Source organism: Cryptomeria japonica, chromosome 9 (genome assembly GCF_030272615.1).
Source record: "Cryptomeria japonica chromosome 9, Sugi_1.0, whole genome shotgun sequence".
Classification (NCBI taxonomy): domain Eukaryota; kingdom Viridiplantae; phylum Streptophyta; class Pinopsida; order Cupressales; family Cupressaceae; genus Cryptomeria; species Cryptomeria japonica.
Genome location: NC_081413.1, coordinates 243,785,497 through 243,929,675, shown reverse-complemented (window position 1 = coordinate 243,929,675; position 144,179 = coordinate 243,785,497). Strand labels below are relative to the sequence as shown.

The following is a 144,179-nucleotide window of genomic DNA, read 5'->3' as shown; positions in this document are numbered from 1 at the left end:
ATCTTTTGCAAATTTTAGAGGTTGATTGCATAAAAACCCTAAAATTTTCTTTTAAGTAATTAAACTTGTGAAATGTTTATTTGTTAATGGTTGTTTCAGATCTACCCTTCTATTGCAAATTGTCAATTCATATTTGTGCTTTAATTCTGAAAATTAAGTGGTTAAATGTCAAAACCCTAATTTTTAAGACCTTCTTGATTCAACCTTTGACTGATAATTTCACTAATCAAAACACCTCCAAATCGGCTGTAACTTTGGATTCCGCAATAAAATCACAACATCTTTCATCCCTGAAAATTTGGAAAAAAGTTGCGAGGACCGTGTGCACCCCAAGCGCCATCGTCCCCGACATTTTTTCTGAAATTTCAGGAGCTAGATCTTACTATATTTTTCTGCTAAAATCCAGAATTTTGGCTGATTTTATCAATTTTAACACTTTCAAAATTAAAATCAAAGTTGGTCTAGCGATTGCTTAGATTGAGGCTTCTAATCATTCAAAAATTGTTGAAATTGAAATTCATATCAAAATTGTGTTTCTTACTCAGAAGTGTGTTAGCATTCATTCGAAATTTCAGTGCTTTATTCAAATTTTTACAATTTGTGACTTTTGAAATTAATTGTTTAATTGCAACAACCTTGATTTCCACTTTATTGAATTTTGCGTGAAATTGAGTCAATTTTTAAATTTCAACACTTGCATTGCTTTCAGTATTCCCTCTAAAATCATAAAATTCAAAATTTCAGTTTCCCTCTCTTTTTCAAAATTCAAATTTTACATTTTTCGACAATCTTGGTAGGGTTCAATTTTGAGATTGCAACTTTAATTTGGCCTATCTACAGATCGTAAAATCACTCAATTTTTTCAGATTAGCTTTAAAATCATCATAACTTTCATCCCTGAAAATTTCGAAAAAAGTTGCGAGGACCGTGTGCACTCCGTTCGCCACGGTCCCGGACATTTTTTCCGAAATTTTGGGAGATTGTCCTGACTGCATTTAACAGCTTAAATCTAGGAGATTGGCTGATTTTACTACAATTTGCTACCTCTAAAATTCAAAATCTTCTCTCTTTCTTTAGTGCATGAGTTTTACAACAATAAGTCCTACTTACACTATTCCCGTTAGACGAAGCCTTAGAATTAAGTCTTTCCAAGGTGTAATTACCGAGGAGATGGAACCTCATTTGAATGGCCTTTTTAACGAGGACATGGGTAATTCCTCTAATCCTCTTAATGATGAAGAAGCTCTCCATGAGGTTTCTGTAGAACAACTTTCGAAATTGGATAACCAATTTGATGATTTTCGACACTGGATGTCTCAAGAATACCCTGATAGTCAAGCTCTTCCTTTAATTGAGGGTCTAAAACGTATGGTTCAAAGTGATAAGAATGGAATTGATATTTTGCGTGGTATTGCACACATTGTGGATTCGAATGTGATGCCTATGAAGAGTTGTGCCGAAACCTTAGGTTATACACAACCTCCTACTCAAGTTAATCATTATATTCCTTTGACAACTCCTATTGCTAGTATGCCTACTTTTACATCAAACATAATGACTACTTCAATACAAGACATTCCTCCTATGATCACTAGTCATGGGGGCAATCCTTCTTCTTCAATCAACTCTCTTCCTTCATTCAATCCAACTTCTTCATTCATTCCTTCAATGAGTGTCCTTATTATATCTCCACAAATGAACATGATGCAAGGGGGCAATTCATTTAACCATTCCATTCCTCCTTATAGTGTTCCTCCTTTCCAATCATCTCCTATGACTAACTATCATAGTGTCCCACCACCTTACTCTCTACCTTCTTTCAATAACATAACACCTCCATCAAAATCTAACACGTCTAATATGAACTCTTCGACTGAAGCGACCATTAACAATCTTGCACAAACTGTCTCTTCTTTACAGCAGCAAATTGCCTCTATGAATCAATCTAAGTTTAGTGTGCCCACATTTGATGTTGCGAGCCCACTTTCTCTTGACATTGTTCGAGCTATCCCCCTTAAACATGTTGAAATTCCACATTTGGAGCTTTATAATGGTAAGGGTGATCCTCTAACACATGTTAAGACCTTCCAAACAATATGTACTGATTTTGCTTATGACCAAAGGTTGCTTGCAAAACTGTTTACTAGAACATTAAGAGATAAAGCCCTACAATGGTATTGCTCGTTGCCTTCCTATTCTATTACTTCTTTCGAACAACTTGCAAATGCTTTTATTCAACAATTTCAAAACAATATAAGTCCTAAAGTTACTTTGATTGATTTAATGCATTGTAAACAAGGTGTTAAAGAAAAAGTGACTGATTTCATTGGTAGATATAAGCATTTGTATGCTCAAATTTCTTTTCCAATACCTGACAATGATATTCAAAGAATCTTTATTTCTAATTTACAAAAAGATATTAGAGAAAAACTTCTATTTTCTGAGTTTACTTCTTTCCAACAGTTGTTCGCAACTCTTCACAATTATCAACTGACTGTGAGTCAAATGGAACAAGCAAATCCTATGGCTCTGAGTGATAAGGGTGATAGTAGTCAACAACCATTTGGGAAGTTTAAACCGAACAGAGAGTCCATTAAATCCAATGAAAACATCATCAACAACAATGTGAATGCAGCATCAGGGGTGCCTCCTATTTCTAAGTTTTTCAAGAAAGAAAGAAAGTTTACTCCTTTGAATGAATCATTGCATAGTATTATGAATAAGTTATTGGAACAAAATGTGCTTTCTCTTCCTCCTATAAAGCAAATAGATCCTACAAAGATTAACTCACCCTATTTTGATAACAAATCTTTTTGTCAATTTCATCGTCAACCTGGGCATGATACTGAAAAATGTTTTGCTTTAAAGGGTAAAATTCAAGATTTGATTGATAATAATACTATCTCTGTTTCTGGTGTGAATGATAAAAGCAACACATCTGTAGCTCCTCCTAACCAAAATCTTAATATTTTTACTGATCCATTGCCTTCTCATACCTCTAATGCAATTGATACTACTGATTCCTCTGTTTCACCTGATGATCTTGTGTCTATGACTCCGAATGTGATTAACTTTGTAGAGCAGCAGAAAATCCCTAAAGAACTTTCCATCACATTTGATTCCAGTGAAACTATCAGGGCACCTGATGGTCCTTTATATATAGTTGCAAAAGTCAAGAATACACCTTGCCATGGAGTGCTTATTGATCCTTCTTGTATGGTTAATATCATTACTGAAGAATTTCTTTTTACTTTGCAATTGAATCAAGTGATCTATGATGAAACAAATGTGGTTGTGAAACTATTTGATGCATTTTCTTCTCCTGCAATTGGTTCTATTACATTACCTATTGAGGTCCATAACAAATCCCTTGATGTAGACTTTGCTATTATTCCATCATCCGAACAATTTTGTGTGAAGCTAGGCTATCCTTGGCTATCTTCCATGAAAGCTATTGCTTCTCCTATTCATAAGTGTTTGAAATTTCCCCATAATGGTGAAGTTGTTACTGTCAATCATAGTCTCTTTAAACCAGCTGAAAGAACTTATAGCGTTCCTATTGATTATTTTTGGCCTAAACAATTTCAATCTCTTCCTCCGCGAAGTGATCATCTTTTTAAATCTTATCAAAAGTGGAAAAAAGACATGATCCTATCTCTAAGTGAACCTAGAACACCCAAACTTGACATTCCTATTGTTCTTGAGAAGGAAGTTCTTCCTTTGAAAGATAAAACTAATGTCTTTCCTCAAGAAGATTCCCAACCCATCCCTATGGATGTGACTATGCCTATATCTAATAAACTTCCTAAGAGTAGACCTATACCTCCTCGTCATGATGGACTTGGTCTCCTTCCTAAACCAAATATTCCTCCTTTATATGGAGCAGTTCCTCCTCCTTCCTCTTATGGAGAGAAGAGACCTTCCTCTTCTCCTATTGTTCAACCTAAGAGACCACAACCTAAACACCCAAGTGATAAGGATGAGAACATTCCTCCTCCTCAATCTTCTCAACTTCCTACTAAGACTAGACGAAATCGTTCTGCACGCGAACATCGACGAAAGCGTCGTCTTAGAGCTCAGGCAGCTGCTTCTCAAACTTTGCAATCCCCAAAAACACCTTCAACTAATATTATTCCATTTTCTCCTCAGCTGACGATTGAGCCGAAATCTCCTAAACATAAGATGCATGATGGTCTTGATCCTGTGCGAGTTAAAGATCCTATTTTTATAAATCTTGATGATGATATAGATGAAAATGTTATTCATGATGATAATATTACTCCTGTTCATTCTGATAGTGAATATGAATATGTTGATGTTGATAACCATCTATCTAACGAATTTTCTAAAGCACTTATCCTAGCTCCTAGACAAGAACACCGTGGCTTGGGATATGAACATAGCCCTTGTTTGGATCTTGTGATAGCTCCATCTGCTGTGTTGGATGTTCCTCCTCTAGCGTGTTTCCTACCTTCCCGAAATATTGATCAGCAAGATCGGGGGGTAGATGACATGCTAGACTAGTTCATTAGCATAGCAGATTCTCTCCTCCTCTCTTTTGTTATTTCTTCTATGTGTTATTCTCATTCTTCTATTTGTTGTCCTTAGTGTTGTCTACTTGAGGACGATGCAAAACATTGAGATCTCTTTTGGTCTCTCTCATGTTGACTCAAAAGACACATGTGCTCCCTTCTTCTAGGTGACCTTCCTTGATTGGGGAATGAAGAACAATTATGCATACATACATATGATATACATGAATTATCATACAGCATACTGACCCCGAGGAAAGCGAAGTCACCTCGTGCTTTGTGTTTTGTGTCTATTATCCTTGGGCTTATCTCACACTTGGGGGCTAAATCCTTGTGATAACGTGCTCCTTTCTCATTTCTTATATGTATCACTACCTTAAAACAATCACCCCCGGTGAGGCGTGTGCGATCGCTTTAACATAGGGGGGCATACATCTCGTTCATATCTTTTCAAGATACTTGAAAATTTCTTGACAAATTTAGCTTTGCCTTGAAAATTTTTGACATCTTTCTTGCATGACTCATAGTGAGGGAACCTTACTACTGACAGTCATGGTTCTCCCTCGTGATCTTCCCTTTTACTTTGTCAATCGAAGTTGTAAGATCCTTAGTCCGCTGGGGGCTTAGTGTATCTTGCCTCCTTGACGTGGTGAAAGTTTTTCAATGTTGTTTCCTTGTACTTTACCGGAAGTATGAGTGTACGCTTATACTCCCGCTAAAGTGGGGGCTAAATGTAGCGTCCTAAAATTGTGACACTTGCAATTTCGACTGTATTTGGGTCTTCACGATGGCGATGCAACATGAAACCTGAATGGAGACCCCGAAACTTGTTCATGACATCAAAAACTGCATTTTCTGCACCTTGGCCTGATCCCTCCTTGCACCCTGCTGTCCCGGGAGGTGGGACCATGGCGCCTAGCGCCTTGGTCCTTCAGGACCATGGCGCCCAGCGCCCTGGTCCCTGGCCCTATTTTGGGCCCGGTCTCTTGTGGGCATCGGGTCTTTAAGTTTGCAAATTGGAAAATAATGTTTCCTGGTCGGCCTAAGGTCGGGAAAATCAGTCTATCAACCCTAATTGGCAAGTATATAAACTACATTTCCTCTCCCATTTTGGTAGATGAAAAAAAAAGGCGGAAACGATATTCAAGCATTCAAGTATTCCTTCAAGCAATTGATCATTCTAAGTCTCCATTCAAGGCTAAGTGTTGCATTCAAGACAAGGATTCAACCATTGAAGAGGAGATCACATATAACATACAACATACAACAACATTTACACCTTCGCATGTAAGAATACAAACATTCTTACAACAAGGTATCAGTACTTGTTTACATTACAAACATTTACATTTATAGCATTCTCATTTCTTGGTTAATTCCAAAACCGAGGTTTGACCTAAAGGCAAACCCCTCATCCCTAACCCCCCAATCGTCCTCTCTTTTCTGTGTGTAGGTTGCAGGTATGCGGCTGTAATTGAAGATCTGGAATCCTTGTGCAGAGACGAACAGATCCACCTTCGTTTTGCGAATTTTTCGGAGGACCGTGTGCACGCCGGGCGCCATCGTCCCATCAACTTTCGCTCAAATTTGCAGAACAGCACCGTCTCGACATTTTACTGCTAATTCTAGGTCCGCAGCTTCATCCCATATCCCTATCTCTGTTTATAAGCGAATCTTTCTTGCTTTACATGCATTCCTAGTTCAATCTTTCTATCTACATTCTTTACAAAAGAGGGTATCCTTGATGTCTTAACCCTTGAAACTCATTTAGAATCCAATCTTGCATTGCGTGGGATTGGATCTTGTGGGTTTCAACCCCTCTTTTGAATGTAAAGTCTCCCCTAAGTGAAAAACATCAACCCTAGTGACTCTCCCTTCTCTCTCTTTGGAGTTGGGGAGGGGAGAATGACTAGGGTTAGATTTTTCCGCTTTACAACCGGTAGAATAGAGTATCACTCCAACGGTAGGAGATTCTTCATCTAACTGAAAAATAAATCTCTTGGGGGTATGGCAACTAATTGAAAATCATGCTAGTTTACCCTCAATTGATGGTAAGAAGATGAAATGTTTCTTTACTGTCAGATGAGTTAAGTTTTCACTTAACCGACAGACATTTATTATGGTAGTTGAAGGAAATGACATTATAAAGCAAGTGTTTTTTACTTTTTTTCACTCACCAAGCATTCAAATTTCCTAAGAGCGTGAAAAACTTGAGCGAAGGCATCCACAACGAGAAGTGAAGCAAAATCTATCAAGCACTCAAACCTAAAGGTAGATTAAGGTATTTATCAAATGGCTTCCTCCTCTACACTTGAATTCATTGCAAACCCTACTGTAATTGAAGTGATTAAATGCCCTAGGCCCATATTTAAGATCATACCCGAAATAGTGAAGCAGGATGATACCCTAGGAGCATTCTCTAAAATACCCAAAGGAGTTGCTTATGCTGAAGACCCTAGGATGTACATACACTTGGTGCTGATGAGATAATGAACATATATAGGACTATAATTTGTGACGAAAATGGTAATGTAAAACTGGAACACAAGATAATTGAAACCCTAGGTTTTGCGAAGATACTTAGCATTCCTGATTTTCCCAAGGAAGTTGTAAGAATTGTACTTAGTAGAGTTCATGGGGAATTCTTCTGGCTTGACTCCATCCATAAGATTACAAGAGAAGCAGTTAGGGCACTGACTGGCTTACCTTCCACCGGTAGCAGGCCTAGTAAAACTAAAAAGGTTCCAAACAACACTGTGATGACCGTAACTGGTGCAACCCATGACAACAGATCCTTGAGAGTAAATGATGTCAAAGATATAAATGTCAGATTCATTGGCATGATACTAGGATACAAGACTACACATGCTAACAGATTAAATTATGTTTCTAGTTTATGTATCAAGAGTGCTTATGACATGGTGAACAGTAACACTAAGATTGACATGTGTGAATGGCTAAAAGATGAATTGATTGACAACCTAAAGAAAATTAAAGGTGACCAAGAAAGGTACTTTTAGATTTGGTAATCTACTTGTATGCCTAATGCTATACATTACTAAGGAAGTTCCCGGTATAGGTAGAAAAGAATTTAGTTTTGACATACCGGTAGGAAAACAACTTTTGGATATCTTACCAACATGGGAGATGACAGGGAAAAGAACATAATTAAACACTTTCAAGCATTTAAGGCTAGAATGAAGACTAGGGAAAGACTATCTCAAAACACAGTTGACAAATATCAGAAAGACATATGTTTTGTTATAAAGAAAGATGAAATCTGGATGGAAGCAGTGGTTCCTAGAACTGTTTGGGTGACAGAAATGGGTTATGAGGCAAATGAAAACATAATTGAAACATATGCTAAAGCCCTACTTGAAGCCCCTAGAGAACCTGAAGAGGAAATATTTGGAAATGTTGAAACCATTGAGAGCAATGTACAAACACTTAAATGAAGGAAGAAAAGAGGACAAACCATCGTAAAAGCAACAAAACAGACAAAAGAGGTTAAGGAAAATATATTGAATATCACTGGTATTAAGGAAAGTGACCTGGAAGGGATACAACTGGAAGCTCATCTTTCACCAGTTGGAACTTCATCTGACAGTGAAATCCTAGCTGAGTTTAAGAGAGTAGAAAGGAAAATAAAACCTTTACCGATACCCGCTCCTACACCAAAGAGAACAAGAAGGAAACAACGGGCAGTAAGGCCCCCGGCAAAGAAAATAACACCAAGGAAGAAGAAAGAAAAAGAAGTTATTCCTCCTTTAGACAATCTTTTGAATGAAATAATGGATGATGGAAACTTGTCAAATGTTAGCAAATTGTATAATACTTTTACAAATGAAGAAAATGAAAGCATATAAAATAGTGTTATTCTACACTTAGACATATACAAGAAATTTTTTATAGAAGTTGTAGATGATCTACCCAGTGACTTATATAGAAGACTAGATGCAAAGAGATTAGCCATTGTGGAACTGGATAAGAAGATAAAAATAGAAAAACTGCTTGCAGTTCACCCAATGAAATCAACGGAAGAAATTGATGAACTGATAAGTAAGGCTAATAGGATTGTATTTTTCACTGGTCACCGGCATGTAGCTTTAATGGCTAGCAAAATTAATGGAATCTCTAAAGAGACAACGAACAAATGGGATATTTTCTTTGTGGAGAAAGAAAAGCAAGAAGAACTTAAATGACCCAAAGCTTTCAAAGTTTACCAAAAGGATAAGGACAAAGGTAAAGGCAAGGTAGGTGGACCTCCAAGCATAAAAGTGATAGACAACTTGCCCCCACCTTCTTCTGATACTCCATCAGCACAGACTATTGATACACCACCGGCTATTGATAATGTTGAGTTGGAATCAACACATGGGGACACTAATCATGATTCTGAAGTGTTATATACAATGAACATTAACACACAAGGTAAACATTGTGGTTGATAAGGAAACCACTGAGAAGAAAGATGTGGCAACTGAGCCATCGGCTGAGAATACTGAAATGGAAACATAAGTTGAGCATACAGTTGGAAATATTGAGATTGGGGTTGAAACACATACTGAACAATCAGATGATCCCCTTGGTACTAGAATGGTAACTAATACACACACTGAAAAACCCACAGAGTTAGAAAAACTGGAAATGGACAATTTAGAGGTGCATACTGAGAAACCGACAGTAAATACTGAGACTTCATCAGAGAAACCGGCAGAAGAAAGCACAAAGAAACATACTGAGGTACATTCTGAGAAACATGGAGAGAAAAAGGTTGAGACAGAGACAGTGCCATCGGCAACAGCTGAGAAACCCAAACCTTTGCTAGTTGAGATGCAGACACAGACTGACCTACCTGAGGTCAACATAAGCAAAGAGGTTACTCACACTGGCGAAATGCAGATTGTTAAGGTAGTTGGACAATCATCTGGTTCTTCCTTAATAGAATTCAGACTGACAAATGTAACAGAGGTATTACTGGATTCCATCAAGAAAATAATAGATTGCAATGCACTTGCATACAAGGCTATTGGTGACACAATACCTTTATTGAAATTGATTGCACCCAAGTGCAATGTGGAAAATAAAGATTCTTTGAGTCAATTAGACACATTGTCTAAGTATATCACCGACAACTTATTGACAATTGATCAGATTAATGAGGAGACATTCAGTGAGAAAATGAACAAGAAAAAGGAGAAATTCTTTTATCAGACAATAAAGAAGTGCACGGGATACATAGACACCCTTTTACCGGCACTTAGCAAAACAATAATGAAATTTAAGGAGTTGTACAGGGATACATGCAAGACTGATGTTTTGACAATAGATATAGACATGAAAATTAGTGAAGCACAAAAAGAAATAAATAATATTGTTGATAATCTCATCGGTTCACCTAAACCAATACCGGTAATAGAATAGAAAATAGGAGAATTTGAGGAAAAACTTGAGAAATTAGAGAAGGAAAAGGAAAGAATAAATTTCAAGGCTAAGGAACTGAAATTCAGACTTGGTCTGAAACTTGACATCCTCATCTCTTTGAGAAAAGAGATTTCAGAAGCACTTATCCCAAGACTAAAGACACCGGAAGAGAAAATGCAAACCCTCACTGATACAATACAAAGGACAGAAGCAGCACTGAAGGATAGTGAAAGGTTCACTCGGAGCCTAAATTTTGTACTTGCAGAACTATTTCAGATTGTAACCAACCGGTTTTAGGGCTTCGGCTGATACCTACACTCAGTTAACATTTTTGACAACCTTTGTCATTGATGCCAAAGGTGTTGGCATATATGCAAAATATGTTGACATGATGATATTGTGTTGTCATTGATGTCAATATGCTGAAAGAGAACCGGTAATATGATGAAGAGTGAACCGGTAACATGATGAAGTGTGAACCAGCATATGTGAAAAAAGGTGAAGCGGTATGCTTGTCCAAGTGAACCGGTATGATGTTGTGAACTGGAACCGGTATGTCGGAATGAGAACCAGTATAAGGAATGTTTTGTATCTAGGGTTCATATGGCATGACTACCGGTTGGTCGTCTCAGCTTCAGGGTTTCCGGTTGAAGTGTTTCGAGCTTGTGTGTTTCAACCGATGGGATTGTGTGATGAGTTAGCATTGTAATGGAGATCAGATCGTGTTGCCACGTTAGCCTCGTGCACATGAAGGATCTTGCATGAAGGAGATTGATCCTACCTACCTCGGAAATGTGCGAAGTCTCTGCAAATGGTGGAGAACGCGTGATGGGTTATCACCTCCAAGAAGCGATGAAGAACGAACGATGGAGAATGTCTTGAGATCTGTTCAAGACCGTTGTATTCAAATGCAAAGTGATTCAATGGTCAGGATTGAACCGACTAAATTTCTCAACCTAAGTGTTTAGGGTTTAGGGTACTGACCTATCTATTTCCTATAAGGTCGATGTGGTGTCTCATGCTGAGGTTGTTGGCAAATGTTGTGTGTGCATCTATGTGCAGAGGTACGTGATTCTTGCCAGACCAGTTTGAGAGGATTGATACCTGCATAGTGTGTGTGCAGAAGGAAGGAACTAAAGCGGACATGCATTGGCATTGAGTGCTATTATCAGATCATTGTAATACCTGTTGATCTCTAATCACTTCAACAGTTGGAAAATCCCTTAACAGGGTAGCTTTAACCAGCTTGCTACAAATCCTTTAACAGGGTGACTCAAAGCCATTGAGTTCATAAAATCCTCTAACAAGGTAACCTCTAACAAGGTTTAACCCTTAACCGGGTATTCTATCCATCCCTTAACCGGGTAATTCCTAACAGGATCGGTTTCTAACAGAACCTGTTGTAACAGTCTTTAACTGGACTAGGCTTCTAACAAAGCGGACTTCTAAAGAGTTCAAAACAGCTTGTGGGTATTCATCCCCACTGTGGTTTTTCCCAGTTGGGTTTCCACATGAAAAATATGTGTGTCATATGTGATGTCTTTTTCATGTGATGCTTTGTTGTTTTTTGTCAAGCGGTGAATCATGTTGATCTAGCAAGTTATTATATTTCTGATGATAGATTATTTGTTTATGCATAAGGACAAAGTGGAAATGAGAGAGTAGGTTGTGTGGAAAGCTAAGAAGATTGACTGGTTCATGTCTTTCACAATTGCATTGTGTTTAACTGGTAGTAGTCTGGTTTGGACTGGTGTTAGGGATTGCCAGTAGTTTACAGTCTACAATCAAACCGGTTCAGGAAAAGTTTTTTGTGCCTGTACTGATTCACCCCCCCCTCTCAGTACCAGTTTGGTACTCACTATTCATTATTCAGTTATCAATTGGTATCAGAGCATCCTCCAGGTCCTTTGTATTGTAAGCTTAACCGCTTGAGGGAAATATCCTATTGTAATGATGAAGAGGGAAGGTTCAAAATTCAACAGAGATAACTTTAAAATATGGAAGGACAGAATGAAGATATAGATCAGAAGCATGGGTACTCAACATTGGAGCTATGTTGAGAATGTTTATGTTATCCCTACCAGTACTCTCACCGATGTTCAAAAGAGAGAGATTCAAGAGAATGGGCAAGTCATGGAAGCCCTAATCAGTAGTTTATCTGACATTGAGTTTATTGATGTCCAGGATAAAGAAAATCCCAAAGAAGTATGGGATACTCTTGAGAATATCTATGGCGGTGATGAGCACGTAAAACAAGCTAAGGAAGAAAGCCTTAGAGGGAAGTTTTAAGACATGCGGATGGTTGAAGGTGAGACCATTCAACAATATGGAATAAGAATCAAAACTGTTGTTGGAGATATCAAGAGTGCATGTGATAAAATGGAAGATTCCACTGTTGTTAGCAAAGTTTTGAGATCCTCATTACCGGTCTATGCAATAAGGGTTGCTGCTATTCAGGAGTTGAGATCAATAGACAAAACTAAGGTATCCCTAGACTCCATCATTGCAAAGTTAACAGCCTATGAGCTAAATAGTTTTGATGGCAGTGTTCAAAAGACTAAATCAGCTTTTAGAGCATCTGTTGCGCCATCTAGAAAAGGAAAAGAAGCAAGCACTAGCAGTGAACCAAGACAGAACAGAGAAATGGATGATGAGGAGATTCTGATGGAATTTGAAACTCTTCTTGCCAAGAGACTTCCTAAGGGAACCGGTAAATACAGAGGCAAGCTTCCTTTGAAATGCTTCTCTTGTAACCGAATAGGACACATTGCTATAAACTGTCCTAATGGTGATAGCAAGGACAAACCGGAAAGGTTCAAGAAATTCAAAGGAGGAAACCGGAGAAACTGTTTTGTAGCAAATGATGAAGGTGTCACAGATGAGGAATCAAAAGATGAAGAAAATGAAGATATTGTGTTTGTTGCAGTCAAGGAGGATGTGTCAAACAAAAAGGATCTTGTCTCCCGCTTTGATAATTCCAATGAGTGGATTATTGACAGTGGTTGTTCTCACCATATGACTGGTGACCGGAGCAAGTTTATATCTCTGGAAGAGTATGATGGTGGTGTGGTTCGTTTTGGTAATGATGCACCATGTATGGTCAAAGGCAGAAGGTCCATCTCTCTAAATGGAAAGAGCAGTGTTGACAATGTGTATTGGGTGGAAGGTCTCAGACACAATCTATTGAGTGTTACCCAGTTGAATGATAGTGGACTCACTCTAAAATTCAAAAATGGAGTCTGCAAAATCAAAGGAAAGAATGGTGAACTGATGGCCACCAGTATGCAAACCAAAGGTAAATTATTTCAGCTGAATGCAAATATAAGTATATGTCTTATAGCTAAGTTTGATGATAGCTGGATATGGCATAGGAGACTCTGCCATGTAAACTTTGATAACATAGTGAAGGCCAGTAAGATCAAGGCAGTTAGAGGACTAACGATGCTGAGCAAACCGAAAAATTCTTTGTGTAGAGAATGTCAACTAGGGAAAATGTCTTCCTCAACCTTCGAAGGTAAATCTTTCACTGCTGACAACATACTTGATCTTGTGCATACTAATTTGTGTGCTTCTATGAAAACTAGGAGTGTGCAGGGAGATAGGTATTTTATGATTCTTACAAATGATTGCTCAAGAATGATGTGGGGCACATTCTTGAAGGACAAGTCTGAAGCCTTTGGAAAGTTCAAAGCTTTCAGAGCACTGGTAGAAAAGGAAAGTGGTAGAAGATTCAAATGTCTTAGAACTGATCAAGGAGAGGAATTCACTTCCGGTGAATTCAACAAATATTGTGAAGAGAATGGCATCAAGAGGCAACTGTCTGCCCCTTGGACTCCATAGGAAAATGGCCTAGCAAAGAGAAACAACTGGATTGTGGTTGAAGCAGCTAGAACTATGTTGATCCAAGGAAAGGTCGCTCACACCTTTTGGAGAGAAGCGGTGAGCACTGCAGTCTACACAATGAACCGGGTACTCATCAAGAAAGGAAAGGACAAGACTCCTTATGAGTACTAGACCGGTAAGACACCAGTGGTAAGCTACTTTAGAGTATTTGGTAGCAAATGCTATATCAAGAGGAGTGAACATTAGAGCAAGTTTGATGCTAAATGTGATGAGGGAATATTCCTAGGGTTTTCCACTAAGAGCAAAGCTCTCAAATGTTTCAACAATAGGACTTAGAGAATTGTTGAAAGCATCAATGTTAGGGTTGATGAAAACTCTGAGAAATTAGAGGAAACTGGCAGAGAGCATGTAGGAGATGAACCGATAGTAACCTTCTGGGAACTGGTTGCAAATCAACCCAGTACCAGCAATTGTGCTCCTACACCGGTATATGCTGATGAAGATGAGGATGATGGAGAAAAGAAAGAGGGAGCTGTTAAGAACATACCTAGGTATGTCAAACTCAATCATGATCCAAAACAGATCATAGGAGACAAAAAATGCAGGAATTCTTACAAGAAGAAAGGTCAGAGAAAGCTCATGTATGATCTCTGAATTTAAGCCTAAATCATTCAAAGATGCACATAAAGATGAAGACTGGATCAAGGCAATGGAGGAGGAACTTGACCAAATAGAGAAGAATGGTACATGGTCTTTGGTACCCAGACCAGAGCATAAAAATGTCATTGGAACCAAATGGGTCTTCAGAAATAAGTTGAATGAGGATGGCACAATGGTAAGGAACAAAGCCAGACTAGTATGTAAAGGATATGCCCAAGAAGAAGGAGAAGACTATGGTGAAACCTTTGCTCCAGTAGCAAGATTGGAAGGAGTTTGTATGCTTCTTGCATATGCAACTTTTAAAGGATTCAAGGTATACCAAATGGATGTAAAATCTGCATTTTTAAATGGAATACTTGATGAGGAGGTGTATATAGAGCAACCAGATGGGTTTTCAGAAGACAGTGACATGGTGTGTAGGCTACATAAAGCCTTATATGGACTAAAGCAGGCACCAACAGCATGGTATGAACGCTTGCATTCCCATCTTGTGAAGATTGGATTTGAAAGAACAAGTGAAGATAGCAATATCTACTTGAAATCAGAAGGAGATCAGATTTTGATCTACGAAGTATTTGTTGATGACGTAATCTTTGGTGGAGATGACAAGATGAGTCATGACTTTGCAGATGAGATGAAAATAGAGTTTAAAATGTCACTCATAGGGGAAATTAAGTTCTTCATTAGACTGCAAATTCAGCAAATGAAAAATGGAATCTTTATTACTCAGTCCAAGTATGTCAAAGGGGTGTTGAAGACCTTTGGCATGGAAGACAGTAAACCGGTTGGTACACCAATGGTGACCAGTTGTAAGCTATCAAAAGAGGATGACTCGGCATTGGTAAATGAGAAGGATTACCGATCAATGATTGGTAAGTTGCATTATGTAGTGCATAGCAGACAAGACATTGTGCATGCAGTGGGTATTACCGCTCGGTTTCAGCAAAGCCCAAGAGAATCCCACTTGGTAGCAGTCAAGCAGGTTCTTAGATATCTGAAGGAAACTATTGACTATGGGTTATGGTATCCATAAAATAATGATTTCAACCTGAAAGTGTTCACAGATGCTGATTGGGCTGGTAATGTAGATGACTGAAAGAGCACAACCGGTGGTGCATTCTTTCTCGGTGGTAGACTGGTCTCATGGATGAGTAAAAAGAAGAGTTGTATCTCTCAGTCTACAGCAGAAGCAGAGTATGTTGTAGCTTTTATGAACTGTACCCAGACTATTTGGATGAAGCATGTATTGAATGGCTTCAAAGTTCTTGTATCTGAACCGGTAAATATATTCTGTGACAATACAAGTGCAATTAACATATCCAAGAATCCGGTTTTACATGCTAGAACCAAGCACTTTGAACTCAAGTATCATTTCTTGAGGGAAAAGGTTCAGAACAAAGAGGTGGTATTGGAACATGTTTCCAGTAAGGAGCAGTTAGCAGACATATTCACCAAGCCTCTACCGAAGGCTACTTTTACCTATCTAAGAGGTGAGTTAGGGGTGCTGCCCCTTCAAGAGGTAATCTAAAGGTTTATGCTCCACATTAGTCAGATCTTACTTTGCTATATCTTTTCAGGATTGATGTGTTGAAGGATGCTACTCCTCAGGGGGAGCAGCATAGTGGAACAAGGAAGCTTGTGCCTCCACTTTGGCATTGTTGTTAGACGAGGAGAAGATGTGAAGTGGAAAAGATATCTACAGTATTAAGGAAAAGATGTGATGCAGAAAGAGAGATATCTTTCTATATTGCCATCAATGCCAAAGGGGGAGATTGTTGGCATATGTGCAGAATATGTTGACATGATGATATTGTGTTGTCATTGATGTCAATATGCTGAAAGAGAACCAGTAATATGATGAAGAGTGAACCGGTAACATGATGAAGTGTGAACTAGCATATGTGAAAAAAGGTGAAGCGGTATGCTTGTCCAAGCAAACCGGTATGATGTTGTGAACCGGAACCGGTATGTCGGAACGAGAACCGGTATAAAGAAAGTTTTGTATCTAGGGTTCATATGGCATGACTATCGGTTGGTTGTCTCAGCTTCAGGGTTTCTGGTTGAAGTGTTTCGAGCTTGTGTGTTTCAACCGATGGCATTATGTGATGAGTTAGCATTGTAATGGAGATCAGATCGTGTTGCCACATCAGCCTCTTGCACATGAAGGATCTTGCATGAAGGAGATTGATCCTATCTACCTCGGGAATGTGCGAAGTCTCTACAAACGATGGAGAATGCGTGATGGGTTATCACCTCCAAGAAGCGGTGAAGAACGAACGATGGAGAATGTCTTGAGATCTATTCAAGACCGTTGTATTCAAATGCAAAGTGATTCAATGGTCAGGATTGAACCGACTAAATTTCTCAACCTAAGTGTTTAGGGTTTACGGTTTAGCTACCGACCTATCTGTTTCCTATAAGGTCGATGTGGTGTCTCATGCTGAGGTTGTTGGCAAATGTTGTGTGTGTATCTATGTGCAGAGAGACATGATTCTTGCCAGACCAATTTAAGAGGATTGATACCTGCATAGTGTGTGTGCAGAAGGAAGGAAATAAAGCGGATCTGCATTGGCTTTGAGTGCTATTATCATATCATTGTAATACATGTTGATCTCTAATCACTTCAACAGTTGGAAAATCCCTTAACAGGGTAGCTTTAACAAGCTTGCTGCAAATCCTTTAACAGGGTGACTCAAAGCCATTGAGTTCATAAAATCCTCTAACAAGGTAACCTCTAACAAGGTTTAACCCTTAACCAGGTATTCTATCCATCCCTTAACCAAGTGATCCCTAACAGGATCGGTTCCTAACAGAACCTGTTGTAATAGTCTTTAACTGGACTAGGCTTCTAACAGAGCGGACTTTTAAAGAGTTCAAAACAGCTTGTGGGTATTCATCCCCACTGTGGTTTTTCCCAGTTGGGTTTCCACGTGAAAAATATGTATGTCATATGTGATGCTTTGTTGTTTTCTGTCAAGTGGTGAGTCATGTTGATCTAGCAAGTTATTATATTTTTGATGATAGATTATCTGTTTATGCATAAGGACAAAGTGGAAATGAGAGAGTAGGTTGTGTGGAAAGCTAAGAAGATTGACCGGTTCATGTTTTTCACAGTTGCACTGTGTTTAACCGGTAGTAGTTTGGTTTGGACCAGTGTTAGGGATTGCCAGTAGTTTACAATCTGCAATCAAACCAGTTCAGGAAAAGTTTTTTGTGCCTGTACTGATTCACCCCCCCTGCCCCCCTCCTCTTAGTACCGGTTTGGTACTCACTATTCATCATTGAGCTATCAGCCAAAGGGGGAGTAGTAGGGATGGGAAAAAATAATGGACAGAAGAGATCATCTACTCAGGGGGAGCACACAGTTTTGGCAAAAATTTTGGACTTCAAATTTTGGATACATTTTTGGATTTTTCTCTTGGGTGTTGCCATCGATGCCAAAGGGGGAGATTGTTGGCATTACACACTGCAATGAGAAATTGTAGGTGATTGAAGGTATTGTCATTCATGGCAACCTTGCAATCATGTGGCACGGGCAGACTCTACACCGGTAGATAGTTTACCGGCAGTGGCAAAGATGATTACCGACACCCCAACCGACAAGATTTTGTTTATTGCATTTTGTATTTAATTGTAATATCTTTTTGTAAGCCAATAAGGCGAATTGTAATAAGACTCATATATAAGTATGAGATCTTGTAGATCATTTATGTAAGAGATAGATGCGAACATGGGAAGATTATTGCAGAAGTAATGTGCGAATATTAAGGCAGATTTTGGAGTAAGGTTTATGGTTATTGTATGAGCTTAAACCGGTACAGAACCTAGCATAGTAGATGTTGAACCGAAGCAGTACATTATATTGGATTTGCATAATCCATTTTGTAAGTCAGTGAGACTTCCTTTTGTAATCAAGCAGTGAGCTTTAGGTAGTTGGCCTTCCTGCATGTGCAAGCCCCTATTGTAAGTAATATCCATTCATTGGCCAGTGAGTGGATATTGTGGGTCACAAATCCCACTGAGGTTTTTCCCACACCGGGTTTCCTCATTAAAAATATTGTGTTATGGTGTGCTTTCTATGTTGTGCTTATTGTTCTTATTTATTGCATTAATTATTGTTTACCGGTACATTATTTTGGAATGCAATTTGTTTAATAAGATCAGAAAATCTGTTAACCGGTTAGATATTGATTCACCCCCCCTCTCAGTATCTTTGGGAATCCTAACAGTTGCAACTTGCATTCCTCAATCTAGTAGTTGTTTCAAAATGTCCCTTGATTTATTGGTTTGTCCATGAAATGAAATACGATTATGATTTATGAGTTTCTTATTTTGAAAACTCTGAAAAATACAAAAGTAATACCTAAAGGGCAAAATATCTAGAATCATGTTGTAATTTTATTAATTATTATTAATAACTATTTGATGTCAAAGGACAAAACATTCATTACTTCGGTATCAATTCTGAGGATATTAAATGTAAAACGTTTAATTCTGGGCGAAGTTCTCTCAAATGTGTTCACTTCCCACATTCGGGCCGAAATCCACCCTAAGCCATTGATCTTTGCTCATCCAATGGACAATGGTACCTATTGTCAGATGTCGTGGGTCCCATAACTTCTGCCATTTTTCAGGCACGACACCATACTCGTGTCACTTTTCGGGACTGTTTTTTAAGTCTCTTTAATCATTTTAAACGTTCGCCTAGAAAACAGCTTTATAGACTTAATTATATTTAATTAAATTTAAAAAGTTCAATTCCGGGTGAAGTTCTCACAAATGTGTTCACTTCCCACATTCGGGCCGAAATCCACCCTAAGTCGTTGATCTTTTCTCATCCAACGGATGATGGTACCTGTTGTCAGATGTCGTGGGTCCCATGACTTCTGCCATTTTTCGGGTACATCACCAATGACCATACTCGTGTCACTTTTCGGGTCTGTTTTTTGTTTGTTTAATCAATTTAAACTTCCGCCCAAAAAGAGCTTTGGAGACTCAATTATATTTAATTAAATTTAAAACTTCCCACATTCGGGCCGAAATACACCCTAAGTCATTGATCTTTGCTCATCAAACGGACGATGGTACTTGTTGTCAGATGTTGTGGGTCCCATGACTTCTGCCATTTTTCGGGTACATCACCATACTCGTAGCATTGCTGATCCGCAAGGATTAAACTTCATACAACTTCCTACCGCGGTATAGTGACAGTCATTGGATTGTTTCATTGTTACTCGAGCTTTAAAGAACAGTCACCACTTAACCGTCAACACATGACAGATAAAACTTGACCACCGGGGCTACTGGCGGCTTGTCCCTGATTCGCAAAGCATAAAATTCAAGCAACTTCCAATCGCAGTATAGCGACAGTCGTTGATTTCCTTCGGACCTATCAACTCGTTAACACACCCAGACCACCCACATTAGCTGGACCCACCATTTAGTTGCTAGTCCACGAAGAATAAAATTCGAGCATCTCTCAATCGCGGTATAGCAACAACCGTTGGATCATGAGCTAGCCGTTCGATCTTTAAGGTCCCTCATTACCTAGCCGTCACCACTAACTATCACCGCTAACTGTCTGACCGGCTTCGCCGCTAGTGGCTTGTCACTGAGTCGCAATGAATAAAGGTCGCGCAACTTGGCTTCACGGTATAGCGACAACCATTGATTATTTTAAGATCTGCATAACTTTTAACAACTTGATGCATGCGTTAATACAGTAGCTTGCCACCACAGTTGTCGCTAGCTCTCATGTTTGTTTAATGTTAGCATTTTTAGGTCACGAGCAAGTGACCAGATAGTTTGGGGTTAATTTTTATGGTTATCGCCAGCTCACAAGGTAAAATGTCTGAAGATGTGATCAAGTCGCGAGCTGGCGACAAGGTGGTTTGGGTTTACATTGCGAGGTCTCTAGCTTTTTGGGTGTTAGCATTTTATGTTAGCGAGTTGGAGATTGTTAATGAAATTTCTTAAGTTGCGAGGTCTCGAGTTGGTCTGATATCGCACATTATAGCTGTGAGAGTTAGTGAGTAACTCATTTCATACAATTGTCGCTAACTCTCATGTTTGTTTAATGTTAGCATTTGTAGGTCGCAAGCTAGCGACTAGACAATTTGTGGTTAAGTTTTATGGTTATTGCTAGCTCGCGAAGTTAGATGTCTGAAGACCTGATCAAGCCGCGAGCTTGGAAGTGAAGTGCTAGCGGTTTAAGAGATAAATGGTTTTATGTTGGCGAGTATGCGACAAGGGTTAAAGTTACCACTATCTCCAAGTCGTTGCGGTGACGAGGACTTAACATTTTGTGGTCGAGAATTGGTGAGTGGCGGTTTGGTTGCCCTCAATCACTAGATCTCGAGGTTATGAAGGCTTAGCATTTTCAGCTTGCGAGCTAGAGATAGATTCGTAAGGGCTTGTCGCTAGGTCGCGAGATTTTCTAATGGGAAGTCTTTCAGGTAGAGGGTTGACGACTGTGTGCCATGTGTTTAATGACTTGACAGGGACTGTTGAGGTGCCAATATAATTTTTTTACGTTTTGAAAAAAGTTTGAAATCGCCAATATTTTTTTTTTATGGTTTGAAAATAGCTTGAAATCACCAATATTTTTTTTTAATGGTTTGAAAATAGGTTGAAATCGCCAATATTTTTTTTTTAATGGTTTGAAAATAGGTTGAAATTGCCAATGCAAATATTTTTTCTGGTTTTAAAAACATTACAATTCACCCATGCAAATATCTTTTTGGTTTTAAAAACATTACAATTCGCCAAGATTTTTCACAAACTTTGAGAGATCATGGATGATCGCCAATGGAGATTATTATTTTTTCTTCGTAAACCGCAAAATTTCGCCAGTAAAATTAAAATTTTCCTCGACAATTATACAGCTTTCGTCAAATTTTTACACCTTGTCCGAGGGGAGGGTTTCTTAAAGTTTTCCCTGCCCATTACATATTTCAGTAAAAATGTAAATGATGCAAAGAAAAAGTATTATGTTTATGATCAAGAATTTTATGCAATAGTTCAGGCATTGAAGAAATGGAGGCACTATTTGTTGCCAAAAGAATTTGTTATGTATACTAATCATCAAGCGTTGTAGTACTTGAATAGTCGAGGGAAATTGAACTAGAGACATTTGAAATGGATGGATTTTTTGTAGAGTTACACTTTTGTCTTGAAGCACGGGAGTGGGAGGTCTTACAGAGTTGCAAATGCCTTAAGCAGGAGGTAGATTTTGTTGACAGAAATGCAATTTAAAGTGGTTGGGTTCAATGAACTCAAGACTTTGTATCCTAAGGATCCTAATTTTGCAGAGGCTTGGAAAGCTTGCAAGGAGCCTATTACTTTGGATAGGACAAAATGGTTGGATTTTATAATCCAAGATGGCATGTTCTTTAAGGTAAGCTAGTTGTGTATTCCTATGAGCTCAATGAGAGAGAACTTGATCAAGGAAAAGCACAGTGGAGGAATGATAGGACTATTGTCATTATCAATGAACACTATTATTGGCCTCAGTTATCACAAGATATGAAGAAATTTGTGCAAAGTTGCAGAGCATGTCAGTTGGCTAAAGGAGTAAGTCAGAATATAGAGCTATATCAGCCATTAGATGTACCTGAGAGACCATGCGAGGATATAAGAATGGATTTTGTTCTTGGTTTACCAAGGACATAAAGAGGAAATGATTCAGTATTTATTGTGGTTGACAAGTTTTCAAAGATGGCACATTTTATTCCATGGCAGAAGACCCGTGATGTTGTCCATATTGCTGATTTATTCTTCAAGGTGGTGAGACTACATGGTCTACCAAAAAGTATTGCTTCAAATCGTGATACCAAGTTTGTTGGATACTTTTGGAGGACCTTGTGGAAGAAGTTGAAGTTCAATTTTGCACACCATCCACAAACCAATGGGTAGACTGAAGCAGTGAACAAGAGTCTGGGTAATCTACTGAGATGCTTGGTAGTAGATGAACCTAAGGGATGGGATCTGATCTTACCTACAAGCATAATTTGCTTACAACAATTTTGTCAACAAGAGCACTTGTAGATCACCATTCCAAATTGTATATGGAGATAGTCTAAGAACCGCTCCAAAATTAAGGAAGATGGACAAGGAGAAGCATGCAAGTGCCAAAGTTGAAGACTTTGCAGAACACATCAAGAATATACATGAAGAGGTGAAGAAGCACATTAACAAGATGAACCTGCAATATAAGGCGAAGGTAGATAAGGAAAGGAGTTATAAGGAGTTCAAGATTGATGATGAGGTGATGGTCCATTTGAGGAAAGAAAGGTTCCCAATGGAAACATACAATAAGTTGAAGATGAAGAAGTTTGGTCGCTGCAAGATTTTGAAGAAACATGATTCAGGGAATGCATATGAGGTAGAGTTGTCGGATGGAATTAATGTTTCCCCTGTGTTCAACATTGTAGACTTAACATAATATAATGAAGGTGGCACAAAGGAGGAACCATTGTTAGAACAATGTACAATCCTTGCACCTACTTCAGAGGAGGAGATTTAAGCAATTCTAGATAGTCGTATGGGAAGGAGTACCAGAAACAGGCAATACGAGGAATATGTGGTGAAATGGAGGGGAAGATCTATTGAAGATTCATCATGGTAGTCCAAGACAGAGGTTCATCGTTTGGGTTTTCCTCAACTAGCTAAGGCATAATGGGGTCACTTCTCAAACAACCCCGAGTGTTTGATGCAGGAGCATTCGGTGGTGTAAGGGCAATCCTGCATCACCCAAAAAAAAATTCTTTTTAATAATTTTCTTTTAATGTTTTTGCATTTTTGGATACCCATTTGGACGAATAAGAGATCCCAACTTTCAAAATTATTTTGATGCTTTTCTAGCCGACCTGCTACTTCTAGAAAGTTTTAATTTGAAGGCAGATGGAGAGAGAAATTTGTGGGAAGCTTTAGAATGGGAAAATAAGCACTTTGGCAAAAGAATCAAGTGAAGATCAATTACGGCTTGAAAGTTATTCAAGTTTCAATTTTCTGAAAAAACTGATAAAAATTATTTCGAGTCAGATTTGAGGCACTAAACGGCTCTGAATGGCCCCAAAAATGGAGGAAATTGGCATACTAGAGTCTTAGCATATTCTTCACTTAGATAGCTTTTTGACGGTTCAAACGACGAATCAATCTGATCACTGGATCAAAAGTTATGGCTACCGGAAGTTGGACAAGTTTTCAAAAAGTTTCCAGTTTTTTAATTTGGCTTAATTTTCAAATTTCTAATTTCATGTTTTGGTGCTTGTCCACCAAATTTCATAATTCAAGTTGTAATTTTGGCTCCAAACTGTAGAAAGGCTATTTATGACCCATTTGGGAAAACTTGTAAGTTAGTTTTTGGGTGGGAAAAGTTGGATTCTGAGAAAGGGGTTTTCCAGAACATTCTGTAAGTTGTAATCTATTACAGCCTGCGAGGATTTATTCCTCTTGTTTGCATTTGCATGTATTGAAGATAGTTTTCAAATAATAATAATATCATCTTTTGTTGCAAATTGTTGTGTTTTTCTGTGTCTCGGGTTCTGCTCTCATAAGACACCTTCAAGATGAAGTATATCAATGATGGAACAACAATTGAAGTTAAGTTTTGGCTAAGATAAAGTTTAGTTGACTACACAAGATACTTCAACATCAATGGAGTACTAATAGTATGAACAAAAATCTTCACTTTCAATCATCCACACACATCTTTCACTCATCTAAAACACTTATAGAAAATTCAATTCTAATTTTTTTGACTTTTTCAAATATTAACTTCTCTCATAAAAGGATGAAGAAACAAGCAAATGCTCCAAAACTCAATAAGTCATCAACACTTCAATGGTTTCATTAATTTTTGTAGCATCGAGCAACAATTCTTCAAAACTCTTATAATTGATCCTTTACAAATGAAATGAGTCGATGTTATATAGAGCTCTCAATTGCAATGAATGGACAAGATTAAATCAAAATCAAGGGTCCAAATTTTGCTACCTAAACCCTAATTAGGGTTTTTAACAACCAAAATACCTAATTATTGCAAATTATTAAATATCAACCAATGGGAATGTGACATCCGTTTGGCACAAAATACAAGGAAAAAACCTCCAATAGGAAAAATTGACACCACATACGATTATAACACTATCTTCTAGAATCTTGTTGCCATTATCCTTTTCTCTTTTGGCAAATTCAACGAATTTGGACATCATTGATTAATCTCAGTTATTGGAGTTGTAGGCAGGTTCTTCAATTGTTCTTCCAAGTAACTGACTTCATCTAAGTTTGAGGCAAAGGTCGCCTCCTATTCTAGCTTGAAATCTCTTGTCTTGTTGGCAAGTATGGTGAATGTAAATATTGTCCAGTTGCCTCTCGGAAGGCAATTCATTTGTTCCAAAGAAAATAGTCTTCACTCATTCAGCTAGCTGCTCAGCATCAATATCAATTCCTTCATTCTTCTCTTTCTTGAGAATGATCTCGACTACTTCCAAGATCTTGTCATGTATCAAATTTATTGCTTGATCAACTTGGGTGCATCCACCACTGATATCTTCAAATATGACCTTTCTCATTCAAAGCAAATTACACCATTGTTGAAAATCAAGTGATTGCCCATCTTTCAATATTCCTTCACTTATCAAAGTTTATCTTGGTGTGTTCTTCATTACTTGCAACATGGCTATGGTCAAATCTATGGTGTAAACAAAAGTGTCATATGCTATCATGAGTGCTTGAGTTTTTTCATGATTGCCCATAGCTCTATCAGATATCTTCACTCTCTTACAAATGCCCTTGGCCTTTTGAAAGTCTTACTAATCCAACTGTCCATTAGTTGTGCCAAGGCTTTCATCTTGTCAAAGTCATCAACTACACCTAGAGGAGGCAACAGTGGTGGCATAGCCAAAGGATCATGTTTTCTCAGTGATAGCTTGATTTGTTGGACATGACTTCTCGATGCACTGTTTTCTTTCTGTAACTTCTTATTTTTCTCTACTTCCATCTTTAGCATGTTGTGAATTGTCTTCACCATGTCATTCATGTCTTCTAATTCCTGGTCAATGGTGGGAGGACCTAAGTCAATAGTCTTCAAGTCATACTCCTCTATTGTGATCTTGTCTTTGGACTTGTCTACTCTTTGAGTGGCAATCTATATTATTCAGATCCTTCACCATCTCTTGTCATCTTTGACATCTCGGTTGCTTTCTTCTTCTCAGTCTCTTGAGATTTATTTAGGTCGCTGCCCAAATCAATAGGATTTTCTTCTTCATTTATTACCTTCTTTGTTAATCGTTCCCTAAGCCATGCAGAGATAGCCAATCCCTCTTCTCTGACTTGCAATTTATTCAATTGATGATCTTCTCCAAGTGGAGATGTAACTTATTGATCTTCATCTTCAATGTTCACATGTGCATCACTGCCTACCTTGCCATTGACTAGGTTAGGTCAGAGTACCTTCTCTTGATTCAATGTTTTATTTCCCTTGTCCATCTTGTTGTTCTGAATTTTAGATTCTATGGACTCATGCATCCAATGATCAATGCTTTCTCTAGGTGGGTGATCTTCGTGGACAATTGCTTGATTCATTCCCATTCCATGCATTGAAGAAGTACTATTAGAAGGGCGGTGTCCTAGACTTGACTTATGCTTCTTCTTTGGAGGTTTTTCTTTGTTGATTTCCTTCCTCTTGGATCATTTGGAATGAGTTGATTGGGTGGTGCTTCCACTCCGTCTTTCACTTTCTTATGTTTAGATCATCCTTAGCATTCATGAAATGATTTTCTAACTGTAAATTATGCTTATGTATTCTTCTACTTAATCTCTTGATGTTGCAATAGGGATCAAATTTGTCTCTACAAAGTATGGGATAAGAAGGAGAGACTTCAATTCTTCATCCACCTTCTATGCTTCTTGCAAGGATGGGCACACTTCTAATGATCATCAAACTGAAATAGGAAATGTAATCCTTGACTTGTGTTTACTCTTTTGGACTTTGTTGTATGCCATCAATTGCCTCACCAACTCAATCAATATTAGCTTGTTGGTAGGATATATCTCAATAGCATGTAAGGCGGGCAAGAGCATCATTGTACTCTTATATAAGTGAACTTGGGAAATTGGATGAACCAAGAACCAAACTTCTCTACTAGCTCTTTCGTCTGTGAGGATAGTCTTTGATGAATGCCACCTTGCAAATTTCTCGTGATGTGCATAGTGAAAGCATCGTTCACTCTTCTATTATATGTCTTGCTATGGTAATGCATTTGTCTATATGATTCACATGCTCTCTATTCTCCATCTCTAGTGTCGATTGGACCTCTATAGATTAATCCTGCATATTCATAAGCTCTAACAAGTGTATATATATGATGTGCGATCTCATGTAGAATGGCCTAGGGTTCATTAAGTCTCTTGAGTTGTATATCAATGTTATTGCTAATTATCCGTGCTTATTTGATTATCTCCTTTGGTATGATCTCCGTCAAATAGAACATCCAACTCTCAAACTAAGAAGCATGAGGAGTTCTCATAGCTCGATTAAGCAATGTGATCAAGTCACCAAATTCCTCCTTGAAATCAATAATGTGGAGCTTAGCGGGTATTTTAGATAGGCTAGGCCTGATCTTCTATAGCTAGCACTTGTTAATTATGCCTAGGCATTTGTTGGGGTCATCATCATAGACAACCTTTGCTACTTTCTTGCTCTTGTAGATCATGTTGTTGAATTTAGGTATATGAAAGGCTTCGCTAATGGCCTCTTTAGAAAGGTAGGCAAGCTCTCTGCCATCAGGTGCCACTATCATCCTCTTGGTCGTGTCATAGTGTTTAGCACACTCAACAATCAACTCATTGCAATGCACTGCTAAGGGGAATCTTGTTGCTTTTACTATGTTGCTCTTAGTCATCTTGGAATATCCGGAAGGCTTGGTGGTGTATAGCGGTCCTTGAAACTTTTTCATGTTGATTTGGCCGAGGTTGATATCTCCTAGATTGCCCCAAAATGATGTAAACTTGGACTCCATCACATCGCTTTTTGGGTCCTCCTTGATGAGGGCATGTCGTGCTCTTGCCATGTTCTACCTATGAGAATTGTTCAAGTTAGTCTTATGATATGATGTTAATGCTAGCAAGTAAAAGGCAATCACCTAGGTTAAGAATCTCTACCCTAGAATGATAATCCATCAAAATCTTCAATATTGCCTAACACCCTAGGTGCCTAGGTCAAAACCCTAGCTTGCAAATCTAATTCTTAATTGAACATAATCGTCTATGCTAATGAATTTTGCCTTTAAAATGCTTTTAGATGATTAAATGCAATGGACAAGACATCCAATGATCAAGATTACACAAAAAAAAGTGATACCAGCACTAGATAAGGTCTGATTTCAATAAAGAAGATCAAATATCAGTCAATTCAGACCTGCAAACAACTTCAATTCTAGCTGAGATCTTCAATTGAATCGAGAACTTGACAAAAATTGCCTTCTATCAAAGTGATGTTGAATTAATTTCCTTCTAAGTTTGCTTGCTTAACCAATGATGTAATCGCTGAAGTTCAAAAGATGTTATGTCCCTGTCCTAGATAATGAATTCGTTGTTTCGACAAAAAAATAATTTCGTTGTGAATGGTGATCACACTTGATGCTTCAAATAACCTTGTCTTAATATCAATCAAAGCCATCTTCAATCAAAAGGGAATTCATTGTGATAGAGATCACTTCGTTGTGACAAATGATTGAATTCACCACCTTCACCTTTGCCTTCTAGTAGAAAATCGTTGTCAAATAGGAATGAATTCGCCTTGAATCAGATTTTATTGGAACCACTAAAACTTTATAGGTGCAATATTGATTTTGTGTTTGATCAAATGAAATGATCAAACACAATTTATAGTTGCTTGCAGAAGAATTGCGCCCATTCATAAAGACAACTTTGTAACCATCATTAAATATTTTGCAAATTAACTTTTGGCTGACTTGAATCTCAAATTCAAAATTTAAATAAAACGTGTATCATGTCTTGTCGGGGTCCAATCAAGGGGCACGCATATCAAATATATCATTTTTTGCAAATCCTGTTCATCAAATCGCATGTCATGTGGTAGCGTTGCCTAAGACATCTCGTCTTGCTAAGAGAGATCCTAAATCCTTATGTTGCACTTTGTCATTGCCCAAGACGGATTTCATTTCTTAAGTCGCACTTTGGCATTGCCTAGGGAGGTATTCGGGGAGGTATTTGATCTTTGCCTAGGAAGGATGTAAAACCTTAAGTCGTCAATATCCTTTGCCAAGGGATGGATGTAAAACCTCAAGTCCTTGATATCCAGTCAATCAAAGGAAATTGAATCTAGGCAATCACCATATCCTTGTAAAATTCGCACTTGATTCCTATCAAAGGATGTGAATTGCCAACTTTCAAATCACTGGATGAGCCATCAATCTCAAATTCAATCACTCAAAATGGATCACTCTCTAACAAACTATCCTAACAAAAACTAAGACTAAAAGGAGAAGGAGGGGGTCCCCATTTGTGATGGGGTGATGGGTGAAATGGTCACAACAGACCCAACTACTTGGATCGCTTAATCTGGTTGAATAATTGAAGAGAGCTCCCATTATTGTGTCTTTATGGGACATCCTAGCTATTCTGGAGCAAAAATCTTTGTCGTAGGCTTAAACAACCTCGAAACCTTTCATAAAAAGTGTAAGGAGTCCAATAAAGGAATGTAAGGTCAAACGGTGGAAAGATTTACAAATTCTAAACAAGAAACAAAAGAAGAGGTAACGATACATAGTGCCTTCAACTACAAGACCAACAAATGCCTTAGTATTGTTAGACTTTTGTGTCACATTGAGATGTTGATTTGAAAGGTGCTAAACAAGTTGATGAGAAGGTGGAACATGTGGGATTAGTTGGGTTCCATTCCTAGAGGAAGCCCCCATAGTTGCAATGAATCGAACTCAAATTTTAATTTTGAGATAAATGTTGATGAGGTACAACTATATGTTTTCTCTATTTTTGTCCTATTGTAGTTGAAACTTGTAGCCTTTGGATATTTTATTATATTTCTTATATAATCAATGTTCCATGGAGTTTCTTGACACAGGGGTAGGGGGACAGGTCTCGAGGATAGGGGTGCTTGGGCCTAAGTTTGGGGACGTTGGGAGGGGTGCAGTGGTTTTGAGATACATATGGTGGGGGACGGCAGGGAGATGGTGGTGTGGGGACAATGGCGGGGGAGCAATGTTGAAATGCATTTAGTACTTAAAAAATTAGTTATAAAAAAGATGTATACACATTGAAATGATTGCATTGAACTTTAACATGAAGTCATAAACTAGTAACTTATTATTATTAACAATTAAGCTATTAACATTTAACTAGTAGTTTTTAATAGTGAAAATCCAAATATCAATATTGAAACGAGAAATTTCAAATTTTCATAATGATAATTCATTATTACAATCAACAATGTTTAAACTTCAAACTTCAAAAACAAAATAGTAAATACTAGATAATAATACTAATGACTCATGTAGTCATGACTCATAAGTCAATGGTCAAATGCCTCTAATCATCCCCAACACTGAGCTCCTCACCAAACTCCTCATCATTGCAACTACTAGACCCCACATGCTCAACCTCATCTATACCAATACCAACCAACCTTATCGATGTACCATCATTATCAATCAATGTTGGCTCTTCTAGTTTTACATTTCATTTGGCTAGTGGACTCTCCTTGTATGTAAGTGTGTTGCAATCAATGGGACACAAGGTACTATGTACAACCAAAAGCTTCTCTGCCCTCCTAGAAGTAAGCATGTTCCTCTTAATGGAGTGGATGAAGCTATAAGTAGACCAATTCCTCTCAGCAACAGAACTAGTAGAAACCTAGGACAACAAACGAATCACTATAGTAGTAGTCAAAGATCTAGGCACATGCATACTTCACCACAAGTTAGGGTCCTCCTTTGACATAATCTCCAAATATATCTTGGTCACCTCTAAATGTCCCCAAAGAGTGGCAATTTTTTTCCACTCAGCACGAATCAAGTTGGCCTCTATGGGATCATGTGTTTTCTCAATGGACTTTATGAACCCATCCTTCACCTTAGCATCGCCTATAGGTAAAATTCTATCAGACCTTTACACATACCACTTTGGGTTCAAATGCATAGTTGGCCATGTGTAAGGGAGTGTTGAGCTTCTTCCATCTATGTTGATGATTGGATGAATATGCTTAGTGTAAAATTGAAATGTGGGATCATTCTCTTGCACACCAACCTTCATTTGATCAAGCATATAATCAATGCACTCATACACCTCTCCAAGAGAAGGTGCATTAGAATCCCCATATATAATAACTCTAAAGACTGGAGTAATGATGGAGACAATATATATGGCATCAACCCAAAAGATATCATTCTTCACCACCTCCACCCTCAATTCCTATTGTGTCTTCAAATTAGGTCATTGATTCCATTTTGCTACCATAACAATTAGTTGCAATGCATCTCGCAACTCTAGCATCCTTTCCCACAAAATAAACTATGATGCATACCATGTCTATGCAGGTTTCAAGAATTCCTTTTTGGAGGGCCTAAAGAACACATGTGAAGTGTGATGGTTGCAAATAAACATCTGCACATCTCTAACATCATTGACAATTGTTTTGATCTAACTGATTTTACCCATGTCCTTGAGTGCATTATTCATGGCATGCACACAAGGAATCCACCAAATATGCTTGCAGATTGCCTCAATCAACTTACCTCCATCTTTGCACACATGGGCCACATTTGTCACTACCTACACCACATTTTGTGGCCCAACCTCTATAGCATCTTTGAGGATCTAGAACTAAAAATGAGCATCATTGTGATGCCTTGAACAATCAATAGCCCAAAGGAAGTAAGGGCCCATTGCAGATGTAACAATGATATTGATAAGTGGACGATGCCTAATGTCTATCCACCCATCCATGACTATGTTGTGTCCACTTGTGTTCTAGGTTCTCTTCATCATCTCCATCAAAATATTTGTCTTAGAATAGTTTTGATCCAAGTTTGATGTCCTCAATTTAGTCTCCCTTGGTGGCATATATGATGGTCCTGCCCTTATATCTTTGTCACGACTTCCTTATAATAATGAGAGTGAGCCACATGGAATGGAATGCCATTTGCAATGAAGAATTTGCCAATTACATCATCTACACCATCATTTGCTTGCACATTGAAAAAATCTACCAATGATTGTGAAGATGCACTAGTCATCTTACTTCTCCCCTTAGGCTTTGCTGCCCTTGAACTAGATGGGTTTGGCGGCCTTAGACTCTTCAAAGTAGACGTAGAAACTATAGAAATCTGATTACCCCTACTCCTTTGTGGCAAGTAGTTGATGCAAGTACATCATTAGAACCCCTACTCCTTTGCGGCAAAGTAGTTGTGGCAAATTAGAACCCCATTATTTTGATATTTCAAACCTATATTTTAAGTTCTCTTCCACCTTTTTGCATACATCTACACCTTTGCCTCAAACAATAAGAAAGTGAGCATTAGTTCTAAAAATGTTGTCAAACCTTTCAGGATTACACATGTGGCACTTGCGCTTTCTAGTGCCCCTAGCTGTCCTAAGCTTTGTTGGTACCTTAGATGCAAACTATTTGAAAGGTGACTTCAAATCAAAGGGGCCCTTGGCCCATTTTTGCAAGATTTGAGAAGGGTAGCCATAAGTTTGACTCCCAATAGAACTTGCTTCAGTTTGAGTGTTAGACTCATCACCCACTCCTATGCCAATATCATCAAATGATTCATTTTCACTTGGAATTGCTACTTCAACCATTTGACGCTCATCCTCACTCATGTGAGAACTCATAATGATAATGATGCTACAAGAAATGACGTCAAAAAAAATCAGAAAACCTACATGCTGTTGTTTTGAACAATTTGAAGTAAACAATGAACATTTAAGTTTTGAATAATTAATTTGAGTAGAACTGTGCATTATACAAGAAAACAAGAATGAATTTGAGTGCATTATTCATAACTTCAAATGAACTTGAGTGCATTATTGCAGGGTTTTACTTTTCATTATTTCAAAATTCAATTTCCAATCATTGATTCATTGAACATTTATAAATTTAAATGAAAATCAATGTACTCAAATTCAATTAAAATTATGAACAAGAAACTCAAATTCATTGATTCATTGAACAGTCGTAAATTTGAAGAGCTACATTGTGCAATGAATGATGTGAGTTGTGAATTTGTGAATGAAACTTGAATGTCAAAAAATGTTTTGAATCAGAATATCAACCTTTAATTTGGCTGCCCTCTTCCTCTCACAAGAATGAAAAAGCTCCTCTTGGCTTGCTCCCTCTCCCAAGTCTCCTTCAAACTCAATCTCTCAGTCACTCTTCCTCTTCACACTTCACTTTCAAGTTTCAGGCGGCAGCCATTGACTTTGATTTCACTGTGATTGAGACCAAATCTCTCTATTATAACTTTTTGGAGAGACCTTTGGGGTTGGGGTTGAGGTAGGTTTTAGGTTAGAGAAGTAAAAGCGACTATTTTCTTTTAAAGAAAAAACTCTCCTATTGTCTTCTACGCCATGGGAAACTTGGTCATATCCCACTGAAGTGTCAAGGGATGTCTGGGCGTCTTGAGGAAGTCCAAACGTGCCCTTCTGGTGTTTCCTAACAACGAAAAGTTTAATAGCCATCCTTGCCATCTCCTAAAATGGGTTAAAAAATATCTTGTAGTGGAAACAAGTCCATCCAGTCCCTACCATAACCATCCCAGGAACTTGGGTGAATAGTTTAGCAATTAATAGTGAAAAATATCATGATTTAGCAGGTGAGAATCATGATTATATCATTTGGTGCCAACTTTATCATGAAATTGCATTTTTTTCACTAGAAAAATCTTTGAGCAGACAGGGCCACACGTAATTGCAATTTTTTTGTTATCAATGTTATTATGGTTCCATAGCAGCCTTTTTCAAGCAAGTGGTCCTGTAGATTTTTTTATTTTTTGTCAGAGAAGAAAATTTCAGTGGAATTGAGAAACTTGGTATGAGAAACCATAGAAACTATGTGCAAATAATTAGTCCATAATTTTTCCTAAAATTAGAATTTTTAAAAATGTCATCCAAACTGCCACAGGCATAAAAGTCCGTAGTCCCCTCCCTAACGTTTGCTCAAAACTTATTGCTACATCTGCAAGCACCCCTTTGCAGGGATATATTCAGCTTAATCCTATAACTGCATATTTTTTAATTCCATTGGACACTTATCAGAGTAAAAATATGAGACCAGGCCTCCTCCATGGGACTGCATCCTTATAAGTAGGTATGTATTTGATTTAATTTACTAAATTCATTTTTAAAATGTTTTGGGTACTTAAAGTGACAGAGGACCACAAACATGGCAAACCCAATGAAGAGTTCTAAAGCAAACTGGATTTAAAGCTTACACTGTAAAGGTAAATTTGGCCATATATTAATAAAGGTTCTACTATAAACTGTGTACACTTTTTAAATCAACATTTTGGATCTTATCATTTTATAAACATCGCCAGCAGTACGCTTGATTCTGTAATTCTATAAACTATTTTACAAGATTCCGCGAGATGAATGCAACATAAAAACCAAAAAGTAGATCTTCAAGTGGAAGAATTTGGCAAAGAGCAGGGAGCTTGTTTCTATGATTCCACAGTTCTTTAGTACAAAATTCAGCAAACCCCTTAATTACAAATATCAGTGAATATGTGCATTCAAATGCTACCCATCCAAAACCATCTTATTGTTGTTTCTTCTTATATGCAAATTTGGTACCTTCCTGTGCCCGTTTGCCATCAAACCACTCCAGAATAGACTTTCGTGGCAATTTTGTCAACTGCACCATATTACTCACCATGGCCTCCTGCATAAACAAAAGAAATTAGTGAGATGCCAATGCCACACCAATCCTTTATTGAAAATGTGAAATTACCAAGCAGGCTGGAGCTGCTCTTATGGAGTATTTGTTGATTTTGTGGACTCTCTAGTTGTGCATGCCTACCAGACATTTTTTAGTTGTAAACCTTCAAACTTACTATTATATCTTTTTATTAATGTGATGATGAGGTGTTTCCAAATGAAAAGTGAAATTATCTTTTGCTATATTTTCTTTTCAAATCAACAAGATACTTTCAGGCTAATATGAAAATGTGTAACAGTTAATGTATTTGGTATGTTAATAATCAAACCAAGGTATTTGGTTTTCTAAACAGTTACAGAACTGAGTTGAATTTAATCATATAAAAATATTAATAAAAGTTTACAAATGTAATAGATCTATAGCAATGCAAAAAAGAGAAGCACTTAAGACAAACAGTAAACATAAAAGGTTATATTGAGAAGCTGAGGACTAAAATGCATCTGTATTATATCTGTACTTGTTTCTCCAACAGAACCAATGATGTAAAACAAGTGTATAGCTGGTCAGTAATATCTTCTGTACAACATGAGAGATCCCCAATAGAAATAAAAATGGCAAAATCATCTACATAAAAAGAAGAAAACATGAGCACCCTTTGTTAACAATAATACAATGTATTGACCGGCAGATTAATTACTAACACATTTTGTGTTGAAAATGAACCTGATTTACATAGGATGAGAAATATATATACAAGAATTCATATTCAAAAGTATTGACTTGAAACTTAACTGTTGTCATTTTATGACACCCTTGGTCCATCAGTGAGAACCGATCAAAGATATGTTCCATGGACCAGCGCTGCCCCAGTTGATCAAGGAGAGAAGAATCATAAAGTGTAAAGTGTTGCCTTGTCCGGAGGAAGTTCCTCCCTTGGCAATTTTTTCCTCTCCAGAACTCCGGAACCCTGAAATTCCGAAGTTCTCTTCCCTTTGCATTCCCCTGTTCTCTTGTTCTCCTTCTTTGGAACTCCGGAACCCCGAGGTTCCGAAGTTCTTTCTCTTTCCCTTCTCTCGTTTTTTTTTCTTCTCTGGAACCCTGAGGTTCCGAAGTTCCTTCCCTTGCTGCCTCTCCTTTCTTTTCCCGGAACTCCGGAACCCCAAGGTTCCAATGTTCCTCTCCTTCTCTCCCTTTATTTTCTTATTTCCCAGAACTCCGGAACCCCGAGGTTCCGAAGTTCCTTTGCGCAGTTCCCTCCCCTTCTTCTCTTTGGAACCTCGAGGTTCCGAAATTCCCTTCCCTTGCCTTCCCCGAAACTTCGGAACCCGGTTCCGAAGTTCCCTCCCCTTCTTCTCTCTGGAACTCTGAAACCCCGAGGTTCCGAAGTTCCCTTCCCTTGCCTTCCCCGGAACTCTGGAACCCCGGAGTTCCCTCCTAGCCCTTCTTCCTTCTTTTCTCCGGAACTCCGGAACCCTAAGGTTTGGAAGTTCTCTTCCTCGCTTCCCCTTCTTCTCTCCAGAACTCTGAAACCCCGAGGTTCCGAAGTTCTTTCCCCCTTTGCCTTCTCTCTCTAGTTCCTCCGGAACTCTAGAAGCCTGAGGTTCTGAAGTTCCTTTTCTTCTCTTCCTCTCTCTATCCCAGAACTCCTGAACCCCGAGGTTCCGAAGTTCTTTCCTTAGCCTTTTGAAGTTCTCCGGAACCCCGAGGTTCCAAGGTTCCTTGCTCCTTCCCTTGTCTTCCTCACTTCGGGAGTCCGATCTTCCAAAGTCTTCAGACTTCCTTCCGACTGGCGACACTTCAGGATGGCATGATCGACACTCAAGGCTTTAAATGCTCCAACAGTTTTGGTGACTTGTGCACTTTCTTTTGTGGAGCCACAAGGGTGCATTAAATGTTTTTGACAAGATTTCCATCAAGGGAGGTACGGGGCCATGCTTGGTGACTTATGTCATGTCTGACTTTGGAAGGTTAGTCTATCCACCTTCTCAGGATTGCCCTTTGTGGGTATGGCTAGGTTGCATGTACAAATCAAGTGCATGCACTTTCTTGCACTCCCAGACTGACATACAGGGGTCATGATCACTCTTGTAACCACTTTTCTATATAAAGGTTGTTAAGCCTCATTTTAAAGGGTTCTCTCCTTGATGGCTTGAGCTATCCCATGCTCTCCCACTTCTCTTGTATTTATCTTGCATTTATGCAACTGTAAGTTTGGCCATTGGCCTTATAATTAATTGAAAATCACCATTCTTGCCTTCTTTCAACCTATGCATGTTGTGTATATTTTCTTACCTTCATCATAGGTGTATGTCTTGTGGCTTTTTTCTTCATTTATGTTGTGTTAAGTTGTTTTTTGAGTGTGACTTGTGGGAATCCTTCTCCCCTCTTGACACTCAGCAAATTCTAACCTCCATACATGCATTGGAGTCACTCATGCAACTGAAGTTTGTGCATCTCCTGGGTGTTTCAGTTAATTCTTTGTGTTATCTCAGTGGGGAGAGGAACAATCTCTTCTTGGTGCATCACCTCCTATTTCAAGCATTCTCTCTTTCCTTTACCTCTGCAACTTGTTAAGATAGGCTTAGGAATTAGTTTTGAAGTGTTGAGTTGGTTCAACACCTGCACCTAATTGAGGAAGGAAGTCGGCCTTCTCCGAAGATACAACCCCTTACGCAAGGTCCCACACTTCGGGGTTGTTTCCATGTTTCACAAGGTTTCTGAGTTGATAGCTTAACAAGGGTGCAAGCTTTTGTGATAACATTAACCATTGACCATTTTAATATTTTATGTGTCTTGGCTCTCAACATTCTATGAACAGTGAATACAACTGATCTGAGCTCAGTTGCACCAGTCTGCACTAGAAGTTGTTGAACACAAAGTACCACTGAGAGGGGGGTGAATCAGTGGTTCCTAATCTTTTGACTTTTAAAGCAACTTCAAAATACCAGTTGTTATCTTAAGCACTAAACAATCAAACCAGTAAAGCAAATGAGGAAACCAAAAAAGGACAATCACACAAATGCAACCCACAACACCAGATGTACGAGGAAAACCCAGTATGGGAAAAACTTCGATGAAAAATGTTGTTGGAGACTACTGCTTCAATCCAGCCTCACAAGTGAAACACTGAATTACAAAGTTTTAAGGCACCAACACAAGGAGCACCAACCCCTACACCAAGCTCCAACTTGGTGATTTATATTGAAATAAAATTTTGATACAGTTTTAGCTTCTTGTTGCAAATGAGTTCTGCAACTCTTGATCAAATAGGTTACTGTCGGTTGACAGTCTTTTCTTCTCTATTGGATCTCACACTACCGGTTACGAGATCACTCTCTCTGATTCTTGACCTCTCTTCTCTCTCTCTCTCACAGTCTCACAATTCACTATGTCACACTTGGATGCCACCCTTGCTCTACCACACCTCACCGGTTCGCTCAATTGTTGGACCTGCTTGTTTTCTAAATTGGGAGGTTTGTACCATGCTTTCCTTCTTTGTCATTCGCCATTAATGGCTTTGTTGTTTCCTTCACCTAACAGGTACAAAGATCAGATCTTCTTGCAAGATTAGTTCAGTCACTTTGCCAGCTTGCCTTCCTCAAGCCGCAATCCTCTGGCATCTTCCGTGGCTTGCGGATTCCTCATTAAAGTCAACCTTCTCACAAATTGTTACGTTGATGCACACTCCACCGACCTGTGCAGTACCTCCACCTGACATCCAGCTGTCATGCTTGTTGACATCCACCTCTGCTTGGATTCCTATGTCGGTTTGACATTCTTTGTCGACCAAGGTTGACTACTAATTTCATTTATCTTACCGGTATGACCATCAACCATCCTCTCTATTTTGTTCACCGTTTGTTGTGCCTCCATAACACACAAACAACCTTCATCTCGATTTATGCCTTACCGGTAAGCCTTCTTTATCGATAGATGGCACAAGTCACATTTACCAGTAGCCTTCCTTTTGTCTTGCTCTCCTTATACCTGTCACCATTTCTTACTTACCGGTGATCTAGCCAAACCAGTTGACATCAATGACAACTTAATGCCAAATTGCCAACAATCTCCCCCTTTGGCATTGATGTCAACTTGCTGCAAGACATTTCATACCAGTACATTTCTCCCCCTTTGACATAATGACAAAGGGTGTTGTACACTCCCCCTTTGATCCATACCGAGCTCCCCCTTAGACTGCTATGAACTTCCCCCTGAACCATATAAATCCTTCATTTCTCAAGTGCATAAGGCAAATGACACAACTCCCAACCTGTGTCGTAGGTACTCAAAGGTGTTTACCGGTAATGGTTTGGCGAAAATGTCTGCTACTTATTCTCCGGTAGGAACGTAGTCCATCTTTACTTTTTGTCCTTTAACCTTCTCTCTGAGAAAATGATATTTGATGGCTATATACTTTGTCCTGGAATGCATCACCGGATTCTTTGCTATGTTGATGGCACTTGAATTATCACACCGGATGAGAATAGGATTAGTGATGTCCACCTGTATGTCTTTGAGGGTCTACTTCATCCAAAGCACCTAAGAGCAGCATGTAGCAAGAGCAATGTATTCTGCTTCAGCAACTGCTTCAGCCGTTGATAGAGAGAATGAGTCCTGCTTCTTGCTATGCCATGAGACCAACCGGTCACCTAGGAAGAATGCACCACCACTTGTGCTCTTCCGGTCATCAATGCAACCTACCCAATCAGCATCATTGTATGATTCCAAGATAAATTCTCCTTGTTTAAGGTACCACAATCCATAATTGAGTGTTCCTTGGAGATACCTAAATATTTTGCTTACAGCATTCATATGTGACTGCTTAAGTGCAGCTTGGAATCTTGACACCATGCACACTTCCTATAATATATCCGGTCTAGAAGCAGTTAGATACAATAGACTGCCTATCATGGATCTATACAAAGTCTGATCCACCACTGGTGATTCATCATTCTTGCTTAATTTACTTCCGGTCACCATGGGGATACTTACCGGTTTACAATCCTCCAATTGAAATTTCTTCAACATTTCCTTTGCATACTTGATTTGTGAGATAAAGATTCCATTATCTTGCTGTAATATCTACAAACCAAAGAAGTATGTCAATTCACCAAGCATTGACATCTCAAATTCTGACTGCATCTGATCAGCAAATTTTTTACAGAGGGTGTCTTTATTGCCTCCAAACATAATGTCATCTACATACACAACCACAATGATCATGTGGTTTCCATCTTTCTTTATGTACAAATTGTTGTTAGCACTCCCCTTTTTGAATCCCTGCTCCTTCAGGTACTGATCTAATCTTGAATACCATGCTCTAGGAGCTTGCTTTAAACCATACAAAGCCTTCTTCAACCGGCACACATATGTGTCATCATCATGTAGCAGAAACCCTTCCGGTTGCTCCATGTACACTTCTTCCCAATTTCCATTCAAGAAGGCAGATTTTACATCCATTTGATATACTTTGTAACCCTTGTAGGCAGAGAAGGCTAGAAACATTCTAATTGCTTCTAATCTAGCTACCAGTGCAAATGTTTCTTCAAAGTCGATTCCCTCTACCTGAGAGTATCCTTTGCACACTAGTCTATCTTTATGCCTGACAATTTTACCTTCTTCATTCATCTTATTCCGGTAGACCTATTTAGTGCCATTGATGTTCTTGTCTTCCGGTCTAGGGACTAATTCCCAGGTCTTGTTCTTCTCAATCTGTTGCAATTCTTATTCCATGGCATCCATCCATTCTTGTCTTTTGCTGGCCTCATTGAATGTTTTAGATTCCACTTCAGTCATGAGGCAGAAGTTGACTTGTTCATCATTCCGAGTAAGTCTTCTTCTAGTTTGCACACCATCACTCTTATTTCCCAGAATTTGCTCTTCTGGATGATTCAACTACACATATCGGTTGGGAGCCTTCTTGGATGCTTCTTCTGGTTCATTGTCTGACTGAGCTTCCTCACCTTCATCACCGGAATCATCATATCGGTTAACCTGTGATTGACTTCCTTTGTGCATATCCTCATCAACTTTTACATGCACACTCTCAATGACTCTTCTTAGTCTTTTGTTGTAGCATTTGTAGGCTTTGTTATTAAATGAGTAACCAAGGAAGATTCCTTCATCACTCCTGGAGTCAAAACTTCCTAGACCATTCATATCTCTCTTAAAAAAGCACTTGCTTCCAAATACTTTGAAGTATTTGACTGATGGCTTTCGGTCATACCACAACTCATAGAGTGTCATTCTGTTGTTTGTTCTTAATTGAACCCAGTTCAAAGTATATGCAACAGTATGAACAGCTTCCTTCCAATATGTGTCTGGCAGACTGGCCTCATTTAACATGGTTCTACCCATCTCCTTAACTGTCTTGTTCTTTCTTTCTACCACACCATTTTGTTGTGGTGTCCTAAGAGCTGAGTATTGCCTTCTAATTCCATGTTTTTCACAATAATCTTCAAATTCATTTGATGTGAACTCTCCACCCCGGTCTGATCTTAGACATTTTAGCTTGCACCCACTTTCTTTCTCCACCATCTTCCTAAAGATCTTGAATCTGTCAAATGCTTGTGACATATCTTGCAGGAAGGTGCCCCATGTCATTCTTGAGTAATCATCAATAAAGAGCATAAAATGTCTTTCACCAGCAAGTGCTCTTGTCCTAGTTGGACTACACAGATCTGTATGCACAATTTCAAGTGGTCTGGAGGTGTTGTGCTCTTTTGTCTTGAAACTCACCTTAGTTTGCTTTCCTTTCACACATTCATCACAAAATGTGCTTACCGGTTTGATGATAGGTGGAATATTCCTCACACACCCCTTTCTGCTCACTGCAACCAGGTTATCAAAGTTTATGGGGCCTAATCTTTGGTGCCATAGCCAGCTTTCATCAACCTGTCCTATCATGCATTGGGACTCATAGCATTCCTTCAGATTATAAACATTGCCATCTGTTCTCTTTCCTTCTGCCACAACCTGACCGGTACTGTCTTTCTTTATCTGACAACCAATTGAGTCAAAGGTGAATTTATAACCTTTGTCACACATCTGACTCACACTCAGCACATTGTGCTTTAGGCCTTCCACATAATATACATCATGTGCCTTCAATTTTCCAGCAATACTTAGAATACCTTTTCCCTTTATCTTGATGGATGAGTTGTCTCCAAATCTTACTAAACCACCATTCCAATCTTCTAGTTTGATAAATTTGTTTTTATCACCAGTCATGTGGTTGGAACAACTACTATCTACAACCCATAGATTTTTTCTTTAAGAATGTAAGGCAGTCTACACTATCAGACTTGATTCTGCCTTTTCTTTTTCTTTCTTAACCCATGCCAGTTTAGTTTCCTTCTTCTTGTCAACTACTATTTTGTGCTCCGGTTCAACTACCGGTCCTTGATCAGGATTTGTCTTCTGCTTGATCTTCCTATTTTTACAAAACTTTGCTACATGTCCATACTCTTGACAGTTATAGCATTTCACATTTTTAGTTAAAGATAAATCCTTAAAATTATTGTAGGGCACCGGTTTATTCTTCCTACATTCAAAACTCCTATGACCATATCCATTGCACTGATAACAAACAACATTCATATCCCAGAGTGCATTAAAAGGATTTCTACTTTCATAACTCATAGATGGCTTATTGGTTAATCTACAGTCAACTATTCTATGCTCAAATTTGTTACACCGGTAACAGTAACCATGAAAGTTTGAAACATACCAGCTAGATTGCCTTGGTCGTGCAAAGGACTGCATCGCTAGGGGTTTTCTCTTCATGTTGTTGACTCTAGTGAATCCTTCATGGTCAACTCTTGCATTTCTCCTTGGATCTGCATGTTAGTATAATGAGTGTGGCCTCCGGTTCATTGCTTGTGTATACCGGTTTGTGTGGCGATTACCAACAGCATCTGCATGTCTTTTTACCAGTATGCTTGCTTACAGTGAATGTCTTCTTTTCTTCACCTTCATTTGAAGAGGTGAACTTTATTTCTTTACCAGATGTGTATTTGTTGTTTGATCTTTGACCTTCTTCAAATCCTAGGCCACCGGTATCTTTGGATTGCTTTTGTTTGTTCAACATCATATCTAAGGCTTCGGTGCTGCCTTCACATTTGCTTCTTACTTTTATTTCTTCCTTACTTTCTTCAAGTTCCTTTCTGAGCTTCACTATTTCTGCTTCCAAATCGTGATGCTCATTTTCCTTCTTCATTAGATCAGAGGATGTAACTTCACATATCCTCTTGGCTTCTTCTAACTGCAGTTTCAAGTCAAATATAACTTGATTGGACTCATCCAGGGATTGCTTCAAGAGACCTTGTTCATCTACTGCAGCAAGCTTGACCTTCTTGAGTTATCTTCTTGTTTTACTTAGTTCCTCAAGAGCACTTATAAGCTCTCCTAAATCCACTTCAGTCTCAATATGCTCTTCTTCCTCATCTTCACCAACCGGTTCATCAAGTGCCATAAAGAGATTAACTTTTTTGTCATTCTCATGGTAGTCATCTTCTGATGCACTTTCTTCATCTATGGTATCATTCTCAATAGTATATGGGTTGTTCTGCTTCCGGTGGCCTCTCCTTCCTTGCCGGTAGACATTTCTTTTTTTATCTTTACCAGCAGATCTACTAAGACCTCTTGACTCATCTCCACCGGTTTCATTATAAGGACATTTTGCAGCAAAGTGTCCAACTTTACCACAGTTAAAACATTTTAGTGGTAGCTTTCCTTTATACTTGTCAGATCCTCTTTTGAGCTTTCTAACAAAGTTTGCTACCTTTGCATCAGAGTCTTCATTGGATCCTTTATGAGTAGCTACTTCTTTGCCCTTCTGGGTGGTGTTGAACGCTGCCTCTTTCCTTGAGGAAGCATCATCAGTTGTTCTCATTTCTTAGGCTGTTAATGAGCCAAATAGCTCATCATTGAAAAGATCTTCAAATCCTTGGCTTCTTCTATAGCAAACACCTTTGTATCATACTTAGGTATAAGGGACCTAAGTACCTTCTTGACAAGGATCTCATCTGCAATATCTTCTCCAAGTCCTTTGATGGTGTTCACAGTTTCATCAAATTTGTGAAGGTAGTCTGCAATCTTTTCATCATCCTTCATCTTGATGCCCTCAAGTTGGCCTCTTAGTGCTTGCAACTTGGCCTCTTTGACTTTTGCATCTCCTTCAAATAACCTCTGCAATTTATCCCAAGTCTCCTTAGCTGATGCACAGTACATGACTTTGACAAACTCATTATCAGACAGCCCGCTCAAGATAGCATGTTTGGCCTTTGCATTGTTCTCATACTCCTTCTTGGCATCCGGATCAGTGGGAGGAACACTGGGAACAATATACCCATTCTTGGCAGACATCCATACATTAAAACCAAGGGAGGAAATATAGGTCTCCATTCTTCTGCTCCAGAAGGCATAGTTGGATCCATCAAACATGGGGGCTTCTGAGGAAACAGACTCATTTCTTGCCATTGTGTTCTAAGTCCATAATCTACCCAGGGTTTATAAATAACCAGGAACCTAGGCTCTGATACCAATTGTTGAACACAAAGTACCACTGAGAGGGGGGTGAATCAGTGGTTCCTAATCATTTGACTTTTAAAGCAACTTCAGAATACCAGTTGTTATCTTAAGCACTAAACAATCAAACCAGTAAAGCAAATGAGGAAGCCAAAAAAGGACAATCACACAAATGCAACCCACAACACCAGATGTACAAGGAAAACCCAATATGGGAAAAACCTCGGTGAAAAATGTTGTTGGAGACTACTGCTCCAATCCAACCTCACAAGTGAAACACTAATTTACAAAGTTTTAGGGCACCAACCCAAGGAGCACCAACCCCTGCACCAAGCTCCAACTTGGTGATGTATATTGAAATACAATTTTGATACTGTTTTAGCTTCTTGTTGCAAATGAGTTATGCAACTCTTGATCAAATAGGTTACTATCGGTTGACAGTCTTTTCTTCTCTACTGGATCTCACACTACCGATTATGAGATCACTCTCTTTGATTCTTGGCCTCTCTTCTCTCTCTCTCTCTCTCTCTCTCTCTCTCTCTCTCACACACACACACAGTCTCACAACTCACTGTGTCACACTTTGATGTCGCCTTGCTCTACCACACCTCACCGGTTTGCTCAACTGTTGGACCTGCTACAGTTATACTGGTACTCAATCACTGCCGGTTAAACCCTCTCACCGGTTTGCTTGTTGACTCACTCGGCAACTTATTTAGAATAAATTCTAAGGGAGATGATTCTTCTCATGACTCAAGCTCACTTCACTCTTCTTCTCCTCAAGCATCAACCTTTTCTGTTTCGAGCTCATGTATTTATAATCGTGGAATCCCGCCAAGAACACATTCAAACATTGTCGTGTTAGGTTTTCATTCTCCAACTTGATCCGAATACAATTTGATTTGATTTGCTTTTCCAGGGATAAGATCTTTATGACATCGATCAATCACCAGCAAGGCTGCACATTCCAATGTGCGTTTTCTAAATCGGGAGGTCTGCACCATGCTTTCTTGCTTTTCTCTGTCATTCACCATTAATGGATTTGTTGTTTCCTTCACCTAATAGGTACGAAGATCAGATCTTCTTGCAGTATCAGTTCAGCCGCTTTGCTAGCTTGCCTTCCTCGAGCCGCAATCCTCTGGCATCCTCCGTGACATGCGGGTTCCTCATTAAAGCCAACCTGCTCCCAGATTGTTACGTCGATGCACACTCCACCGATCTGTGCAGTACCTCCACTTGACATCCAGGTGTCATGCTTGTCAGCATCCACTTCTGCTTGGATTCCTATGTCGGTCTAACATTCTTTGTCGACCAAGGTTGACTACCAGTTTAGTTTATCTTACCGGTATGACCATCAACCATCCTCTTTGTTCTGTTCACCGGTTGTTGTGCCTTCATATAACACAAACAACCTTCATCCTAGTTTATGCCTTACCAGTAAGCCTTCTTTATCGATAGATGACACAAGTCACATTTACCGGTAGCCTTCCTTCTATCTTGCTCTTCTTATACCTGTTACCATTTCTTACTTACTGATGACCTAGCCAAACCGGTTGACATCAATGACAACTTAATGCCAAATTGCCAACAGAAGTCTCATCCAGTGCAGCGCAACAATGTATAGTGTCAACACTAATATCCAATTCTTAGGCCCACTCCCCAGTACCTTGACACTCATTCTTTGTCTATGCTGAATTCCCAAGTTGACACATGGCATAGAAGGCATAGAAGGCTTCTACAATGGTCAAGCTAAGCACCTAAACTTTGTGTTGTATTGCACCACTCTGGACAGCCCTCTTGTGTTTTGCACCATGACAAAAAAACTCGTCAACACAATGCACATTTGGAAGACAAACCAACACACCAACATGGAGGGAACCATCGAACAATATAATAGTCAAACAAGAACCATTTTGTAACCAAGTCAACTTGCAATTGTTTTTATGCATCCATTTGGCCACAAAAGTGAGGATCAAGGCCAAAAAGTTGCACCACATCCTATGTTTTGTGCAATGCCAACAAACTAGTCAACAATGCATATCAAGAAAACAAATCAACACATCAACAATAAGGGATCCATTTTAAAACCTCAAACCATCTCTTGTAACTGTATTTATAAATCTATTTGGCAATTTATTTGACATGCATATACACAAATTATGTCATTCCAAATAGCCAAATCGATTACAAAAAATACCTCTAGTTTTACGATCAAGGGAAACCTCATTCTCATTATCATCCTTCTGCATTTTCGGACTTGTACACTTGTTAAATTTCTTGAATAAAAGAACATTGACTCTTCTATCTTTGTCCCCTAAATGTATAATAGTTTACCACATTGTCTCTTGCCACATATTCATTTCATAACTCAATAGTTTACTAGCTAAATTATCGGTTTGCCCTCCAACCCACCATCTTTGCCCTCATGATGTAGAACATTGGCATAAATGTTGAATTCTTGTTCAAAGAGTTTTAGATTAAGGTAAAAACAAGTTTTGAGGGGACCCGAAACCCCACACAATAGGTTTTAAAGGGACCCGAAACCCTCAGATTTTACCAGGATCTGGAACCCACAATACTACGTTGCCAAAGGATACAAACAAGGAAAATCAGCAGGCCGAACATAACGAATCAGGCTAGAGCCATCCGAAAACCAGCTCAGCCACAAACAGAAGAGCCAGCCAAGCAATCTAAAGATAATCAATATAAATCAGGTTGGAAGCACAAACAAGGCTACAACATCAAACTATAGCTCATAAAAGCAAAGAACTAGGGTTTAACAGGCACCTTCAGCCAACCAGTAGGGAAATTTCGAGCTCCCTTTACCTGAGACAAAAACTCCAAGTAGCTAAAAGCTAGCCCAAACCTTAACCAAAAACAACCACAATCTATATTGGGCCCTTGAAAACTATCAGCATCCAACCAGACAATAAACCATAAGATAAACATTAGAAACTGAACAAAAGCAAGGGGGTTTTGAAAGGCTCCCCTAACCTTCGAATTGGGTTTTATAATGGCTCCCAAAACCACCAAGAAGAAGCCAGCAACCTCAAAGCATCTAGAAGTCAAACCTCCAACAGCAGAGCCCCTATCCACCTCAATAGGATAGGGACCCACCTCAACAAGGGCAGAAAAGAAGGAAGCCATCAATAGAGAGAGCAGAGCTTCTAACCACGAACCAAAGTCCAACAACCAAGAGATTTGAAATGCATATGCTTGTAAGTATTCAAGCACAACAACAAAAAAGAATAACTCACCTCTATACAAGACTATGCAAACAAATTTTGCTGCAAGAGTAAGATGGTTAGATTCCAAAAAAAAACTTTTGACGCCTCTCCAAACATGTAACAGCTCATCAAAGATATCCTTGGGGAACAATGCACTACACTCTTTAGCCAATTCAATAAACTCTTGATACAGTTGGGTCCCCCAACTTGTCCCCTTCTATCACCTCATGTGCAAAATGGATTTTTGGCATCAAGGTCAAAGTCAATCTAGAGTCTAGATATTCCAATGTTCCAAGGAATAACAAATACACCAATTCTGGATAACTAGTTTCAACAATTCTAGGCCAGCTTCTCCATCAACTGCTCCACTAATGCTAAGAAGATTACCGTTGCCACGTTGAAGCTATACATGTTGGTCTTACACTAGTGAGAAGCTTACAATGCCCAATCATAATGTGAGAATAATTTTGAACCTGCCAACACTTGCAACAAGTTTGTTGGTGTTGTATGCAAAGAGTATTTCGTCTTAAGCACTATGACGACGGGTAAATGAACTTCAAGTAGTTGCAGCAAAGGATCCACATTTTTTATATTGATAAAAGAAGGATTTTGAAAGGGTCCATACCCTTATACTAAACAGAAGCCATTAGCCAAACAAAAAGAGTTCCATGAGGTATGGGACTACCAGAAAACATCAAAACAGCAGAAGCAACCACAAACAAAAGGAACAGCAACAGAACTGCAATAAAACAGAACAAGAAAGCTCTGAGATTATTTATTATCAACTAGATTCTTAAGTCCATTGCAAAGGTAAAATTCAAGGGATCATCATCAAGAACAATGGTTTCACCTTTTTAGCTTGTGGTCTTGATCCTGGTTCTTCTGGCCAACCAAGCCTTCCTTTTTATTCTCCCTTTGCCTTTCCTAAGTTCTCTCTGCAGAACATAAAGATTGGTAGCATTATTTTTTTATTGTTTTTTTGCTGAAAGCCACCACCTAGGACAGGTTCTCCTTCATCTCCACCTAATCCTTTTGCATGATGTTCTCCAAGTTTTCCCAGATCTAGAAGGTGGCAGAAACCTTCTCCACTTCCTCCCATGTGTCTTCTTCAATCTTTTTTTTGTTGCTAGTCTTCAACATGTTTAAATAGTTTCCTCTCAATATCTTGCATTCTTTGTTGAGTGGTGTTGTGACATTTTCACACATCGCCCCATTCCAAATGGGGACCCCCTCTTTTCGCTGAATAAACCGAGTCTTTTGCAAACTGTGTCGTCTACCAACCCTAAGGAATGAGTTATAAGGTCTTGTTGGTTTGGATTTTGGCCTTTGAAGGTGATGAAATGCCTAAGTATGGAATGGATTTTAAAGAGTATAGAGCCTTGACAGTTATCATCAAGTCGAGAATTAGGATTTTCAAAGTATTTTCAAACTGCATTGTGTTTATTGATATGAACTTTACATTTTGTTAACTTATGACTTGATTGATACTTGTAAGATTACAGCATTTTCTTGTCTTTTTAGGACTGATGCGAGAACAAGACTTTGGATACTAAGAAGAAGACTTTGTTGCCCAATGATAGAACAAGGAATTCACTAGTAGAAGGATGAAATGATAGAAGTTTGACTTAGAAGTTTGACTAAGTGTTGAAAGGTCTGCATGAAGGAATGAAATTGAATAGCCAAAATTTGGCTGTGGGGGAAAAATCCTTGACAAAGATGGATTTGCACTCCTGGAAAATTCCTCCTCCACCCCTAAATTGCACCCAAGGAAGCAGTTCAGTACATCAACAGGATTAGGACAAAATCCTCCTCAAGGTCTTATTTGCACTCAAGGAGCCAATTTGTGGCAGTGACAAGATTCTCTCCCAATGACAACATTTTTCCTCGACCTCTAATTTGGACTCTAAAAGTCAGTACAAAGGCAGGAAGCATGAATTTCTTCCAAAGTGGCAAAAAAAATCTTTCAAAGGGCCTTCCACTAAAATTCGAGTGTTTTTCATGAACTTACTATTTTTAGTAAGTTTCATTGTGGCCCCGATTGGCCTAATTTTGAGTTTGGACAAACTTACTATTTTTAGTAAGTTTCACTATGTCCTCGTTTGCCCTAATTTTGTGTTCGGAAGAACTTACTATTTTTAGTAAGTCAATTTTTGGAAGGTCTATTCTTGGCAACAAACGAAGCACTGACTGCAAAAAGATTTTGAGCATCCCGTTCTAAATCCAAAAAAGTAAATGAGCAAGCAGGTGATCAAATTTTAATTGTCGGGAAATCCTCATTGGGAGCACAAAGCACAATGAAATCTATTATTGGGCACGAATCCCAAAACAAGGAGGAATTTTCCAAAAATCCTTCTTTGCCACTCCAATGCGCCAAGAAGACCTCCTTTGGCGCAAATTCCAAGGAGAGGAGGAATTTTCAAAAAATCCACAAATCCTTCTTTGTCACTTGTTGATGTGTGTTTTATGCACATGCAAGTATCAAAATAAATACCAAAGTACTTTACCCTCTCTTGAACAAAATCACCTCAGATGCTAAAGATAAGATCAACTAAAATGATTCCAAGGTTTCTACAGTCGGGTCTTGACAAGTGGGTAACTCAATGGTCGATGTGAATTGTTGTCTACACTTGGGGACTTACACAATTGTTCGAATCAGCTTTTTCTTATCATGAATATGGAATGGGTGTGTTGATAACTTAGGATTTGGCAATGTAATTCTTGACTTAATTCTAACAAGACTTACTAAAAAATGACAAAAGGGAGTAGGGTTCAGGAAATCTATTCTAAGCCTAGGAATGTAGGAAATGATGAACAAATTTAGTGGAATCAAACTAGGGAAGGTCTCACCATCAAGTCGTATAGATTTTGACACAAGCTTAGTGCAATCATCTAAGGTATATCTCATAGATTTTTCAAATTACTACCATCAAACATTGAGACCATCCAAGTTGATGCATAACAATGGACGTATAATAATTGAAGTCAAGGTTGCATAAATTTCCAGTTGACCACGCATGGCGTACTTACAATCAGCAAGAGGTTAGTGGTATGGATTAATAGATTCCACACAAATATACTCAACAATTCTTTCATTCAATCTAACAAACATTGAAAGCAAATTCTAATCTAAAATTATAATCAAACTTGGAGAAATTGAGAACCTTGAATGCAAAACAACACTTAAACAAAAATCACCATCAAATCGAACAATGATTTATATTCAAAAGTTGCAGCTTATACCAACAATTCTACAAAATCTCTCCCTTACAAATGAGAGGCAATGAGGTATATATAGAGTCTCATACAAAATGGATGGCCAAAATTAAACCAACATCAAGGGCCAAGATCATGCCAACAAAGCCCTAGAATTGCCCTAATTAGAGTTTACATAAAAAATGGAGCCACCAACATATGGCCCAATAGAAAGATACCTAGTCATCAAATAGGGAATCTTCTAGAAGATTTTGTCCTGCATCTCTTTCTCTCACAGCATAGCCCAAGAATCTAGCTAATACAAAATCTAACTCCTCCATGGAAATGCTAGGTAAGGTAAATGTTGGGTAAGGTATATGTTGGACATTGTTGCTGCTAGGATATGGTGTTGTCATTGATGTCAACATATTCCTGCTCCGATGATTGCAGATTGGTTTATTGGGATTATGGTTTGGTGTATGGAGTATCTTTAGTATCACTATATTCTTCTGAATTGGTTTTGGTGATCCGAGAAGCTTAATTGATCATATCATGTGATCCGGTTATGCAATTTTTTTTTTTTTCCGATCAATGCTTTGCAGAGTTCAGTATTTTCTCTGGTATATTCCTGTGTGATCAGATCTTGAGTTGATATTTTGAGATATTGTTTGGGATGGAAGATGGATCATGATTTGGTGCTCCGCAAGTTATCTTTCTTCATGACAGTTGCTGATTGGTTGTGTTCTTGAGTTTTCAAATGTTGATCGATGAAGATTTGATAAGTGGTGTGGGTGTGGTTGTTACTGATGATTCTAACGTGATTGCTGGTATTTCTTAATTGTGTCCTATTTGTTTTGATGGTCCGCATTGATCATTGTGCGAGTTGGTGATTTTGCTAAATTGGTGATGTTTTTTGTGTTATGCAGTATTTCTGGTGGTGTAGCATGTTGTGGTTGATCTTGCCGAGATTTCTGGTGGTGATGAGCATTTGGGAATTTGAATTAGGTCCATGTCATGTCATGTAAATCATTATATTGGTCCGATGGTCAATCTTTGTATTGTGTGATGTAATTTTGTAATTGCGAATTGAGGGTTTAGCCAACCTTGTTGTCAAGGTCGGTGAACTGTATATATGGGTAATATTGTTATGTAATTTAGGTATCAAGGTTGTGTCTACATTATCAAAGAATGGTAAATGTGCGAATAAGGATTCATCTTTTGGTGTGGTGCATTGAGCAGAGATTGGTGTTGCAGAGAAGACAATTGTGCTTAACCGGAACTGTAATCGAGCATTTGGAGATGCAATTCTTTCAGTTCATTCATTCCAGATTGTAGTTTGAATCTTGTTGTAAGTCAGTGAGACTTCCCTGAAGGTTGTAGCCTTTCGGGTCATTACCTTTTGAGCAGTGAGCTCTAGGCAATGGGCCTGAATGCATGTGCATTCCCCATTGTAATATTTTCACATACTACTGTAGAGTATCATCTTATTGTGGGTAGGTTCCCACCGTGGTTTTTCCCTTAACTGGGTTTTCCACGTCAAAATCTTGGTGTTGTGTGTTGTGCTATCAATTTGCTTATCTTTGTTATTATTGCAGCTTATCATATCTATTTTTGAGGTTAAGCTTGTAGATCCGATGAAAACTGATTCACCCCCCCCCCCCCCCCCTCTCAGTTTTCCTCCATTGTTGTTGCTAACAATTGGTATCAGAGCCAGATCCTCCAGAAGAAGCTTAACCGCTTTAGGAGATCCGAGATGGCAACTGGAGCTGAAGGTGTTATCTTTAAGGAGAGTCTGAGATTTGATGGAAGTAACTATGCTATATGGAAAAACCGGATGGAGATCAAGGAAGTTGAACACAACATTAGAGCGAAAGAAGCATTGTTGAGTCCTAGACTGATTCAGAGATGACAAATGTAATGGGACTTCAGACCGCACGTGAGATCTGGGAGAAGCTTGAGACCTTGTATGAAGGAGATAAACAAGTGAAAGTTGCTGAGTTGCAGAGTTTGAAAGGGAAATATGAGATGCTGAAGATGGGAGAAGATGAGAACATAAACACCTTTATGGATAAGGTGAATGATCTTGTCCTGGTATCAGAGGTGTCGGTGGAACCCTTGAAGAAGATGAAATTGTTGCTAAGGTGTTGAGATTTTTGCCTCCTGCTTACAAACATAAAGTAGCTACTATTGATGAGATCCGGAGTGTGACTACAGTGACAAAAGATACGCTGGTTGGAAAGATTGTTGCTTTTGAGCTAAGCGAATTTGGTGAATCACATGGAAAGGACTAAGACAACATTTAGAGCATATGTATCCAGAAAGCAAAAATATGATCCTGAAGAATGCAGAATATCCAAATATGAAAGAGAAAGGAGAGAGATGGAAGAGCAAGAAAGAGAACTAGATGAGCTTGAAGCATTGATTGCCCAAAGATTGCCTAAGGGAGCTGGTAAGTATGATGGAAAATTGTCATTGAAATGTTTATCTTGTAATAAGATAGGACATTTTGCTTCTAGATGCCCAGAGAGAATGGCTAAATATGATAGGCATGACAAATTTGATAAGCATGACAAGAATGATAGATATGAGAAACATGAGAAATATGATAAGCCTTATAAGTCTAACCGGAAGTATAAGAATCAAAAGAACTGCTATTATGCTGTTGATGAAGGTGTTACAAATGAAGAATCAGAAGGAGATGAAGTTGTGTTTCTTGCCATTAAAGAAGATGGACTGGTACATGTTGATTCCACAAGCTGCACTATTGAGAAGAAAGTTTTCGCTGCTAAAGTTGAGGAAAGAGATGAATGGGTAATTGATAGTGGCTTTCACATCATATGACTAGTGATAAATGCAAATTTGTGAGCATGGAAAGGTATGATGGTGGAATAGTGAGATTTGGAGATGACAAAGCTTGTGTGATCCGTGGTAGAGGTTCTATTTCTTTTGATGGAAAGCATAACACTAATGATGTTTTGTATGTTGAAGGTTTGAAGCATAATCTTTTGAGTGTTGGACAGATGGTTGACAAAGGTTATGATTTGCAATTCAAGAATGGTAAATGCAAGATCCTAAATGCCTCTAGTATAGAAATTGCATCTGGAACTAAGACTTAAGGTAACATTTTTCATTTGAATACTGGTGAAAAAAGTTGTTTGATTGCTCAGATTGATGAAAGTTGGTTGTCGCATAGGAGAATGTGTCATGTTAACTTTGATTCAATGATTAAGATCAGTTCTATTCAAGCTGTTAGAGATCTGCCTAAGATTGTTAAGCCTGCTAATCTGGTGTGTAAGGAATGTCAATTGGGTAAGAAAACAAGAATTTCTTTCAAGAGCAAGCAGTATACATCTGATGGATTGCTAGATCTTGTGCATACTGACTTGTGTGGACTTACAAATGTTAGAAGTGTGCAGGGAGAGATATTTTATGTTGTTAATTGATGATTATTCTAGGATGATGTGGGTTGTCTTTTTGAAGGAGAATTCTGAAGCATTAGACAAATTCAAGATATTCAAAGCAAAGGTTGAGACTAAGTTAGGATTGAAGGTGAAATGTCTAAGATTTGACAGAGGTGGAGAATTTTGTTCCGATGAGTTTGATTCATTTTGTGAGAAGCATGGGATTAGAAGACAATTATCTACTCCTAGAACCCCACAGCAGAATGGAGTTGTTGAAAGGAAGAACGAGACTGGTTTGGATGCTACAAGGATTATGTTGATTAAAGGGAATGTTCTGAAGATCTATTGGAGAGAAGCTATTAGCACTACTGTTTACACATTCAACCGAGTTCATATTAAAGATGATACCGGTAAGACTCCTTATGAGCTATGGTTTGGTCATGTTTCTACAGTAAGATACTTTAGAATATTTGGTAGCAAAGGTTATATCAAAAGAGATGACGACATAGGAAAGTTTGATGCAAGAAGTCATGAAGGGATTTTCTTGGGATACTCAACAAAGAGCGAAGCCTATAGGTGCTACAATAAGAGACTGAGAAAGATAGTGGAAAGTGCAAATGTAAAGGTTGATGAGGATTACAGAAAAGAGATCAGAGCTTGCGGATATGATGATTGTCAACATATTGTTCTGAACCCACCCTATTCAGCCTGAAGAATTGAAGCAGACTGATCCGATAGAGACTGCTAATCCAAATGTTGCTACTCCCAGTGGAGAGATGTAGGAACCTGAAAAATCAGAACAATTAGAAGACGCTGAGGTATGTAAGATTGAACCATTCTGAAAATCAGATTATTGGTGATAAAAATAAAAATGTGATGACTAGAAGAAAGCTAGTTGTTGAAGAGGTATGTTTGATTTCTAAAGTGAACCTAAAGATGTTGTTGAGGCTTGAAAAGATGAAAATAGGATGAGAGCTATGGAAGAGGAATTAGATCAGATTAAAAAGAATAACACATGGGAGCTTGTACCTAGACCTAAGGATGAAAATGTTATTGGTACTAAATGGGTATTCAGAAATAAATTGAATGAAGTCGGTGAAGTTGTCAGAAATAAAGAAAGATTGGTATGCAAAGGCTATTCAAAGAAAGAAGGGATTGATTATGAGGAGACTTTTTCTCCAGTAGCCAAACTTGAAGTTGTTGGATTGTTGCTTGCATATGCTACTTATAAAGATTTCAAGGTATATTAGATGGATGTCAAATCTATCTTTTTGAATAATGATCTTGAGGGAGATTCTACATTGAGCAACCTGATGGATTTTTATTATCAAATGATGGAGACATGGTATGTAAACTAAAGAAAGCTCTTTATGGACTGAAACAAGCCCTTGGAGCCTGGTATGCTAGATTGGATAAGTATTTGTTGAAATTAGGATTTAATAAAGGGACTGCTGATAGTAATCTGTATTTTAAGATTGAAAATGATAACATCTTGATTGTTCAAGTCTTTGTTGGTGATATTATCTTTGGAGGTGATGATGACTTGAGCATGAAGTTTGTCAGTGATATGCAAAAAGAATTTGAGATGTCTATGATAGGTGAGATGATTTTTTTCTTAAGTTTGCAGATTTCACAAACTAGAAAAGTTATTTTTATCTCTCAAACTAAACATGTGAAGGAATTGCTGAAGAAGTTTGGATTAGATGATTCCAAACAGGTTGGAATTCTTATGGTGACTGGCTGCAAATTATCTAAGAATGATGATTCTCCGAAAGCTAATCAAAGTTGGTACAGGTCTATGGTTGGTGGACTGCTATATCTTACTCAGACTAGGCCGGACATTATGCATGTTGTATGCATGGCTGCTAGATATCAAACTAATCCAAAAAAGAGTAATGTCATTGCTGTGAAGAGGATATTCAGATACTTGAAGGGAACTGTGGATTATGATTTGTGGTATCTGAAGAATGATGATTTCATGTTATGTGCTTACATTGATGTTGATTGGGCTCGAGATGTTGATGATTGGAAGAGTACCTCCGGTGGTGCATTCTTTTTAGGAAAGAAACTAGTTTCATGGGCCAATAAGAAACAAGATTTAGTGTCCTTATCTACTACTGAAGCTGAGTACATTGATGTTGCTGGTAGCTGCACTTAGGTAGTTTGAATGAAGCAAATGTTGAAAGATATCAGAATTATTTATGATGAGCCTACTGTCATATACTGTGATAATTCCAGTGCTATTAACATGTCAAAGAATCCGGTGCAACATTCAAAAACTAAGCATGTATCAATCAAATATCATTACTTGAGAGAAAAAGTCAGTGAAGAGGAAGTGAAGTTGGAATGTGTGTACAAAAGAACAGATTGTTGATATTTTCACTAAGCCTTTGCCTACACATACATTTGTCTACTTAAGAGACAAGTTAGGGGTATCCACCCCTCCTAATGAGAACTAGATACATTGAGTTGCATCAATCTGGTGGATCTCAAAGCCTTATCTTTTTATTCGGATTGATGAGTTGGTGTTGCTCCTTTGGTGGAGTAGTCTGGTTATGTGTTTTGAAGGAGAGATGCATAATTTGTATTCTATCTTTGGCATTGTTGTCAACGAGGAAGAGATGCATGTGAAAAAATGTTTTACATGCTTGATCTTAGGGGGAGTTTGCTGGAGACGTTTCTTTCTTTGTATTGATTGTTTTTCACATTCATATGTTGTCATCAATGCCAAAGGGGGAAATTGTTGGACATTGTTGCTGCTAGGATATGTTGTTGTCATTGATGTCAACATATTCCTGCTCCGATGATTGCAGATTGATTTATTGGGTTATGGTTTGGTGTATGGAGTATCTTTAGTATCACTCTATTCTTCTATATTGGTTTTGGTGACCCAGGAAGCTTAATTGATCATATCATGTGAGATCCAGTTTTGCAGTTTTTTTTTTTTTTTTCTGATCAGTGCTTTGCAACGTTCAATATTTCTTCTGGTATTTCCTCTGGTATATTCGGTATATTGTTTGGGATGGTCTTGTGTATCTTCATTGCAAATGGATCGTGATTTGGTGCTTTGCAAGTTATCTTTCTTCATGACAGTTGTTGATTGGTTGTATTCTTGAGTTTTCAAATGTTGATCGATGAAGATTTGATAAGTGGTGTTGGTGTAGCTGAACTGAGGATTCTAATGTGCTCGTTGGCATTTCCTAATTGTGTCCTATTTGTTTTGATGGTCCGCATTGATCGTTGTACGAATTTTCGGTGATTTTGCTGAACCGATGATGTTCTTCATGTTCTGTGATATTTCTGGTGGTGTAGCATGTTGCGGTTGATCTTGCCAAGATTTTCGATGGTGATGAGCATTTGGGAATTTAAATTAGGTCCACGTCGTGTCATGTAAATCATTATATTGGTCTGGTGGTCGATCTTTGTATCGTGTGATGTAATTTTGTAATTGTGAATTGAGGGTTTAGTTGACCTTGTTATCAAGGTTGATGAATTGTATATATGGGTGATATTGTTATGTAATTTAGGTATCAAGGTTGCGTCTGCATTATCAGAGAGGTATATGTGCGAATAAGGATTCATCTTTTGGTCTGGTGCATTGAGCAGAGATTGGTGTTGCAAAGCAAACAATTAAGCTTAACTGGAACTGTAATCAAGCATTTGGAGATGATATTTTTTCAGTTCATTCATTCTGAATTGTAGTCTGAATCTTGTTGTAAGTCAACGAGACTTCCCTAAGGGTTGTAGCCTTTTGGGTCATTACCTTTTGGGCAGTGAACTCTAGGCAGTGTGCCTGAATGCATGTGCATTCCCCATTATAATATTTTCAAATACTACTGCAGAGTATCATCTTATTGTGGGTAGACTCCCACCGTGGCTTTTCCCTTAACCGAGTTTTCCACATCAAAATCTTGGTGTTGTGTTGTGCTATCAATTTGCTTATCTTTGTTATTATTGTAGCTTATCAGATCTGTTTTTGAGGTTAAGTTTGTAGATTCGGTGAAAACCGATTCACCTCCTCCGCTCTCAGTATTCCTCCATTGTTGTTGCTTACAGTATCCTGTTGTAAATGAATCACGTCCAACGCATCCGAGCAAGCATCCAAAGTGTTCTCCCAATCTAGCATGAGCTTTTGCGAATTATGAACAAAATTGGGAGATTCTGCTAAGTGTAACCCACTGGCTTCACTGACATCAACTCCTAATAATTCCTCATTTGAGGCAAGGATCTTTGACTGAATATCATGAATAGATCCTTCCATCTTCATACAAGTCCTTTGTGTGCGCCCTCATAAGTTGATTTCTTCATGGCTAATGAACAATACCATCCATGGAAAGCATATCCATCTCCATTGTGTACAATATTCTCTCTGATCAATGTACACATAGGAATCTTCTTCAAAGCTCTAAGGCGTGGAATAGTCTTCTCTTGAATGGGTCTGAATTCTTCCCAAACTCCCTCCAAATATTGTATCCTGAATATAAGCCATGTTGTCCTATCAAAAGCCTGGACATAATGAGTAAGGAAATCATCCGCCTGTCTCTTCATATCGTCAATCCATTTCTCCACCTCTGAGAATGTATCTCTCGCTGCCTCATAATGTGTTTGTAATCCATGATCAACTGCAATAGGGGAAATAAGGGTGGGATTCTCACACATTATCCCTGCAATATACTCTCTAGTCTGATATTCTCTGTTTTGTACTTCTCTCTTTTCTCTATCTCCCGGTCCAATCTTGCACTGATTGCCTTGAGGGTATCACCAACCTCCTGAAATTCCTACTCTTTTGTAGTATGGCCAAGGGCAGCTTAAGTAATCTGGAAATCCATGAGAGTAGCAATGTTCGTCGTCACATCTCCAATAGGAACAGCCACCTGTGCAATCCACATTCTTGTCTCATCTCTAGCTATGTGTGACAAAATCTCAGCTTTCTTAGGTTCTTTCTCCTTGTTGCTTCTAGCTAAGTAGTCATCAATATCATCAATAGGCTACGCCTATACCATCTTCTTACTTTTCTCCATACTCTTCATCAACCAATCAAGAATAGCAGCCATCTGCATACCATCATTGAGACACATCTCTTGATCAAGCTCTCTCCATGTGAGATAACATCATCATCATCATCAAGATTATCCCTGGTCAAATCATATACATTCTTCCCCAAACTAACCTCCAAAAGGACAGTAGGAGATCTCGGCTAATCATCATCCTCATTAGGTGGAGAAGATGTAGCTGTGGCATGTAAATCCTAAACATTCTCTGGTAATATCACTGTGTTGGAACATTGCTCAACCTCCCTATTCTGTTCTGGCACCTCAACTTCCTTGATTGATGAGACACTGAGGGGAGGTGAAGGAATTATAGGCGAAGGAATGATGGTCTTTTGCTTCTTCTTCTTGACCTCCTCAATCTTCTTCCCTCTAGCCTTGACTTCTCTTGGTGTGTTCTTCTTTCGTTTGGGAGCTTGACTCTCCTCATCCGCATAAATTCTTATGTCGCTGATAGTTCTTTGATCATCTTCGAAAGCGGATTCCTCTTGTTTCATCTTTTCATAAGTGAAGGCAAGACCCATGTCAACTAACTTGTTCATTTAATTATCTACAGATCCTCGGAAGGAAACTCAAGACCTCTCTCATCAACACATTCAAATCTATTTCTTCTAGTTCTAACCAATTAGGCAATAAAATCGCCTTCTTCATTTCATTCTCATATAGTGGAAGCATATGATCCTTATCATCTAATATTTGATCAGGAATGAGGAAAAATCCACAATTCCTCATAAAATCCACGAACATTTTGGATCACATTCTTCTTTCCACTGCTTGCTCGTCCATCAAGTTGGCCCAATAATCTTCTATGTCTACCTTGTGGATGAACTTATCTCCCCTGATCCTTCCAACTTTTTATCTGGATCAAATCTTTCTCTTCTCTTGTATGATGCAAATCGATAGAATGCAAGCTCCTCAATTGTTGTACTAGTTGCTGCGGCAAATTGGCAAACCTCCAATGTCTTCCCCACTAAAATAGGAAATGACATGCCCGTTCTATGTTTTTCTTTCTGGATAAAATCATATTCCAGAAGCTATCTCACCATTTCCAACAGGATCATTCTGTCAATAGGATACGTAGGAAGCCTGTAAGGTTCAGATTGAAATCCATGAATCCTTAAGTATATGAAAGTGGGAAACTGTATGTACCACAATCCATATTTCTCCATCAACTATGTTGCCTCCTTGGACAACCTCCTGTGGACTCCGCCTTGCAACATCCACATTATGTACATAGTGAATGCATCCTTCAATCTTATAATCTTCAATTTGATACATGTTCAGCTCTAGATAGAACTCATAAATTTTGAATTGTCCTTGTCCATTCCTGGCTTCAACTTTGCATATCAATCATTTGTAAGTAACAAATCATGCAAGAAGGTACACCAAATAGGAAGTCATGGCGAATGACCTAGACCGGTCCACATTCCTCTGCTAAAAATCCAGATTGTCACTTGTGATTTTTGACCAATTTATCAACGTTCCTTTCAGACAATCCTGGATGAAATAGAACGTCCATCCATCGTATATTGAACCCTGCGGCATCCCCATCACTCGGTTAAGAAGGAATACTAAATCACTATATTCATCTTTGAAGTTTGTGCACATGAGTGTCTTGGGAGCCTTGGAATGATGAGTCCTAGGATCAATCATCCACTCCTTGTTCACTACGGTCTTGCATGCATCCATCTTCTTCTTATATCGGTCTTCATATTCATCCTTGGTTCTATCTTTCATGTCTGCTCCACATGGAATTCCAAACACCACAGCAATAGCATCTTCAACAAGGTAGGCAATGATGGCACCCTTAGAAGTCTTGACCATTCGGGAGCGAGGATCATAACATCGTGCACACCCCAGGATAAGCTCGTTGCACTGTATGGATTGCAAGAATCTAGCGGCCTGATAAATGCCACTCTTTATTATGTTCACATAAGTTGGGGAAGGAATTTGGCTTCCAATTCCAAACATCTGCTGTCGCATCTAGCCCATGTTCAGGAAATGCATGTTTGTGTCTGTAATCTCCTTCCATCTAGATGATATCTTGGATTCTAGATAGAATCACATCTCAACAATCCTCTGTTGTTCCTTCTGGATGCTAATTCCCGACTTCCACATTGCACCTGTACAAAGCTAGAAGTTAGCAACTTCGGAAAATATTCTTGATAACAAATTCTGATTTTCTAATGATTAGACAATTTTAAGAATGGAAATCAAGAAATTTATCCATAGTCCCAATGAATAGTAAGTAATTATGACAAGATTGGGGTATGAAACCCTCATGAATATCACTAAAATCATCAATTTTCAGACTTAAGAAAGTTTGAAGACACCTCCTTATAATTAGAATTTTATCAAAATAGAGTGCAAACGAGTATACCAGATCAGGAAATGACTACGGAAAGGTGTGGAAAGGATAACTTTCACACGAAAAAAGTCTAAGGACAACCTTCCAAAGTCAACAATGGCTGCCAACAAGTTTGAAGACAACTTGCAACTCTATAAATCAGTCCTTAAAATCATGTTGCAATCACTCAAAATGCAAAATATATGATGAAAATCAATTTCTCAAGGCAAACATAGGTAAATCTGAGTATGTATGTAGGGCTGGAAATGAGAGTTAGCGTAATGTCGCCTTCTCAGTCAGGAGTAAGTAGTGGTCCATAAGCTTATTTCGGAGACTCATAAGCTAATTGGAATGGAGAATTAGGGTTTCCTATTTTTGTGGAGCTTTGCACAAGCCATTTGAGGACTTCCCGGTGGAAATTCTACATTTTTGTTCATGGATTCCTTCTGGGTTTTTCGAGAACTTCGCAGTGGTATGACATACAATCCATTCGGCGGAGTCAGCATAACTTACTATTTTTAGTAAGTTGGTGGCAGCTATTAGGTTTTTTAGATTATTCGGAGTCCTTTGAGCTTCCTCTCACGGTTTGAAAATCAGCCTGTTTGGAGCTGTTTTGGGGACATACAATTTTTAGTAAGCACCATTTCAGACAGTTCTATTTTAGTAGGGCAGTTCAGAACTCCAGTTTCATCCAGCTGTTGGTTCAACACTTCAATCCTCAATCCAGTTGGTATTGATCAATTTTTGGCTTGGAGAATGATTTATTAAATATTAGCACTACATTCTAAAGTTAATATTTAATTATTTGGATGACTTTGGAAAATTAATATTTAATGATTATTTGGACGACTTTGGAGATATAACGCATATTTTATTTAAATGATTTTTATTGCTCTCCTAAGTTGGGCACCTTAATGAAATAATGCTTTAAGTCATCAAGTGTGGACCTTGCAAAATGGGCGAACTTGTCTAGATGGTACAAACTTCTCCTTGGGCGCCCATGTGGTGAAATGAAATGGAAATGCAACGCCATTTTGAAATGAGATGAAATGTAATTTGATTTGGGCGAATTTGGGAGCAATTGAATTTGAATTGGGTGGAGCAAATGTTATAAATAAGAGCCTTGGGCTCTCATTTTGGGCATCTTGAGAATTTACACCATTACGCTGCCGGAATGGTTAGTGACTGAACTTCGAAGTTGGAAGAGTTTCCTAGTTAATTTAGTTTCGTACTTGAGACACAGTACCTAGCTGGATAGTTGTTTTTGGAGTGTTTGATTCAGTTTTCAGTGTGAGTTTTGGAGTTTCTTGTTGCTGCTGTAATTTTTGGTGTTGGTGCTGCATTTTGGCTGGAAGTGAGTTTTATTCGTAGCTGCTTGTGTGTGGAGAGCATCATTCTAGGTATCATCTCTATCCATCTGTACTCCCTGGGCGATAAGGTTCACCAATTTGCAGATTGGGATAAGAAGATTCTGATTTTTAGTTACAAAACGAAATTTACTATTGGGTCGTACCATTTGGGAGGTGCATCGGTTTGCGTGCATCACATTTGAAGCTTCCAAGTTGCAGGTTTGAGGTTTGGGATTGGTCGAATATGTTATATATTTCATTTGCTTTTGATTTGGTGTGATTCCATGTTGATTTGAGTGAGTTGTGAGCTTTTTGGTGTTGCTGAGTGTGGCTGGTTTTGGGTGCTATTTATTTTCAGATTCTGAACAGCATTAGTGTTTTAATGTTGTGTGATTTTTGATAGTGGATTGCTTGAGATCAGCATTAAGCTTCTTATCTAATCTCATATCTCTATCTTGTAAGATTGTTTCAGTAGTACTGATCAATCATTCTTGTTGCATCTTATTTGTAATTTCCACTGTGCAAGTGGAAGAGGATGGCTTGGCCGCCTTCTATGTTTGTAATCATGAAATGATGTAAGTCCTCCCGCTGAAATACTGCCGTAGAGTTGATTTGTTGTAATAAGTCCTCCTGCTGAAATACTGTGATTGAGTTGATTTTTTTGTGTTAAGTCCTCCCACTGAAATACTGTGGTAGAGTTGAATTTGTTGTGTTAAGTCCTCCCGCTGAAATACTGCGGTTGAGTTGATTTTGTTTGTAATAAGTCCTCTCGCTGAAATACTGCAGTAGAGTTGATTTATTTCGTGTGTTAGTGTTTCTCCTTGGCTGGTTTACCGCCAAGTCTTCTGGTTTTCTATCTCGCTGAAAAGTGGAAGGGGCTGGCTTGCCACCCATATTGTAATCAATTTCAGTTTTCAAGCTCCTAACAATCCCCTCAGCACTGAATGCTCTCACCCTCCCACGTTGGGCTCTCTGTGATCAGAAAGTGGAGGGTTACTTTGAGCAGTATTGTGATTATCTTTCCTAACCTTAACGAGTGCATTGAAGTGTTTGATGTGTTTAAAAAATCAAAAAAAAATAAGGGGAATATTACAGTAGTATCAAAGCTGGTTTTCCTGTCAGCTTGTGAATTCAGAGTGGTCAAAGTTCTTCATGAGTGACAAAAACATCCATTACTACAACAAAGAACAAAGATGACAGCAGTATCAAATTCCTACAATGCTAGTTGAAGAGACTTTTTCAGAGGTTCTGAAAAACAGAGATAAGGAAATTGATTCAGCAGATTCAATGGGAGAAAGAATATTTGGTCAGAATGATGCAGTTGTGGCTGTGGAGAAAATGGAGAAAAAATTTGATACCATGATGGACATGATGTCCCAAATGATAGCCACCTTTAGACAGAGTGTTGGAGGAGGGCATAGTCAAGATCAGAATCAGAATATGAGTGGAAATAATGCCAGCACTTCCAACAACTCTGGTGGTAATAGGAATGGCAGCAACAATGGTAGCAACAGTAGTGGAATACCTGTTGGATCGGTGACAAGGCCGTTGCAACCAGTTTTTCTTCCAAGGGAAACACCACCTCTTGAAGTTGAAATCCCTGTGGCTGATGAGATCCGGGCTAATTTTGTGGAGTATGCGTCACTTCCCCAAGAGATGCGAAATGTCTTGTCTCTTGACCAATACATAAATCAAAAGAAGAGGAGGGAGAGAAGATATGATAATCGATACTCCACTCCAAGAGATTATCAACAAGCTCTTGGGAAGGTTACTCTAGCACATTTTGATGGAAGTAGTAAGAGTACAACTAGAGCGTGGGTGTAGAAGTTGGACAATTATTTGACCTTGAGGCCTATGCCCAAAGAAGAAGCCATCAAGTTCACCACCTTGCACTTTGATGGAGTTGCTCACGAATGGTGGTACCATGGGTTGTCACCCTTGGTCATAACTTGATAACCACTTGTGCCAAATTCACCAACAAGTTGATTGATAGGTTTGATACTAAGGATCCGGAGGTGAAGTTTAGAGAGCTTGCTCAACTAAAACAGCAAGGCTCCCTGGACAATTACATAGCTAAGTTCCAAAACCTCTCAGTTATGGTCAGCAGCATCTCCGAGAAGAGGCTAGTTGTTCTTTTCACAAAAGGTCTTGAGGAGCCCTTGAAAGGATGGGTTAAAGCTTTCGATCCGCCTACCTTGGTGGAGGCCATCAAGAAATCTAGGAGTATGGAGTTGGCTGCCCCAAAGAGTAAATTTCAGTCCAAGCCTTTTCCTTTCCGGAGGGATAAGAAGAAGTTTTCAAATCAAACCAAGAAGTTCCCTTCTCGGATGGATGATGAGCTCCATCAAAACCTCCGGAGGAAGAATATTTGCTACTCTTGCAGAGAACCTTGGGCCCCAAGACATAAATGTCATGGGAAGGGCAATTTACATCAAATGGAGTGCTATTCGGCTGATGGATCAAATTCTGAAATTTCAAAACAACAAACTGAATTTGAGGACAGCGAGTATGAAGAGGCTCTTGAAGGGCCTGAAAGTGAACTAGAAGATAGAGGAGTGGTTGCTCAACTCTCAAGCATTCACAAAAATAAGTCCTTTAGAGTTCAGGGAGTGATAGGAGAACATCGTGTCATTGCTCTCATTGACATAGGAGCGACTCACATTTTCATTGATGAGAGAATTGTTGCGAAGAGGGGGCTAGTGGCTGAGGAAGTAGAAGGCTTCAAAGTCATGGTAGTTGATAGCTCCACTATATCCTGCAACCAAATGATTTCCAACATGTCTCTGAAGTTGGGAAATCATGAAATTAGAGATGACTTCTTTGTGGTTAGCATTGGAGGGACTGATGATGCAGTCCTCGGGATTTAGTGGCTGAGATCTCTTGGTGAGATCACGTTAAATCTGCAAACCATGGAGCTGAAATTCATATCTGATGGGAAGGTGGTATTGAGAGGAATGTCAAATGGTGGTCTCAGAGTTGTTTCATTGAAGAGAATGGAGAGGCTAATCCGCCATAACCAAGTGGAGTGGGCAGCACAGTGTTTGATATTGCCGTCAAATCCACTAGAAGTCAAGGGCAGTTACTGTGCAGACATGCAAGCATTAATCACCGAGAGGAGCAAGGTCTTGGGGAAACCACCTCTTGGTAGATCTCCTGAGTGTATGGTCATGTCATCTAATTCACTTGAAGAGAAGAGAAGTTATCTTGATGACATTCAAGCTTTGCTTACAAAAAGGAGTAAGGTGTTTGAAAATCCACCTCCTGGTAGACCGCCTAAGGGTGGTACTGAACACATCATTGAGTTGGAAGAAGGCACTAAGCCTATTATGACTACTCCTTATCGATACCCAAAGAAGCAGAAGGACGAGATTGAGAAAGCCATTAAGGAGTTGTTGGACATGGGTTACATTAGGCCAAGCAAGAGCCCTTTTGCTTCGGCTGTTGTATTGGTGAAAAAGAAGGATGGGACCATGCGTATGTGTGTGGATTACTGAGCACTAAATCAGAAAACCATCAAGAATCGGTACCCTATTCGGAGGATTGATAAGTTGCATGGTGTCATGTACTTCTCAAAGATAGATCTTGGATCGGGCTACCATCAAATCAGAATGAGGGCATCTGATATTGAGAAGCCTTCTTTCAGATGCCACTTTGGACATTTCAAATTACTAGTCATGCCTTTTGGCTTGACTAACGCTCCTGCCACATTCCAGTCTTGTATGAACAAGATCTTTCAAAAGCAGTTGAGGAAGTTTGTGCTCATATTCTTTGATGACATCCTCATTTTCAGCAAGTCTTGGAAGGAGCACTTGCAGCACTTGGATGAAGTGCTCAGCATACTGGAGTCTGAATCCCTATTTGCTGAGGAGTCCAAATGTGAATTTGGAATGAGACAGTTGCTCTATCTTGGTCACATCATCAGTGTTGAAGGCGTGAAGGTGGACCCTGAAAAGATTAGAGCTATCATTGATTGGCCACCACCTGAGAACATAACACACTTGAAGGGATTATTGGGTCTATGTGGTTTTTACAGAAGGTTTGTGAAAGGATATTCTTAGTTGGCTGCCCCCCTCACAGATCTCACTAAGAAAGGATCTTTTGAGTGGTCAGACAAGGCACAAACAGTGTTTGATCAGTTCAAGGAGATTATGAGCTCATGCCCTACTTTGTCCTTATGCAAGACAAGCATCCTATTGTCTTTGAAAGTAGGAAGTTGAGAGGACCTGAAAGATTGTATTCAATTTATGATAAAGAGATGCTTGCCATAATGCATGCTCTTGCGAAGTTCAGGCAATATCTCGAGGGGAGTAAATTTGTTGTTAAGACTGATCATAACAGTCTTAGACACTTCATGCACCAGAAAGATTTGAATGAAAAGCAACAGAAGTGGGTTAGTAAGCTTCAGGCTTATGACTATGACATTGAGTATGTCAAAGGGAAAAATAACTTAGTGGCAGATACACTTTCACGGAGACCACATCTAAGCTCTATATGTGAGCTCACTGCTGATTGGAGAGATTTGTTGTTGGCTGATTATGCCAAAAATTAGTTTGCAACCAGCCATATTGAGGGTACTTTTCATGATGAAAAGTACAGTTTGGTGGATGGTTTGATAATGTATAAGGGTAGAATCTTTCTTCCACCTAAATCTAAGTTGAAGGAGAAGGTATTACAAACTTTTCATGACATACCCCTTGCTGGTCATCAAGGGTTTTTCAAGACATACAAGCAGATCCGAGAGAGATTCTCTTGGAAAGGGTTAAAAAAAGTTGTCTTGAAGTACATCAGGGAAAGCCATACTTGTCAGAAGAACAAGGATGATCACATTGCACCCGCCGGTTTGTTGCAACCATTGTCGATTCCCAGTCAAAAATGGGAAAGTATTCTATGGATTTTATCACTGCGTTGCCTACGGCTGTTGGGAAGGATTGTATCTATGTGGTGGTAGACAAATTAACAAAATTTGCTCATTTTTTCGCTATCACCAGCTCGTTTACAGCAGCACAGGCTGCTGAAGTGTTCTTCCATGAGGTGTTTAGGCTACATGGGCTGTCTAAAAACATTGTAAGTGATAGGGACAGCAAGTTTCTAAGCGCTTTCTAGCAGGAGATTTTTCGATTGTGTGGTACTATGCTTACCCCGAGCACGAGTTATCACCCTTAGACTGACGGGCAAACAGAGATAGTAAACAAATGGCTGGAAGGCTATCTCATAAACTACGTTTCAGAGCAGCAGAAAGCATGGGTGAGATGGTTGCACTTGGGTGAATACTGCTATAATTCCACCTATCACATGTCTATCAGGATGTCACCATTCATGGCGATGTATGGTAATGAGGCTCCCAGCTTTGCTGATTTGGTTTTTTGTGATAGTCGAGCACCTCAGGCTAAGGACGTGGTTCAGCAATGTCAAGATATTCTGAAGGCATTGAGGGACAACATTCAGATTGCGCAAAACCAACACAAGTTGTGCGTTGACCAGCAGAGAGTTGAGCGCTCACTCAAGGTTGGAGATATGGTCTACTTGAGACTACAACCTTTCAGACAGTCTACTCTTAAGAAAAGTGGAGCGGAGAAACTCAAGCCATGTTTTTATGGTTCATTCAGGGTCATCAGAAGAGTTGGAGTTGTGGCTTATGAGTTGGAGCTACCAGTAAGTAGCCACATACATAATGTCTTTCACATGTCACACCTCAAAAAGGCGCTTGGACACAATGTTATGGTCTCCACAAATTTACCTCCTTTGGATGAAGAGGGAGAATCGGTGCTCATTCCAGACAAAATCCTTGATGTCAGAGAATGATTTTTGAGGAGGAGAACCATCAAAGAATACTTAGTGAAATGGAAGGATTTACTAGTTGAGGATGCTACTTGGGAGAATGAGGAGATTTTGCAGCATCCAGGCTTGCGATTGCTTGAGGGCAAGCAATCTTGGGGAGGGCAGACTGTAATGTCCCCTTCTTAGTGAGGAGTAAGCAGTGGTCCATTGGCCTATTTCGAAGACCCGTAAGCAGATTGGAATGGAGAATTAGGGTTTCCTATTCTTGTGGAGTTCGGCACGAGCCATTTGACGACTGTTCGATGGGAATTCTACATTTTTGTTTGTGGATTCCTTCTAGGTTTTTTGAGAACTTCGCAGTGGTATGACATGCAATCTATTCGAAGGAGTTTGCAGAACTTACTATTTTTAGTAAGTTGGTGGCAGTTGTTAGGGTTTTGAGATTATTTTGAGTTCTCTGAGCTTCCTCACGATTCGAAAATCAAGTTGTTTGGAGTTGTTTTCAGGACTTATTATTTTTAGTAAGTGCCATTTCAGGCAGTTCTATTTTTAGCAGGGCAGTTCAGAACTCCAGTTCAGTCCAGTTATTGGTTCAGCACTTCAATCCTCAATCCAGTTGGTATTGATCATTTTTTGGCTTGCAGAATGATTTACTAAATATTAACACTGCATTCTAAAGTTAATATTTAATTATTTAGACGACTTTGGAAAATTAATATTTAATGATTATTTGGACGACTTTGGAGATATAAAGCATGTTTTATTTAAATGATTTTTATTGCTCTCCTAAGTTGGGTGCCTTAATGAAATAATGCTTTAAGTCGTCAAGTGTGGACCTTGCAAAATGGGCGAACTTGTCTAGATGGTACGAACTTCTCCTTGGGCGCCCATGTGGTGAAATGAAATGGAAATGCAACGCCATTTTGAAATGAGATGAAATGTAATTTGATTTGGGCGAATTTGGGAGCAACTGAATTTGAATTGGGTGGAGCAAATGTTATAAATAAGAGCCTTGGGCTCTCATTTTGGGCATCTTGAGAATTTACACCATTACGCTGCCGGAATGGTTAGTGACTGAACTTCGAAGTTGGAAGAGCTTCCTAGTTAATTTAGTTTCGTACTTGAGACACAGTACCTAGCTGGATAGTTGTTTCTGGAGTGTTTGATTCAGTTTTCAGTGTGAGTTTTGGAGTTTCTTGTTGCTGCTGTAATTTTTGGTGTTGGTGCTGCATTTTGGTTGGAAGTGAGTTTTATTCGTAGCTGTTTGTGTGTGGAGAGCATCATTCTAGGTATCATCTCTATCCATCTGTACTCCCTGGGCGATAAGGTTCACCAATTTGCAGATTGGGATAAGAAGATTCTGATTTTTAGTTGCAAATCGAAATTTACTGTTGGGTCGTACCATTTGGGAGGTGCCTCAGTTTGCATGCATCACATTTGAAGCTTCCAAGTTGCAGGTTTGAGGTTTGGGATTGGTCGCCTATGCTATATATTTCATTTGCTTTTGATTTGGTGTGATTCTGTGTTGATTTGAGTGAGTTGTGAGCTTTTTGGTGTTGTCGGGTGTGTCTGGTTCTGCATGTTATTGATTTTCAGATTCAAAACAGCAGTAGTGTTTTAATGTTGTGTGATTTTTGATAGTGGATTGCTTGAGATCAGCATTAAGCTTCTTATCTAATCTCATATCTCTATCTTGTAAGATTGTTTTAGTAGTACTGATCAATCATTTTTGTTGCATCTTATTTGTAATTTCCACTATGCAAGTGGAAGAGTATGGCTTGGCTACCTTCTATGTTTGTAATCAGAAAATGATGTAAGTCCTCCCGCTGAAATACTACAGTAGAGTTGATCTGTTGTAATAAGTCCTCCCGCTGAAATACTATAGTAGAGTTGATTTGTTCTAATGAATCCTCCTACTGAAATACTGCGGTTGAGTTGATTTTGTTGTGTTAAGTCCTCCTGCTGAAATATTGCGGTAGAGTTGATTTTGTTGTGTTAAGTCCTCCCGCTGAAATACTACAATTGAGTTGATTTTGTTTGTAATAAGAGTCCTCCCACTGAAATACTACGGTAGAGTTGATTTGTTTTGTGTGTTAGTGTTTCTCCTTGGCTGGTTTACCGCAAGTCGTCTGGTTTTCTATCCCACTGAAAGTGAAAGGGACTGGCTTGCCACCCATATTGTAATCAATTTCAGTTTTCAAGCTCCTAACGATCCCCTAAGCACTGTATGCTCTCACCCTCCCAGGTTGGGCTTTCGGTGATCAAAATGTGGAGGGTTACTTTCAGTAATATTGTGATTATCTTTCCTAACCTTAACGGGTGCATTGAAGTGTTTGATGTGTTTAAAAATCAAAAAAAATTAAGGGGAATATTACAGTTATGTGTGAAGACAAGTCTGAAAATGGAGTTTCCACACTTGCCAGCACCCTTAGGAATTAAGATAAACTCAGAAAATGGCCCTAGAATAAAGCAAAAATGCTTCCAAAGTAAAATCGCCTATGTTGACAAGTGGTTGGAAATGGTATTTTCCTGAGGACAGCCTACAACAATGGCGTCTCAGACCTGCAACGACACTTAGAAGCTCTGAAAATTGTCTTAGAACACCTCCAATCAGCCTTTAAATTAAATCGCCATAGGCACAAATGAGCTGTCAACGAAGTATATGTCTGAAAATGATGTGCCCAGCCAACAATGGAGGTCACACAAGTCTGAAAAATGATGCAAATCAGGTCTGAGAAAAATTATCAGCAATCTCCCAACAATGGCACCACCACCCAAGGAGAGTAATCGCCAAAAATTGAAGGTAAAACCTCCCCAAAATAAAATCTCCACATCCCTAAAATGGCGCCACCCTTAAAAAAATTGCCAAGTCTGAAAAATCTGCAAGTAAATCACTCCAATGGCAGCCAAACAAAATCGCCCTAGGCTGGGAATGAGGAAAAATGAGCAATGGAAACAATCTTCAGCCGAATGTGTCAACTTGACACGTCGCCAAAATTCGCCAGCTAGAGGAAAAATCGCCCAAGTTTGAAACACACTTGGCAAATATAATAATATTATATTGCTGGCCTCCCTCTTTTAAACTTGCTTTTACCTTGAACTTTCACCACACAAGCAATGTGGGATAAAACATTTGTACTTATACTTGCCTGGGGAAAATCGATTTGCTTCTAAAAGGTGAAAATTATTAAATGCTCATTGCAAATCATTTATAAATTGTTTTTATTTTTTAAATAGTCATCACACTTTGTAAAAACAATTAAATTTGGGTCACATCATTAAAAAGATTTTTAACTATGGGGAAAATAGACCCCTGTTTGGATTAAAAATCCAAACAAAAATAATTAAAAATTTTCAAAAATGCACATTGGGGAAAATTCGACCCATGTCTGGATAAAAATCCCGACAGAATTTCATCATAAATTGCAAAAACATACCTTTAAGGGAAAATCGACCCAAGTTAGGAGTCAAAATCCCAACTAAAATCATCACTTTGGCCAAAAAACACTCTGTGGGAAAATCGACTCTAGTCTGGATAGCAATTCAGACTTAAAAATCTTCAATTTGCACTTGGTGGAAATTCGCACCAAGTTTGGAATCACTATGCACACTAAAATCCACAATAAGTCATCATGAAAAGCTCTGGTGGAAAATCGATTGTCATCAGGAATCCTCACTTAAGTCATCCGCAACTTCATCCACACTCCCTAGGGGAAATTCAAACGTAGTCGAGAAAATTCCCAACACTTAGACAAACTTTAATCATCCTTGTGGAAAATCGCCCCTAGTCTGGAATTTGAATGGGGAAAAAATAGGGCATGTCTAGATTCCAAGGGAAATCCATGTCCAGTCTGGATTTTGAGTGGGGAAAGTCATGGGTAGTCAAGAATATGAGGGGAAAAGTACCTCTAGTCTGGAATGTTGACTTTTTGACCCTTATAAAATGGATTTTCATCAATAATATGATGATTTTTCCACTCAAAACCACTAGGAAACTTCAAAACTCAATAAAACTCATCTAGACTTGGGCAAATTTACCAAAAATTTGAATGAAACACAAGGAAACCTATCGGGATAAAGCGCAAAATTAACTTGAATAACTTCCTAGGAGCGAGAAAACAACTCCTAAAGATTCCGAAACACCTTAGCACTTAAAAATCACCAACGAAGACGTTCAAAAACACATTAACACTCAAATGGTCTACACTTAGACAAAATTAGTATCATTTAAAATCTCAATGTTTACACACTTGATCCCATAACTTCAAAACCCTAAACAACAAATAGGCATGATCAAAAATTTGAGACTCGGGCATGGGAAATCAAAATTGTCCATTATGCTGCCAAAACTCTAAACTACCCAATGCAAAGAGCAGGAAAGAGGGGGTCCTCGTTTGCAATGGGGTGATGTGTGAAAAGGTCACAACACCACTCCAATGCCCCAGGAAGACCTCCTTGGGCACAAATTCGAAGGAGAGGAAGTTTTCAAAAATCCAAATATCCTTCTCTAGGTCCACAATGCGCTCAAGCATGCCAGGAGTCTTGGAAAGTGTGAAAAACGTCTAAGCATTGGAAATTTCCTACTCTAGAAAATTTGACTAAGTATGGGAAAATTCCTTCTTCCCCCTCCAAGTGCGCCCAAGCATTCATGAAATCGTGGAAACTGAAAATTTGCCAAAGTGTTTGAAAATTACTCCTCCAGGCCTATTATGTACTCAAGCGTTCCAGAAGGTATGGAAACTCAAAATGTGACTTAAGTGTTGGAAAAATCCTCCATGCCATCTCATGTGCGCCCAAGCATTCTCAAGGCATGGAAACTCAGAAGTTTGACTAAGTATGTGTTGGTGTACGTTTTATCATCTACCAAACATTAGAATAAGATACCCAAAGGTATTCTATCCTCTCCTAAAAAATCACTAGTGATTCCAAGGTCTATATGTGCGAACAAGCGACTGTAGTGGGATAGCTACTTGGGTAGTATATGCTGAAAATCTCAAGGGGGACTTATGTTTACAAATGTCTTTCAAGCTTCTGGACTTAGATAAATTTGTCAATTTCAGGGTCTCTTTTTTTGGATTTTCCGAGATTTAGACTTTCAAAAAGGGAAAAAGGGGATAGGGTTTAAGAAAGCTGATCTAAACCTACGAATTCTGGAGACGGTGTTAATTGGGTGTTCTCGAGAAACCGCACTTTGCTTCGCCACACTAAAGACAACTACACAAAGCGGGTGCAATCTTCAACAGGTTGTGCTTATGATTGAAGTTTTGGCATACACAGGGGATAGGCTCAGACTAACTTTGCACAGTGAAATGGAAATCATCCATTCACCAAAAATATGAGCGGAGATACACCGTTAATTAATATTTGTCAAATCCTTCATTCAACTCTAACAACTTTGAAAGCAAATCTAAATTAACTTCTAATTAATGTGTTGAGGAAATTGAAACCATGCTAATCACTCAAATAACAGAAAGTGCACATGCAATGTATTATTTGAAAAAATGACCTTCACGCAACAATATATCAAAAACTTCACTCTCCAAATGAGAGGAGGTAGCCTTATATAGTTTTCCAGAAAACAATGAATGACTGAGATGAAACAGTGATCAAGGACCTAGATTGAAATCTACAAACCCTAATTAGGATTTCCCAAAACTCTATCAGTTCAGACAAACAAAAGAGTGACATGTGGCACAGCTGCTATTATCACTGAGGTGAGTGTCCAGATTCCATTTTTGCAGATTCAATGCATCTGGACACAATGAGTCGAACCTCTTCCATAGTGACACTTGGCAAGTTACTAATCTGGAAGTCGACGATGTCCATATCATCAGTACACGTGGCGAGGATGCGCTCCCACTCAACTGTCTTGGCAAAAAAGTTTTCGTCAATGAGGAGAAAACTCGCAATTCTTGAGAGATCCCCTTTATCAATCATCCTCGAGACTTTGAAAAAGCTCGACTGAATTTTGGCTCTCGAGTTCTCTGCCTGCAGGTGTTTTTCTCGCATGCCCTCCCTTTGCCAAATTTTTGATGCCACATTAAACACTTTACTTAAAATTTCTCTAACATTCTTCTCAATCTCAAAACACTTAGTCTCAGATTTCTTCAGGACCTCAATCCTGGTGACCAAAGCACAATACCAAGTGTTAAAATCATACTTATCCCCAGCCTAGATGACACCTGCATCTATCAAGTCTTGCTTTGACAGACCTCGGATAATCCTCAATTGTGGAAGTATTTCGTCTTGGATTTCCTCAATATCCTCCCAATTTGTAGCCAAGTCCTGAATTTTGTTGATTAATGAAGAAGCCAACTCGTGTGCTGATACCAAATTTTCCACAAGTATGTCAGCCCATGCCGAAGCATCTCAGGTCCATTCCTTAACTTGCCCGAATGTGCCCTTCATGTCCTCATAATCTTTCATCGGCTCTTGCGGATGAGGTTGTGGAGGGGTAACTGGTATCTCATGATTAAGTGGCTTAGTTAGATGGAGAACATATTTTCTCCATTGTTGATTCTCTTCCTCAACCTTAATTCTTTTCTCCTTTTCCTTGGCTAGTATTGCCTTGAGGGCATTGCAAGAATCATCAAAATATTGGATCTCTTGAGCCTGAGTAGGCTTACCCAAGTCTATTGTAGTGATCTTATAATCTTCTAGAGCAACATCACTCTGGGTCTTTCCTTCCTTCGATACAGCTATCTGAACCGTTCTGAACCCTGCACTATCCCTTTGAATCAAAGAGAATTTTCTAGCTGGCTTATGTGGTTTAATCACAACTGGTTCTTTCACATTCGTCAAAATGCTGCAGTATTCTCTTCTGAGTGGGTCTCGTTAGGAACCTTAGCCCTTATCCTTTCTCTCAACCAATCAGGAATGGTTGATTGCTCCTCAATATTTTTATCAAATCCACCATCTATTTCTCCACACCCAGTAACTATGCCATCAAGAAAAACCGCTGGAGGCTCAACTTGTTCCTTGGCTAGATTTTGGACAGCCTCTCTCGTTATCTCTTCAATCGAAGGAGAAGGCACTCTTACTTCATTATCCTCCATATTTGTGTCCATCTCCTGTTCTTCAATTGTATTTTGGTCAGGCATAGCAGATGCGGCACTCAAGGTCGAATGACCTTCATTTTATTCGCGTCTTTCCCCAATAATTTTCTTTCCCTTGGTCTTTCCAGAACTTCCAGCGGGTTCTTTTCTCTTCCAGGACCCAACACTTTCTGGATTTCAAGCATTGCCTGAAGAGATACCATGGTTGGAAGACATAGAGTCATCCATTCCCATCAAATCATAAGTCAAGGCAACACCTTTGGACTTTAGCTTCTTTGTCTTCTCAGATGTCCACCACTTGGAGTATTCGACCACTGTCTTCATAAGGTCTACCAAATCCAATCTTTCCCTGTCTGTCCAATCAATCAAGGCAAGTGGCTCATTTCTTATCTTCTCGAAACCAGGCTGTTCAAGTTCAGGACTGTCTTCCACTTGATCAGCGACCCTAAATACTTTTGTTTCTCTTACCATGCCTAGGGGAATTCTTGACCAAAATCTTCTTCTGATTTCAAAACTATCGGCTGCGTTAGCCCAATAATCCTCTAAATCAGTTTCGTGTTCAAATACAATTCCTTCTACCCTTTTCATCTTACGAAATGGATCAAAGTTCCTTCTTGCCTTGTATTGGTAGAAGGGGTACCATGCCAGCTCTTTTTCAGTAGTGGCAGCAGCTTGTGCTGATGGACATGTCTCCAATCCATTTCCAATAGTGAGAGAAGATGTTCCTGCCTTCTTCTGCTTCTCTCTTTGAACCGTCATGAATCTTTCCAGTTGCCTCACAACTTCCAGCAGCACAACTCGGTTGGTGGGATACATTGGGAGCTTGTAGGGAGATCCATAAAATCCCTGAATTCTGATAAAGGTGAATCTTGGGTATTGGATATACCAATACCCGAATTTTCTTATGAAGTCCTTAGACTCTTGAGACAGTCTCTGATGTAATCCACCTTCCAGTGTTCGTGTGATATGCATCAAAAATGCATCATTGACCCTCTTGAAATGTAACTTTGCTTCCATATGCAGCTGGGGGTAGCAATCGTAAACAGGAAACTGATTCTCCTTGTTTCCCACCTCTCCTCTGCAGGTGCGGCCTCTATATTTGTAAGTTCTAGCAAGGGAATAGAACAAATATGAACTCATGTAGAAGATTTTATCTCCCTCCAAATTTCTCAATTGGCTGACAAAGTTGTTGCTTATTATCTGAACCCAATCAATCATCTTGACTCCATTCATTATCTCATTAATGAAGTAATACATCCAAGGCTCAAATGGAGCACCTTGGGGATTACCCATTATTCGGTTCAATAAGACAATCATGTCTCCGATATCTTCTTTAAAATATGCCCTCACCAAGTTCTTCTTTAAAATATGCCTTCACCAAGTTCTTCTTTGACAGCTTAGAGGCGCCCTGTCTTGGTTTGTTCAGCAATGAATGATTGATGATGGCTTCATACTCCTCCATGTGGTCTTGATACATTTGATTGGCCTCATCCTTGGTCACATATACAGCATTATGATATTTTGGGATTCTAAATGCTTCCCTTATGGCTACATCACTGATATTAGCCAACACTCTTCCGCCTGGTGCTATAGCATCTTTAATGTCAGGGTTATAGTGCCTAGCACACTCAACTACCAACTCCATGCACTGCATAGTAGGGAGAAAGCCAACGGCATGTACGATGCCACTCTTCATCATCTTACGCGCAGTCACAGTAGGCACAAGGTTGTCCAAGCCGAACATCCTTTTCTTAAACTCCCTCAGATTGATATGTCTGAGGTTGGTATCACTAACATTCTTCCATTTCGAGTTCATCCTTGATTCAAGAGGAGCATCCTTGTCTACTTGAAACTTCATCACAACTGAAATACCCCACCTTAGGCGGACTTTGTCCATCTCCCCTTTGCATTCATGTGGACTTTCAAACTCTCCTTTTCATCGTGGGCGAACTTTTGGAGGAACATGATACTTATACTTCACCTTGCAGATTGGGCGGACTTTTGAGACTTCCTTGCACCTTCTCCATCATGGGGCGGACTTTTTGGAGGTCATGACCATGCTTCCCTTATCTTAGGGCGGACTTTTTGGAGTTCCTGTCATTTATTCACCACCAAACATGATTAGCCACACTTAGGGAAATACTCAAGATTTAATAACTTCTTCAATTTTAGCCAGATTAACATGATATTTGAAATCCATACTCAAGTAACCCATCTGAAGCGTCATGACCCCTAAAAAGTAGGAACTTAGCTTTTTGGGTCAACACTTGAAAGTTTTCGATCGCAATCGATGCAGGTCAGTGGTGCTGGTGGAAACCCTAGGTCCCCACTCTGAAAAAGCAAACAGAAGACATCCCTAAAAAATAGGGAAAACTTTCTAAAAATAGCCATCCCAGGGATCGAGCTAAAAATACCAAAAACGAAACTTCCTAAAAAATAGGAAAAAGCAAAAAAAGAAAACTTTCCAAAAATAGAAAGCTATCCAAATTCGCTCAAATCAATTGCGTTCTTCGTCCTTTGGCGTTTCTGGGCACTTTGATGGTGTCTAGACTCTGTTATCACTTGATTTGCAAAAACTGACTTTCAATCCTTAAGACTCAAATCGTTCAAAACTTGACAGAACTGAGCAAAACTGAAGCAGAAGGCCACGTGACACTAACAAAAACCCTAGAAAGCAGGAAAGGAGAGGGTTCCTATTCCCAATGGGATGATGTGTGAAAAAGGTCACAACTGTATGGAGAAATTCCTTCTCCAAGCTCCAAATGCGCCCAAGCATTCTCAAGGGGCATGGAAACTTAAAAATTTGACTATGGAGAAATTCCTTTTCCAAGCTCCAAATGCACCCATCTCCAAAATGTCAGAAAATGATAAAACATCAAGGATTTATCTATCTTATCCAAAGGCAACATCAGGATGTCAAGAGGCATGGAGGTCCAAGATGAGTAGATTGAGTTTATGACATTTAAGTTCAGGAAGAAATCTAGTTTTAGAAAGTTCATGAAGGAAGAATTTCAATTCCAAATATCGAGGAAGACATTCAAAGTTTTTGAGATCCAATTCAAGTATGAAAGACTTCAAGAATGACAGAATCATCAACAAGGGAGTCCAATCCATTTCAAAAAGGTGAATTCTCAAACCCAATTACATGGAAAGAAGAAAATGATCAAGGATAAATTCAGAAGAGTTGATCAAAGTTAGAACCTTGGTCCAAATGATGCAATTTTGGAATATACCTTATCACAATCAGTCAAAATGGAATATTCTTCATAATGAGTTACCGAGTCCACATGGCGTCCAACATGCCGAGGTGGCGCCCCATCACCTTCTTAGGCCAATCACGTGTCTCCCAACCGCCATGATCAGATTCATTGCATTTGCCACTGAGGAATGGGATAGTGGGATCCCTATTTTGGGCAATGAGCTATTAAATGGTTAGCGGGTGTGCTATTCTAAGTGATGGGCTATTAAATGCATAGTGGGCGTAATGCTTCATTGATAACTGAGACTCGCTACCTGGCACCACAAAGGTCATTTATGGTTCAAACCCTAATTAGAGTTCCATCTTGTAATCTTGGCCCTTGATTTTAAATCAATCTTGGTCGTTCATTTATGGGAGGATCTCTATAAAAGACCCTGCCTTCTCATTTGTAAGATATAGTTAGCTCATTAGTTCAAGTAGAGAGCTCTCACTCTTAGAGTAGAAGTAGAGTAGGAGAAGGAGAAGACATTGTTGTAAGACTTGGAGAAATAAAATTTGATTTCATTGAAGATATGGCGGATTCATGTTTATTTCAACTGTTTGTGTGGTGTTCTTCCAATTTCTCAATTGTTGGATGAAGTGCTTTGATTTCAATGGAGAATGCAATGGTGTTTGATGGATTTCCATGGCTCATACTTTTTGCATCTTATTGATTATAAGTTGTAGTGTAAAATTAGCCTAAGCCTTTTATATGGATGCTTAACTTCAATCATTGAATGTGCATAGTTCGTTATGATAGTGTTCATTATGATATGATTTTTTTTTGCATAACCCTTGGAAGATTGCACCAATTCTTGTGGAGTTGTAGTTGATCTTGGCGAAGCGGAACTTGGTTTATTTGGAATTCATCCATTAGAGCCCTATCCATTGATATCATTGTCCTGAGGATTAGAATTAGGTTTCTCTAACCCTTTCCTCGTTTAATTTCAGTTCATTCCAGTTTAGTTCATTCGAAGCAGAAGCATCACAGAATTGCTATATTCGGTGATGAAGTTCCAACCACAGCAAAGAAGTGAAAGAATGATCCAAACTTGAGTCCCTTTGTATTACTAACATATCACAATGACCATTGAGCGTATCCACACGTCAAGACTTGACAAAGAATAACCTTGGAGTCACCTACATGATCTTTCGCAATCTTAACATACACAGGATTTTGCTCAAGAGAGGATAAGATACCTAGGTATTTTATTTTGTGTTGGTGTGGTCATAAAACACCCATCAACAAGTGGTTGGGCCAAGGACCATTTCACCACATTGTTATGGAGGTTGAGGCTTTCCTATAGTTTATCCATGGTCCCTCGAGTTGTTGCAATTGGGCTACTCCTCATCTTGTTGCACATTAGGTTGGCTGGGTGGGTATGAGGTTCTTCCACATAGAGGTCTTAGACTAAAGAGTAGAGTGATCCTTCTTGGGCATATACCTAGGATGTTTAATCATAGAGAGATTAGCATGTAGTTTGGGAATGGGAGTGGAGTCTATAGAAGAGAGACCCTTTTCCAAAATAGCTTTCTCTTTGTTGATAGGTTTATGATTCAGTGGAAGTGGGTGAATGGAGACTGGGTAAGACACTAGATGGTATTTAGCAAGAGGCAAGAGAATTTTCACCACCAAAGTAGGATTAGGTGTATCCATTACTACAGCCTTGGAGTGCAGGGGAGAGAATCCACATTGAGGAACAAGGGCTGAGGGAAGGTTGGGTGCAAGTCCAACACTTTGGGGGGAACCAAGGGAAGGGTTGATGATCTTGACGAGGAACAAAGGAATGGGGTTTTTGGCTTGCTCAAACCTATACTGCACCAAATGAGGCCCTAGTGAAGGGACAACTCAATTTTCCCAAAGAGGACATTTAGCATAGAACTTTCACAAGAACAAAATAAAAAGAATGCAAAGCTCATTTTCATATTGTGATGGAGGTCATTAACATGGGGAAGTGATAGGAGTATATACACTTATACTTGGCCTCCGATGTGAAGTAAGACATGAGGACTTATGCCACATCCTTCTAGTGTCCGGGTAGGTCATCACACTTAAAACCATTTTGAAACTTAAAAATTTCATCTCCCCTCTTGAGGAAGACTTCCATATACTAGTGGTTTCAACTTTTAGGTTTCCTAGAACTTCTACCCTTCATTATAAGCCTCATCGTCGTGGAAATTAGCTCCTCCAAGACCTTGAAGAGACTCCCTTGCACATAAAAAGTCCTATTCTTCCAAAAATCAGAAGGGAAAAATCTCACATTTGCACCCTTGTAATTTTGCAACATATCAAGAAATTTGCCTCTAAGGGATTTGTTGGATCAGATGTCATGTCCCCTTTTGGGTTGACCCTAATTTTTTCCCTAGAATCACAAGTTTAATAAAAACAATGAACATAATATAGTTAGAAATATAATTTTACCCAAAGAATTCAAAAGTAAGATAGATCCCAGTTGAGACCCTGAACTCATGTTAGATAATTATAGAAGATACAATTCATAAAATCAATTGCTACTAGGGTTAAAGAACATATATTCACAATCACCTTAACCATACAATATCTATAATTCATTATTTGGGGTTCAAGCATAACATGCTCAAATAAGGAGACATGATAGGTTGCTTGAAGCGATCCTCACACTAGGCCCAAGAGTAAATAAACCATCCCTTTTGGCCCCATGTGACCTTCCGCCATCCATCCTTTGCGAGGTGGTGTACCTAGTGAGGAAACTTGTACTTGCCCTCCCTATCCATGCCACCTATTTGTCCTCTTATGACTAAGACTCCTTGAATCCATTCCAACAATCAACCATTGTGGAGGTTGGTGGGAAAATCACAAGAGGGTGTTTGGAGTGTCCTCCCCATCTAAGCCCAAGGGCAAGATACACCTTGCCCTCCTTGGCCTCATGTGGCAAGCCACCACCCATCCACAATGAGGTGGTATACTTAGAAGAGGACCTCATTACGATTTCTCTCTCCTTCTATTTCCTCACTAACCTCATCATGATTGATTGCAACAATTACCTAGATATTCCAGATTATAGATTGTATTCAATATATGAGATGTTATATCATTGCATACACATTTAGGCCTATATAAATATTAAGGAATTTGTATTAAAACATATATATATATATATAGATACATGTATATACATATGTATGTATATACATATATATATATATATGTATATACATATATGTATGTATATATATATACCACAATATATTACTAGATTAAGTAAGCTTGTATTCTGAAATGCAGATTTCTTCCTCAATTTAGCAACCTGCCTTTTTCTTATTTGGTTATTCGAACCACTTGCTGGGTGATATTCCTCCTTAAATGCTGATCCTCCATACGTATAAAATATCCCTATTTACTTTGTAACAAAATACCAACTCCAAAAACCGATTTTAATTGAAATAACAGATCATATTTGGAATCAAATCAATCTGAACTCAGTGTAAAACATTTTACAACTTAACACCATGGAATTTTAAATCAGCATCTTTATTATTAATGAGTTTTCAGGATGCAGAGGCTTTCAGAATTTAAGCACAGACTTACACCTTCCTATCGTCATAGTCTCACTATGATCTGCAGGTTTTGTTGGATCAATACAGATTGCTGTTTGGCATCGGAAGGTGCCAGACCTCTTATCTCACCCTTCGCGATTTGAAGGCATTAAGCCACAACAGCTCCCGTCAATGCTCATATGATTCTTGTATCACCATCAAACTTCTAATGTGAAGAAAGCTACAATGACAGAGCAGACTCGCATGAACTTCCCGTCACAGGGAACTGTACAACAATGTTGTGCGCCAAGAACACATTCTTCTGTACAGACAGATTGATGCTCACGATGGGAATGATTCTTCACAGCAGAAATAAGTCTTCCATGGATTCTTTAAATTCTCTTGGCTGTTCATCTTGGCAGCAATCAACACCTTCAGATGCCAAACATTAGAAATCTAGAAAACCTTCGATGGAATGATTAAAACCACGACCTTTATACTATAAATCACACCCTTATTGCTCTGCTAGTATTAATTAAGATATTCCTGCAGACACTTAGGAGTAAGTTCACGACTCCTCTCATATAATGTTTCACCCAGCAATACTTCTTCCGCTAGTTCCCTATGCCTAGTTGATCGGCTTTGCCTATCGAAGACAATGCAAAGCTAATCATTGCAAAACCATCTCAGTCTGTAATCGCAGTCCTTCTACTATGACTGGAATTCTGATCAAATCGATCCACCCAACAATACCATTTTGTAGATTCGCCCAAGGAATTATGACCTCTTATTGAATTAGCAACTCACCCATCTGGCTTGGAAATGGATAATAGGAAGCCGGGGTATCATCCAACCACCTAATTGTTACCATAATATCCTCTGCTGTTGTATGAGTTGTTACTGTAATATCCTTTGCTGTTGTATGAGTGAAAGTATAGGGAATATTAACAAACTGAATATGAGTTGTCTGATAACCTGTTGTTCTAGTTTTCAAACTGAATAACTTGCATGTTATGCAGTTTTAGACAGCGAGTAAAACTCTGTGTGTTATGCAGCTTTCCTTGGTTTTGCTAAATCTGATCTCTAATTTCTGACTTGGACCTCAAGGAATTTTGTCAAACAGTTGTCATGAAACCTCTATCTTGATGTCTTTTGTTTTCAGATTGTTTTTGCTTACTTGGAATGGTTTCAAATGAAGTTTAAATGTTTGCAATTGATTGCTAAAACTTCTATGCCAAGAGCTAAAATGCAAATGCAATCATTTTTGTCTTTTGAATGCACACAAATGACTTCTACATGAAAAATGTGCACCTACAGCCAATGGACATTTCAACAAACACTTTTCATGCATCCTAAGATAACCAATATGCAGCAATTAAGCATTTTGACAAACAAATGGCATGCAACCTTGTACTACCTTCTTTTTATGCTAAACCAAATACAAGTTGGAATACACAAGGCATATGATGATTTCAACTATCCAATACTCAATGCCAAGACTCTTGGCTCACAATCAAAATTCCCTCACAAGTCTGATAAAATGTGCATCTACAGCAACAACTCACAGATCGATATGACAATGCAAATAAACAATAAGGAACCTGATGTGCAAATCGATATGTTCTGTAACAATGCTGCAACCCTTGATGCTGATGAAACTTCACAATATTTGATGAAATTGTGCCCTCTATGCATGCAGCCCTTGTTGTAGTATATCAGTCCTCATAAATTAATTAATTGCAGCCTCGAGACATCTCGAATTTATTCCAAAAAAGTCCTCCAATATTCACAAATTTGACTGCTAGTTACAGCCAACTCAAAAGCAACCCTCAGAAGATCTTTCACCACCTCATGTAGCTATCACAATGAAGATACTAAGTTCTCCAATGCCCCGATTTGCAGAATTGCAGAACCCTTGGGTTTGCCTTCTCCAAATGCCAAGAAATCATAAATGTCAAGTTATCAAATGCTCATAGAATGAATAGCTTGATTCCCAAGACAAGGTATAAATAACTCCAAAGAGGAGGTTGATTTCCTCAAAAAGCACATTAATAACAATTAAATGTTATGACATTTGCATCTTTTAATATTTAATATTAATACCTTGGTCTTGGCGCCTCATTAATTAATTCAATAAATGGCCCCCTTTAATGATGACTTGACCCTCAAATTATAAAGTTAAGTATCACTTTTTATTATTTCATTATCATTCGAGCCATTAAAACATTAATATCTCCTTTAATAATCATTATTTCTTCATTTTGCCTGCACCGGGGAGTTGACCATTTTATCCTCTATCCAACCCATTGACTTACTAAAAATAGAAAGGGTCCCTCTCGATCGTCTCTTGACTTACTATAAATAGTAAATACATGAAACTCAGCCCAAACGAAGTCCAATCTGAACCAAACTGGAACACACTGAAATCTAGAGAAGACGAGAACCCCCATTAACCAAATCCCTACCTCAAAAGATCCTCTATCCACAATTATTAGTTTACGAGGGTCAGAATGATAGGCTAATCACACAAGAATATGAATGAACTAAAAAGGGGACATTATAGTCCGCCCCTCCTGAAATTGCTTGTCCCCAAGCAATCTCAACTCCAAATAAACTCCTCCACCTGAAACCTGTTGTGACGTATTCACACATCGCCCCATTATAAATGGGGACCCCTACTTTTTTGCTTTCTAGGGTTTGCTTTCTTGGTCCTTTAGGGTTTTTGTCTGTTAGCCTTTTCATGATGAGTGTTGTCAGGGGGATCGCTGGATAGCAGGCTCTTCTTGAGCTAGGATGAGTCAATAGACGCTCCAAGTTAGGGTTTCTTTCAAGGTCTTCCTTAGGCTTAGTTTTGCTAGGGGTGTCCCGTTTGAGTTCGAGGAAGTCAGTGAGTGGTTGAGCAAATTTGGCTAAGACATGGAAGGAATGAATCAAAGATCACGACTAAGGCAAAGTCAAGTGGAAAAAGAGGTGAATTAAGCCCAAAATGAGGATTTCGCTCCTGACCCTTCCAAAGGGTCCAGGGCGAATTTCTCCACAAGACACTCCACCTCGACTCGGGCTCTGAGCTAACCCTTTCCTAGGTTTGAATGAAGGAAAAAGCACTTGTTTGAATGAGGAAATGTGAAAATGGAGTCAGGATTTGATCCCAAACATGATTTTCGCTCCTGACCCTTCCAAAGGGTCCAGAGCGAAATTCATGTAAAACCTTATTTTTCACCAAATTCTTGGGCTACATGTTAGCTTGACGAGCAAATTCATGTGATCATGAGGGAAGGAGGCCTAATGAAGTTTGTCCAAGGTATGAAGAAGAAAAAATAAGTGAGAAATTTGCTCAAAAGGTGAATTTCGCTCCTAACCCTTCCAAAGGGTTCAAAGCGAAATTCCAAGGACACACCCATTCTTCACCTTGTTTGCACTAAGAGTCTTGTTCCTTAGACATGTGGTGAAGGTTTTGATATGTTCTTGCCTAAGAAGTGTTTGAAAGCATTTAAGGATGAAGATTATGACCTAAGGCATGGATTTCGCTCCTGACCCTTCCAAAGGGTCCAGAGCGAAATCCAATTTTCCTCCACTTTGCTCCAGGATATGACCAAAATTGTAGACTTTTGAGGCATAATTGAGAAGGTTTGATGCAACTTTGCCTTTGAGAGGAGATTTTAGACCTTGGGATGATGAAAGCTAGCCTCAAAAGAGAATTTCGCTCCTGACCCTTCCAAAGGGTCCAGAGCGAAATCCTCCATTTTGCCTTCCTTTGGCCTTAAAAACCTAGTTTAACCTTGCCTGGTGCCAGTTGGGTGGTGGATTGTCTTGATTGCGAGAGGAGGAAGTTGATTTGATCAAGTTTGGAGGAGAATGAGATGAAAGAAAGTGAGAAACTAGCCAAGAGTGAGATTTTCGCTCCTGACCCTTCCAAAGGGTCTAGAGCGAAAATCCTTGAAGACCTCAATTTCTTCCTTGTCTATGCCAATTTCCTAGTTTCTAAGGCATGTGTGGAGGTGTTTTTGAATGTTCTAGCCTTAAGAGGTGAGTAAAGGTGGATAAGATGAAGGATTCTAGACTAAAAGATGAATTTCGCTCCTGACCCTTCCAAAGGGTCCAGAGCGAAATTCTTGAAAACACTCCTTTTCCCCTTTGCCAAAGTTAGGACCAAGATGGAGATGCTAGAAGAACAACCTATGTTTGCCTCCCAAAGAAGATTAAAATTGGAAAAATCAAGAATCAAGGCCAAAGACATGATTTTCACTCCTGACCCTTCCAAAGGGTCCAGAGAGAAAATCATTATTGCTCTTGTTTTCTTCCTTGTTTTGGCTAGGTGTTGGCATGATGGAGGATGAATTGGTATGTTCTTGCCTTGAGAGGGAGTTGGATGCTTTGGAAGATCAAGATTTTAGCCTAAAAGAAAATTTCACTCCTGACCCTTCCAAAGGGTCCAGAGCGAAATTCATTATAAACCTCATTTGCTACCTTGTTTGGGCTTCACACCTTGTTCCTTAGGTGGAAAATGATCTATGTTTGCCTCCCAGAGAAGATTGAAGTTGGAAAAATGAACAATCAAGCCTAAATCAAGATTTTCGCTCCTGACCCTTCTAAAGGGTCCATAGCGAAAATCCATCTAGAACTCATTTCCTTCTTTGTTTGACCAAATTTTGATATCCAAGGCATGTTGGAAGGAAGAAAGGACGTGTTGTTGCCTTTGGGAATGTTTGAAAGCAATGAAAGGTAGAGATTTTGTCCTAGAAATGGAAATTCGCTCCTGACCCTTCCAAAGGGTCCAGGGCGAAATTTCACTAAACCACCTTTTTTCCCCAATTTGAGAAGACGTGTCCAAATAATGCAATTATTTCATTGGCCAAAATTGAGTTTGTTGTAATAAACCCTAATTAGGGTTTTCATTGTAAAATCTCGAGCATTGATCTCAAATTGATCTGAGCCATTGAATTGTATTGAGAGTATTATAAAAGGTTCAAGCTCTTCATTTTGTAAAGGTTAATAGTTGATAGTAGGTTAGTAGTTGGTTGATAGAGGTTAGAATAGCTAATGATCGATAGTGAATAGAATAGAAATTAGAGTAAAGTAGGAAGAGAAGGCAAGAAATTATTGCCTTGATTGTAAATGAACCCCCTTTTCATTGAAGATATGGTGAAATGAGTCGTTTCTTTGCAATACGCATGGTCTCTTGTTGAATCTTCATTGTAGATGATAAATGACTAGATTGAATGAAAGAATTTATTGAATGTACTCGCGTGGAATCTACCTAGCCCAGACCACTAGCCTTTTGCTGACTATAAGAGCGCCTTGCGTGGTCAATTGGCATAGAACGAGCTTAATCCCAAGTCATAACACCTCTGTTGTTCACGCATTATCTTGAATGGTGATCAGTATCTGATGGTGTACGATTTGGACATATTTGAAACATCCCTTAGAAGATCGCACTGAGTTGGTGTTGAATTGTTCAACCTAATGTTGAGACCCAGTCCAGTAGGACTCCACCTAGTCATTCATCCATCTTCTCGCATTCTAGGTAGTGGAGTAGACTTCCTGAACCCTGCATCTTTTGCCATTTGTTTGTCTTCCAGTTAGTAAATAGGACTTGTGATTCCAGCAAATCAGACGTTCAGGTCATCTAGTGTAAGTCCCCTTGTGATTCTAGCAAAATCACATCATACCACGAAGAGCTTATCCACGAGTAGAGATCCTACATAATAGAACCTTGGAGTTTCTCCGATTGATCCTTCTGCGATATCTTCAGCATTCAGGAGCTTTATTCAAGAGAGGATAAGGTACCTTTAGGTATTTTATTCTATGTCCGTATGTGCATAAAAACACATCAACAAAACCCAAGTGAAAATCTGTGTAATGTCCCTGTCATAATCTATTAGCTCCTTAACACTAACTCATCCAACTGAATCTGTTGAACCCACTCAATCTCCTCATCAAGTGTCGCAAGAGTATAAACCTCAAGAGGAAGCAAGTCAAGGGACTAACCATACTTGCTTCCAATCTCTATGCAAAGTGAGCTATCTGTAAAGCGGAAAAATCGAACCCTAGTTGTTCTCCCCTCCCCAACTCCAAAGAGAGAGAAGGGAGAGTCACTAGGGTTGATGGTTTTCACTTAGGGGAGACTTTACATTCAAAAGAGGGGTTGAAACCCACAAGATCCAATCCCACGCAATGCAAGATTGGATTCTATATGAGTTTCAAGGGTTAAGACATCAAGGATACCCTCTTTTGTAAAGAATGTAGATAGAAAGATTGAACTAGGAATGCATGTAAAGTAGGAAAGATTCGCTTATAAACAGAGATAGGGATATGGGATGAAGCTGCGGACCTGGAATTAGCAGTAAAATGTTGAGACAGTGCTGTTCTGCAAATTTGAGCGAAAGTTGACGGGACGATGGCGCCCGGCGTGCACACGGTCCTCCGAAAAATCCGCGAAACGAAGGTGGATCTGTTCGTCTCTGCACAAGGATTCCAGATCTTCAATTACAACCGCGTACCTGCAACCTACACACAGAAAAGAGAGGACGATTGGGGGGTTAGGGATGAGGGGTTTGCCTTTAGGTCAAACCCCGGTTTTGGAATTAACCAAGAAATGAGAATGTTGTAAATGTAAATGTTTGTAATGTAAACAAGTACTGATACCTTGTTGTAAGAATGTTTGTATTCTTACATGCGAAGGTGTAATGTACGTAGTATGTTGTATGTTGTATGTGATCTCCTCTTCAATGGTTGAATCCTTGTCTTGAATGCAACACTTAGCCTTGAATGGAGACTTAGAATGCTCAATTGCTTGAAGGAATGCTTGAATGCTTGAATGTTTGAATATCGTTTCCGCCTTTTTTCCATCTTCCTCAAATGGGAGAGGAAATGTAGTTTATATACTTGTCAATTAGGGTTAAAAGACTGATTTTCCCGACCTTAGGCCGACCAGGGAAGATTATTTTCCAATTTGCAAACTTAAAGACCCGAAGCCCCATAAGAGACCGGGCCCAAAATAGGGCCAGGGACCAGGGCGCTGGGCGCCATGGTCCCACCTCCAGGGGCAGCAGGGTGCAAGGAGGATCAGGCCAGGGTGCTGAAAAATGCAGTTTTTGATGTCATGAACAAGTTTCGGGGTCTCCATTCAAGTTCCGTGTTGCATCGCCATCGTGAAGACCCAAATGCAGTCGAAATTGCAAGTGTCACAATTTTAGGACGCTACATTTAGCCCCCACTTTAGCGGGAGTATAAGCGTACGCTCATACTTCCGGTAAAGTACAAGGAAACAACATTGAAAAACTTTCACCACGTCAAGGAGGCAAGATTCACCAAGCCCCCAATGGACTAAGGATCTTACGACTTCGATTGACAAAGTAAAAGGGAAGATCACGAGGGAGAACCATGATTGTCAGTAGTAAGGTTCCCTCACTATGAGTCATGAAAGAAAGATATCAAAAATTTTCAAGGCAAAGCTAAATTTGTCAAGAAATTTTCAAGTATCTTGAAAAGATATGAACGGGATGTATGTCCCCCTACGTTAAAGCGATCGCACACGCCTCACCGGGGGTGATTGCTTTAAGGTAGTGATACATATAAGAAATGAGAAAGGAAAGGAGCACGTTATCACAAGGATTTAGCCCCCAAGTGTGAGATAAGCCCAAGGATAATAGACACAAAACACAAAGCACAAGGTGACTTCGCTTTCCTCGGGGTCAGTATGCTGTATGATAATTCATGTATATCATATGTATGTATGCATAATTGTTCTTCATTCCCCAATCAAGGAAGGTCACCTAGAAGAAGGGAACACATGTGTCTTTTGAGTCAACATGAGAGAGACCAAAAGAGATCTCAATGTTTTGCATCGTCCTCAAGTAGACAACACTAAGGACAACAAATAGAAGAATGAGAATAACATATAGAAGAAGTAACAAAAGAGAGGAGGAGAGAGTCTGCTATGCTAATGAACTAGTCTAGCATGTCATCTACCCCCCGATCTTGCTGATCAATATTTCAGGAAGGTAGGAAACATGCTAGAGGAGGAACATCCAACACAGCAGATGGAGCTATCACAAGATCCAAACAAGGGCTATGTTCATATCCCAAGCCATGATGTTCTTGTCTAGGAGCTAGGATAAGTGCTTTAGAAAATTCGTTAGATAGATGGTTATCAACATCAACATATTCATATTCACTATCAGAATGAACAGGAGTAATATTTTCATCATGAATAACATTTTCATCTATATCATCATCAAGATTTATAAAAATAGGATCTTTAACTCGCACAGGATCAAGACCATCATGCATCTTATGTTTAGGAGATTTCGGCTCAATCGTCAGCTGAGGAGAAAATGGAATAATATTAGTTGAAGGTGTTTTTGGGGATTGCAAAGTTTGAGAAGCAGCTGCCTGAGCTCTAAGACGACGCTTTCGTCGACGTTCGCGTGCAGAACGATTTCGTCTAGTCTTAGTAGGAAGTTGAGAAGATTGAGGAGGAGGAATATTCTCATCCTTATCACTTGGGTGTTTAGGTTGTGGTCTCTTAGGTTGAACAATAGGAGAAGAGGAAGGTCTCTTCTCTCCATAAGAGGAAGGAGGAGGAACTGCTCCATATAAAGGAGGAATATTTGGTTTAGGAAGGAGACCAAGTCCATCATGACGAGGAGGGATAGGTCTACTTTTAGGAAGTTTATTAGATATAGGCATAGTCACATTCATAGGAATGGGTTGGGAATCTTCTTGAGGAAAGGCATTAGTTTTATCTTTCAAAGGAAGAACTTCCTTCTCAAGAACGATAGGAATGTCAAGTTTGGGTGTTCTAGGTTCACTTAGAGATAGGATCATATCTTTTTTCCACTTTTGATAAGATTTAAAAAGATGATCACTTCGCGGAGGAAGAGATTGGAATTGTTTAGGCCAAAAGTAATCAATAGGAACGCTAGAAGTTCTTTCAGCTGGTTTAAAGAGACTATGATTGACAGTAACAACTTCACCATTATGGGGAAATTTCAAACACTTGTGAATAGGAGAAGCAATAGCTTTCATGGAAGATAGCCAAGGATAGCCTAGCTTCACACGAAATTGCTCGGATGATGGAATAATAGCAAAGTCCACATCAAGGGATTTGTTATGGACCTCAATAGGTAATGTAATAGAACCAATTGCAGGAGAAGAAAATGCATCAAATAGTTTCACAATCACATTTGTTTCATCATAGATCACTTGATTCAATTGCAAAGTAAAAAGAAATTCTTCAGTAATGATATTAACCATACAAGAAGGATCAATAAGCACTCCACGACAAGGTGTAATCTTGACTTTTGCAACTATATATAAAGGACCATCAGGTGCCCTGATAGTTTCACTGGAATCAAATGTGATGGAAAGTTCTTTAGGGATTTTCTGCTGCTCCACAAAGTTAATCACATTCGGAGTCATAGACACAAGATCATCAGGTGAGACAGAGGAATCAGTAGTATCAATCGCATTAGAGGTATGAGAAGGCAACGGATCAGTAAAAATCTGAAGATTTTGGTTAGGAGGAGCTACAGATGTGTTGCCTTTATCATTCACACCAGAAACAGAGATAGTATTATTATCAATCAAATCTTGAATTTTACCCTTTAAAGCAAAACATTTTTCAGTTTCATGCCCAGGATGACGATGAAATTGACAAAAAGATTTGTTATCAAAATAGGGTGAATTAATCTTTGCAGGGTCTATTTGCCTTATAGGAGGAAGAGTAAGCACATTTTGTTCCAATAACTTATTCATAATACTATGCAATGATTCATTCAAAGGAGTAAACTTTCTTTCTTTCTTGAAAAACTTAGAAATAGGAGGCACACCTGATGCCGCATTCACATTGTTGTTGATGATGTTTTCATTGAATTTAATGGACTCTCTGTTCGGTTTAAACTTCCCAAATGGTTGTTGACTACTATCACCCTTATCACTCGGAGCCATAGGATTTGCTTGTTCCATTTGGCTCACAGTCAGTTGATAATTGTGAAGAGTTGCACACAACTGTTGGAAAGAAGTAAACTCAGAAAACAGGAGTTTTTCTCTAATATCTTTTTGTAAATTAGAAATAAAGATTCTTTGAATGTCATTGTCAGGCACTGGAAAAGAAATTTGAGCATACAAATGCTTATATCTACCAATGAAATCAGTCACTTTTTCTTTAACACATTGTTTACAATGCATTAAATCAATCAAAGTAACTTTAGGACTTATATTGTTTTGAAATTGTTGAATGAAAGCATTTGCAAGTTGTTCGAAAGAAGTAATAGAATAAGAAGGCAACGAGCAATACCATTGTAGGGCTTTATCTCTTAATGTTCTAGTAAACAGTTTTGCAAGCAACCTTTGGTCATAAGCAAAATCAGTACATATTGTTTGAAAGGTCTTAACATGTGTTAGAGGATCACCCTTACCATTATAAAGCTCCAAATGTGGAATTTCAACATGTTTAGGGGGAATAGCTCGAACAATGTCAAGAGAAAGTGGGCTCGCAACATCAAATGTGGGCACACAAAACTTAGATTGGTTCATAGAGGCAATTTGTTGCTGTAAAGAAGAGACAGTTTGTGCAAGATTGTTAATGGTCGCTTCAGTCGAAGAGTTCATATTAGACGTGTTAGATTGTGATGGAGGTGTTATGTTATTGAAAGAAGGTAGAGAGTAAGGTGGTGGGACACTATGATAGTTAGTCATAGGAGATGATTGGAAAGGAGGAACACTACAAGGAGGAATAGAAGGGTTAAATGAATTGCCCCCTTGTGTCATGTTCATTTGTGGAGATGTAATAGGAACACTCATTGAAGGAATGAATGAAGAAGTCCGATTGAATGAAAGAAGAGGGTTGATTGAAGAAGAAGGATTGCCCCCATGATTAGTGATCATAGGAGGAATGTCTTGTATTGAAGTAGTCATTATGTTTGATGTAAAAGTAGGTATACTAGCAATAGAAATTGTCAAAGGAATAGAATGATTAACTTGAGTAGGAGGTTGTGTATAACCTCAAGTTTCGGCACAACTTTTCATAGGCATCACATTCGAATCCACAATGTGTGCAATACCACGCAAAATATCAATTCCATTCTTATCACTTTGAACCATACGTTTTAGACCCTCAATTAATGAAAGAGCTTGACTATCGGGGTATTCTTGAGACATCCATTGTCGAAAATCATCAAATTAGTTATCCAATTTCGAAAGTTGTTCTACAGAAACCTCATGGAGAGCTTCTTCATCATTAAGAGGATTAGAGGAATTACCCATGTCCTCGTTAAAAAGGCCATTCAAATTAGGTTCCATCTCCTCGGTAATTACACCTTGGAAAGACTTAATTCTAAGGCTTCGTCTAACGGGAATAGTGTAAGTAGGACTTATTGTTGTAAAACTCATGCACTAGAGAGAGAGAGATTTTGAATTTTAGAGGTAGCAAATTTCAATAAAATCAGCCAATCTCCTAAATTTAAGCTGTTAAATGCAATCAGGACAATCTCCCGAAATTTCGGAAAAAATGTCCGGGACCGTGGCGAACGGAGTGCACACGGTCCTTGCAACTTTTTTCGAAATTTTCAGGGATGACAGTTATGATGATTTTAAAGCTAATCTGAAAAAATTGAGTGATTTTACGATCTGTAGATAGGCCTAATTAAAGTTGCAATCTCAAAATTGAACCCTACCAAGATTGTTGAAAAATGTAAAATTTGAATTTTGAAAAAGAGAGGGAAACTGAAATTTTGAATTTTATGATTTTAGAGGGAATGCTGAAAGCAATGCAAGTTTCGAAATTTAAAAGTTGACTCGATTTCATGCAAAATTCGAATTTTGAAAATGGAAATCAAGGTTGTTTGCAATTAAACACTTAATTTCAAAAGTCACAAATTGTAAAGATTTGAATAAAGAACTGAAATTTCGAATGAATGCTAACACACTTTTCAGATTTAGGACTGTAAGAAACACAATTTTGATATGAATTTCAATTTCAACAATTTTTTGAATGATTAGAAGCCTCAATCCAAGCAATCGCTAGACCAACTTCGACTTTAATTTTGAAAGTGTTAAAATTGATGAAATCAGCCAAAATTCTGGATTTTAACAGAAAAATACAGTAAGATCTAGCTCCCGAAATTTCGGAAAAAATGTCGGGGACGATGGCGCTCAGGGTGCACACGGTCCTCGCAACTTTTTTCCAAATTTTCAGGGATGAAAGATATTGTGATTTTATTGCGGAATCCAAAGTTACAACCGATTTGGAAGTGTTTTGATTAGTGAAATTATCAGTCAAAGGTTGAATCAAGGTCTTAAAAATTAGGGTTTTGACATTTAACCACTTAATTTTCAGAATTAAAGCACAAATATGAATTGACAATTTGCAATAGAAAGGTAGATCTGAAACAAGCATTACCAATTAATCATTTCACAAGTTTAATTACTTAAAAAGAAAATTTTAGGGTTTTTATGCAATTAACCTCTAAAATTTGCAAAAGATCAAACATGGAAATGTAATTAGGAAAACAAAATTTTCAGATCTAACCATGAATAATCAGAATGAGGATGTTCACGTCGGGTTCACCAAAATGTAAAGCGGAAAAATCGAACCCTAGTTGTTCTCCCCTCCCCAACTCCAAAGAGAGAGAAGGGAGAGTCACTAGGGTTGATGGTTTTCACTTAGGGGAGACTTTACATTCAAAAGAGGGGTTGAAACCCACAAGATCCAATCCCACGCAATGCAAGATTGGATTCTATATGAGTTTCAAGGGTTAAGACATCAAGGATACCCTCTTTTGTAAAGAATGTAGATAGAAAGATTGAACTAGGAATGCATGTAAAGTAGGAAAGATTCGCTTATAAACAGAGATAGGGATATGGGATGAAGTTGCGGACCTGGAATTAGCAGTAAAATGTCGAGACGGTGTTGTTCTGCAAATTTGAGCGAAAGTTGACGGGACGATGGCGCCCGGCGTGCACACGGTCCTCCGAAAAATCCGCGAAACGAAGGTGGATCTGTTCGTCTCTGCACAAGGATTCCAGATCTTCAATTACAGCCGCGTACCTGCAACCTACACACAGAAAAGAGAGGACGATTGGGGGGTTAGGGATGAGGGGTTTGCCTTTAGGTCAAACCCCGGTTTTGGAATTAACCAAGAAATGAGAATGCTGTAAATGTAAATGTTTGTAATGTAAACAAGTACTGATACCTTGTTGTAAGAATGTTTGTATTCTTACATGCGAAGGTGTAATGTATGTAGTATGTTGTATGTTGTATGTGATCTCCTCTTCAATGGTTGAATCCTTGTCTTTAATGCAACACTTAGCCTTGAATGGAGACTTAGAATGCTCAATTGCTTGAAGGAATGCTTGAATGCTTGAATGCTTGAATGTTTGAATATCATTTCCGCCTTTTTTCCATCTTCCTCAAATGGGAGAGGAAATGTAGTTTATATACTTGTCAATTAGGGTTAAAAGACTGATTTTCCCAACCTTAGGCCGACCAGGGAAGATTATTTTCCAATTTGCAAACTTAAAGACCCGAAGCCCCATAAGAGACCGGGCCCAAAATAGGGCCAGGGACCAGGGCGCTGGGCGCCCTAGTCCTGAAGGACCAGGGCGCTGGGTGCCATGGTCCCACCTCTAGGGGCAGCAGGGTGCAAGGAGGATCAGGCCAGGGTGCTGAAAAATGCAGTTTTTGATGTCATGAACAAGTTTCGGGGTCTCCATTCAGGTTCCGTGTTGCATCGCCATCGTGAAGACCCAAATGCAATCGAAATTGCAAGTGTCACAATTTTAGGATGCTACACTATCAAACAAACTGTCCATCACATGCGCCCTTGAACTGTGCATCTAAAATAGGTCATGTACATGAGGATCAAATGTGAAGTTGTATGCACTCCTCACCATGTACACTGCTGAAAACTCCTCCGCGATCCCTGTCTAAAATCTTGATGTACTGCTAGGATCCCAAACACTACGATCAATGCTCACCTTAGGACTGGGGTCGTGAGAGCGATCAACATCTCAAAGAGTGGATTATCACATGACCATGTAGCATCTACCTCAAACAAAGGATTGTTCACAAACTGCACAGCACCTCCATGTTGTTCCAAATCATACCATTGTGTAAAGTCTTCACCCTTTCCAAGTACCTCTTCAATGCAAGCTTCATGCCCCACACTGGTAGACTCATCTTCACAAATTCTTCCATGTGTAAGGCCTGCAATCTCATAAGAATGAGGAGGAATATCATTGTCCCAATTCAGATCTTTGGAATCCTCTTTTTCATTGTAGTCATCAATCACTATCAGGTCTTCATTTGTCTCATCTCCTTCTCTAGGAGTAGCTGCTACAAGGGACTGCTTTTCCAGATTATGAAAGGAGTGACTATGCCCACTCAAAAGTAGACAAAGGTCAGCAATCTCTCTATCTTGATCTTTTACCAATTGGACAGCCCTGTCCCTATCTCTAACCATTTGTAGATAGTCCTCTTTTATCAACTCCAAAGCTTCTTTGAAAGGATACAAATGTGTATGTGGAATGCCATCTCCCATTCCCTTTTGTCTTTCCTCTCTTTGAGCTGTCCGAATGAGATCCTCTAGATGTTTGTGAATGATATCCATCCTTGTCAATGCATGAGTTATTCCACTTCCTTCACCAATGTTTGAGCTTGCAAATCTTCCCAAACCAAGAGCTTTTGTTCCAACTGTCATTGGCTGCCATAGTCTGATTTTTCATCATGTGAAGGTGAAGAAGCAGTGTGATCATCCATGGAGTCCATACCATTGCTATCCATATCATTAGCATGCTCTATGCTAGCCTCCAATGTAGAAGTCTCAAGTGAAACTTTTTGCAACGATGATGTAGACAACTCATTCCCCATGGCTGTCCTCATATCCTCTTGAGTTAAATCAGCATGCCTAACAAAGTCATCATATAAATTTCTGCCTATCATGGGTGAAGTATCTCCATTCTTTGTTCTTCCTTTTTGCTTGCCGCAATCCATCCAATACTCCATATAGCAGTCGAAATCTAGTAAACTTTCAATCAATTATGCACCAAATGGGTTCATATTTTCTTTATTCTTTTCCATGGTAATGTCAAATGATCTCCTTGGTCTTGTCCAAGCGTAGAACCATTACCAAAGGTTCTCTTACCTAAAATAAAACTATATGGATTACTTAAAATTAAAATTTAAAAAAAAATTAAACTACAAATAAAAAATAAATGAAAAATCTAAGAATTAAAATTTGTTAAATTATAGAAACTTACAAAGTAACGAAATTGATTATTTTGTGTTTGTTATCATTAAGTTCAAAATTACCTAGATTATCTCATCCATGCTCATGGTATATACATCATTAGAAATGGTCTTACTCTTCACAACCCTTTTCAACTTCCCTCTTCTTCAAATCTAGAAATTTCAACCACCTAGTGATCACAATCATCTACTTAAAATTATTATAGAGACTCTATGTTCTACAACGTGAATAAATTGGTAGTGAATTGCACGAGTGTCCCAATTACACAAGTTTATTTCCTTTAATGTGCTCTCTCATCAAGTTAAGCACCCAAGGGTGGTTTTAAATGTATATAGATCTTCAACCATTATTTTTACCCATTTAATTTTGTCTATCTTTGAGGAGAAATTGATTAAATGGGCTGCACAAAGCTCCAAAAATGGTACGGTGCATCTCCTCAAAAAGACTCCCAACTATTATGTCTATTGGTGCATTGTTCATCACAATTTGGATAACATTCCCATGTACTTTAATACCCACCTTCTCCAGCATATTGCACAAAGTCTCAACACTTTTAATTTGTGGGAGGCATCAATCAACTTCAAGAACGCTATCCAGCTCAATCCAATAGGAAGTTGTTCAATATGCAGCTCCTACCATGCATCCACCCATTAGACAAAATGTTGCAAACCTTTTTTCACCAAATTTTAGTTTGATCTTCTAGTATCACCTAAATATTTTTCAAGGCTTCCTCTACAAAGGACCAACTCAAATCATGTAGATTGTAATGCATTAACCAATGACTCCTAAAATGGACTCCTAGCAACATGGAATGGAATGTTATTAAAATATAGAAAAACATTTGGTTGCCATCCTCAACTCTAATGCTTCTTCTAGTTCTACAAATACTGCTCAACCGCCTCATCTAGCAGTTGAGGTTCAACCACACTCAATCAATAGATCAAGGAGGCCAAAGGAGTGTACAGCTTCAAGAAAAGATTGTGTACCAAGCGCACTATAAGGAAGTTGGAACCCACTAGTTCAATCTCTAATGACCCAAATTCCTAACCCTTGTGAATGAAAAAGGTTGAAATAAATATTAATGTGGATTTGAATTGCTTTACTTTCCTTAATGTACTTGTTTGTGGAATGAAAGTTGTTAAATAAGACTGATAATTTATTTAAATAGATTTATGTCATTAAAATAACTATCTAGCAGTGCTACTAAGGTATGTGTAAAAATCTATTGTTCATAAAAACAAGTACTGAAGAAGCTAAAGTAGGTTTGGTCAATGAATTCAAACAAACCTATAATCAAAGACACTTAAGTTTCGGTACCAGAAAATTGCACCCCTCGTGGATATTCATATGTCCATCTACACAAGCAAACTCTTTAAATGTCATACTGAGATAAAACAAATATTGCCAAGGTTTTGTTGTAAAATGATATGGCTGACATATTACTGTCTTGCTAAGTAACATATATAGCAGATTTCAATGCCTTTACTTCATTATTACATTTTCATACAAGTATAATGTATGCTTTAGAGCATTGAAAAGGAAGTTTAGACATGAAGTTTGCAAATTTTTATCGTTTCTTAAAACAAAAGGAAGTGCTCACAGTTGGGCGCCTTGTACGCTGGTATACTTTCTCCAGTGTTGCAACTTGCACTTTTTTTAGCCTCTTCCTTGTATTCCAGCCCCTCTGGTTCACAATTATTTGGTACTCGGATTCATTCCTTTGCACCTCAGTTTCAGCCAGAGATGGCAATCTAGAGTTTGAAGGTTTTCTCTGAAATTCAGATGACTCTAAATTATATTTGGTAGTTAAAACAGCATCAGTATCTTCAATTGATTTTTCTGTATCCTCCCTATCTTGAAATAAAACCAGCTGAGGAGGAGGATTGCGCAATAATTCAAGGACTGTTTCTCGTTCAAGACCTACTTCTGCTGTAAGCTTTTTAATCTGCAAAAAACAACAAGAACTGTATATTAAATACAGTAACAAGCAAAGCAAGAGATACAAAGATGGATGGGCAGATACAATGGCTCCACACTTACACTGGCTTTACGACGACCCACATTCAATGCTGCAGCCAATTTCTGCAGTTGATAGTCCTCTAATTCCAACGGTGCATAGTCAAGTAGTGCTTTCTCATCAGCCGCCTCAGCATTTGATAGTCCCCTTAATTCTTCTTCAAATTTGGCCATTTCCTCCTCAGTAATCTCATCACCCGCCTCGGCATTTGATAGTCCCCTTAATTCTTCTTCAAATTTGGCCATTTCCTCCTCAGTAATCTCCTCGTCATCAGATAATGTATCATTTTCAAGATCCTTCTCCAATTGGCTAAACAATGACTCCAAAGCAGCATCAACTAGATCTTCCCCATCGTCTTCATCCTTTTGTAGTTTCTGGAAAAGAAAGACATAACAACAATATCAACTCAACCATAGAAATGTCACTAAAGAGTTGGCATTAGACAATGGATGAGACACTTTTCACTTTCAATAGCAATCTAGAAGTATGCAATTCTTATATATAGTTAATAAAAATTCAAACTTAAACAGCCTTAATAGAAGGTTACTCCTATCTTTGAAACAAGAACACAAATCATGAGGGTCTGATATAATTTTCAATATTTGAGCAGTAATCTTCAACCAGGTAATGGCAAAAACTAACAAACAACTATAGCCATCTACTATCACAGTAGTCAAGGTTGACCACTCCAACGACAACAAATGATTAGCTTTGTAAATTGTTATAAATAAAAACTCCATGTAACTAATGGATAGAAGAAAGGAGGGATGAGAGTTAATAGGATTCTGCATTTAGAATAACACAATAATCATATGATTGTCTGCAACAAAATGGACTAAAAGGATCAACTAGTAGCATACATGAATATCAAAATAAATTAGCCAATAAAAAATAGGCAAGCACATGGACTGACAAATGACATGTGATTGAGATGAATTCACTGTCAAACCTGCCCTTGTGTAAATTTTAAACTACATGGCCTGATATTTGAACATGAAAATATTACATGTTTTGGTTTTCTTAGGAAAATATTATTTTAAGTCAAATGACAATAAATAATACAAGTCTATTTATTTCCAACCATTCCCCATCCCTACCCCACAATGCCTCCTACCTTGCCCCTTTGGTCCCCTCCCCCTTCCATCCCTCTCCTCATTCAAGTTATGACAACTAACCATGGTGATTTTTCAAGTTATGTTGCGTGTAGTTCTGAGACACTAATCAGAACGACAACCTGTCATTGCTAGAATTTGTCAAACAACAAATGTACTCATAGCTGTGTAGAAAACTTCCTCCTCCCTGGCTTACATTTATTTTGATATTCACAAATATAGCACACCCTGAAAGAAAAAACGTTTTGAATATATACAATTTTGCAAGTTACTAGATCCACTGATTTACCTTGTTAAAATATCTAACATATGATAACTAAAGTAAGAAAACAGACTGCATACATTTATAAAGTAGAAAATTGAGCTTCATAAATTATATATTGGAAAAACAATTGAAATTAAATGCACTCAATTAAGAATAATGAGAACAGAACTAAGTGCAATAACAAATTAAGAACTTCATTGGAAAAGAGCACATGCAACTCTATAAACCATGGTAATATTAAAGGTATATCAAAACATGAATGGGTTGAACTGAAAATGTTTTAGTACTTAATCAAAGGAAGATGGTCTCAATAATTCTTCATTGTGTAATAACCACCGCCAAAAAAAATTGAAATTTTCAACTGAAACAAAGCTACAATGCAATACCCTTATCAGTTTCTGATCACCCAATTCCTGACTATGAAGATGGAAATTCATAGTCACTCCATTCCCACTCCTGATTGGCTGATGGATAGATTAAGAAGGGAGCCAGAAAAAGAAATTGATCCAACACGAGAGTTAGAAGAGCTGTTAAAAAAGAATGGATCAGCCGGCAGAGAAGAAGGCTCCCTGGAAATTCTCCAAGGTCGTAAGAGATGAATCTGGATCCCGAACCTTGCATATAGCTGAGCCTACAGTAGATAAAGACAGATAAGATTATGCCAGAAGATTATGTGATTGGACAGGTTGATCTAGGGCATGCTTCCACCGGGCAAGTAATTGAAGACTTCGAAGGATCTTCCTTGGCCATGACAAAATAGATGCAAAAAACAAAGGCAAAATGTAAAATGCTGAAGGAAGAAAATAGGGCCTTATGTGAATACATTAGAAGTCTCAAGCGGCCGCTTAGAGAAGTGGATCCCTCATTCATTCCTCCTCCCTCTCTCCCTAAGGAAGTCCTTGATGACACAGAAGTAATCAGAGAAATGGCTCAAAGTTCTAGGGAATGGATGGAAGACGTCTTTACTACAGCCAGAACGTTCATTGAAGACTTAGCTCGTCTTCATTCCAGATTTGTTTCTCTTCTAAATAGATTGGAGGTGGCAGAAGGTCTGTGGGAAGATGTTCACATCTATCAAGACTTAACTATTATGTGACTTAGGGCTTTAATGAGAGTTCTGAAGCAAACACTAATTGATGGGAAAGTGATTTAGGAGAACGAGATTTATGACTTTTACCCATGGTTCTGCATCGTTTGCTTCGAAAGGAATACCCTTGAAAAATTTAGCATGGAGTCTTCAACTTTAAAAGACTTGATTAGAAGGGTGCAAGAAGAAATTATCAACGGGATTGAAACACTGTTCACAAAGAAGCTGAGTGAAGATAGAGTGACAGTGAACTCCCTGAAATCCCAACGGCACCAATTCTTCTTCATAGGTTCATTTTCCAAGGAACATTTTGCAAATATTTCTTCATTCTCCAACACGATGAAGAAAACACAAGAAATGATGGTGGAGTGGGAGAACCTTTCCAAGAGCGAGGAAGAAATCACCTTGATGGAATTCGAGATTGAAAGTGTGCCAAGTGTCTCCGTAGGAGAGCTAGAAGCCGTCATCACTAAGTTTATCACGTATGCAATTAATGAGCAAGATAATGGTCGTCCATTCTTGGACGAGAATCTTTTGACTGAGCAGTGGTGGTGCATTTACTGTTGGAATATTTTGACTTAATGGCAGCCTAGTCAATGCATGTTGAATGCATGAAGAATCGTTTTGCATGCAGCCGCCGTATTAATGATTTTATGACAAATTCCTTTTCCATACAGCCATCGCATGGAGAATGATGGGCATTTATTTCTACATGGGGAATATTCATTATTTTTGGAGAAATTTGATGTAATGGGGTACATTTAATGCACGAATGGATACCATTTTGGGCTTATTTGAATTAATTGTATATGGGCTTAGTGGGCATTAATTGTTGATTCCCACCTTGTTGCATCTTGAGTGGGGAATCTTCTAGGGTGAACCCTAATTAGGGTTTGCATGTTCTCATGGCTCAAAGGCCTATATAAAGGGGTGACCCCCCTCATTTGTAGAGGAGAGATTGTTTTCAAAGATTGTTGCTTAGAGTTTTTGAAGCAAACACTTAATACATTGTTCAATTGTTGGTGTGTTCCTATGTTGTTTCGAAGCTTGCATGTTCTCGCTCTCTTCATTTAAGGTAGATTTTCTTTATGTTGTTAGAAGAACTGGATTTGATAGGATTGCTTGTTGCAGAGTCTGAGCTCATACTTTTTGTGTGCAACTGATTGTTGCATACTTTGCAAAGTTGGCCTGAGCCTCCATTATATGTGTATTCTTAACTTCGATTATCAGTGAAGATTGTTTAAATTGATGGTCTCCATTGGTGATTTGGAAAAACTCTACACACCCTCTGAAGATTGCACTGCCTTCGTGTAGTTGTGCTTTGTTGGCAAACTGAAGGGTGGTTTGACTTTGCGTGAGTGATCCTATCTCCTTGCTCTTAGGACTAGATTAGTCATAGCATAGCTTTCTAGACCCTTACCTTATTTTATTTTCAATATATTCCAAATCGAAAAGTCCAGCAAAAACATTGTTTTCAAAGCTGAATCATTCGTATCAAATCCTCGAACTTGCACAAATTTGCTTATTTTCTTCAAGTGAATGCGTAAAGCCCCTTGGGTTAATAGCAAACTCATCAACTAACTGAGTCACATCCAAGCTTAAAGGAACCTTGTAGTTTACCGTTTGAACTTTTTTGCAATCTCAGCACATGGTATAACTTTGATCAAGAGAAAATAGAGTGACTGTTGGTAAACTATATTCTGTGTTAGACATAGTCCTAAAAAACACGTCAACATGATATTTATTATTAAAAAAATTATTTTAATGAAGGCGATAGAATAAATATTGCTACAATAAAAGAAGATATCTTTAAATTTTTTATTTTAAAAATTTAATGAAAGCGATTTATAAAAATTTAAATATTTTGATATATGCTATGATACTTGATAGTGATACTTTTCATTGCTTCAATGAATTATATCTATGAATGTATGAAATTGAAATTTGAATTCTCATTTGATTCATTTGACCATGATGCTATCCTATGTTTTTAATCTTATTCTATGATGATTCGATTTGATTCGTTTGATGCTATGTTCTTAGTTCTATGATGATTCGATGAATGGTGAATGTTTATTGTGTTACAATGTTATATAAATTTCAAATTTCCATGTATATATATATATATCCGTCACCTACTCCCGAGAAAAATAAGTCCCGAAAACCCGTTTCCTCATCCCCCCATCCCGAAAACTCAAGGTAACATAATTACAAAGTAAATCCCTCGGGCCTAAATTAATTACTAAAATGGTCAACTGAAATTATAAAATTGAAAACAAACAAACAAAAATAAAAATAACCGTCATGAAGGGCCAAAGCTTACCTTAAGACTTGAAGAACGCAATGATTCAATGATTGATTGATGACGACTACACACTTGTTCTTACTCTCACTCTATCTAATGCCCTCACTCGCAATCTTTCTCTCTTGCAAGTTTGCAGCTTGCTGTTGAAACTTGGGAGTGATTTGGAATGGCACTTAGATGCATATTTATAAGCTTTTTGTGACTTCTTAGGGTGTGGGTGGGGCCAAAAACCATTAGGGTTAGGGTTTGTGGCATGAAGATCCAAAGAACTCTTTGATTTTTTAAATTTATATTGACTAATATGTTGTGGGAGACACCTAAGAGTCTCTAGTGTGATCAATAAATGGCTAGAACTACTCTAAACATCTCAATGATGTCTTGGAGTCTTGGCAACATCTCCAACATAGTGGGATGTCTCATAAACATCTTTGAGTATGTGGTGGTGGTGGTGGTACAGCGGATAGACATTTCCCCCAAGTCCCTACATCTCCAAATGTCCCCATCTTGGAAATACCTAATTTGAGGGAGGGGGGAAGGCATGGGGATTATCCCCAAGGAAGAAGGGAAAATATTGAACTTATAAATGCCATATAAATTGTATGTCCTCAAAGGTAAAGCACTAAGCTCCCCTAGCATTCTAACGTGGAGACAACACAGAATGTTTTTCCAATATAGGATTTTTTGGGGCTTGAAATGGATGAAAATGGGGTTCACTAGTCTTAACATGCAAACTAGGAATCAAACCCATTCACATCAATGTTCGTTAAAGAATAACCAATTAGGTCCAACTTTTGAGCCTTGGGAAAGATGGGCACTATGGTTGGTTGTTGTCTCTTTTATTTTGATATGATTGGATAAGATAAAATAAGAAATGATGGAAAAACTAAGGATTTTGACAAGAAACGGCATAAACAAGGAGATACAAAACTATAAATCAAGAGAGAAACTATTACATCCCACTTGTGCCCTAGTTATTAATATGTTGTGATTACGCCATGATACATGTGTGCCCTAGTGTATCTATGCTATACTTGCAAGATGTTTATTGTGCCCTAGTTTTTCATGTTTAAATTGAATGAATGCGCCCTAGTTTTTCATTTTTTAAATTGAATGAATGTGCCTAGATGTTTATACATATTTGAATGATGTCAACTATGCTTAGAATGATGATTTGATGAATCATAATCGATAAATTGATGACTTGATAGTTAACATTATGACATGATGTTTTGCTTTTGTCAATGATTTATGAAATGTCAAAGTAGGACAAGATTTTGATCTAACTAATTGAATTGGCCAAGTGTGTGTAGGAGATCGTCGTCCTCCGCGAAGGGAGGGAAAGTATCATCAGATCGGGAGGTAAAGAGAAGAAAGAACTAATGCCATCTAAAACCCTAACCCTAAGTCAAGTAGTCTCATGATTGACCTTGTCAAACTTCATTAGTCGTCTCGTCAAGTAACCCTAGTTGGTCCATGCAGAGATTTTAGGGTTCACGACCCTAGGTTATTGATTGCGTTTTGAGGTAATTCACTATTATGATTAATTAATTTTTTAATTAATTATTAAATTAATTATTTTATTAATTATTAAATTAATTATTTTATTAATATATATATACAATATACGTGCATTCTCATGGAGTCCAACAGCCCAGCAAGCTTTTGACAAACTTAAGGAGGTAATGACGTCATGCACGGTGTTGGCAATTCTAGATTTTTCACTTCCCTTTTGTTCTAGAATGTGATGCTTCACGAAAAGGCATTGGGGCTGTCTTGATGGAAAATAAACATCCCATTGCATATGAGAACTGAAAACTCAAGGAGGTTGAACAAAACTTATTAATTTGTGACAAAGAAATGCTGGTCATAATGCATGCTTTAGCTAAATTTTGACAATATTTGATTCGTGGGAAGTTTGTAGTCAAAACAAATCACAATGGCCTGAAAATCTTCCTTAACCAAAGGTATTAGAACAATAGGCAGCAAAAATGGCTAAGCAAAACTCAAGCCTATGATTTTGATATTGAATGTGTAGATGATGCACTTTTTAGGAAGCCTCTTCTTCATTCTATAACTGATATTTCTATAACTGATATATCTGCTAATTGGAAGGCTTTGATAGTAGCTAAGATGTTAAGGATTCATTTGCTAATGACATTTTTGAAGGGAAAGTGCAAGATGACATGTTCAAAGTAGTAGATGAGCTCATCCTTTACAAAGACCGACTGTTTATCATACCTAAATCTAAGATGAAGGAGAGGATTTGAGAGCATGTCATGACACACCACTTCCTGGTCTTTCGGGCTTCTACAAGACATACAAGTAGGTAAGGGAACGTTTTTTATGGAAAGGGCTTAAGAATGATGTGTTGCAACATGTAAGAGAGTGTATGCAATGCCAACAAAACAAAGCAGAGCATGTTTTCCCAGCTGGTTTATTGCAGCCCCTACCTATCCCGAATCAAAAACGGGAGAGTATATTCATGGATTTCATCACAGGATTGCCACAGGTTCAAGGCAAGGACTGTTTGTATATGGTTGTTGATAGGCTTACGAAAAATGCACACTTTCATGCCATATCTTCAAAATTTGCAGCTACTCAAGTGGCAGAACAATTTTTTAGGGAAATTTTCAGACTTGATGGGTTGCCAAAGAACATTGTAAGTGACAGGGACAGTAGGTTTCTCAGTTTGTTTTGGCAAGAACTCTTTCATTTGACAAATACTGAATTGACACCAAGCACTAGCTATCGCCCACAAACTGATGGAAAAACAGAGATTGTGAACAAATGGATAGAAGGCTACTTAAGGGACTCTGTCACACAGCGACAGACGACAAGGATCAACTGGTTCCACCTAGGAGAGTATTGCTACAGCACAACACATCGTATGCCCATTGGTAAGACTCCCTTTAAAGCACTCCATGTTTATGATGCTATTTCATTTATGGATTTGATTTTGATTGATAGTAGAATGCCAAGCACAAAGGATGTGATAAAGCAAAGTAAGGATATTTTGGAAGCTCTCAAGGAAAATTTGCAACGGGATCAAAATCAGCAAGAGCTATATGCTGATAGGCACCGAACTGAAAGGGTCTTAGAGGTTGGTAATATGGCATTTTTCAGGTTGCAGCCCTATAGGAAGTCCTCTATCAAAGGGAGTGGAGCTGAGAAGCTGAAACCACATTTTTGTGGGCCCTATAAGGTGGTAAGGAAGGTCGGTGCAGTAGCTTAGGAGCTGGAACTTCCAGCTAACAGAAAAATTCACAAACATTTCATGTTTCATCCCTCAAGAAGGCCATTGGATAGCAAGTCACTCCTTCACAAGAACTACCTCCACTTGACTACGAAGGCAAATTAATTTTTGAACTTGAGATAGTATTGGATGTGAGAGAGAAGAGGTTAAGGAACAAGATCATTCCTGAATATTTGGTGAAATGGAAAGGACTTCCCCTTGAAGATGCAACATGGGATGGGGTTGAGATTTTTAAACATCCCAACCTGAAATTCCCAGAGGACAAGCAATTAGGGTTGGGAGGACTATGATGACCCCGATTTCCAGCAGTTGACCCTATTACTTAATAGTTTAAATTTTAATAAATGAAATTATTAAATATTTTTCAATGTTGTTTTGGGCCGAATTTGTGAGAGTTTTTCTTAATGAATAAATAAATACTTTTAATAAGTTGGCTTTAAGGCCAACCTGTTGCTTATGGCAGTTAACTCTTAACCAACCCAGTTGCACTTGTATTTATATAGATTGTTTTAGCTTGAAAAGGCATTGAAGTCATTATAGCGAATTTGTATTAAACGAATGCTCGAGAAATCCAAAAACAACCCTAGGTCTCCAGTTTGTGGTAGGACATAGCCCCCATCACTGTCAAAAGTTTGTTGTTTACCATTGCACAATCTATACATCTGCATAAGTCATATTATTCCTTACCTGAATCACTTCATTATGCAGTAGCAGAGTTTTGTGGGTTAGAAGATAGCACCAGTCAGTAGAGAAAATACTCTGTGTGACTCATGTTGGAGGATCCGATACCAAGACAAGGGACCACAATTCCCCGTAGAAGGCGAGCAATTATTGTTTCAGTGCGGCTTGAGGAAGTTCAGACATATGATCCAATACAGAGAATCAAGACAGACTGTGTGTGGAGTGATTAGAGAGCTCTAAGTGCTTTTACCTGGCACTCTCCAGACAGAGATATCACAAGCAGATCATCAGGTTCTTTGAAGAATTTTGAATGTTGTAGTTGTAAATCTGAATGCATACTGACTTAGGTTATTTGTCTAATTGTGACTGAACTCAATACTGCTCTTACTCTGAAAAAAAGATTGTAAGCTGAATGCTATTCTATGATGAATGTTAAATGGTCTATATCAGAAGTGTTGTGTGAATCTTTGAAAAGTTCTGAGTTGGTGCATTTTTTCGAGTTTTGAATTTAGTAGAAACCTGAGTGGTAACTTTAAAAACAGATATATTCAGTTCCAGATTTTGTAATATTCTGATTTAGTATTAACACAAGTGCATGAGTTTAAGGTGCCCAGCTGGAGATATTGATGTGTGAACAATTGCAGATTTAGAACAGTCTTTGGTTATGTTCAAAAATCTATTTAAAGGTGCAAATATCAGGGCAGATTCACCTTCAGTTCTACCCTAGTTTGTAAGAGGTCAGAATCGTCCCAGTTAAATTGCCGGAATTCTATTTGGTTTCCAAACTATGTGTGAAATCTGAGTTTAACAGTAATGCCCTGTGTATGAATGATGCAATTTCTGAAGCACTAAGGCTAATGACAGACCTGCACATTTAGAGACATCCATACTCAGATTTTTGTTCAAAATTATTCTCAGACTTCTATACTGTATGGCAGCCTTTCATGACAATAAACAAGGTCAGATTTGACTTGCTTAAATGAATTTGCTTTCAGAATTATAATTGTACATTTCATTCTCAGAATTTTATCTTGTGTTTTAATAATGAATTTATGTCATTTATACCAAAATTGCAAAAGAAAACCTCTTAACCTAAGGAGGCATGCAAAGTGTTTGACAAAACGTGTATAAAGAAGAGTGCGTGATCTTTATGTGATAGTTTAGGAGTTCTTACAAGAAAGGCATCAAGAGTGCATGATTATTTGGTTATAGTTTAGGGGTTCCTACAGGAAAGGCATCAAGTGGAAATCAGAAAATTAAAAGCAAATTGAGTCATAAAAGGCAGAAATAAATATTGTCTTCAGCAATAATAATATCACAAGATAAGTTTAAGAATAATATCAGATTACAAATAATTAGATGCATAGATATACCTTGCAGAAATTAAGTGATTGCTAATTGTAAGTAATTCGACTGCATTTCCTTTAAGAGTATTTAATAGCAAATTTCTATTATCAGTTTTGAATTTATTAGAAATGGCTTGCAAATAGGAAGGATAGCCAGCCTTTCAAGTCCACAAGAGGTGAATTACTGGCCTTTCCTTCATCAAGGATGCCAACCCAAGATGCAAGCTCGTGAGCCGGGAGGCATATGAGTGCTCCTGGGCTTGTTGAGGAAGGCAAGCTTCATGAGTCTTATCAAGCAGGCCACTCCAAGATGGATGGATTGGAGCTCCTGCCATGCTAGTGGTCTGGGAGACGAATGAGTGCTCCTGGGTTTTATCAAGGAGGATGGTGCACCTCAAAGGTGGATTGAGGAATGGAGTGGACCTGAGATCCTAACATGTTTGTGGGTCGGGAGGCAAATGAGTGCTCCTAGGCTTGAGGGACTTTTCAAGTATGCCACCCCGCATGCTTGTGAGCTGGGAGCCATTTAAGTGCTCTTGGACTTGGGGATCTTCTCAAGTATGACACCCTAAGATAGATGGATAGGGATCCACCCATACTCCCACAATACAAGGACAACCATCCTTGAGATCGTAGTTTACAAACATTTCCAACAAATTCATAATATGGTTGCTATTGGAATATGCCTTGCAGTAATTATTAATGTTATTGATGTATTTTGGTTTAAATATGAATGGTGTTTATATGGATTTATATTTTATCATGAAATCTTGCCATTTGATGTTAATGCTTGTAAATTTAGATGTTATCATAAATTCTTACTTATTAATGATTATTAATATTACTGTAAGACCTAAACCCAAGATCATCTTAAATCATGTATTAAATTTGATAATATTCTTATTAAGTTATGTTTGTAAACGAATTACCTCCTTAGACTTAAGCTGGAATGCCATTCTAGGGCAGCAATAGGGAGGATCCCAAGATGGGAGATTACACTAGCCCTTTGCTAGAATTGTGTAGTTATGCTGGCAGCTAAACTCAAATGGTATGTCCAAGGTGTTGTGGTGTAATGGTAATGAGGCTACTCATAAAAGCATGATCCAAGTTCAAACCCCACTTATTACATTGCGGTGATCCATAACTTTACCTAAACATAGCAAGGTTGTGATGAAATGAGTATGAGGTAGATTTGAGTACAAATCTTAATTAGAATGCAGTTCAAGCTTACATTTGGGCATGACTAAAGCTCGCAAAAATTCAAGGACCCAAATTTGCAAATACTAAGATTGCAATCTAAGCTTCAGTATGATCCAAGCCAATATTTGAGTATAACCCAAGTTTTCAAGTCTTAAAGAATTTGGCTCAAGTTTGAGTATATTCAAGCAAAGCCCAAGTTTAGAGATCTTAAAAATTGAGTCTAAGTTTGAGTTTGACCAAGTCCAAAAATCTTAATAAAGATGTAGTCTCAGCTTATATTCCAGAATAACCTAAGTTTACAAATCTTAAGCATGTAATCTAAGCTTCAGTTTGAAATAGTTTCAAAAATCATGGTAAGAATGTAGTCTAGTTTTAGAAATCATAGTAAGAATGTGGTCTAAGCTTTACTGCCTCCCAATTTGTAAGAATCCAGTCTCAGACTAGGCTTGCATTCGTGTGTAACCCAAGTTCACAAATCTCCAGAAGACAGACCATAAGATTGTCCCAACACTCGCTCAAAATTTACGGAGGTGAAACAAGAAAAGATAGAAAACTTAATTGTAATGATTTAAGCATCCGGAGTTAGAAGGAGAGTTAGGGTTAGGATTTACGAAAATTTGATGCCAATAGCCTGACAAGACATGAGATGCATTGTGTAGGCACGAAAACTAACTGGTCAAGATATTACGATGAGTACCTCAGGCTTTGGAAAAGAACGGTCTTTACTCCTCCTAGAAGATGCAGCAGCTCGAAATTGAAGAGGGTCTCTCCTAATATTGAAAGGAAGAGGCCAACATTTCCATTTACATTGCATGTATCGCACATGCTGAGGATGAATTTGGAGGTGCGGTACTCTCATCGGCATTGAAATTGTCATCGGCAGTGCGGAAGAGGAGGTTGTCATTGCGATGTTTTTGTTCAGAGCATTCTGCAATTGCAACCATGTGACACAGTGTTTTAAGAAGAGGAATGTCTGTGAGACGCTAAACAGAAGTCCGCAGCAGTTTATTTAGAGAAAATGGTAAGAATTTTGATAAGATTGACTGTAGAAAATTTAAAATTAATATTAATTTTGTTGGAAAACATGTAAAACAAAAAGGATAAGGGACTAGAAAGCCTTATACTCACTTCAAAATAGATGTAGAAGAGTTGAATTATGGGATTAGAAAACTAAAAAAACTCTTTTTGGGCTTCTTGTAGTTGGAGAGGTATCATATGGATGTGAAGTATGAGGCACCATCACTTCAACAAGAAAATGGAAACAAATAGAGAGATTACAAAAACATTTAATTACGGCTAGCCTCAAGATTAAGTCATCTATCCCATACGAGATCGCCCTAGCAGAAGCAGGGGCTTTCCCTATTGAGGCATCAGCTATGTTTCGATTACTAAGCTACTTAAGGAGGTTAGAAAATATGGAGATACATCGCTGGCTAGAATTGGCAGCGGAAGAAAAGCTAGACAGAAGGAAGAGCACATGGATGAAACGAAACATTAAGTGGATGAATAAATGGGATATTAACCTAAAAGATTGCCCAAAAAACAATGGAGAAATAAAGAAATATGTGCAAGAAAAATTTAAAGAAAACATGTGGGCAAGTCAAATAGGGAGGAAAAGGGAATACTATATCAAACATTCCAATCCCACACATTACCATACACAAAAGAACTACATAGGAATGGACATAAAGTGGAAGGCAAAAATGTTAATTGATCAAATAAGGACCAACTCACTTCAACTTAGATGTGAAATGGGGATATGGATGATACCCAAAGAGGAATGGGAAGATAGAAGATGTAGATATCTCACTCAAGGGGTGGTGGAGACAAAATGACATTACATCATGGAGTGTCCAGCCTACAATGACATTCGGATCAATTATGTTGAGACACTAAATGTAAACACCTTGAGTAATTTATTTGACAAAGAAAATATAACAAGAGTTGCAGATTTCCTAATCAAGATACACAGCAGAAGATCCAAGCTACAAAAGGAGAAAAAGGTTTAACAATCACAATATTTTATTTGGGCTTTGCATGCGTTTGCTAGCTATATGTGGGTCCTATGGGCTATTTGGCCTTGTGGACATTATTAAAAACATTCATTCATTTCAGCTTAAAATTTTAAGATAAAATGTATGAAAGTTGGTTGCCTCATGATAAACATCACTTTCCTTCTATTTGTTTTCTAATGGGAAACTAAAATATTAGCTAATTGACAAGTTTTTGAAGTTGGTGGACTGGTTTCCAACCCCAATCCAATTCACCTGCTTATATGCATGTAGTCTTAAAATGTAGGGGCTACTATTTTTTCTCAAAAGATTTCAAATAATCCCATAGCATATTTATTTTTTGTTTCATGGCACCTCGTGCTCCATGAAAAGAGATCCCAAAGCCCCCATTAAACCTTTAGGTTATTCTATGGAGGGAGCAGTGGGCTTGTTCAATATTTTTACACAAATTAATATAAAGAATTAAAAATTATAACTTAAGAAACAAAAAAATTAATTCTACTTCAGAGACACCTTTTCAAAATCTAAATTTAAAAAGTATAAGTTCTTAATAGAAGATTCTAATGAAAAAAACATATTTTTTTTCAATATAAGACCTTTTTCTCTATAAAAATAATCCATGTAATGGTTCCATAAGACCCCATCTTTAGCAATCTATATGTCTCTCTAATGAATGTGTATGAGTTTTGTCTTATAATTACTTAATCTCTTACATATTATAAGTCCATTCATTCTCATGAGAGGAGTTTGTACAAACCACTACTAATGAAATATTGGTCAATAGGTTTGATTCAAAACCTACGTAAGTGAATCTTGATAGTAATATCATAATAGGTGATTAAGTTGATGGCTAGCATAAAATATTTCATATTTTAAGAGAGGGTAAAAAAATGTACTTGGATTTTATGGATGAATAGGATTTTAAATTATTTATGGATCCAAGTGGAATGAATAAGCCTTGATTACAAGACATTGAAGAATATGGCTAGTCTATGCAAGCCATGTCCCTAGACCTATACTTACTAAGTATGCATATACAATCTATATGCAAGATGGACCACATTGAATTGGATGTGAATTGAGAATGGATCAATTTTCAAGGTAGACTAAAAAGAGTTATTGTAAGAAAATTCTATTATAGAAGATATTCTTCCCATTTTGATTGTTGATTCCATACAATACATATCTAAAGTATCTTCAACTATTTAACTGGTTTTCCTTAAGATAATAGGATGTAGTGAAATTTAATTGAGTTCCTAAAGTTGACTAAAAGTTGTCAAAAAGCTTTTAAATTAGACACAACATTTATATCTTGTAGGATATTTTCAGCAACTCCATGCAACCTATATATTTTCCTTACAAATATTTTAGCCAAAGTTGAGGCATCATTAGTTAAGTTGTCTAGTACGAAATAGATTATCTAGGTAAGTCTATTTACTACCACCAATATTGTCTTATGTTTGCATGGTGTGTATTTGTAATCCTTGTACAAAATCTATACTAATAACTTGTCCCTTACAATGTGGTATTCCACATGGATATAATAACTTAACTAGATGATTATGCTCAACCTTAATCCTTTGGCAATCTAGATATTCTTTTTTATTAAGAGAACTATTTATTTCTACATCTCTAGACAAAATTTAAATTATCTTAATGTCTGAGTACATCTTATTTGTTAGAGTAAAAATGTAAAACCCTAATTATTGATTGATATCTATTTACACTATCATGCTTAACATTGGGTTATGTATTTTTTATGTCTCAAGTAATATGATTAAGAGGCATGTCATGATCTTATTATGTCATCACCTAAAGTTTCTATATGGTATTTTTATCTTTTATCAAAGATTATTAATTTTATATCATAACAATTATCAATTATTACATTAATAAAATCCTTAGACTTCATAGGAATTCATTAACTCTAACATTATATTATCTCCAAATATGTAGTTCCTTATCTATTTTTAAAGATTTAGCCTTGATCTTTGAAACTTGATGTGTCCTGGAGTAAAATGAACCTCACTATTACACTCAAGATACTCAAAAATCTTTATATCAATTGTCAAATTATCAAAATTGAAGGTTAGAAAAAATTGAGGAGGGTTCCAAATTAGAGGCAAAAAAATTATGCAATCATATAGATATGTAGAATCATCCCATGTCATAGGATTGTTGTATGTCATGCTACTACAAAAGTTTGTAGAAAAATCTAGTGCTTATTGCATAAATATTAGTGTGCTTATGCAATTATTTGGCATTGGTATGAATTTAAATGGACTATATTTTTTCATGATAATGATGTACGTTTCTCAAGCTATAAAATCTATAAGGGTTGACATCACAAAAAACTCAATGAGAAAAAAATATTTCAAGAATTTTTCAAACATTATAGTATCTATTTTAAAAATCCTAGCAACCTATGATGGTTCCCATCTCCATTAAGGTTTTGACATAGCACACAATCCTATTAGGGGATAGCCTTGGGTCACACATAGACCAAAGGACTTACATTGAGGGGTTGTTCTACTTGAGTGTGTTGCTCTAGGTGCTTAGAGAACTTCCACCATCACTTCTCTAGCAAATCCACATAAAAACCACTAACATAATGCCTCTAAGCCACTTAGATTAGTCGTCATCTTCTTTTATCCCATCCATTGACTAAAGTAGTAATGTTTCCTCTATGCAACTAGTCAACCACAAACCAACTACTCAATCACTACCCACTAGCTACCAAAGAGCTACCTTGTCTCAAACATTTTTCCATAAAGTAAATAAATTTCTTTTTGGCATAACTTGGGAATATGAGTCACTCAAATTTTTTTAAATGGATAGTCATGGAAAATATAGTTTTGAACACTATCCAATAGCGTTGGTATTTTAAAATTATCTATTTTGTTTATTGGTGTATTTTATCATTTGTCGATGTCGGATCACTTTTTTAACTTCTAAGCTCTTAATTTTTTGTTGGATCTCTAATTTTTTATTCTTTCAATGTTGGAAAGGTACTACAAAGCTCTACACATCCATCCATGCACTTTTTTCAAAATATAACCCAGGTATAGTTTATTCAATGTGTTGCATATTTCACATTTTGGTTTATTACATAAACATATTAGCACTTGAAAAGTTTTACTTTTATAAGATGAATTTATTATAATCGATTGATATGTGTCGATATTAGTGGTCTCTAATTTTATTGTTTGAGGAGTGTATCATGGGTTTTTCTATTCATCCTTATGTGGTGATCTTGGATAAGGATAATTATGTGTCCTAGAAAAATGTCATTCTAATATGCACCTCAAGTGGCTTAATTTTTTTCGTCTTTATAGACTCATACCTAAACCAAACACATCTAGAATAAAATTAGCATGGGGTAATATTATTGATCATGTTGTAGGATTGATTTTCTCTAATATTTTTATTTAACAGTAAAACATGTATTGAAGGGACCCAAAAACCCTTTACAAAACATTGTCCATAAACTTAAAAAGAAACAAAAAATCCTCAGTGGGTCAATAGAAAACAACAAACAAGAAACCACTAAATAGAAAAGAAATAATGAGCAGGTAGATTACAATTCCTTCAAAGCCTCAATAGTTTCAAGCTCTTTTCGATATAAATTGTTTATGCTAGAATTGGATTGCTAAAATATTGTAAAACATAATAGATTCAACCGCCAAACCCTAATCCTACAATGGAATCCAACATAAAACCAATGAAGAACCAAAGATCATGCAAATATCAAATAAATAGCATTATATCATTCACATGCTCCAAGGGCTTTCCTTCATTGCCCTCCTATCTCCATTGATCTTGCTTGATGTAGTTGCTCTCAAATTTTATGTGTGCATAAAAGCTTAATAGAGAGTGGATGTGGTTGAGTATGCAATTCAGTAGAGTGTAGATACTTAAAAATTCTTCATATGGAAAGAGAGAGGAAGAGGCCTCTTTTATAGATAGCACCTTAGAAATGGATAGCTAGGATTAAGAGGTGGAAGGATAAATGGCCAGCTTAGGTTACAAAGTAGGTATAGGAAATAGGAAAATATTAGAGAGGTGGTTAAAGGTGAATTAAGAGATGAATGACACTTGTCATGAGAGAAAAAAGCTAATGAATTAAATAGATAAATAAAGATTTATTTAATTAATAGAAGAGGTGGGGGCAATTAAATAAATAAAATATTTACTTAATTTAACAAAAGGATAATTTAAATAAATAAAAATATTTATTTAAATAAGAAAGGGCTAGAAGAGGATTAGTGAATTAAATTAAATAAATAAAAATCTATTTAATTAATAGAAGGCTTAGGATTAAATAATTAAATAAATAATTTTTTTATTTAATTATGCTAGGACAATTTTAGTGTCTACATTTTGCCCCTCTTTGAGACAATGTAGCTTGTCACATTGTTTCCAACAAAAATAAATTCATGGATACAGATAGTTGCCCCTAGTAAGGATGAAGGTATGCCCCCTCGAGAGATTGGGTGATTTTTTTTTGAAAAATGAGCAATCTCTCAAAAAGGAAAAATGTTGGGATAGGCTAAGCAGGAGGATATGTGGGTGAAAAAGGCAAGAAACAAGCCAAGGGGGAGGCTCGGGGGATCATAGAGACCACGAGAGGTCACCACAAGCAATTAGGTCTACAACACCCATAAATAGGATCATGGGATAGGAACCACCTCATTTGCATCCATCACTTTCATTGATCAAGGCATAGAGAAAAGGAGAGAAGCAAGTACAGAAGTGGAGCTATGGTAGAGAGATTTTTTGAATTCGAATGGGTCTGAAGGCATGAGCGGCTAGAGGAGTACGAAGAGCCAGTAATTACATTCTCTCTTTTTTGATTTCATGAATTTATGGTGTCATTAATAGGTCTAGGATCTAGGTCGCCAAAAGCACAGCAATAGAAAAAATGTCAAAAATGCATATATGTTAGTTTTAGTGTGTATAGGTTAGGTTTTAGCATGTTTTTGTTAAAAACATGTTTATGTGCATGCTAAAAGTGCATCTACGTTATGTAAAATTGCATAAATGGTCAAAATGTGTATAAGGTCCTTAAAAGCATGTTTGTGTCAAACAACGACATGTATGCATTGTAACTACATATGTGTCATGTAAAACCATTTTTTTAATTTCTTAGAGCATATGTGAGAAGCAACAACACGTATGTGTGTTTTAATGCATTTTTGCAATGTCAAAGTGCATTTTTGTAATGATAGCATGTATGTGATGAACATTAGCGCATATATGGTCATCAAAGTAGGGGCAAACCAAGTTACCAATGTGATAGATAGAGGCAACTAGTAGGATGTGCAGGCAGATTGATGAAATCTGACAATTTGCCCCAATAGGATAAACTATGCAGCGACTAATAAAGTTGATAAAGCTAATGAAGTCGTGAGGTAAAGCTGATAAAGATTGACAAAAGCTTAACACTGATGTGATTGCATTTATGATTGCAAGTTGATCTAGCACTATTAGATTCATGAGAGAGATTATTGCAAACATAGAGATTCAGACCGTAGTTGAGCAAGGATGACCATGTTGCTTTGAGTATGCTTGGACTATGGCACACAACTTTTATGATGAAGATTTGGGCTAACCTTGGTTTACATTTTGCGCTTGCTGAGATATGGTATATCAAGCATTGTACCTTCCATCTACTAACTAGTGAGATGCATATTACACTTGAGGATGTGTATTGGGTTTTATGAATTTTGATGCATGGGGAGCTGGTGGATTATAACCAAGAGGGTGGAAATGTGGAGGCTCTACATCAAGTTTTTTATTATGAGGACTTAGAAATCCGAGGCAGCCATTTGAGCTGAGATGAGATGTATGAGTATGGGCTAGTAGGATCAATATGAGAAGCTATTATAAGTGGCATTATCAGTGGTTATATCTTTTGGAAATATGTTGGATTTGGTTAAGTGTTGTCATTGATGTCAACATTGTATCTTGGTCGAAGACTATCCCGATTAGATCCATCCCAGTTAGTCTTGGTGATCATTTTAGTTTTGGTTGTGTTTCTGATCCAATATGATCAGACCTCTGGAATCGGTTTTGGATACTTATTATGATGGTTATATGCTTGCTATACTCTAGTGGCTTTATGATTTGGTTATCACTTTTGGTATTTCTAGTTAGCAGCTTGTTCTTGGCTTTGTCGGTTATCTTTTGGCTTTATCGGCTTCTGGCGTTCCCGCTTAGCTTTACTAGTATGTTATTTTGGCGACTTGGTTAGTGGATTTTGGGTCCGACTTATGGATTCAGTTTATTTTATGGTATTGGTGATTCTTGATCATATCCCGAGCATTTGGAAACTTTGCTTTGGATGGTGTGCTATTATGGTGGTCCTATTTGGATCCGGTTAAACTTTCATTGAGGGTTTCTACTGGCAAGTGAAGTGTGTTGGATCTTGGTCTTAGTGGAATCCCTGATGGATATAATTGTTTGGTTACTTGATTTTGGTCCATGCCGTGTAATGTAAATTATAATATTGGTCCAGTGGTATTATATGATATAATTTTGTAATTATGGGTTTATGGGTTTAGGGTTTAGCCGACCTTGTCAATAAGGTTGATGATCTATATTTATAGGTGACCTGTTCATGCAATTCAGATATAGATGCGATGGTTATGGCTGATTAACTCTGGATTATCAGAGAAGGATTAAGTGCGAATAAAGTCATATCATTCAGGTGAAGGTTGGAAAGGTTTTGTACTGTAGAGAAGACATCGGTGCTTAACCAGAACTATATCAGGCATTATTAGATGCTACATTCACAGTTCATTGTATTCTGGATTGTAGTCCGATTATTTTGTAAGTCAATGAGACTTCCCTTTGTGATGAGCAGTGGACTCTAGGTTGTTGGCCTTTCTGCATGTGCATGCCCCATTGTAATTATTCACAATACTACTACAAAGTATTCATCTGATTATGGGTAGGGGGTTTTTCCCTTTCCGGGTTTTCTACGTCAAATATTGGTGTTATGCTTTCATGTTATATTCTTCATTGGGTTGTGCTCTAGTTTAAGGTTTATAATTGAATTGATTGTTGTTATTGTTATTAAATTGATTCATCCCCCCCCCCTCTCAGTTCAATGTCAGTATCAGTGCATTCCAACAATTGGTATCAGAGTAAGGTCCTCTCTGCAGAAGCTTAACTGCTTGAGGAGATTTGATGGCAACTGCATCTAGTTCTACATTCAATCCTTACCAGAAGGAGAGTCCCAAATTTGATGGTACAAATTACAAGATATGGAAGGAGAGGATGAAGATTCATCTCAGATATCTTGGAGCTAAAGTTTAGGAGATAGTGGAGAAAGGGTATATACCTCCTGATCCTAATTCTGGAACACCGACACCTATTGATGAACAAAAGAGAGCTGAAAATGATGTAAGAGCAAAAGAAGCATCATTGAGCACCCTGTCCGATGAAAAGCTATTTAATGTCATAGAATTGGAGAAGGCTAAGATGATCTGGACAAAGCTTGAAACTCTTTATGAAGGTGACTAGGCTGTGAAGATTGCTAAACTTGAAGGTTTCCAGGTAAGATATGAAACTTGAAGATGGAAGAAGATGAGAAGATAAGTTCTTTTATGGATAGAGTCAATGAGAATGAGATTGTGTTAAAAGCTCTAAGAGTTCTACCTTTGGCTTACAAGATGAAGTCTACTGCTATCAATGAACTCCGGAAAATGTCAAGTACCCCTATGACTAGAGATACACTACTTGGGAAATTGATTGCTTTTGAACTTGAATAACTTGGATATCAGAGTGTTGCTAAAACTTAGACTGCATTTAAAGCATCTGCATCTGATAAATAGAAGATAGATTGTGGTGCAGGGCACTCTAGCAAATTGTTGTCTTTAGTTGTGTAGTTTCATGTTTGTAATAAAGATGAGTCCAAGGGACCATCAATGATATGTATGGATCCACTTGTGTGGTCAAGGAACTTCTAGGTGCCAATATGAACCTAAGTTCACTTAGTCCACTTGGATTTGCATTGATTCTTAGTACCTTGTGTCATAGGATATCCTAAGGCATGTTTTGTTGTTGTTTGAAGTGTTTTCCATCTCACCAAATGCCTAAGAGATAATTAGCTTAGTTTAGAGTCTTAATAATCAAAATTGGAAAAGTTGCTCTTGACAACAAAATGTGGTATGACAACTTTTGGTCTAGGAGGTTGCAACTTGAAAACCAATGGTCTTAACTATTCAAAAATCAATTAAACCTATTGGAATAGATGTATTTAGCCCCAATCAACCTCTAGTCACTTGGTTGGTGATTTGATGTACGGATTGACCAGTTTTGTGAAGGAATTAAATAGATTTTTTGAGTATTTGTGAGTGGTATGGATTTGTACGGATTGGTGGATAAAATCAAGTGTCATGTTTGCATAGTGTTCTAATTTTATGTTCATTTACACTTGGTCTGACTTCATTTTTTTTTTATTTGAGCGAGATATTGCAATTTTGTTGTCACTGGTTTGGAAACCCCGACTTTTCGGGGTTTGAAGATATTTTTTGCTCTAACTTGAAATCCCCTTGTAGGATGCCCATGGCCTTCTAGTGTTCACAAGTTCAGAGTATGTACTAATAAATTCCAAAGTTACAGGCTCGGCTCAGGAGATCTAAGGGTCCAATGAACTGACCCTAGGTTGAATATCTCCATGTATTCAACCAAATTTGTGAGGGTTAGTAGGGAAGATGAAAAGACAAACCTATAAGGCTTGGTGAGTGCATGATTTGTGGTGAAGTAAATTGGTCAAGACTTCCCAAGCAGGTTTTGCAAACCTAGTTACCCATCTTTGCTCTTTTCCAAGTGTTCAACACCTAATTTGGCCAATTAGGTTTGTGAGCCTTATGTTGGATCAGGGGCACATGAGTAGGTTGGAGACCTATCCTTTTGGGATTGGATACAACTTGATAAAGGGTATCTAAAACCCTAGATTATTTTCCAAGTCCTTTGGAAGAAAATTAAGTTTTTTGCCCTAAAACCGGTTTCAAAGTCTTAATTGGGAATTAGGCCTAGTAGTGCATTTTGGTATTGTGTGAGTTGGAGGAACAAAAAAAGTGTTGAACCTTGGTCCTTGTATGTCTCTTGAAGTGTTCCAAGTGTTTATTGGAGTCAAGGACTAGAGCTGGGGTCATTTCTCAATTTGTGCCTTGTTTAGAGACTTGGTCCCTAAAACTCATTTTGTGATCACGTTGTCTGACCCATAGGGATTGGGTGAAGTCTTGTGAAGGCTTGAAGGGTGATTGGAAGTGAGTCCTTATACCCCTAGAAGGTGTGGATAAGGTTGGCCAAGTTGGAGGAGCCACCTTGTAAATATTATAGACTTGGGTCCCATTCTAACACTTCTTGCAGTGCACTCTATATCAAGTGGTATTAGAGCACATAAGCTCTTGGGAAAAGGACAATGTCAGAGCATAATGACATTGAAGAAGGGGAGATACCCCTAAGGGTAATAAATGTAGAGTTAGCCAAGCTTGTGAGGGAGCAAGTAGCCAAACACAAGAAGATGGAGGAAGAGATAGACAAGTTGAAGAACTTGTAGGCCAATGGACCTGGTGATGAAGATTTCGGCTCAGAGGATGAAGAAGCCCCACCCCTTGCAAGGATGGGGATGCTAGATGATCAGAGATAAATCCTTGAAGCTTTGTAAATGGTTGATAGGAGAGACAACAAACCTGATTTACTAATGTTTGTTGGAAAAATGAACATTGAGGAATGTATGGACTGGATAGAGGCCCTAGAAAATCATTTCAAATGTGATGACATTCCTGCACACCTGAGGGTCAAGATTGCCAAGTCAAAAATGAAAGGCCCGACATTGAGTTGGTGGAATCATGTGCAGTATGAGAGGGCAGAGAAGTCAAAGGATCCAGTAACCTCATGGAAGAAGATGTTGAGGGTGGTCAAACAACAGTTTGTACCTGTGGATTATGAAGTGACCCTACATAAAAAGTTGCAGAACTTGAAACATAGAGACCTTGATGTTAGTGCTTACACTGATGAGTTCCATATGATCACTATGAAGGCTAAGGTGCTGGAAAATGACAGCCAAAAGCTTGCAAGATATTTGAATGGGCTCAAGTATAGCATACAGGATGAACTAAGCTTGTTCAATCCCCAAAATGTGCATCAGTGCTCTCAAATGCCTATGAAGATTGAAGAGAAATTTAGGAGAAAGGGAGAATAAAACAAAGGAAGAGGGAATAACTTCAGAGGAAGAGGAAGGTTCCAAGGAAGGGGATCATCACAAAGGCCTCAAGGAGAACCAAATCAACAAGAACCTGACAAAGAAGCCAATAAGAGGAATAGTTTCAGAAGAGGTAGAGGAAACAATAGAGGAAGGATAGGAGGCAGGAACACACATGTGTTCACTAGAAGATACTTCTCTTGCAACCAAGTTGGTCACCAATCCAAGCAAGGAAGGTGCAAGAACAAGTACCTAAGGAGGTGACAGAAGGGTTCAACTTGCTCAGGAAGAGGATTACCAAAGCATGACATCATACCACACAAGCACTTCCATACCTGCAAAACTAGAACAAGGAGAGTGCATCATGTTTAATAGGACACTCTTGAAGGTGCCACTTCAGAAGGAGCCCCCACAAAGGAAGACACTATTCGGGACACACTGCAAGGTAAATGATAAAGTTTGTAAAGTTATTGTTGATTCTGGTTCCACAGAGAACTTAGTTTCAGTCGAGATGATAAATAAGCTTGGTTTAAAAAGGATACCCCATCCAAACCCTTATAAGGTGTCTTGGATAAGTAAGGATCAACAAACCCTGGTAGATGAACAATGTTGGGTAGATTTCCAAATAGGGGAATACAAGGATAAGGTTTTGTGTGAAGTTGTTGATATGGATTCATGCAATCTCCTTTTAGGGAGACCTTGGCAATATGATGTTGATGCTCAACATGAAGGGAAGAGGAATCTCTACACCTTAACTAAGAATGGAGAGAAGTTTACTATGACACCCTTGCCAAATGGTGATAAGGATAGGACTTTGTCAAATAATGTGATGTTAGTAGGGGAGAAGGAGTTCTTGAAAGTCCTTAAGGAGAAGGATACACCCTATTTTGTCATCATTGTGAAGCCAAAAACAAAGATCAAAAGAGAGCCTAAGCCATTGAGGAGTGGTTGTCCAAAAGAGGTGCAAGAATTGTTGAGTAGGTATGAAGGAATAGTAGCAAATGATAATACAGACACCTTACCACCAATGAGGGAGATAAGTCATTGTATAGACCTCATCCCTAGCTCTAAATTACCTAATAAAGCTACTTACAATCTGACCCCTAAACAAAATGCAAAGGTTGCAAGACAGATTCAAAGCCTATTGGAGAAAGGTTTCATAAGGAAGAGCATCGGCCCTTGTGGTGTCCCAACTGTGCTAGCCCCTAAAAAGGAAGGTACATGGAGTTTATGTACTGACTCTAGAGCCATTAATAGGATAACCATTAGATATAGGTTTCCTATGCCAAGAATGGAGGACCTCATGGATTGTCTAGGGAATGCAAGGTACTATTCAAAGATTGACTTGAAAAGTGGATACCATCAAATTAGGATCAGAGAGGGAGATGAGTGGAAGACTGCCTTCAAGACAAATGAAGGGTTGTTTGAATGGGTTGTGATGCCCTTTGGCCTCTCCAATGCTCCTAGCACCTTTATGAGGTTAATGAATGAAGTCCTTAAACCTTTCATAAATCATTTCATTGTTGTCTATCTAGATGATATTTTGGTCTTTAGCAAGGATAAGGAGGAACATTTGATGCATCTTGAAATGGTACTAAAGAGACTTCATGAAGAATAGTTAAAGGTCAATTTAGACAAGTGTGTGTTTTTGCAAGAAAAGCTCATATTTCTTAGGTTTGTCATCTCCAAGGGCAACCTAAAGATGGATCCCTCCAAAGTTGAAGCCATATTAAATTGGCCTACTCCAAAATCTACCAGTGAGGTAAAAAAATTTCATGGACTTGCTAGTTTCTATAGAAAGTTTATAAAGAATTTTAGTGGAATTGGTGCACCTATGATTGACACTATCAAGGGGGGAAGGAAGTGTCAATTTATTTGGACTGATGATGCAAATAGGTCCTTTGAATAATTGAAAACAAGGGTAGCACAACAACCTATCTTAATAATTCTTGATTTCCCCAAAGTCTTCACTATAGAATGTGATGCTAGTAAGAGGGCTATTGGTGGTGTTTTAAGTCAAGAGGGTAGGCATGTTGCCTTTTTCAGTGAAAAAATTAATGAAGCAAAGTAGAAATACTCTACTTATGATCTAGAAATGTATGCAATGGTTCAATCCCTTAGGAAGTGGAGGCACTACTTATTACCTAAGGAGTTTGTTGTTTATACTGACAACCAAGCCTTGAGTTTTTTGAACAGGAAGGAGAAATTGAACCACAAACACATCAAATGGATGGAATACCTACAAGAATTCACCTTTTCTATAAAACACAAGAAAAGTGTGGCCAACAAGGTAGATGATGCCTTGAGTAGGAGGAATCTGGTCATTCAAGAAGTTCAGTTGGAAAGTGTAGGTGTCCCAACCTTGAAAGGCATGTATTCCAATGAAGAAGATTTCCAAGAGGCTTACCAAGTTTGTTTGCAACTAGGAGACAGGTATCATACTGATTTTGCAGAATATATCATCCAAAAAGGTCTATTGTTCAAAGGTAGCCAACTATGTATTCCTCAATGTTCAATGAGGGAGAATCTTGTGAGAGAAAAACATTGTGGAAGCCTATCTGGTCACTTTGGTCTTGATAAGACCTTGGAGTTAGTGAGAGGGTTCTACTTTTGGCCAAGGATGCAATTGGATGTCAGAAAGTTTGTAGAAAGTTGTTTGATCTATCAAAGGGCCAAAGGAACAAGTTTCATTGCAGGATTGTATACACCATTGCCCATCCCTGCCAAACCTTGGGATTAAGTCAGCATGGACTTTGTTTTGGGTCTCCCAAGGACCAAATCAGGCTATGACAGTGTCTATGTGGTTGTAGACAAGTTCTCCAAAATGGCACATTTCCTACCTTGCAAAACAACTCATGATGCCTTAATTATTGCAGGAGTATTCTTCAAGGAGATTGTGAGACTCCATGGGTTGCCTCTCAGCATTATTTCAGACAGAGATCCCAAGTTTGTGGGACACTTTTGGCAAACATTGTGGGAAATACTTGGAACAAACTTTGCTATGTCTTCTGCATACCATCCACAGTCAGATGGGCAGACTGAGGCCATCAATAGATCATTGGGCAACCTTCTTAGATGTCTCACCAAGGAGTATGGTGCCATGTGGGACACTGTTTTACCCTAAGCAGAGTTCTCCTACAATGACTCTGTCAATAGGAGCATAGGACTTAGTCGTTTTCATATTGTTTATGGCTCTCACCCAAGGGGTGTGTTTGAACTCAGAGATGTAGAAAGAATTGGTCAGAGGAGTGCCTGTGTTGATGATTTTGCTGAGGTAATGAGGGATATCCATCAACAAGTCAGGGAGAGATTGCAACACAACTCAGAGAAATACAAACAAGTAGCAGATGTTAAGAGAAGAGCAATCCACTTCAGGGTAGGGGACATGGTTATGGTCCATCTCAAGAAGGAGAGACTCCCTAAAGGGAAGTATACCAAGCTCCACATGAAGAACATTGGTCCCTTTCATATCCTCAAACAGTGTGGACCTAATGCATACAAAATTGCCTTACCTCTTGATATTGGTCTTTCTCCATTTTCAATGTATCAAAAATTTATGCTTATAAACCTTCTGGTTCTACTGATACTTGTGATACAGGTCCTTCTGATTCTTTGTCCTCAGATTTGCTCAAGGATCTTCCCAAGCAAGCTCCACCTAGCATTGAATGCATATTGGAAAAGACAATCAGTAAGAAGACTCAAAGACACATCTACTATGACTATCTGGTCAAGTGGCAGAATAAACCCTTAGAGGAGGCTACTTGGATGTCTATTGCAGAGATTGAGAAGATTGGGGTATGCCTGGAAGATGTACCCACTCAAGGGACTTGAGTTCCTTTTGGTCAGAGGAGTATGGTGCAGGGCACTCTAGCAAATTGTTGTCTTTGGTTGTGTAGTTTCATGTTTGTAATAAAGATGAGTCCAAGGGACCATCAATGATATGTATGGATCCACTTGTGTGGTCAAGGAACTTCTAGGTGCCAATATGAACCTAAGTTCACTTAGTCCACTTGGATTTGTATTGATTTTTAGTACCTCATGTCATAGGATATCCTAAGGCATGTTTTGTTGTTGTTTGAAGTGTTTTCCATCTCACCAAATGCCTAAGAGATAGTTAGCTTAGTTTAGAGTCATAATAATCAAAATTGGAAAAGTTGCTCTTGACAACAAAATGTGGTATGACAACTTTTGGTCCGGGAGGTTGCAAATTGAAAACCAATGGTCTTAACTATTCAAAAATTAGTTAAACCAATTGGAATAGATGTATTTAGCCCCAATCAACCTCCAGTCACTTGGTTGGTGATTTGATGTATGAATTGACCAGTTTTGTGAAGGAATTAAATAAATTTTTTGAGCCTTTGTGAGTGGTACGGAGTTGTACGGATTGGTGGATCGAATCAAGTGTCATGTTTGCATAGTTATCTGAGTTTATGTTTATTTACACTTGGTCTGACTTCATTTTGTTTTTATTTGAGCGATATATTGCAATTTTGCTATCACTAGTTTGGAAACCTTGACTTTTTGGGGTTTGAAGACATTTTTGGCTCTAACTTGCAATCCACTTGTAGGATGCCCATGGCCTTCTAGGGTTTTCAATTTCAGAGTATGTACTAATAGATTCCAAAGTTACAGGCCTAGCTCAAGAGATCTAAGGGTCCAATGAACTGACCCTAGGTTGAATATCTCCATGTATTCAACCAGATTTGTGAGGGTTAGTACGGCAAATGCAAAGACAAACCCATAAGGCTTGGTGAGTGAGTGATTTGTGGTGAAGTAAGTTGGTTAAGACTTCCCAAGTAGGTTTTTCAAACCTAGGTACCCATATTTTCTCTTTTCCAAGTGTTCCACACCTAATTTGGCCAATTAGGTCTGTGAGCCTTATGTTGGATTAGGGGTGCTAGAGTAGGTTGGAGACCTATCCTTTTGGGATTGGATACAACCTGATAAATGGTATCTGAAACCCTAGATTGTTTGCCATGTCCTTTGGAAGAAAATTAAGTTACTGCTGTTAAAACCGGTTTCAAAGTCCTAATTGGGAATTAGGCCTAATAGTGTGCGAGTTGGAGGAACCAAACAAGTATTGAACCTTGGTCCTTGTATGTCTCTTGAAGTGTTCCAAGTGTTGATTGGAGTCAAGGAGTGGAGTTGGGGTCATTTCTCAATTTGTACCTTGTTTAGAGACTTGGTCCCTAAGACTCATTTTATGATCACACTATCTGATCCATAGGTGTGGATAAGGTTGGCCAAGTTGGAGGAGCCACCTTGTAAGCCTTATAGACTTGGGTCCCATTCTAACACTTCTTGCAATGTACTCTGTGTCAGATTGGAAAGAGATGTATGCTAAGGATATGGAGAAAATTGAGAAAGAAGAAAGGGAGCTTGAAGAGCTGGAAGCCTTGATTGATAGAAGAATTCCTAAAGGACCAACTGGAAGTAAGTATGAATTAAAAGTCCCTTTTAAATGTTTTTCATGCAATAAGATTGGTCATTTTGTATCTAGATGTCCGGAGAGAGTTGCTAGGAATCATGAAAGATTTATGAGGAATTATAAGCCTAGTCTTGAATATCAGAGTAGACATAGATTCAGAAGGAATAAGGATAAATCATGTTATTACGCTGATGATGATGATAGTATTTTTGATGATGATGATGATGAACCTGTGAGTGGATCCGGTAATGGATCTTCCTCCGACAAAAATTGGGTCTTTATTGCTATCAAGGGTGATTTTCCAAAATCTGTCATTGAACCAACACATACTAAGGAAAAGGCCTTGGCTGCTAAAATTGAATAAAAAGATGAATGGGTTATAGGTAGTGAATGCTCACATCACATGACTGGTGACAAAAGAAATTTCCTATCATTGCAAGAGATTGATGAAGGATTGGTCAGATTTGGAGACAACAAGGCATGTAGGATCAAAGGCAAAGGGACAATATCAGTGGATGGTAAGACTAAGACTGATAATGTTTATTATGTTGAAGGCTTAAGGAATAATCTTTTAAGTTGTTAGTGGCACATATAAAAATTTCCATTCTATATGTCTCCTTGTTTGAGTTACGCCCCCATCTGGTCTGTTGGTCGAGTCATTTGCTTAGAATTCCCCATGTAGTTCAGTCTTGGTTGTGTTCCTTAAGTTTCATTGTGTTGAACTTGAACCTTGTTGGTTCAAGGTTAAAAGTTCAACGGGTGTTGTATTAAAAGTTTTTCCTCCCATGCGGTTTTAAGTCTTTCCTAGTCCTTGTCGGTGTTTCACATTCTTTGAACTGTGAACTTGAACCTTTTTTGTTCAAGGTTCAAAGATCAAGATTTGTCATGTTTATGTTTTATGCTGGTTTTGTTTCTCAAGATTCAAAGTTCGATGTTTAAGCTTCCTGGAGATCATGTGACTTGGCATGAGGTGGTGGCATGGATTTTAAGATATGATAAACAGCAGCAGAGAAGAGGAATATTCTTTCTTTAATGATTTGAAATATGTCATTTATAGCAAGTGTGGTGTGGGGATCCACATTGTTAGATACAAAGTGACTTGGCATTCAATGCATGCTCGAATGTGATCATTTCAGAGTAAGGTCGCATGAGAGAAGAGTAATGGGGACAGTTTGTAGTAATCACGGGTAAGTTTTTCTCAGCTTTTAAATTGGGTAGCTATCATGTCAAGATTATCATTTTTTTTGGTTAAGTGTTAAGAAGAGTTTGTGGAGCGGGAAGAAATTGACTGCGACAGGGGTTTGCAAATGACAAAGGAAGGTATGCTCAAACAACTTTCCTAATTGTTGCAGTTTATTTTAGAAAAACTCTAGATATTTTGTTAGTTGTTTGTTTCTGTTTCCCTTTTCTTCTTTGTCTGGGTTAATTGGAGAAAATCACGAGCTAGACATGAGGCCCACTCTGTCTAAATTAGTGAACTCTTCTTCCCTTGTAAGTTCCTTACCAGAGCTGGGTGATAGAACTGTAGTGCAACTAGATTTAGATGATTTCCTAGAAAGAGTACGGAACCCAGTCATTGATCCTATGATGAGAGATATTGTGTAGAGCGGTTTATTAGAAGCAGATGCATTTCCCACAGCCACTCCTTGCTCTAAATTGGTTTTAGAATGCATGAACCACTATGATAAAGTCAATAGATGCATAAGGAAAAATAATGGTGAAGTTTTGTTGTCCATTGATAGACAAATAGTAATGGCTGCCATGGGTATCCCACATCAGGAACCCTATGAAGATTGGACAATTGGAAAATCTAAGGAATTTATTCTGAGAAAAAGCAGTATTATAGAACTGTCATTGCATGAAATTGGCTTTTGAAGTTTCAAAAAGGGGGTTCAAGGCTGCCAAGACCCTTAACCCATGAGCATTTGATTCCCACGACTAGAGATTTGGTAATATTATTGAGCAGAGTCAAGGGGAATTCACACTCCTTCTATTGGGAAGACTGGATGCATTTCTTCATTCAGGTAACTCTAGATAAAAATTGGTTCATTGACTGGGGAACTGTTATTGCAGAATGATTGCATGAGGGTTTGAGCAATTATCTTGGGACGAAGAATTTCTATATGTCCTCATACCTATTATATATGCTAGCCTGTGTGAGGGAATGGTCTAGATTATTCCATGCTAAATGGGTTCAAGGTATTAAAATTTATGAGTATCACCCCCATTTGGCTTTAAAAGGACACATTGATGATTATCTTCGTTGGAACGACATTTTTGCTGGGAGGTTGACCTTTGAATTATAGGATAACTTGCATAGGAGAATGTCTGCAGAAGTGGTTGAACTAATTAAAATCTATGGCAATTTCTTTACACAGTTTAATCACTTCACTTACATAGGGGTTGGAGGTTTTAAAGGTGAACCCTTTAGGCTACCTAGGTATGTTTCAGACCCCTGTATCCCGATTGAAGTTTCCAAGCAACTAGCCTATGTTGCGAAGGATTATGGTGAAGATACTGACACAAGTAGAATTTTTCCCATTGATTTAGGCCATTACGGTTGTAGATCTGTCTCTGATGCACTAAATCTTGAGCTAGAGTTTAAGAGATTTCATTTGAAAACCTTTGTGAAAAGGGATAGCTTTGATAGTAAAGGTTTTATCGCCCAATATGTGAAGAAGATAGTGCCTAATCAACATGTACCCCAGTTGGAGGATTATTGAGAAGATTGCCCAGATGAGTTTGAAGTGAGAAAGAGGAGTTGGTCCAGGTTAACTTTGAAACAAATTCATGACATGAAATTGCCAATGGATACTTTAGGTGTCACTACTGATAATGAAGATGTACTGGATTCAGAGTTTATGAAACAAGTACATAATGAACCTCTCCCAGAAGTTGCTTGGAGTAAAAAGATGGAAGATAGCATTCAGACACGCACTTTCAGCATAATTCACTGAATAGATTATTGGCTTAGGAGTTGTTGATTTCATCCAGTGAGAGCAACCAGTGAGAGAAAAAAAAATGGAAAGAGGAAGGCCACAAGCAAAACTTTTGTTTTAACTAACATCCCTGTTTCTGTTGTAGGAAAAAGGCAGGCTAAGATTAAAGAAGAGAAACGTGACACTGAAGCTGCACTTTCTATTGGTGGTCGGGTTACCAGGTCAAGGCACAAGAAGAACTTTCAGCCACCTGTTGCTCATCTCATTCTCGATCTGGACACTGAGGAAGTACAATGTGATATGACAACCCCTGTTTCAGATGTTGATAAGGTCTTAACTAACTTAGATGCTACTACTCAAGATTCACATGTGCTTGATATCTGGTCCAATGCAGACAATGCTACAAGGCTACCTTCAAGAGCTATGCAATCTAAGGAACTAACATTGGCTCCTAAATGGTTAAATGACTCAATTACCAGGAAAAGAAATGTGGTTCCTATTTCGGTGTTGATGAAAGATGCTGTAAGTAAATGCTTGGGAAGATCCACAAAGCCAAAGAGGTTAAAAATGGAGACAATGATTGGTTTTGATGAAGACAAAAAGCATTGGACTATAGACATTGCCAAACCTACATCTGATAAGGATGTTGCCACTGCTTTAGAGGAAGATTATACCATTGAGCGGGTTGATTTGGGGGTCAAAACTAGAGCAGTTGATGTAAAACATTTGGAGACATCCACTAAACAGATCATCTCTCACACCTAGAAGGATGAGAAGGACAAGGTTGAGTTGAAGCAGAATTTAATGCAAATGGCCCAATACATTCATGCCCTGTAGAACAGTCCATTGTCATTGTCTCAGAGCTCGGTCCCCTTTAGTTCAAAATCCCTAGGGAATCAGAAGTTCTTTGATGAGGTTCAATGAACAAAATGATCGCAGAGATTTTCTCTGAATGGCTCACCTCGGTCGTGCATCAAGGAACCAATTACATATCAGATTTAGTTCAGATTTTCAAGGATGCTAATGAGGTTACCAAGGTGTTGTCCTCAAAATTTGATTCCCTTCAATGTCCTTAGAATAATATGATTTAAACTGGGTGCCGAGAAGACATCAAAGACAAGGAAATTCCAGAGACAACATATGACAAGGTTTGATTAAACCTTCTACACTTCGGGCTTCCTTAGAGCCCAGGTGGGTATACCTTTGTGAATTAACTTCACACTTTCAAACAATAAACCCACAGCAAACCAGTCCAGAAAACTAGTGGATTTGTTCACCTTGAAATCAACTGAAAACAAAGAATGGAAACTATACTTAACTTCAGCATTTTTGATCAACAAAGTATGCAATAAACAACCTTGATTAATACCAGTGCCTTATCCAGGGTTACAGAGTCACCTAAAATCAAATAAAACTCTTGAAACAATATATCTTTATGCTTCCCGTCGGCTTGGTTTCCACTTATCCTTATACATGCCTGACACATACAAGAATTCAATCATTCTAGACTAAGCTATGCTCCTCAAAATTCAAAGTTCCTTCCAAAGAATTTACTGGTATAAGTGATCCCGCGTATTTAATTTCCCTCCTGAAGAGAAAAGCTAACAAACACTTATACTGAGATTGCTTTGCAATTCCATTTAAACTAAACAACCTTGGATTATTCAGAATAAAGACAGTAAATAAATTTGTGAACAAACTTGAAGACAACACAAAGCTTTACTCAAAACCGATGGCCTGTATATTGATATTCATTTCAAGAAATATTACAAGAAATTCTGATTCTCCATTAAACTTTGGAAAGACTTCAGATAAATTTCTGCAGCATTTTCTTACAAAAATTTGTGATACCTCTCCCTCTAGTCCTGGTATCCATTTATATCAACATGGATGCACAAAGCTTCGGACTACTCGAGGAGAGTTTGTTACAAAAATTTCAAAAATTGAAGCTATTGCAGTTATGCGCTCTTTTTAGCCTCTGCAGTTTGTTCAACAAGTTGTTCAGTTGCAACCTCTTCTATCTTTTCAAGGGTGCTCTCCAACTGCTCCGGATCATGGGTGGAATATTTAACTTCCCACTCACTATATGTCTCCTCTGTCGGCCATGAAAAATTAATCACATCATCTTTAATTTTAGTCAACCTTTTCCAAGAATTTCTCAGTTTGTTGACTTCTGAATTAAGAAAACCATAATGTGATTTAATTTTTTCTATTTCCTGTATTGTTATAACAAAGAAAGAGGTATCATCAAGATCAATGATTCCCTTAACCCTTGCTGACAATTTGCCTTCTATCTCTTTGAGCCATATTTGCTTGTCCTTCAACTGATCCGGATTGGCAAAAATTCCTGGGAGCAACTCAAAAACTTGATCAGTGTATTCCTTCTTACATAAATTGACCTTTCTATCCACATTATCTACATCTGCTGCCAATTGCATTAAAACTTTAGCGACATCAGAAGTGGTTTTGATAATGGGATTGGCTCTCGCTTCATCACAGGATACACACATGAATTCTAGATCTTGCTCCCTAGGCCTCCATTTGTTAAAAATGGGTGTCAAAATGACTTTATCTCTCCTCAGTTCATTCCATATCTCCATAACTTTTCCCACATTGTTGTGAAGCAATGAGGCATTTATCGTATCTACAAAACTGGAGATTGTGGCCTTTACCTTTTCCTCATATTTTCCTGCATACAAAGCCTGAGCTTGTTTCAGGTTTTCTAGTTCTTGAGGAGTAATCTCAATCATTTGGGAGATGGAAGGTGCTGGAGATGGTGGAAATTCGATGATAGGGCTTGTAGGTGGAGGTCTTGCAGGAGAGGAGGAAATCATCAATGTTGAAAGCTCACCTTGTTGGTGCTGTCCCATCAACTGGTTTTGTAATCTAGCAATGATGTTATCTTTACCTCTCACCTCCTCCTTGGCATTATTATAGGCCTTCAAAACTATTTCCAACTTAACTTGGAGGGCCTCCTTTTCTTTGGCTTCCTTCTCAGCCACTGCAACACTGAATTTTGCAGTTTCTAGCACAGTGCTAGCAGCCTCTACTACCCCTGTACTCTGCACTCTTTTTACCATTAATCCACCAAGGTGGCTTGACCCTGGGGTGTCTTTGCCTTTCTTGCCCTCATTTCTCTTGAGGGACCACATAACTAGTGCAGCATTATCCTTACTGAATGTAACCCCTTCCATGGGTTTAGTTTCTTTTCTTACTGCATCTAGCACTAGAGCATCAGCGATATCCCACTCTGGTAAGATGAGCACTCCAGCTTGTGCTACTAGATCTCTTCCCTGTTTAGGAGTGATGGTTTTGAATTCTTCCATCATCTCCTATTTTATTTCTTCCTCCACTGAGGCTGGGTCTTTATCAGGCTGCTCGGCCTTCCTTGTCTCACATCTAGCATTATATCTATTTATATGCTGTTTCCAAATGAACTGCATGAATGCTTCTGATGTGACAAAGTTGTCATCAGCTAAAAAGGCACTACTTGCCTTTTTTATCTCAGGATCCCGCTCCTGGCCTTTAAGTTCAGTAGAGGTGATATCTATTTCAGCATCAATGGGCTCTTCTGGCATCCCTTCGTCCACTTCATCATAGGTGTATGCAATTTCACCTAAGCTACCCAACTGCAAGAGATGTGCAACTGCTGCTTGTTCATCTCCTATGTGGATAGGGGATTGGGATGGGGAATACAAGGGTGTATCTGATTGCACTTCCTTCCCCACCCTTTGCTTCTTCGGGCTATCTTGGATGTCAATGACATCTTGTACTTTCCTCTTTCCTTTGGATGAAGAGGGCTCCCCTGTAGTAGGCACCAGCACACTATAACCCGATTTCTTTCGCAGTGTGTAATCACCAGGAGGAATTGCTTTGGTGGAAGCTGACCTGCTTAGGATCACTCTAGCCTTTTCAGGGTCATATTTAATCACAGCTTCCCTCTTGTCCTTCAGTGTTTGCATCACATCTTCAAAACAAACAATCAAAAATTTTATTTTTTCTTCCAATGGGAAGAAGCTAGACAATGGGTCATAGCTAGCATCAAACTGATGCACAAAATCCAAGGCTTTCCTATAAGCCACCCACTTTTCTTTCCTTAATTCCTGCTCATCTAAATCAAATTCATTTCTGATGAGATCTTCAGGAAATTGGAATTGATGAGGCCTACCTCTGCATGCTACCTTCTTCCTGAACATACCATTGAAGAAGTCCTCTGGATCAGCACACCTGGACCCTGCAGTGGATAAATGGTAAGGTTTGAGGAAATCCTCAAAGCAATTCCAGCCTCCTTTTGTAATTACGAATTGGTGGGCTATGGTAGCTGCAGGGAAAATAGTCCCTTTACCTTTGCCTGTTAACTCTGCCTCTTGTAGGCCACCAATCTGTCTAAGAATCTCAGCTATTCCCACTTTGAGAGGGACCTGGTAAGGTAACAAAAATGGAGTACCCCTGAAACCAAAAACTCTAAAAACCGTAGAGACTGGATATAAATACATATCGCCCCAGTTATGAACAATTTTGATGTTCTCTGCGAATTCTTTTGGCCTTATGAACTCCAGAAGAACCTTGGGGACTCTTGGGTTATCAGAGCAAAGGAGAGTCCTTATTTTGGATGCAAAATATTTATCAAACTTTAGGAAACTAGCATCCTCTCTGTCCCATGACAACACAGTGCTCCATAATTGCACTGGCATTTTCTCTCCTTCCTTCTCTTTAACCAGGTCTAATCCACTGGCGAAATAATCACCACCTTTGAAGAGAAAAAGGTGCATTAAGAGTGAATACCATCTGAAAGGTCTATCCACCTTTCCATTTTTTATTCCTATCAACCCTCCATGGATAGCATCGGCAATAAAAGAAGCATAGTCGAATGTGATAGCAAGAGAAGGATTCAAAATCTGAACAATCATTAGCAGGTAATGATTTGACATATTTGCTTCAGCATCCTCTCCTAGAACCTGGCAAATTGCCCAATACATTCCTTTAGCCCTCAAGGTAAACATACTCAATGAAAATGGCTCTTGTGTGTTGGGCCCTACAACTGCTAACCCTCCTACTTTCAGAAAAAGTTCTTTAAGAGGCCCATTCCTGAGATGACTCCTCTGTGCATTGTACACTTGGGCTAGTGATGTGAAATTTATGGGTTCCAGGAAGTTTGTGAACTCATTGAGCCCAAATGCTGTCCTTAATTCTTCCGCATTAATTTCCACAAGGGTTTTTCCATTTACATCCCGGATGCATCTTGTGATTGGGTCATAATTCAATGCCATTTGGGTTAGCAGGTCTGTATCCATGAATACCCCTGGGACTACTAATTTCCCAACATCTAGTTCCCAAATACTATTTTGAGGAGCAGGAGAATTTCTCATTCCAAATCGGACTCTAAATAGCCCCAACTCGGACAGTCCAACCCGTGGGTCTCTCAGCCAATTGCCTTTGTCATACAACCCTTCTCCTATCTTCAGACGGGGAGCCCTGGGCACTAACTCTTTGGCCTTTGATGCCTAGTTAGTTGACAACATCAACTGTTCTAAAAAATCATCACATACACTTCTTTCTAAATAATTAACCTTGCTGGAAAATTCCCTTTTAGGAGCCATTTGAAAATGCAAGAAAATGAATATCACTCTTGAACAATCCTGCAACACGAGAATGATTCTACTTAAAACACCACACAAGAATTGCTACAAAGTATGAGAGAACCTGATGCTTGCTTGAAATTTGCTCTGCAACTGAACTGCTTGCTTTGTATCTGAAAAAAAATAACTCTGCGTCTGCTCTTCTGCAAAATCTTTTAAAAGATATCTTTACTAGGTTGTTAGGAAATCAAATACTTGTACTCAGGGCCTTAACTATAACATTGATTCTGCATGCTTCGGCCGTCCCTTCAAAATCGAATTCATATGAGAATTCGTATTTTTCGCTCCAACGGGTCATAACATTCCTGCAAGTGTTTCACTGTTACCTTTGGTTACTGACGGCTTTGTCTTTAGTCTGGGTCCCGCTTTTCTATTGGCTACATAATACCACGCGACATCCAACCATTGGCCTTAAAAATCCCTTCGCATTCCACTTGATACTGACTGCGTGTCTTTCTTTATACTGTGACGGGCTCACTTTTTGACCATGTCATCATCATGACATGTGGACGGTCCTCGTTAATTCTCGCTATTTCGCGGGCCTAAAGGGTGAGCATTTTACCCTTGCAAAATAGCGCGGACCGTCGGATCATCCCTGTAGTTAATTGGCATTTAATCCTCTGAAAAGGTTCTCAGGAACGGTGGGCCCGCGAACACGTTACTAACACCTGGCATCCAGTCACCTACGGCGCTAACTTGTCATTTTCTCATTCGCCCAAAAGAAACCACGAGGGGCCCCACTTTCATCTCAACAGGTCTATCTCTCACGTCATCATCATGACACGTGGACGGTCCTCGTTAATTCTCACTATTTCACGGGCCTAAAGGGTGAGCATTTTACCCTTGCGAAATAGCACGGACCGTTGGATCATCCCTGAAGTTGATCACTAATTAATCCTCTGAAAAGGTTCTTAGGAACGGTGGGCCCGCGGACACATTACTAACACCTGGCATCCAGTCACCTGCGACGCTAACTTGTCACTCTATCACTTGCCAGAAGGAATCCATGGGGTCTCAATAGATTGTTAACAGCTGTTCTTGCCAGGTCATCTCTGGGGCCCACTTCGAACCTTTAATCCTAACTCGCCGACTGTGGTGCCTTGTGCCATGTGTTACCTTTTAATACGCCAGAAGAAAGCCACGGGGCTTCAACCACCTTTGACAACTATACCCTTTACTTCCTCCGTCATGACACATGGATGGTCCTCGTTAATTCTCGCTATTTCGCGGGCCTAAAGGGTGAGCATCTTACCCTTGCGAAATAGCGCGGACCATTGGATCATCTCTCAAACTGATCACTAATTACCGGGCCCGACAACTTTAGAAGAAAAGCATACAAGGCATAAATTTTTCAAATAATTAACGTAACCGCCTAGGCAAACAATAAGGGGGAACACCCCCTACGACCCCACGACCCATAACTTAAGTGAATAAAGTAACAGAAGATTAGAAACCAGAGGGTTTAACAAAAGGATAAAATCTAAAAAAATCAAAACCCTTAAACCCCTAGGGTTTAGAACAAAGCTGAAGCACTTGAGATTACACCCTATTCGAAGAAAAATCAATGAACCATAGCCAATTATGGGAAAAGAAGAACCCAATTTTAAACAGTGATAACACAAGGAACCGGATGCCGATTTAATATCATGGTAGAAAGAAAAGACTAAATGGGTGGTGATTTCAAAGCAAATGCGAGATATCCAGTGCTATGGCTTGTTGAACTTTCTTGCCAAAAGACAAGTGCCAGGGCTGAATGAGGACATAATGTTTATATGCAGGGAAAGTATACAGTGGTGCAACCAAATCATTGAACAAGGTCATAGCGAATCCGCCAATCTGCGAGGTGAACTAACAACCTTAAGAACAACTATGCAAAAGGATTTGTGCTGCATGGATGTTCAATTGCTTAAGGAAGATAACCAGACTTTGGAAAATATTGCAAAGATGATCAATCAATTCAGCAGCCACATTAAACAAATTAAAGTGGAGAAATCCTTGGCTGTGAAAGATTTTACAAGGATTTCCAAAGTGGAATCAATGCTCACGATTTTTCTGGATCACTTGGATTCACACAGGGACAAAGTACAAATGGTAAAGAGGAAGAAAGAACTCTGGAAGCAGAGAGTAATACATATTAGCCTGTCGTACGTTACTGTAATTCAGGAGTTCTCGAAGGTGCATCGAGAGTGGAGTGCGGCAAAGGTGGTTATCCAGTCCATTCAAACCAATGACCGAGGCAATCCAATGGAAATGAAATCGACGACATGACTAGCACTGGTGGCAATTGTCTGCCAGCGAGTCTAGCCATTTGTTTTTAGTTTCAATTATGTAGTTAGGGTAGTTTCTCATTAACTCTTTCGAGTTAATTTTATCTTTGGTTCAAACTATTTGTCTGGCGACCTATTTATATGTTTTGTAATGACTTTATTGGGGTTCACTAAGTTTTTGAAAAACTATCTCTTGAATTTTGCTGAAAAATTCTATGTATGGAAGGTTGATAATCATCTATGAATGAAAATCGAGTAACAGTTATCTTTGACTTTGAATCTGTGTGTTTGATGTCTAAAATTTGATTTCTGTGAGAATCTGTTTCAAGTAAAGATCTATTATAGCTTTCTATGTGTGCAAAAAATTACTAGTGAGATTCACCTTATAAGCTTTTCATTTTGTTTTAGTGTACACGTGAAGTCTGTCAGCTTCATATAAAGAGTTATATATAGATCAATGCTTGCATTCATTTGGTGTTGACTTGTGAATGCAATAACCTTTTCTATGCTTTCTGGTGAAAAGTATAATATTGGTTGTGTGTAACTAGAAGTTGATTGAATATTTGCTAGAGGGAGTTGTACCTTAATTCAGAGGTTAATCAATACAATGATTTTCCAACTGTCTGGTAAAATTTGTCTTTCATTCCTTGGTCTTAAGGGTATTCAAATTAAATAAAGTGTGAAAGACAAATCTGTTTACCAACATAAGTGTAGGTCAACTGGTGGATAAAGGATTTCATTTGCAATTCCAGGATGGAAAACGCAAGATCATTAATAAATCTGGATTGGAGATTGCTTTCAGAACTCAAACCAATGGTAATATATTTAATTTGAACTTCAGTGAGAAGGATTGCTTGATTGCTCAGATTGAAGAGAGTTGGTTATGGCATAAGAGGACGTGTCATGTTAATTTTGATTACATAGTAAAGGTCAGTTCAATATCGATTGTCAAAGATTTGCCTAAAATTGTTAAACCTCATAATCCGATATGTAGATAATGTCAAATGGGTAAGAAAGTTAGAACTTCTTTTAGAAGTGTACATGATAAATCTAATGAAATTCCTTATCTTATTCATACTGATTTGTGTGGAACGGAAAGGACTAAAAGCTTTTAAGGTGATAGATATTTTATGTTACTTATTGATGACTATTCTAGAATGATGTGTGTAGCATTTGTGAAAGAGAAATCTGAAGCCTTTGAGAAATTCAAAATCTTTAAGGCTATGGTTGAGACTAAGACATTACTGAAGATAAAGTGCTTAAGATCAGATCATGGTGGTGAGTTTACATCCGGTGAGTTCAACAACTTTTATGAAAGGAATGGTATTAGGAGACATTTTTCTGCACCTAGAACACCATAATAGAACGAATTGGTGGAAAGAAAGAACAAAACAATTTTGGATGTTGTGAGGACTATGATGATTGTAGCTAAATTACCTTATATCTATTGGAGAGAGGTTATCAATACCATTGTATACAATTTAAACAGAGTACACATTAAAGGTGATACCAATAAGACTCCTTATGAACTATGGTTTGGCCATACTCCTACTGTCATATATTTTAGAATTTTTGTGAGAGAATGTTACATTAGCAGAGATGATGCATTAGGAAAGTTTGATCCTAGAAGTGATGAAGGAATATTTTTGGGTTATTCTACTAAGAGCAAAGCATATAGATGTTATAACAAAAGATTGAATAGGATATTGGAAAGCATAAATATCAAGGTGGATGAGCATGGCAGTAATCAGATCGGAGCATATGATTATGGATCAGAAGATGAATTTATCAAACCTGAACTAGTAATGCAAGAATCAACTTAAAATAGTGAACATGTGACATCGGTAGCATCAAAAATTTCAAAGTAACAGAGGAACAACAAAATGAGTCAGCAAATCAAGAAAATTCAAAAACTCCGTGGTATGTAAAGCTAAATCATTCTGAAGCTCAGATTATTGGAGATAAAAGGAAAGGTGTGATGATTAGGAGAAGGTTAGCTGCTGAAGAGGTATGTTTAATTTCTCAAATTGAACTGAAATCTTTCATTGAAGAAAGTAAAGATGAAAATTAGTTAAAAGCAATGGATCAGATCTCTAGGGTATGCATCATTGATTTCCTTGTGTTGTCCACCGCAATGCTTGGATTTATGGCATGGTATGTATTCTTTGTTGGGAAAAAGTTGGTTTCATGGCTTAGTAAGAACAATCATGCACTTCATTGTCTACAACTGAAGTATAATATGTTGCAGCTCCTACCAACTGTACTCAGATTTTATGGATGAAATAGATTTTAAAGGATATAAGGGTAAGTTATAATGAACCTATTGTTATTCACTGTGATAATACTACTGCTATTGATATGTCTAAGAATCCGATATTTCATTCCAAATCAAAAAACATTTCTATAAGGTGTGATTTCTTGAAGGAAAAGGTTGAAGCAAAGGAAGTCAGATTGGTTTATGTGTCTACTTAGGAACAAATTGCAGATATTATAATTAAAACATTTCTTAAAGACACTTTTGAATATCTCAGAGATTAGTTGGGGGTTACTAGCCCTCCAGAAGAAACTTAGTGATGCAGAGATGCATTAATCTGGTGAGTTAATCAGACATACTTTTCTGATCCGAGTTGATGAAGGTGGTGCTACTACTCAAGGGGAATAGTCAGTTGTTTGGTTAAATATTATTGGTTTAGTAGATGTCCTTTGTCATTGATGTCAAAGGGGGAGAGGTATTCATGTGAAAATTGCTAGATCTTTTGGTGTTTTGGAGTTTGTTGGCATTCCTTGGCACTTGGATGTTTTTCACATTCAGTGTTGTCATCAATTCCAAAGGGGGAGATTGTTGGAAATATGCTGGATTTGGTCAAGTGTTGTCATTGATGTCAACACCGTATCCCTATTGGAGACAATCCCGGTTAGATCCATCCCGATTAGTCTTGGTGATCATTTTGGTTTTGGTCATGTTTCTGATCCGGTATGATCAGACCTCTGGAATCAGTTTTGGATGCTTATTTTGATGGTTATATGCTTTCTATACTCTCGTGGCTTCATGATTTGGTTATTACTTTTGGTATTTCCGGTTATCGACTTGTTCTTGGCTTTACCGACTAGCTTTTGGCATTCCCAGTTAGTTTTACCAGTATGTTATTTTGGTGACTTGGTCAGTGGATTTTGGGTTTGACTTATGGATTTAGTTTCTTTCATGGTATTTGTGCTTCTTGATCATATCCCAAGCATTTGGCTGCTTTTCTTTGGATGGTGTGCTATTATGGTGGTCCTATTTGGATCCGGTTAAACTTTCACTAAGGGTTTCTACTGGCAAGTGAAGTTGTTGGATCTTGGTCTCAGTGGAATCCCCGATAGATATAATTGTTTGGTTACTTGATTTAGGTCCATGCTATGTAATGTAAATCATAATATTGGTACGTTGGTACCATATGATGTAATTTTATAATTATGGGTTTATGGGTTTAGGGTTTAGCCGACCTTGTCAATAATGTTGATGATTTGTATATATAGGTGACTTGTTCATGCAATTCAGATATAGATGTGATGGTTATGGTTGGTTAAGTCTGCATTATCAGAGAAGGATTAAGTGTGAATAAAGTCATATCATTCAAGTAAAGGTTGGAAAGGTTTTGTATTGCAGAGCAAACATTAGTGCTTATCTGGAACTATATTAGGCATTAGTAGAGGCTACTTTCACAATTCATTGTATTCTAGATTGTAGTTCGATGATTTTCTAAGTCAGTGAGACTTCCCTTTGTGACGAGCAGTGCGCTCTAGGTTGTTGGCCTTTCTGCATGTGCAAACCCCATTATAATTGTAGAGACCTAAAATTGTCATGTCTAATTAAATAAATATTTTATTTATTTAATTATCTAAGCTTAATTCTTCTATTAATTAAATAAATCTTTATTTATTTAATTAATTCATTTATCATCTTCTAGCCTAATTTCTCATTTAAATAAATACATTTATTTATTTAAATTATCCTTTTCCTAAATTAAATAAATATTCTTATTTATTTAATTATCCCACTTCTTCTATTAATTAAATAAATCTTTATTTATTTAATTAATTCATTAGCCTTTTCTACCCATGACACATGTCATTCATCTCTTAATTCATACATTACCTACCCCTTTCATTATTTTATTATTTCTTTTACCTACCCTCTAATCATAGCCGACCTCCTTTTACACCTCTCAATCTTATCCCTCCATTTCACATAGTGTCTTCTATATAAGGAGATGCTTCCTTCATTATCAAACCCTAATGACCTAATGAATCAATTTATGCAATTGACTACACTACGATCGTACTTGCAACCACATTCCGTTCTTTGTTGAGCTCTTGTGCATATAAAATCTGAGAGCAAATATATCAAGCAAGATCAATGGAGATAGGAAGAATGGAGATCAAAACCCTATTGGACATGTGATGGTATAATCTTTGTGATTTCATGTGATTTGCATTGTCTTAGGTAATCTTCATATGTTATGGTGGATCTTTGTTGATTGTTAGGCTAGGGTTTTGTGGTTGAATTCATTTAGCCTTTCAATATTGTTATTATTGTTATCCATTTTCACCATATACATTTTGGCACACCCGGTGGGACTCTTGTCCCTTTTTGCGTTTAACATCTTGTTGCAGATTTTGTATTTTAAAGTTGCAGATCTGGCATTTCCGACAACATTTTTGACATTTTCGCGTCTGCATACTTTCGGATCGCGTTTTTGATTTTCTGGCACATCTGCGATATCTGGAATCGCGTCTGTCTTTTCGACAAAATTTTATTTTGCAGGTTTCCGAAAGGCGTGTTTGTGTTACGGAAACACGTCTGTGTCATTTTTATCCGCGTCTATGTCTGGGAAGCGCGTCTGTGGTTTTTATCCACGTCTGTGATTCACAGAACCGCGTCTGTGTCACAGAGGCACATCTGTGTAGAGGGTAACCGCATCTATGTTCACCAGTTTTGAATTTCGCATTTTTCATTGATTCAGTTTTTCGGATTTTGCATTTAGGGTTTCAGATCTGGTTTAATTTTGAGATAACATTTTCAGATCTAGCTAACAAAATTGGTGCAGCTTGTCTTGAAG

General features: G+C 38.3%; 1 protein-coding gene across 2 annotated transcripts; it reads right to left on the bottom strand.

Moving 5' to 3' along the window:
• Positions 1-33,938: 33,938 nt before the first annotated feature.
• LOC131037186 (protein OVEREXPRESSOR OF CATIONIC PEROXIDASE 3) lies at positions 33,939-111,600 on the bottom strand. Of its 2 annotated transcripts, XR_009358928.1 has the most exons (5): positions 111,274-111,600; positions 99,351-99,701; positions 98,911-99,255; positions 98,598-98,665; positions 34,248-34,383 (listed from the first exon to the last, which is right to left on the bottom strand). XR_009358928.1 is itself a non-coding variant. In XM_057969256.2 (4 exons), exons 1-4 carry the CDS (start codon positions 111,478-111,480, stop codon positions 34,261-34,263), a joined length of 1,026 nt encoding a protein of 341 aa, XP_057825239.2. In that variant the 5' UTR covers positions 111,481-111,598; the 3' UTR covers positions 33,939-34,260. The 2 variants fall into 2 exon arrangements, 1 of the variants encoding a protein (XP_057825239.2); XM_057969256.2 differs by lacking the exon at positions 98,598-98,665 and having other exon boundaries at positions 33,939-34,383; positions 111,274-111,598.
• Between the last annotated feature and the right edge of the window lie 32,579 nt (positions 111,601-144,179).

Bases quoted from the DNA above. Each gene is read 5' to 3' on its own strand.
- LOC131037186 (XM_057969256.2), bottom strand. From the start codon at position 111,480: ATGACAACCTCCTCTTCCGCACTGCCGATGACAATTTCAATGCCGATG. The intron at 99,702-111,273 runs GTACTCATCGTA...TTTCTTTTCCAG, and splicing joins GTTCTTTTCCAAAGCCTGAG to AAACTACAAAAGGATGAAGA. The intron at 34,384-98,910 runs GTGAGCACTTCC...TTGTTTATGCAG, and splicing joins AGCGTACAAGGCGCCCAACT to GAGGCCATGGTGAGTAATAT.